At 37.7% G+C, this 137,158-nt stretch overlaps 17 protein-coding genes, 1 long non-coding RNA gene and 1 pseudogene across 36 annotated transcripts; 14 read left to right on the top strand and 5 right to left on the bottom strand.

Annotated features, from left to right (window-relative positions):
* Positions 1-4,040: 4,040 nt before the first annotated feature.
* On the bottom strand, positions 4,041-5,683 carry LOC133723487 (uncharacterized). Its single transcript, XR_009853072.1, has 2 exons — positions 5,236-5,683; positions 4,041-4,528 (listed from the first exon to the last, which is right to left on the bottom strand). It is a non-coding gene; the product is annotated as an uncharacterized LOC133723487 (long non-coding RNA).
* Positions 5,684-5,694: 11 nt separating this feature from the next.
* LOC133723486 (uncharacterized) lies at positions 5,695-7,087 on the top strand. The gene is made up of 3 exons (XM_062150335.1): positions 5,695-6,243; positions 6,335-6,478; positions 6,614-7,087. The coding sequence occupies exons 1-3, from the start codon at positions 5,821-5,823 to the stop codon at positions 6,959-6,961; spliced, it is 915 nt and encodes a 304-aa protein (XP_062006319.1). The 5' UTR covers positions 5,695-5,820; the 3' UTR covers positions 6,962-7,087.
* A 7,978-nt stretch (positions 7,088-15,065) lies between these two features.
* On the top strand, positions 15,066-20,271 carry LOC133722508 (protein CHLOROPLAST J-LIKE DOMAIN 1, chloroplastic). The gene is made up of 10 exons (XM_062149393.1): positions 15,066-15,319; positions 15,665-15,752; positions 15,855-15,959; positions 16,044-16,121; positions 16,809-16,864; positions 17,590-17,647; positions 18,355-18,480; positions 18,597-18,692; positions 19,765-19,836; positions 19,946-20,271. The coding sequence occupies exons 1-10, from the start codon at positions 15,213-15,215 to the stop codon at positions 20,006-20,008; spliced, it is 849 nt and encodes a 282-aa protein (XP_062005377.1). The 5' UTR covers positions 15,066-15,212; the 3' UTR covers positions 20,009-20,271.
* A 928-nt stretch (positions 20,272-21,199) lies between these two features.
* On the top strand, positions 21,200-26,619 carry LOC133720873 (cell division cycle 5-like protein). Its single transcript, XM_062147353.1, has 4 exons — positions 21,200-21,531; positions 22,239-23,948; positions 24,636-24,917; positions 25,660-26,619. The coding sequence occupies exons 1-4, from the start codon at positions 21,355-21,357 to the stop codon at positions 26,446-26,448; spliced, it is 2,958 nt and encodes a 985-aa protein (XP_062003337.1). The 5' UTR covers positions 21,200-21,354; the 3' UTR covers positions 26,449-26,619.
* Positions 26,620-26,910: 291 nt separating this feature from the next.
* Positions 26,911-32,520, top strand: LOC133720875 (low-specificity L-threonine aldolase 1-like). 4 transcript variants are annotated; one of them, XM_062147357.1, is made up of 11 exons: positions 26,911-26,953; positions 28,500-28,580; positions 29,168-29,627; positions 30,120-30,231; positions 30,848-30,898; positions 31,075-31,146; positions 31,235-31,367; positions 31,497-31,555; positions 31,773-31,873; positions 32,111-32,177; positions 32,257-32,520. In XM_062147357.1, exons 3-11 carry the CDS (start codon positions 29,185-29,187, stop codon positions 32,296-32,298), a joined length of 1,080 nt encoding a protein of 359 aa, XP_062003341.1. In that variant the 5' UTR covers positions 26,911-26,953; positions 28,500-28,580; positions 29,168-29,184; the 3' UTR covers positions 32,299-32,520. The 4 variants fall into 4 exon arrangements, with proteins under 4 accessions (XP_062003341.1, XP_062003340.1, XP_062003339.1 ...); XM_062147356.1 differs by lacking the exon at positions 26,911-26,953 and adding an exon at positions 28,225-28,358 and having other exon boundaries at positions 28,512-28,580; XM_062147355.1 differs by lacking the exon at positions 26,911-26,953 and adding an exon at positions 28,230-28,358.
* A 1,083-nt stretch (positions 32,521-33,603) lies between these two features.
* LOC133720885 (low-specificity L-threonine aldolase 1-like) lies at positions 33,604-35,777 on the top strand (annotated as a pseudogene).
* Positions 35,778-49,364: 13,587 nt separating this feature from the next.
* On the top strand, positions 49,365-50,757 carry LOC133720876 (protein LIGHT-DEPENDENT SHORT HYPOCOTYLS 1-like). The gene has a single exon (XM_062147359.1). The coding sequence runs from the start codon at positions 49,900-49,902 to the stop codon at positions 50,533-50,535; it is 636 nt and encodes a 211-aa protein (XP_062003343.1). The 5' UTR covers positions 49,365-49,899; the 3' UTR covers positions 50,536-50,757.
* A 4,823-nt stretch (positions 50,758-55,580) lies between these two features.
* Positions 55,581-56,264, top strand: LOC133720877 (uncharacterized). Its single transcript, XM_062147360.1, has one exon. It carries the CDS (start codon positions 55,581-55,583, stop codon positions 56,262-56,264), a length of 684 nt encoding a protein of 227 aa, XP_062003344.1.
* An 8,661-nt stretch (positions 56,265-64,925) lies between these two features.
* Positions 64,926-70,354, bottom strand: LOC133721470 (serine/threonine protein phosphatase 2A regulatory subunit B''beta-like). Its single transcript, XM_062148092.1, has 13 exons — positions 69,911-70,354; positions 69,241-69,483; positions 68,991-69,096; positions 68,818-68,917; positions 67,944-68,049; positions 67,708-67,798; positions 67,397-67,538; positions 67,151-67,298; positions 66,933-67,042; positions 66,503-66,659; positions 65,999-66,124; positions 65,729-65,880; positions 64,926-65,348 (listed from the first exon to the last, which is right to left on the bottom strand). Exons 1-12 carry the CDS (start codon positions 70,058-70,060, stop codon positions 65,740-65,742), a joined length of 1,620 nt encoding a protein of 539 aa, XP_062004076.1. The 5' UTR covers positions 70,061-70,354; the 3' UTR covers positions 64,926-65,348; positions 65,729-65,739.
* A 952-nt stretch (positions 70,355-71,306) lies between these two features.
* LOC133720991 (uncharacterized) lies at positions 71,307-75,053 on the top strand. 3 transcript variants are annotated; one of them, XM_062147487.1, is made up of 10 exons: positions 71,307-71,464; positions 71,769-72,131; positions 72,244-72,354; positions 72,673-72,763; positions 73,198-73,266; positions 73,389-73,466; positions 73,604-73,690; positions 74,207-74,257; positions 74,368-74,604; positions 74,694-75,053. In XM_062147487.1, the coding sequence occupies exons 1-10, from the start codon at positions 71,313-71,315 to the stop codon at positions 74,847-74,849; spliced, it is 1,395 nt and encodes a 464-aa protein (XP_062003471.1). In that variant the 5' UTR covers positions 71,307-71,312; the 3' UTR covers positions 74,850-75,053. The 3 variants fall into 3 exon arrangements, with proteins under 3 accessions (XP_062003471.1, XP_062003470.1, XP_062003472.1); XM_062147486.1 differs by having other exon boundaries at positions 73,601-73,690; XM_062147488.1 differs by lacking the exon at positions 73,389-73,466 and having other exon boundaries at positions 73,601-73,690.
* Positions 75,054-75,499: 446 nt separating this feature from the next.
* On the top strand, positions 75,500-77,603 carry LOC133721175 (pentatricopeptide repeat-containing protein At3g04760, chloroplastic). The gene has a single exon (XM_062147713.1). The coding sequence runs from the start codon at positions 75,598-75,600 to the stop codon at positions 77,356-77,358; it is 1,761 nt and encodes a 586-aa protein (XP_062003697.1). The 5' UTR covers positions 75,500-75,597; the 3' UTR covers positions 77,359-77,603.
* A 409-nt stretch (positions 77,604-78,012) lies between these two features.
* LOC133721008 (pentatricopeptide repeat-containing protein At1g08610) lies at positions 78,013-80,691 on the bottom strand. Its single transcript, XM_062147507.1, has 2 exons — positions 80,535-80,691; positions 78,013-80,133 (listed from the first exon to the last, which is right to left on the bottom strand). The coding sequence occupies exon 2, from the start codon at positions 79,914-79,916 to the stop codon at positions 78,162-78,164; it is 1,755 nt and encodes a 584-aa protein (XP_062003491.1). The 5' UTR covers positions 79,917-80,133; positions 80,535-80,691; the 3' UTR covers positions 78,013-78,161.
* Positions 80,692-81,337: 646 nt separating this feature from the next.
* On the top strand, positions 81,338-92,986 carry LOC133721532 (uncharacterized). 6 transcript variants are annotated; one of them, XM_062148175.1, is made up of 33 exons: positions 81,338-81,463; positions 81,584-81,692; positions 82,530-82,617; positions 82,809-82,917; positions 83,197-83,295; positions 84,011-84,053; positions 84,261-84,332; positions 84,447-84,542; positions 84,704-84,913; positions 85,297-85,480; positions 85,593-85,698; positions 85,791-85,877; positions 86,010-86,148; positions 86,459-86,555; positions 86,655-86,714; positions 86,849-86,958; positions 87,295-87,399; positions 87,769-87,842; positions 88,028-88,103; positions 88,663-88,848; positions 89,270-89,341; positions 89,546-89,617; positions 89,700-89,764; positions 89,868-89,970; positions 90,053-90,184; positions 90,255-90,398; positions 90,920-91,027; positions 91,112-91,162; positions 91,230-91,307; positions 91,388-91,501; positions 91,772-91,968; positions 92,054-92,123; positions 92,590-92,986. In XM_062148175.1, the coding sequence occupies exons 2-33, from the start codon at positions 81,600-81,602 to the stop codon at positions 92,776-92,778; spliced, it is 3,429 nt and encodes a 1,142-aa protein (XP_062004159.1). In that variant the 5' UTR covers positions 81,338-81,463; positions 81,584-81,599; the 3' UTR covers positions 92,779-92,986. The 6 variants fall into 6 exon arrangements, 1 of the variants encoding a protein (XP_062004159.1); XR_009852223.1 differs by lacking the exons at positions 91,772-91,968; positions 92,054-92,123; positions 92,590-92,986 and having other exon boundaries at positions 91,128-91,162; XR_009852224.1 differs by lacking the exons at positions 91,112-91,162; positions 91,230-91,307; positions 91,388-91,501; ... (1 more) ...; positions 92,054-92,123; positions 92,590-92,986 and having other exon boundaries at positions 90,262-90,398.
* Positions 92,987-93,982: 996 nt separating this feature from the next.
* LOC133721943 (uncharacterized) lies at positions 93,983-97,958 on the top strand. 5 transcript variants are annotated; one of them, XR_009852393.1, is made up of 6 exons: positions 93,983-94,301; positions 94,438-94,615; positions 95,061-95,158; positions 95,537-95,609; positions 96,719-96,815; positions 97,315-97,356. XR_009852393.1 is itself a non-coding variant. In XM_062148718.1 (6 exons), exons 1-6 carry the CDS (start codon positions 94,086-94,088, stop codon positions 97,542-97,544), a joined length of 729 nt encoding a protein of 242 aa, XP_062004702.1. In that variant the 5' UTR covers positions 93,983-94,085; the 3' UTR covers positions 97,545-97,958. The 5 variants fall into 5 exon arrangements, 2 of the variants coding, with proteins under 2 accessions (XP_062004702.1, XP_062004703.1); XR_009852394.1 differs by lacking the exon at positions 97,315-97,356 and adding an exon at positions 95,260-95,306 and having other exon boundaries at positions 96,719-96,783; XM_062148718.1 differs by lacking the exon at positions 95,537-95,609 and adding an exon at positions 97,491-97,958 and having other exon boundaries at positions 97,315-97,400.
* Positions 97,959-98,795: 837 nt separating this feature from the next.
* On the top strand, positions 98,796-107,866 carry LOC133723694 (putative lysine-specific demethylase JMJ16). Of its 3 annotated transcripts, XM_062150572.1 has the most exons (14): positions 98,796-99,086; positions 99,601-99,642; positions 99,820-100,237; positions 100,352-100,824; positions 100,933-101,004; positions 101,166-101,243; positions 101,383-101,901; positions 102,170-102,394; positions 102,776-102,937; positions 103,631-103,999; positions 104,596-105,892; positions 105,986-106,089; positions 106,535-106,732; positions 107,008-107,866. In XM_062150572.1, the coding sequence occupies exons 4-14, from the start codon at positions 100,516-100,518 to the stop codon at positions 107,341-107,343; spliced, it is 3,669 nt and encodes a 1,222-aa protein (XP_062006556.1). In that variant the 5' UTR covers positions 98,796-99,086; positions 99,601-99,642; positions 99,820-100,237; positions 100,352-100,515; the 3' UTR covers positions 107,344-107,866. The 3 variants fall into 3 exon arrangements, with proteins under 3 accessions (XP_062006556.1, XP_062006555.1, XP_062006554.1); XM_062150571.1 differs by lacking the exon at positions 99,820-100,237; XM_062150570.1 differs by lacking the exons at positions 98,796-99,086; positions 99,820-100,237 and having other exon boundaries at positions 99,109-99,642.
* A 2,803-nt stretch (positions 107,867-110,669) lies between these two features.
* LOC133723704 (putative F-box/FBD/LRR-repeat protein At5g22670) lies at positions 110,670-112,419 on the top strand. The gene is made up of 3 exons (XM_062150585.1): positions 110,670-111,516; positions 111,604-111,747; positions 111,902-112,419. Exons 1-3 carry the CDS (start codon positions 110,677-110,679, stop codon positions 112,220-112,222), a joined length of 1,305 nt encoding a protein of 434 aa, XP_062006569.1. The 5' UTR covers positions 110,670-110,676; the 3' UTR covers positions 112,223-112,419.
* Positions 112,420-114,238: 1,819 nt separating this feature from the next.
* On the bottom strand, positions 114,239-115,775 carry LOC133720870 (F-box/LRR-repeat protein At3g03360-like). The gene is made up of 3 exons (XM_062147348.1): positions 115,083-115,775; positions 114,664-114,807; positions 114,239-114,556 (listed from the first exon to the last, which is right to left on the bottom strand). The coding sequence occupies exons 1-3, from the start codon at positions 115,773-115,775 to the stop codon at positions 114,239-114,241; spliced, it is 1,155 nt and encodes a 384-aa protein (XP_062003332.1).
* A 2,305-nt stretch (positions 115,776-118,080) lies between these two features.
* On the bottom strand, positions 118,081-119,944 carry LOC133719875 (F-box/FBD/LRR-repeat protein At5g22700-like). Its single transcript, XM_062146075.1, has 3 exons — positions 118,884-119,944; positions 118,655-118,798; positions 118,081-118,486 (listed from the first exon to the last, which is right to left on the bottom strand). Exons 1-3 carry the CDS (start codon positions 119,766-119,768, stop codon positions 118,169-118,171), a joined length of 1,347 nt encoding a protein of 448 aa, XP_062002059.1. The 5' UTR covers positions 119,769-119,944; the 3' UTR covers positions 118,081-118,168.
* An 8,635-nt stretch (positions 119,945-128,579) lies between these two features.
* Positions 128,580-134,490, top strand: LOC133723451 (diphthine--ammonia ligase). 3 transcript variants are annotated; one of them, XM_062150275.1, is made up of 12 exons: positions 128,580-128,797; positions 129,667-129,738; positions 130,222-130,301; positions 130,479-130,704; positions 130,790-130,822; positions 131,188-131,270; positions 131,474-131,546; positions 131,670-132,012; positions 132,122-132,453; positions 132,644-132,981; positions 133,572-133,911; positions 134,095-134,490. In XM_062150275.1, exons 1-12 carry the CDS (start codon positions 128,720-128,722, stop codon positions 134,305-134,307), a joined length of 2,211 nt encoding a protein of 736 aa, XP_062006259.1. In that variant the 5' UTR covers positions 128,580-128,719; the 3' UTR covers positions 134,308-134,490. The 3 variants fall into 3 exon arrangements, with proteins under 3 accessions (XP_062006259.1, XP_062006260.1, XP_062006261.1); XM_062150276.1 differs by having other exon boundaries at positions 128,730-128,797; positions 130,222-130,327; XM_062150277.1 differs by lacking the exon at positions 128,580-128,797 and having other exon boundaries at positions 129,720-129,738; positions 130,222-130,319.
* Positions 134,491-137,158: the final 2,668 nt, after the last annotated feature.

Here is a 137,158-nt window from a genome sequence, read left to right as displayed (position 1 = left end):
AACATTATCCTCGTAGATAATGGTTGGTTCATCAGTGGTGGAATGCAGTCCACATGTGCTTCGAACATGCTTTGTAACGGCTCTTAGCCATGTACATTCACATACTGCTTCTTGAAGAGCTAGTATCTCAGCATGATTCGAAGAGGTAGCAACAAGTGTCTATTTCGTAGACCTCCAAGAAATTGCAGTATTCCCAATGGTAAAGACATAACCAGTTTGGGAACGTGCCTTGTGCGGGTCTGATAGATAGTCTATATCAGCATATCCAACAAGGCGAGCATCATTCTGAGGATCAAGGGGGTTTGATCCATTCCTTGATGCGTAGGGATAGAATAAGCCCATATCCGTTGTACCTCTAAGGTAGCGGAAAAATGTCTTTCATGCCATTCCAGTGGCGGCGTGTTGGCGCAGAGCTATATCTAGCTAACAAGTTCACATCGAATGAGATGTCCTATCTAGGGCATTGAGCCAAGTACAATAATGCGCCTATTGCACTTAGATATGAGACTTCTGGTACCAATATCTCTTCGTTATCATCTGCAGGACGATACGGTTCTCTCTAGACTTCAGACGACCATGGGTGTGCTTGCTTTTATCCTCATTAAAGCATCTTAACATCTTCTGGATGTAATTTGGTTGATGGACCAAAATTTCATCTGCACTGTGCTCGGGCTCCAGGTCGAGACAATAATTTGTTCTCCCAAGGCCTTTCATCTCAAATTCCAACTTCAGGTGCTTTGCGGTTTCCTTGATCTCTTCAGGAGTATCGATCAAATTCATGTCATTGACATAGACCGCCACAATTCTAAACTAGGAACTTGTTTCCTTAATAAACACGCATGGGCATAGTTTATTATTCACATATCCCATCCTGATTAAATATTCACTTAGACGGTTATACCACCTCCGTCTGGATTGTTTCAATCCATAAAGTGAACGCCTCAAAACTAATGGAGAGCGTGTTCCGTGGTCTAGAACTATTTGCATCGGGTATATTAAGTTCTTCAGGAACTTTCAGGTATATTTCTGTATTATGATCCCCCTAGAGATAAGTTATGACCACATTCATAAGCTGCATATTCAGTTTTTCGGAAACTACCAAATTGATAAGGTAGTGGAACGTTATGACGTTCATTACGGGAGAATACGCGTCCTCGTAATCAATCACAGGGCGTTGAGAAAATTCTTGCGCCACTAGACGAGCTTTGTGTATCACAATCTCATTTTTCTCATTACGCTTCCTTATAAATACCCATTTAAATTCTACAGGTTTAACATGGGGAGGTGTAGGAACAACAGGTCCAAAACACCTTTCTCTTTGTCAAGGAATCTAATTTGACCTGGATTGCTTCTTTCCATTTTGGCCAGTCGTCTCTACGTTGACATTATCAACGGAGCGAGGTTCGATGTCATCGCTAGTTATAATTTCGGTAGCTACCGCGAATACAAATATATCATCGATGATAATCTCATTTCGATTCCAAATCTCACTTAAGCATGCATAATTTATCGAGATTTCTCTATTCTCGAGAGTGGGTTCAAACGTTGGAGCGTCCCCCAACGTTGTCTTTTCTAGGACGGACCCATAATCTGGAATTATCTCGTGAGATGGATCAGTTGAGATCGCGATGTCTAGTGGATTCGTTTGTGCTGGTTTTACCCTCTTCCGGGGATAGGAATCCTTCGAACCTAGTGGTCTACCTCGCTTCTAGGCAGGGACATGTGACTGGTTAGTCGCCATGGTCGTACCTCGTCCATCCGGGACAACGCGTCCTACAGGGACATCTATTCTTGCAGGCACATTTGCAGCAGGTATATGTGATCTCGTCACTTTAGCTAGATCAGAGAAAGCGTCTGGCATATTTTGGGCTACACTTTGTAGATCTAGAATTCTCCGCACTTCACTATCGCATTGTGCGGTTCGGGGATCGAGATGAGACATAGTGGGGACATTCCACGTCAATTCACGTCGTTCATCAGGAACGGTAACGTTCTTATCTCCCCCTAACGGCGGGAAGACTGTCTCATCAAAGTGACAATCTGTAAACTCTCCGGCATTATCAGGTCTTATGGACTTTATGGGATAATCCGAGTGGTGATCCACAATTTCATGATCTGGGCGAGAGTTTAGCAAAAGCAGCATTTTCTTGTGGACAATAGTGTAACATGTGATCACTTTGTCGATACATCAACCACAACCATGAAATATTTAAATTGTCCGCATGGTGGTTGGAAAGGTCCACAAATTTTCCTTGCATTCTGTGCAGAAAAATGGTGTGTGTATATACTAGTCTTTGCACATGATGGTCTAGAGTTTAACATTCCTAACGAGCAAGTTTGGCGTAATGTGTTACTAAACACAGGACCCTTATTCAGAAGGGGATGCCCGTGTGATAAGTTGAGGATACGGTGCATCATACTTTGACCTGGGTGTCCCAAATGGTCATGCCATAGCAAGTAGTTGCTCGAATTGGTTAGCTTCTGGCTAACAAATTTCAATTTCTCCAATATACGCTTCTGGCCGCACATTCAGAGGTTATGCAAAGATATTACACTCATTTTTCTTAGGGGTTTCAACGTGATAAATGTTGGTTCGAATATCCTTAATACTCAATAACGTTCTTCTGGAACGTGGAGAATATAAGGCCTCATTAATGGTAAATTCAGTACCATTGGACAACATAAAGTGGGCTTTGCCATAGCCCTCTATCAGGTTGGATTGGCCTGATATGGTTGTCACAGAGGTATGCATGGGCAATAAGTTTGAAACATATCTCCGATCTCGGAGTATGGTGTGCGTAATAGCACTTTTAACCGGACAACAAACTTCCCCACAGAATATGCCTATTCATTTATTTAATTCAATGGATCACATGTATGAATAAGTTTATTGAATTAAATATATTCGAACATAACCACATTTCTATAATCCAAAATAATTGAAAACATAAATCACCAAAATCCGAAGATGTTTCATTCATTAAGATGAAATAGATATGGCACAAGGGGCCAATTATACCCATGTCTTCGAGTTCTAATCCTCGGTATGTTCAGTAACTGCCTGAAAATCCATGATCTCTAGTGTGGAATCGATAGAAAATGACCCTTTAATAAAGTTGGTATTTCGAGTTCTGCGACTGGCGTAATACTCATCTACTGCTTAGGCTATCGCACAACAGGTGCGGGACCAGCAGTCAATTCCTCCACATTGATAACAAAGATCATGCTGATCGATTCTGGTGGCAGTGGGCCGGACCAGTGTTCCTTTCAACTTGGGCTTGCTGAGTTATGGCATCATGGTTCCTACCACGTGGGCCTTGGCCACGTGGAGCCTGATTACATGGCCTCTTGGGCTTTGGCCAAGTGGCAGACGGTCATATGGGCTAATTTCGTTCTGCCAATCATGTCTTGCTTCAAGCAAGAAAATGGTCATTTGATGGTGAAAGTGCTCTTCTAGAGCGACCCAAAGAATCTGTGTATCCTCTTCATCGGATACTCAACTTGGAGTGTTTTCTCCATATGTTTCCTTTGAAAATTATGGCACTCATATTAAAAGCCTCAATGACGACATTGTTAGCATTGATTGTTGATCTCATCTTCTTTGCAGTTAGATGAATTATCACATCTTGAACCACTTTAGATAGTTTCTTCCGGAAACCTCCAAAGAAACAAAGTCAAGTTTGTTGAGATTTGGTATTTCTTACAGGAAAGGAACAAATAATCTTAGTGCTTTGGGTAATATCATCCATAAGCAACTAATAGGAACTTCAGGTTCTATAACATGGTATGAAAAATCGGATTAAACATGTAAAATCTACTGGTTTTATCATGTGTGGTGAATTTATGAAGGAAACTTCAAGTTTCTTAAATGGCATTATCGAAACTACAAGTTCGATATGTGTATGAACTACTGGTTCATTTAGAACTTCTAGTTCATTAGGTACCTGCATTTTCTACACATATATTCTAGTGCGAAAATTTAGACAAGTAACACAATAATATTGAATAGAGCAAATTGAAATAATATCTCACAAATTGAATAAATGGAAATCACAAATCAATTGAGATATTAATTGCATGCTAGTAATATAACATATTAATTGTCACACAATTATGTGAATAAATGCTTCTGGCAATTAATTACACATATGAAATATGGTGAATTTATTTGCAATAGCCATAATGACATGTACATTGTCTGGGTTCAAATCTCAGTAGAATCAAATCATTTTTCCTTTTATTTGATTCTGCTGGACCAAAGGAATGGGCTTGATAGTGAAGCCTATCGGGCTTAGTCTGCGGGCTTGTGACCCGGCCTTTCATGCGTAATTTAAATGGTGTGTGAGGCCTGCTGGGCTGCTAGGTCCCGCAGAGGGAGAGTGGGCCTGCTGGGCTCAAGCTGGTCTGCCAAGGAATGAAAAGTTATTACTCAACCCTTTTGGTAACTCCAATTAAATACGACCAGGTAAGAGTATGAGGTTTGGGTGGAGCGAGGCTCTCTTAAGTACACAGCCTCATTGTATCTTGCCTAGACATCACATCGAATTGGGTGAGCCTACTTGGAAAGATTCATAATATTTCAGTGTTGTCAAAACTACAGGTTCGATACTATATGTGAACTTCTGGTTCAATATTTATGTATGAAATTTTGGTTCAATGTTTATGTGTGTGAACTTCCGGTTCGTTAAGTACCTGCATTCCGCACATATATATTCTAATGCAAAGAATTTAAGCGGGTAAAATATTTAAATTTAATATGAGCAGGTAACACCACAAAACATTATCATAATAAATAATGAAGGAAAGATGTATCATTATCACAAAGTCCAAACAAGTATATATAGATATTCATCACAATATACATGAATTGATAGCTAAATTAAAAGCTATTGATTTTCCTCTTTCTTTCCCTTTTTTTTTCAATCATGCCAATTATAATGCAAGAGAAATAAGTGTCTCTCATAGAGGATTAAGTTAAACTAGATGCTTCAACAAAAGTCATAAACTGTGACTGCAGTTCCTACTGAACAACAGTCAAAAAACGAACTGAAACACTAAGCAAAACTACCCAGAAAAATATGAAAATTTACAGAGATGTACTAAACATATAAGGACTCCAGCATACAAAATTTGGTGAATTTTGGAGTTGAATTACTATTTTAAATAAATACTGGAACACAGACATCAGAAGGTAAAATGAAACAGCGAAATTGGTTTTTGTTTGGAAAAACCTACTTGGTTGTAGAGCTTGTAGACTGATGTTGATTGAATGATGAACTACCTCTTCTCTGCAACCCAAGAGTTATTCACCTCTTCTCTTGTCAATCTGCAATCCGAATCCTAGAGCTATTCGTGCTGATAACGTGTTGTAAAACTAACATAGAAAGTGTTTCAGAAAATGGAGAGAGCTTTGCTTCTAAGAACTTGAGAGAGAGAGAGTTTAGATGCAGATAATAAGTGTAGTATTTTCTGTTTTTCTCCTCATAACATGGATGAGAAATGGACTACATATAGTGGAAGATAGGGAACATGTAGCCTAAAGTCCTCCATAAAACAAGGACCCCTAAAGTCCTCCATAAAACAAGGATTCCTAAAGTCATCCATAAAACATGGAAAGGGTAAGCCTATAACAACATAATGATTTACCCTATATCTATTTACATGATATAGCCATAATGATTTACAACAGAGCTGGAGTTTTCAGCAGCTAATGTTAAGGATAACTATATATTTCCCCATGAACTACTAGGTCTTGAAACAGGGTCTACTCGAAAGGACTTACATTCTAGCATCCCAAGTCGACACTTTTCTGAATGCAGTATGGGTTTCAAGTCACTAAAAATTCTTAATTTGCGACATGTTAATGTGGATGGAGAAGTTCTTGAGTACTTATTAATGAACTGTCCAGTCGAAAGAATATCAGTGGTGGCAGCCAAAAATCTGGTTGATTTAAGAGTTGTTAGTCCATCCATTGGATGGAAGTATTTGGCAATAGAAAATTGTCCTGACCTCAAAACCATTGAGATATGTAATGCAGACATTGTTTCATTTACTTACATTGGAGTTGCTATAAACCTGCTTCTGAGTAATGTACCTTTGCTTGCTGAGGTATCCATTACTGAGCTCGAGATTGAGAGCAACAACTTTTTTGATTCTATAACTATATCCGTAGAGCTTCCCTTCACCCAACTCTCATGCTATCTTTCTCAGCTGAAGTATCTCACGATGGATATCAGTGAAGCGGTAAGTATATATGTAATTACTATGTGCTATGATTTTTTTTTTTTCCCTTCTTTCTGGAATATCATGTTCCTTACTGTTGTTTGACTTTCAGGTCTACAATCAGGATTATGTGTTTCCTATATTAGCAAATCTCAAGTATTTGGAATTAATATGTGAACCACATTATGCGTCCTCTCTTCGTTATTTGACTTCTTTCATGAAGGCATCTCCTTACTTGCAGAGACTTGTGTTGAAGGTATTTCTATCGCTGCTATTCATACTTTGTAGATTTTGTTCATCTTTTGTTCACACCAATTTTGAAGAAAAGTAAGTATAAACACAAAACAAAATGGTCAACTTTTCTGTACATTAATTTGTTTCCTTGATGCAGATGAATATCATCACATCCTGGTTGGAGGAGATGGGAATAGGAAAAACAGACATGGAGGAGATTGTGACAACAGAGCAAATGGAGACTCTTGCCAAATGCTCTCATCATGAGCTCAGAGTAATAGAAATAGTTGGGTATCGTGCTCGTAGATTCGCTGCTAAACATGTCATGCTTTTATTAAAGAATGTTGTTGCACTGGAGAAACTTATTATTGATCCTGTCCGGCATCGGTCTCGTGGGCCGAGTATGGTGAAGGAAGATATTGATGAGGAAATGAAGGCGAGAAATCATGCTATGAAACACCTTAAGAAAATTGTTCCTTCAACTGTAAACTTTGTATGCCTGTAGTAATTAAGTGTAGTGTCTAAATGGTGTTTGTATTCCAAACATTATGGTTTGTGCAAACAAGCTCGAGTTGAGAATATATGGTCTTTCATTAGAAAATAAAATGGATCTATTCTTTGTCTCATGCTTATTTTTCCTTTTCTTTTGTTGAATATGAGATTCTAAACATTATAAAATCTGGATCAAATACATTCTTCTGCTGTGATTTGTTCTCTTGTGTGAGAAAGGGGAACCAGCAGTTTGATGAATCTGGCATCTGAAAGTAGATGGAGTTTCCTTACACCAGATGGTAAGCAATTCGAGAGATCCTTCAATCGTTGGACTCTCGGCGTTCTATGGCAAACCACGCAAGGTTTCCACCCGAATGATGAGGATATTTTGGATATAGAGTATACTCGCCACATTGTCATGTGCAACCTTCGTACAAGTGCGCTAGGGATACTCATAAAGCTGCCGGATGGTCCCCATTAGGGGTCGTCAACGGGCCGGGCCGGGCCGGGCCTTGCTATATTTTTAAATAATGGCGGGCCGGGCCGGGCTTGGCCTTGCGGGCTTTTTTGGGCCGGGCCTTGCGGGCTTTATTTATAAATAAATATTTAAAGACACAAATATTATTTTTTTTTAATCAAGCTTTGGAAATTCATTGGATAATGATCAAATACAACCAAAGATAACAAATCTATATTGTACCCAAAAAAATCTATATTTATATATAGATACTAATTTATTGATAAATAAATTTTTAAAGACACTAATTTTTTATAAATCTATATTTATACATCATACACTCCAAATAGCAACATATAGCAATTCAAAGAAAATGAGAAAACCTACCGTTGGATGTGATTATTACAATAAATTATACGTGTGGTTAAAAATTTAGTCAATTTCACCGTAGTTTCGAACCCGATCGGATTGGTCAACCGTAGTCACTTGCATGTTTTCTTGGTTGACTGATGGCGTGATGACCGCAAAACTTGCTTATTTTTTTACATCACGTTTGTAAATATTTCATCGATGGATGTGCGTGGACATAAGATAAAAAAAATCAATTTTAATTACAAATACATTGGCCTATACCAATTTGCCTCTTAAAGTTGTATGACTTGGTACATTGCATTTAAATTGTTGATGTTCATTCTAAAGCAAACATGAAGTGGAAAATGAATTTGGAAAAACCAACCGTTTGATGGAGAGATTGTAATATTTTATGGTGGTTGTAAAAAATCCAGCCAATTTGGTTTTCATTTCGAATTCGATCAACTAGGTCAAACCTAATTACTCTTATAAACCTATATTTATATATCACACACTCCAAAGAGCAACCTCTATCAATTCAAAGAAAATGGGAAAACCGACCGTTAGATGTGATTATTACAATAAATTATGAGTGTGGTTAAAAATTTAGGCAATTTCACCATAGTTTTGAACCCGATCGGATTGGTCAACTGTAGTCACTTGCATGTTTTCTTGGTTGACCGATGGCGTGATGACTGCAAAACTTGCTTATTTTTTTACATCACGTTTGTAAATATTTCATCGATGGATGTGCGTAGATATAAGATACAAATTTCAATTTTAATTACAAATACATTGACCTATAGCAATTTGCCTCTTAAAGTTGTATGACTTATACATTGCATTTAAATTGTTGAGGTTCATTCTAAAGCAACCATGAAGTGGAAAATGAATTTGGAAAAACCAACCGTTTGATTGAGAGATTGTAATATTTTATGGTGGTTGTAAAAATTCCAGCCAATTTGGTTCTCATTTCAAATTCGATCAACTAGGTCAAACTTAGTTACTCTTACAAACCTATATTTATATATCACACACTCCAAAGAGCAACCTCTACCAATTCAAAGAAAATGGGAAAACCGACCGTTGGATGTGATTATTACAATAAATTATGAGTGTGATTAAAAATTTAGTCAATTTCACCATAGTTTCGAACCCGATCGGATTGGTCAACCGTAATCGCTTGCATGTTTTCTTGATTGACCGATGGCGTGATGACCACAAAACTTACTTATTTTTTTACATCACGTTTGTAAATATTTCATCGATGGATGTACGTGGACATAAGATAAATATGTGTGTGTGTGTCTATATGAATATGTAAACACACACACATATATATATATCTATATATATATGTACATATATTATATCTATATATATATATATATTGTTTGGACCCAAAATGAGCATTTTGGCCTGACAAGACGTGTCATGGAGAAATTGAGTCAAAGTCAGTGGCTCAAGCTATATATTGTCGACAAGTTTGAAATATATTATTAAGAGGCTAAATAAGGCCTACCAAGCATGGAAATAAAAAGTCAACTTTAGCACATTTTCCTACTTCGGCTAGGAGAAACCGAGCTAAACAGAAGGAGCGTCCGCCTGACCAAATGAACTTGAAATGAGTTGAAACTTTCCAGATTAATTCTAGACATCCCATTGATCATTTCTTATGAAGAGTGCCAAAGCTCGTTCGGAGTGGAAAACCTTCAAACAAACAGTCCAATTTTCTGCAGAAGCAAAACTTGGAAACTGGACCTGTAAGAGGTCCAGCAGCATTTCTGGCCCAACCACATGGAAATAAATTCTGAAATTTTACCACAATAATCTACATTCATGGTGGATCATTTCATATGAAGAAATTGAAGGTTGAATCTGAGTTCTTAGTGGAGATAAAAATTGAGGGATAAGGGAGCAGAAAATGACTTAAACCTAACATTCCATTAGTGTTTAAGTGCTTGAACCTAACAATTCCATAAACTCATAAGTGCTCCATAAACTCATAAGTGCTCCATTATGATTTGTTTAAATGCCAAATAGTGTTGCTTGGTAGCCTATAAATAGAGGCTACAACATAGAACAATTCACTCATTCACACATCAAAACATCTCTAAGATGATCTAAGTTCTCTCTAGAGCAACCTCTCTAAGAGCAACTCCTCTCTTTCTCCTTCTCTTATCGGTGATCACACTCTAAGTCCTAGTCTCCTTTGGAGCCGACTATTAGTGCCACCAAACCCTCTGTCAACGTACTTCGGTCCTAGTCTCATTGGGAGCCGATTGTAGTACCACGACCAAAAACACCACAAAAGACTCATTCATACATCAAAACATCTCTAAGATGATCTAAGTTCTCTCTAGAGCAAACCTCTCTAAGAGCAACTCATTTCCTTCTCTTTCTCTTATAGGTGATCACACTCTAAGTCCTAGTCTCCTCAGGAGCCGACTATCAGTGCCACCAAACCCTCTGTCAAAGTGCTTCGGTCCTAGTCTCCTCAGGAGCCGATTGTAGTACCGCGACCACAACGGTTACGGAACTAGCCAAGCAAGGGTAACGCCCTCGCAACCCAGCGAAGCTAAAGTCACGCTTTAGCAAGTTCTCCCCACTTCCCGGTGATTTTCGCTCTGCTCGATCTACGACGTCGAGTATCGATTTGGTGACGCAGAAGATTAGCAAAAGTCCTCACCACGAGGCATAAAGAATCCCACGACGAGGTTGGTGCTCTCCTCGTCCACAGTCGTTTGAAAGAAGTCAGGTCAAGGGACACCCCCGACGACCGCACCCGACGGTGCTGGCACGCCCGCGCAGAAAAGAAACTGTTGACCAGCTGCAACAAAATTGGAGCCAAACATATATGTAAACACACACATATATATATATATATACATGCAGGCACACAAACAAATATATGTAAACACACATATTTCTATATATATATATAGAAATATGCATGCAGACACACAAACAAATATATGTAAACACACATATTTCTATATATATGGATATATATATATATATATATATATATATATATATATATATATATATAAACACACACATGTATATATATCTATAAACACACACATATATATCTATATAAACCTAAATATATAAACACACACACACATACATACATACATACATATATATATATATATATATATATATATATATATATATATATATATATATATATTTATTTGCGGGCTTTTACGGGCCGGGCCTAGCGGGCTTTTGGCGGGCCGGGTCTAGCGGGCTTTTGGCGGGCCGGGCCTATGGGCCGGGCCGGGTTTCTAACCCCTAAACCAAGCCCGACCCTCTACCCACCGGGCCGGGCCTATGACGGGCTTTTTGGCGGGCCGGGCCGGGCTTTTGGCCCTGCGGGCCGGCGGGCCTCCATCGGCCCACTAGGCCCACGGGCTAAATGATGACCCCTAGTCCCCATTTTCCAATTGTGGCGAGGACGCGAGTTTATCAATTTGTGCTCCCATGGTTGTCCACACCAGTTCCAGGAAGAGTGTTCCAAATCGAATCACTATCTAACCAATATCAAAATGTCTAGGTAGGGCAATCATCTTATTGTTAAAATAAATAAAAAGTTAAACATGCTCTCTAAAATAACTAAGGAGCTAAAATAGAGAGTCTGCTAAAGATGCTCTAAATGGCTCTCCATTATAACTTTTAGCTATCTCACTCCTAAATATAGAGAGCGAGATGAGACTCTCTATAATTTAAAATATTCATTTTAAGTTATTTTATGTAATTTATAAATACATTTAAACTATTTAATCTTCATTTAAAAAATAATATAAATTCAAAACTAGCTAAAATAGAGAGCACTGATGCAGACGTATTTCTAAAGTGGCTAGCTAAAATGATTTTTTAGCTATTTTGGCTAAAATTTAACTCAAAAATGGCTAGCGTTGCTAAAGATGCTCTGGTAGAGAATTGGAAGGCTTTTATGTTATGTATGCCTTTTGGGTTTGCTTTGTTTGTTGGTTTGAATCATTGTTATGTTATTAATTTGTAACATAAATTTGACAAATTTAATGGAATCATAAAACTTAAGAGAGAAGATTACCCAGTAACAATCTCAATTATCAGTCCTTTACTTATTGTTTATCATGTTTCGTATTGATGTTGTTGGCCGATTAATCTATCAGAAGCATGAGAAAAGAAGCAAGCCAAAGAAAAAAGAAAACTTGGGAAAGAAACAGAAAGATAAGGGTGAATTGAGCTCTAGGGATCGAAATGGTGGGGTTAGCTATGTGGACAGAATCAGTGAGTTGCCGGATGGCATTCTTGTTAGTATCTTGCTACTAGTGTTCTTTCAAGGCAGTGGCGGGATCAGTGGGCGTCAACTATGAATCTCAACTTTGAAGATGAGAAAAATTCGAGGGATTTCATGGAAGTGAAGCCGAATATACAACACAGGAAACGCCGTAGTTTTGTTAGTTTGGTGGATCGTGCGGTGTAACAGCATGCGGTGTAACATCACTTTGCTGTTATTTAACTACATGTGAAGACCAAGAGAAATTATTTAACTACATGTTCAGAATTGTTTAATGCATGTATGGTGTTGTTGCTTTCTAAGCATGAATTCGAAAAGAAGAGTTGAAGAATTGTTTAAAGCATAAACAATTGTTAAATGCAATTGTGGTAGACATGCTTTTTAAGTATGCATTGTTTAATTGCATTATTGTGGTTCTACAGCCGTGAGACCAAGCATGAGAAGATTGCAGCTTTGCTTTTTAAGCATGCATAAGAAGACCAAAAGCTGAAGTATAATTGCAGGTCATGGTCGTCCACATTCATCTCCTTGATATGCACATCCTTGCTGTCAAAAACGTTTGGTCAGAAGAAATTGAATCTGGTTTTCCATTTTCTCCTTTATGAAACACTTGCTGTCGAACCAGAAAAGGAAGAACATCTTCTTCTCATAGAACCCTTGCTGTCAAAGAAGAAAGGAGGAAGCAACTATATTAGTTCTCCATCTCGCCTTGCTGTCAAAGATTAGCTTTCGATCTAGTCTTGTTGTCCACTCAGTGCAATCATGAAGACCTTGTTGTCTAAGATGGAAGTGGGAACTGAAGAATATTATCATGCACCTTCATCTCCTTCACATGCCTAAACTTTCGGTCGAAAAACAAAAGCAAAAGCAACTGCATCTGGTTTCATATTTTTCTTCTTCATGGAGAACGAGTTGTGGAATCATGTGGTCTTCTTCAGTTTCACTTTCAAGTCTCAGTGAACCTGCAAGTCTCATGTGGTCTTCACATGACAGAAAGCATGATAGTTTGTTTAATTGCAAGTATGGATATCTTGCTGTCGAAGTCAGGTGGCCTTGTTCATCTTCATGAAAACCTTGCTGTCAAAGATCAAAGTGGGAGACAATTGCAGCAAGGTTCTCCATCTTAGCTCACTGTCCGGTCCCTCCTCGTGACTCTACTCCAACAAAGCTGAATGAATCTTGGTGATTTCTTCCTCCTATATATATAGGAGTTCTGTGGTTCTTCTAGAAATGAAAATTGTGTTGAGTTTCAATCCTTTGATTGTAAAAGAGTCAGACTCTTTGTTGCTCTGTTTTGTTCCATGTTGAAAACAGTTTGTGAGTCTGTCCAGTAAGGATTGCAGCAGTCATTGCAATCCCACAGTTAAATGTGTAGTCTGTCCGGTAAGGATTGCAGAAGTCAGTGCAATCCCAGATTGTAAGTTAGTTAGTTCAGGAAGGATTGTCACGGTCAGTGCAATCCCTGAGTTGTAACTTTGTAATCTGTTTTGATTAGTGAATCATTGGGTTCTCAAGAGTTAGAGCCCCGCAGTGTTTTTGATCTCAATTGAGGTTTTCACTGCGTGACCAATGTTGTTGTGTTATGCATATTCTCTGTTCTTGATTATGTAGAGATTATAATCTGTCATTCTTTCTGGAGCTTGTACATCCTTGTATTAATATTCTTGTTAGTATCTTGCTACTAGTGTTCTTTCAAGGCAGTGGCGGGATCAGTGGGCGTCAACTATGAATCTCAACTTTGAAGATGAGAAAAATTCGAGGGATTTCATGGAAGTGAAGCCGAATATACAACACAGGAAACGCCGTAGTTTTGTTAGTTTGGTGGATCGTGCGGTGTAACAGCATGCGGTGTAACATCACTTTGCTCGATCCATTGATGAATGGATTGAGTTTGCAATGAAAAAGAGGGTTCAAAGACTTGAGCTGGAGTTTTCAACCATAAGTAAGAATTTTATTGCACAAAGTCAAAAACTGTACAAGACAGAACAGAAGAAAAACAAAAAACCTACTAGCAAAAGGGCAGCTCAAGAACTTGCAAACTCCAGTAGGACACCCGCACAAGACATTAGCAACCAAGCACCATAAGATGAAAAGTGATGCAGCAGCATAATGTGAAAAATGTTGCAGCAACAAAAGAAGAGAACAACAGCAGCAACAAAAGAAGAATAAATTACTATTGCTGTACGAATGTAAAATAGAAATCCATTTTCAAGTTCTCAATCAGTATTACTTTTTCAAGTGCAAATGCAATGCTAAAAAGGCTCACGTCTAAACATTGTCACGGCTCAATTGTAATCAATATAAAAAACTCAAGTCATCAACTACATTCAAGAATATGAGTTAAATCATCCAAACAAATAAAATAAGCTCAACTCTCTCATAAGCAAATTGAATTCATAGCAAAACAAAAGTTAAACAAAACAATACCCATGAATCAAAAGAAAATATCAACAAGTGAACCAGAAATTCAGACCCTAAACTAAGAAATTAAACTAATGAAAGAACTCGTGCAAGAAAATTTAAACCAAGAAGCGCGGGATACCTTCAAAGTCGGCGGGTGAGAGTGAAGGAAATAGCGATGACCCACGAAGTCTAAGATAGAGATACTCTTGGGTTTGAGACTGCGCTTCTTTTCCCTCAACTTGGTGCCGAGTCGGTCGTCTGTAATGATGCTTTGGACGAATTTCTCAGTTGGGGAACGATCTTGGAGCAACCCTCATTGACGCGGAGATGGGGTTTTGCTGGGTATGAGTTTTTGGTGTGAGATTTGCTTGGTATACATTTTGTTGCCTTGTTGGGTGCGAGTTTTGCTAAGGGTATTGTTGGAAAAGTTGCTGCGTACAATTATAAATTTCATTTTTTATTTGGTGTAAAAAATTTATTTGGTCTATATAGAAATTTACTGAATACATTTAGAGAGACCCATTTTTTGAGAACATAAGCATTTTCCAAATGAAAGAAAAAGAGAACTTGCAAGTTGCAACTCTCAGTTTATAGTATTTAGTATTTCGCCCCATTAGGTTTCGCGGCATTGTAATTTCCACTCTGTTATCCAAATAACGAACTCCAACCCCAATATTCCCATCTTTGATCTCAAAGCTCAAACCTTTATAAACCCTGAACCCAGTAATCCAAAACCCACCTCAATTCTCTACAAAGCCAATGGCTTTAGCAATTTCCCATGCTCTTCTCTGCCCCAAATTGCAGTTTCCCCAAAGGAATTTCCGCCCTAAAGCTCCAGCCCTGAGTTTCTCACCTCCCAATTTCAGGTACTCTAATCACTTTTGCAAAGTTGAGTTTTTTATGTTCTGGGTTTTATTCAAAATGGTCAAATTCTGGGGCTTTATGTCAAAATGTGGTTGTTGTTAGAGTTTGAGTTGATGGGTTTGTGAGTTACAAGTTTACTGCAATCATGCAACTACTTTGAATGTTAACCTATGTGGTTGTTAATGGTAATCTGTATGTAATAAGAGTTGTTGGTAGAGGTAGAGTTAATGGGTTTGTGAGGTAAATGTTAGTACTATTATACAAGAGCTTTGTTCAGCTTATTGGTTTGTTTATGCTTATAATGGTTAAGTATAGCAACAGGGTGTTAAACTTATCATGTTTCCTAGAGCAATTCCACAGAATAGAAGGATAGTGTTGGCCGCTGCATCTGCAGCTGGAAGTTCTAATTCGGACAGTGGTTTGAATCCGTATGAGGTGATTTGAGTTTGTATATTGTAGACCCTTGAAATTGATTTTGCAAGTGAGTGAAGGAATTGGATTGATCCTTGTGTATTTGTAATTTCTTATGTTTACCAGGTTCTCGGTGTGAACCCAATTGAGGGGTTTGACACGGTCAAGGCAGCATATAAGAAAAAACACAAGGAGGCTGTAAGCAATGGTGATGAAGAAGCTGCTGCTAGAGTAGGTTTCAACTCTCTCTCTCTCTCTCTCTGTATATATATCACAATATTTTGCGAACATCACAATAACATATTCATTATGCAGCTGGAGAAAGCATATGACAAACTTATGATGTCACAACTAACAAACAGGAAGAAAGGCTTGACATTTGGTTCTTTTAAGGTACATGCAGTGAAGTCAAATTTTCTAGTTCTGATTCTGCTGCGGTTGAATTTAATTATCAATACAGAAATCAAGTGGACGTTACTGCATACATTTGAATGTTCACAACTGGCGTAGTATTCTATAATATGGGCATTGGCTATTAGCCTATTACTTTCTAGGATTAGCTATCATAACATGTTGGAGTTTCTCTAGTTCTTCATTTTAAGATACTTGCCACCAAAGGTACCAGCATATCGGAATAGATAGGGAACTGGATCTGGAAGAGATATTGAATACCAATCACTGATACACACACACACACATAAAGTTGGTAGTGGAATGCTAATAAAGATTTATAAACGTCGGCAACTTTATCTTATGCAGAAACATGTATAGTATACATTTTAAATCTGATTTGGGTCAGTTAGAAATAAGATACAAATCATACAATGGTGAACTAAGAGCTCAACATTATCATTGTTTTGTTTTTGCTTGGTAAACTAGGAACTAATTAGTTACCATAGTACCCTAATAGTCAAAATGCTCTACTAAATTTATATTGAAAAACTTTTAAGAACAACATTTTGCTTGTTTCAGATATCACTTGTTTTAGAAAGAGCACATTTTTGATGTTCTTTCCATTTGGATGCTTTTAGAATATGCCTTGTAAATGGCTTTCAATATCATTTTGCCTTTAAATTGCAGGTTTCAAAGGATATAAAATATGCCGATAAGCAACCGATTGTACCATGGGGGCCTAGGTTCGTCTATTCTTCATCACGTAATTGCTAATAAGTAGCATAACCAAAGTGTGCTGCTGAGTATATGGATCGTTAATGTCTGCTGATTCTTGTTCTTCTGTTAAGCTTGTATTCTATTGAATGAAGCATAGACTTAGGTGGCTTACCTTCAATCTAGTGGCAGTAGAAAGTGGATGGACCTGGGCACACTACATCCATCTCATAGCTTGATAGATTAGTCCTCTGTTGCCCATTTGTTTTGGATACTGCACCTTTTATGTGCTGTCCTCAGATTCCGTCCAGTTCTCACTGTACTGGACTGGATTCAGATCCTTCCTAACTAACCAGACCAGATGAAGTTGACAAGACTGATTTGCGTAGTTGCTTTTGGAGACCTTGGGTTCTGCCTTATACAGGCTGGCGCTTTTGCATTGTAAATGCTAATGTGCCAATACAAGTCACTAGTTAGATACTTAGATTATGTTAATGCTGGTTATCTTTCCAGACCAAAAAATGAATTAATAAGGATGACTTCAATGCATATGTTATGAACATAAAGGCTTCCTTTTCATTCTGCATTGGCATTTGTCTAAGCATGACTGGCTGCATTTTATTTCTCCGTTAAAATCTGAAAATCAGCGCTCTTGCGTTTCCTCCATCTATAATGCACTGACTGTTTTAAAAGGATATATGTAGTCTTGTGGTGGCTTTGTATGCTAATACTTCGACTTCTTATATGTTTACAGGTTCACCAAATCCAGTGTACAAGATATGCGTATCAATCTGGCAATCTCTGCCGTATTTGTAAGTTTTCAACCAATGTCTGTGCATCTGCATTCTTCTCTCTTTTATCTTTTTGTGCAGTGAATTAGATGGTGGCAATGCTTTATGTACCAACTCGCATAAGATGCATAGTTCCCTCAATAACCAATGTGATTGTACTCTCTGTTCAACAGAAACAGAATCACGCTTTCACTAGGTTCAACCTTCGTTTACTTTATCTCTTACCAATAAATGTACATGGCACCTTTTTCGCAATTACTCTATCCATAACCAATGTTACTGTGGTAAGCTTTGATTAGCACAAAAAGAATGTGTGGTGGCATGCATCTACAAACCATGGATGGTTTGAAACTTTATTCATGTGATTTTGCAGACGCTTATGAGAACTCTGATGATTGGAGTTTCCAGTTAATAGACCATCTCATCTAGGGCAATTAATCTACACTTTGTTAGAATAGGATCCGAGTTCAAATCCTGTGGATGAAATTCTGATTTTATGTAGTGGTTTAATCTTGTTATGCAACATTGAGGTCAGGAGCTGAGGGTTACCTATTGCATATGGTTTGATACGTATGGTCGTATTTCTGCATTGATAGGCAGAATTATATGGTCTAAGCACAAGTTATATAATGCAATAATCTAATTGTTCATGTTTTTGTCATTCTTTTACTTCATTCTACATTTTTTTTTTCTTGCCCCTCATCTTTTGCTTATGTTCTATTTTCCAGGTAGCTTGGCTTGTTATTGTGCGCAACGCTGACTATAAACCCCTCCAATTTTTATCCTTTGCATTCGTTTATCGCATTTTTGAGAAGTTGAAGACCTTTGAAAAACCTGTAACTCCAACATACACAGTGAGTCATGTTGCAAAAAATAGATTGCCTTTCCCCATTTTCATTTTTCTGACACCATTTGCAGAAGTTATGAGAAGCTATATCTTGAAAGTCTTACAAATTACTTCATGGTGCAGGAAGATGGTGAGGAAGTGGGGAAGGGACTGCAGATGGGAAAACGGCTGCTTCGTGCTCTTGGACTAGTCTTTGGCTGTATTGCTGTGGCTTCTCTGGTATATTATCTTGTTTGAATTTTTGGTGCCTTTAGAATTATGTTGATAGGTTAAATCCGTCAGAAGCCTTAATAATGTTGATATTATCGTTAAGCGCTCAACAATCTGTGGTATCATACCGAGCTGCTGAACCAAATTATTTGACAATCTTTAGTAATATCCATAGGAAAACTTCTTGGTAGAATGTTATAGAATATGTTGACATACACAATTATAGCATGCAGTCACAATTCCAATAGGGTAAGGCCATGTCAGTAAAACATGGATCCTCTCCCCTGCAATGGCCACCTGCAGGAATTGATCCTATGATCACAATTCCAATAGGGTAAGGCCATGTCAATTAAACATGGCTCCTCTCCCCTGCAATGGCCACCTGCAGGAATTGATCCTATGATTCCACGATACAGATGCTCAGCTATTAGCATGGTGCTCAAAATCAAAGATCTCTGAGCAACGCCATTTGTAAATGAAAGGGAAAAAAATAGGGGGTGGAGGAAGGGTTTGAAAACAATGCCTTTTCTTTGACTGCTGGTTACATGAATTTTCATCATGCCTTTTCTTTGATAACTGTATCATGTCAGTTTAGAAGGGCAGTTATGGATTATTATGTGACTTGATGGTTACCACATATCCATAAAGAAAACTATGCATGCCAATCAGGCATCACTCTTTTCCATATCCATAAGTAGCTGGCTTGATGATTACCACATCTTCCTGGAGAAATTCTAAAGAAGCATACCGTTGTCAATATTCAATGTTTTTAACTTAACTCTACATGAAAATAGCTTTCACTCTTTGTGCATCTGATAAAATTTATTCTCTTCTGCTTCGAGTTTCTTTGTGGTCAATGAATGTTAAACAACAGACTGGAACAATTCTATAAGGATTAGTGATACACACACACACATACATACAAGTCTGTTCTCTTCTGTTTTGTTCTGATCTCTTAATTTGGCTCCACATCTCGATATTCAATAATCTTGTTATTTCACTTCCTCTTATTTATGTTTTTCCCTGGACCTGGTTCTTGTTTATGTCCATTTCACCAGCAGTGTTGGTTAATTTCTTGCAGGCATACACTGGTTCTCTGAATGTGATCGAGTATATAGCTAGTTACGTGCCTGCTATTCTTTACAACAACCAGGTATTGACAACTAACATGTTGGCGTTGCTTTTTGAGACTTTCCTCTTTCTGGCAGATTGTATGTGAAAACTCTTAGTTTACCCTTAATCAAATCTGCCTGTTCATGCAGGAATTGATAATCACCTCAGTAACTGCAGTCATGCTCTACATTATGGCATCATATTACAGGTGATGAAACCTCTCTATAAATCCTGGGGGACATGCAGTGAGTTATCATGAGCGAACTACGAATGCTATTCTCTATCAACTTAGTTGTCAAAGTATTTTGAAACGAGAAATCAATCTTGTAAGCTGAAATTTTGGGAGGAAAATGTTTTGAATTCAATTCCATTATTATGTAAATACCAACTAATTAGTAAGGGTTGGTTTTCTGAGTTGTCAGTGACTGATGTAGAACGAAGTAACATGAAATAATAAGCATAATCTTTTCTCAGATGGCATCGTTTCATGTTACCCTTGATTTTACGCCTTCTATAGTTTGGATCAGCGGTAAAGTTCTGAAATTGAAATGTTCTTAAGCTGATTCTTCTTTCTCGTAATGTCCGAAAGGGACAAGGGTTAAGTTCTTGTACGATAGGAAGGTGTTCTTACCACTGCAGTTATCAACTTCTAAAATTGTAGAGGATGAGTTTATTGCTTATGGTGCTATGAGAAACAGGGAGCTCAGAATTGTTCAGTTTACTTCAACAATGAAATTGAGAGGGATTAAGTTATATCTGTAGCCTCTCGTAATACTCAAGTCACCCGTAATTAACCTCATCTCTTTAAGTCTTAACAGTTGCCATAATTGTCTTTCATATGTGATGAAATCTGTCATTTGCTAATATGTTTGTATCTTTCAAATTAAACAGGATGATGAATTACACATCTACTTACTTAAAATGTGTTACAATAAGGAAATCAATTAAAGAACATGTTTTTTTATCGCTTTTACTAACACGATCTCAAAATCAAGAACTTATTCCTTAACTTTCCAAAAGGAGTTGGGTTTAGGAATCAATTCCGATTCATGAGCTTCTTCATTCCAACTAAGTAAATGTGTTCTATATCTTCAGTATATGATGATACCGTCAAATCTCATCTCAAAGTTTATATCGGTTTACAACAAACTGAAACAACTCCTCCAACCGCACATTATAAACTCAGTTCCTGTGATTTTGGCAAGATCGAGTGTGCAAAACGGATACGGAAATCTATATCCGTTTTGTTTCCGAAATTTTTTTTTTTTTTTTTTTCACAAAAAAAGAAAAAGAAAATATATTTCGGCCACGGATCGGGTCGGGTCGGTTTCCAAATAGCAATGTGAACCAACTTGACCCATAATAAATATAAAAAAGAAAAACCAAAACTAGTTGCAGCTATTGGGTCATTGGCTATTGCCAATCCTATTAGAGAAGATCTCCCAAATCACTCTCTAGGGTTTAATCAAATCCCCACCCACCCCAAAATTTCAATCCCTCCCAGATTTTCTTAAACCCTAGGGAACTGAGGGTTTAATTCCCCGGCGGCGAAGTCGAGATGAGGATCATGATAAAGGGCGGCGTGTGGAAGAACACGGAGGATGAGATCCTCAAGGCCGCCGTTATGAAGTACGGCAAGAACCAGTGGGCTCGAATCTCCTCCCTCCTCGTTCGCAAATCCGCCAAGCAGTGCAAGGCTCGCTGGTACGAGTGGCTCGATCCCTCCATCAAAAAGGTCCCGCCTTTCTTCATCTTTTTCCATTGTTTTGCTTGCAATGTGTGGCTTATTAGGGTTTCGGTGGTGCTTGTGGAAGCTTAGGGTTTGGCTGGGGATTGAATGTTCGAATCTGGTTGCTGTTTTCGTTTCGATTTCGTAGTGATTTCAGTAACTTTCTTAAGGAAAGCACTGTTTTTTTTTTTTTTTAATTACTGGAGAAGATGGAGCGATGAACAAATTCAATCTACTGTTAATTAGGCTCTGGCTGGTGCTAGTTAAAACTGAGGATTTGATTAGAAATTGAATGTTTGAATTCGATTAGTGTTTTTGCTTCAGTTGTTTTGCTGTGTGTATACTAATTTTCTCAGTTTTGTTTAGTTAGTGTATGGTTACTGGAGAAAACAGAGGTAACAATGAAAATTTTCGGTCCCTAGTTTATTAGGCTATAGGCACTTAGGCAGTGCTTGTCCAGTACTAAGGTAGAAATTGAATTGAATCGAGTGGGTGCTTTTGTTTCAGTTATTTTGTTATCCGATTATTCTTCATATACTTGTCTTTGTAATGGGTAAATAGGAGGTTGAAATTTGTTTATTTTTTCTGTAATTATAGTGGATTTTTTCCCTCCCCTTATCCGGGTCTGTTTCTCATTCTTGGAGTTCCCTTAATGTGTTGGATTTTTGCTTGATGAATTTCTAACGGTGATTCCATAACTCTGATTCTTGTAGACCGAGTGGACTAGAGAAGAGGATGAGAAACTTCTTCATCTTGCTAAGCTCATGCCTACGCAGTGGAGAACAATTGCCCCAATCGTTGGTCGTACTCCATCTCAATGCCTTGAAAGGTACGAGAAGCTCCTTGATGCAGCCTGTGTCAAGGATGAGAACTATGAACCAGGTGATGATCCCCGAAAATTGCGGCCTGGAGAGATTGACCCCAATCCTGAGTCTAAGCCTGCTCGTCCGGATCCTGTTGATATGGATGAGGATGAGAAGGAAATGCTTTCTGAGGCACGAGCTCGGTTGGCCAACACCAGGGGAAAGAAGGCCAAAAGAAAGGCTAGAGAGAAACAGCTGGAGGAAGCCAGAAGGCTTGCTTCCCTACAGAAAAGGAGAGAATTAAAGGCTGCTGGGATTGATAATAGGCAGCGGAAGAGGAAAAGGAAGGGGATAGACTACAACGCTGAAATTCCCTTTGAGAAGAAGCCTCCTCCAGGCTTTTATGATGTTGCTGATGAAGATAGACCAGTTGACCAGCCTCAGTTCCCTACGACTATTGAGGAGCTTGAAGGGAAGAGAAGGGTTGATGTGGAAGCTCAGTTGAGGAAACAAGATATCGCAAAGAATAAAATTGCTCAGAGGCAGGATGCTCCATCAGCGATATTGCAAGCCAACAAGTTGAATGATCCAGAAACAGTTAGGAAGAGATCAAAGCTTATGCTTCCTGCGCCTCAGATTTCAGATCATGAGTTGGAGGAAATTGCAAAGATGGGCTATGCAAATGATCTTGCTGGGAGTGAACTCACAGAAGGAAGTGGTGCAACTCGAGCCCTTCTTGCAAATTATGCCCAGACACCAAGGCTGGGAATGACACCTTCACGTACGCCCCAAAGAACACCTTCTGGTAAAGGTGATGCTATCATGATGGAAGCTTCAAATTTGGCCATGTTGAGAGAGTCTCAGACACCATTGTTAGGAGGAGAGAATCCACAGTTGCACCCATCAGATTTTTCTGGTGTCACTCCTAGAAAAAAGGAAATCCAGACACCAAATTTGATGCTTACTCCTTCAACTCCTGGAGGTGCAGGTCTTACTCCTAGGATTGGCTTGACCCCGGCAAGGGATTCTTTTGGCATGACACCGAAGGGGACTCCAATGAGGGACGAGCTTCGTATCAATGAAGATATTGATATGCATGATAGTGCAAAGATGGAGCATCGGAGACAGGCTGAGTTAAGGAAAAACTTGCAGATGGGTCTAAGCAAGTTACCACAGCCCAAAAATGAGTACCAGATAGTCATGCAGCCAGTTCCAGAAGATAATGAAGAACCTGAGGAGAAGATTGAAGAAGATATGTCTGATAGGATTGCTAGAGAAAGGGCTGAGGAAGAAGCACGACAGCAGGCATTACTTAGGAAGAGATCAAAAGTACTGCAGAGGGAGCTCCCTAGGCCTCCTGCTCCTTCAGTGGAATCTCTGAGAAAGTCCTTGTTGAGAGCAGATGAAGATAAGAGTAAAGTTGTTCCTCCTACTTCAATTGAGCAGGCCAATGAAATGATTACGAAGGAGCTTCTTAGTTTACTAGAGCATGATAATGTGAAATACCCACTTGATGAGAAAGTAGATAAGCGGAAAAAGAAAGGTACCAAGCGCAGTGCAAATGGCTCTACTCCTACTGTCCCTGAGATAGAAGACTTTGAAGAAGATGAACTGAAGGAGGTATGTTAATTTCTCGTATGTTCTTTCTTTCTTTCTATAATTTCTCGTATGTTCTTTCTTTCCATGCACACACATGCATGGTCATCACTGAATTATTTTCCTAAGAGAATCAGAGATGTCACACATATACATTATTTTGTTGCTCGAGTCTGAGTATATTTCATGCTTAAGCCTTCTTGATGCAACACATAGGATCATAATTTATGGTCTGGGTCTTGGAAGGAATATGTTGGGAGGTTGTGCTATGATGGTACTCTTTTGTGAGAGATGGGGCGGTGGATGGAATAAGGAGATAGATAACTTGTGGGAGAGAGTTCACTAGGCTTTGCTGTGGGCATCATTTTCTACCAAGTTTAGAGAGAGTTATTTGTATGCTATAGTACTGGATTAGAAAGCTGTTGCTTTAGTTCTGTGTCCTTTCGTTCATTTTATTACTAGTGTGCTCTTTCTGTTTTTAAAATGTTTTTCCTTAAATGTTGCTAAGGTCGTTAGTTAATCGGTGGAGACCTTGACCCCTACTTTGTTTTAATAAAAGTTTGTTTACATATAAAATCTGGGACTTTGAACTTCTTATTGTGTTCACTTCGGACACTTGGGATTTGTATCTTTAATTTTCTGAGACTAGCTTTGAGTATGTATAATGTTTATTTGTCTCTAACTTTTTCATGATGACCATTTTGTGAGCAGGCTGATTCAATGATAAAGGAAGAGGTTCAGTATCTTCGTGTTGCAATGGGACATGAAGATAAATCCCTCGATGAATTTGTTGAAGTACACAAGACATGCATGAATGATTTCATGTTTTTTCCTAGGCGCAATGCTTATGGTGCATCAAGTATTGCTGGAAATGAGGAGAAACTTGAGGCTTTGCAGAATGAGTTTGAGAATGTGAAGAAGAAGTTGGATGATGATCTTGGGAAGGCAGCGAGCCTTGAAAAAAAGGTTAAAGTTCGAACACATGGTTATGAGGTATGCTTCTGTCTTATACTTTTTAATTGTTAGACAAAATGCCTATGGATGAATTCTATGACTAATCTTTTGCTCATTAATTGCTTCAAAGGCAAAAATATGGTCATGAGTCCAGCTGTTCTATGTCTTCTGTCATCATAATTATCTATGACTATGCAGGCACACAAAAGTGCTTAGATAAATAATTTCTATAGGCAGTGAAAATGAGTTACTATCTACTTGTAGTTTGTGTTTCACTTTTTGGAATCTTAAGCTAAGATGCTTGTAGTTGACAGGTTATATATAATGAATAGTATGCTACATATGTGGATCCTTGACCTCAAGTGTAGTTTTCCCATGAATTCATAGGCCTCCTCTTGTTATCCAAAGTTATTAACCATCCACTATTCCTATATCTTAAACTAATTATTAAAATGGGCCACCATACTAATATCTTTGGCATCAAGAAGATTCATCTTCAGCCTTATGTCTTATCTGTTGCCCATGACTAAAACTTATGATAGGTTTTTAGAGATGGAAGATGAAAAACGGCTATATTTCATCTCAACCATTCCTAGTATGATCATGTTCTGGATAAAATTCTGGATAAAATGTCTTTTTTAACACTTGCTTTGTCTACATATTGCTTGTGTAATTCTATTTGATATATGAAAGCTCCATTGCTTTTTAGTTCTGAACGTTGTTTGGCATCAATCGCATATTAATCCTGTATCTGAACCCTTTTTCTCTTTAAATTCTCCAGATGCGAGCTAAAGAAGTTCATTGGCCAAAAATTGAGGAAACTTTCAAGCAGTTGGACACTGCTGAAAAAGAACTCGAGTGCTTCCGTGCTCTGCAGAAGCAAGAACAACTTGCAGCCTCACACCGGATAAACAATCTTTGGGAAGAAGTTCAAAAACAAAAGGAGCTTGAGCGAACTTTACAAAAGCGGTATGGGGGTCTTCTAGTGGAGGTGGAAAGGGTACAACACCTTAGAGAAAAATACATAGCGCAAGAACAAGAACAAAAAGAAGTTGCAGCCAGAAATGATCTTGAGTTGGCTGACGCTGCAGCAGATGTGGCCGTTGCGCAGTCAACTGTTAATACAAGTGCCTCAGATGAGCTTGCTGCATCTCATGGTGAAACTACTGATCCACAAGTGGATGGTATAGATGTTGATGCAGAAAAGAAGGATGATATGACAGTTACCACGGATGTAAATGTACCTAACAACACGCCTTCTGCTGCAGAGGGTGAGAATGACATACCATTACAAGGTACAAGTGGTGAAGGTTCTGATACTCACCTTTCTACCTCAGATGGGATCTACCCCAGTGGTGTTGCAGCTCAAGACTCTGTTAGCAATGGAGATGCTGTTTCAGGCACTGTGGATAATGTGCTTCCTACTGAAAAGCTAACAAGTACCGATGTGGCCAATGACCAAGTTGTTGGGGCAGAAGTAGCCGGAGATGATGGTCTTGTCAGTGCAGATGCCACCACTGTTTCTGCTGAGGTGGTCGATTTGGCTGAAAATGCACCAACCCAAATATGAACTTAAAGAGCCTAGTTTACTTGATCAACTTTTGCTGTCAAATATGCGAAGTTCCAAGTTTATATTGTTGAGTTGATGATATTGTATCTCTTTGAATCCTTTACCTTCGTGCACTTTCCGAATTTTGTGGGACTATAAAAATTTTCTGGTGCTAAAACATTTTTTTGTCCACTAAGGATAGCCAACTAAGCAGATCAGATGTAGATTGCTTTTTATCCTCTAATGTTTTGGTGCTTTATGTATGCTCTGGTAGTGATAAAAGTATAGGCACTAGTTGATGCTACAGTGCTACACTGAATACAGATATGGGTTATTTTCATGGATTACCTTTCCAACTAAGCAGAAGGCAAGATGGACCTTCTTTCTTGCTGGAGGGATAAGCTTCACTGCTTGCGCAGCCACTCAGGCTATAACATATAAAGCAATTACAACGAGCCATATAATCCACCAAGTACAACTCTTACCATCTCCATCACCTACTCTGCCTCTAGCTTCCCAATGTGAGGTAACCCGAAAACCATCTTTGTCTTATAAATGCTCATCCTGTTTTTTTGCAACAGAATTTGGTGCAATTTCAAAAAATTTCAACATTTAGTCCAAAATTCAAACTTTTCAGCTAATCACTTTACAATTTTCCTACAATTTGTGCGATAGTGGTATCATTTATGTCATAATCACTTTACAATTTCTGCGATAGTGGTATCATTTGTGTCATATCATCTACAGATGCTAACTTTAGTATCTGCATCAAATAGAAAAGACATTCATGTATTGTCATTTTCATATATGGTAGAGGGATTCTTCCTTAACAGACCAGAAAAATCATTTTAGCTACACAAGTGGCACGCAAATCTCGATTAATTACCTCAAGTGGCACCCAGAATATAGATTGTGTCCCAATCAAATAGGAAGCCCGAACTCGCGAACCATCATTTAGTCCGGTATTAGAACATTTTTCTGCGATAAAGTGGGTGCTCCTCCCTCTTCCATAATTAGCAGAATAGGAAGCAAAATCCAATTTCATTGTGGAAAAGTATAGTCCACAATGTTTAGAAAGAAAACCATAACATTGGTCCCACTTAGATTCCATACCAAACCTGAGGGCAATAGGTTAACTCCAAAAAGAAAGAACAGGGTACATGAAAATTATGAATTCACCTTTGAAAGGATCCACTACTAGAAAAAGTACCCATCACACACGGATGACAACCCGTGTGAAATCATAGTATTCTACACGAAAATTCATGTGAATACGTCAATACATACGGTACAGCAACGGATTATATATCTGTAAGTATTACTAGCGTTGCTAATACTACTTACACACAGAATTGTTTGTCTGCGTGAATGTATTTGGTGGGTCCCACTCCCTATCCCATCCTCTAATTAGTAATTGCCGAAATATGTAAACTCCAACTCATACGGAGATCCGTGTGAGTTTCTGACACATGTGCATAATTCTTTAAAACATAAATAAATTTTCACACGGATGTCTGTGTATCACCATCATTCATATGGAAATCTGTGTGAATTTCATACGAAAATCCTTGTAAATTTTCACGGCCCCACTTTTAGGATATATTTCACACAGATATCTGTGTGAATATAGTTTTCACACAAACAATTGTGTGTATCGCAGTGTTTTTCACACATAATCCTATCTGTGTAAATATCCATGTGAATGTCATTTGTTTGCATTGGGGTTTTTTCTAGTAGTGGGACATGAAAATTATGATTCATTGAAAGTGAGTTGTCAATAGTATAAGCCACATCAGTTGCATGAACGCTTCAGTTGGATGCATATGTCACTTTACCTACCACTATTTCGTTTCTGGTGTGTGACTCCTGTGAATCATTTTAACTCTTTCTAGAGTGTCTGGGCACGAATTACGACCCTTCATTCACATTAGGTCTGGTCTTCTGGAATCTTATTCAACAATTTGTAGCTCCTCCTTGATCTTATTTTATCATTCATTCAACAACTTTGAGTCTTTGAAAGATATTATTTTCAGGGCTTTTTATAGTTCATGTTTGATCATTTTGGTTCATAGTTTTCTGGGCAGTGAGAGTTTTGCTGAGATCAAAGTTGGGACTGACACTATATTGGTCTTAACATCATCTCTCTTGAACTGGTATGCGCATTTCTCTCTCTCTCTTTCTCTCTCATATGCATGGTCTTTATTATAAGCTTAGGTGTCTTAAATTCCCTAAAGACTAGTTCTTAGTGTGTTGGAATTGTCTAGTCACTTACAAATGGATTCAAGTGCGGAATTTTTAGTTGGATCCTCACAAATTCTGTTTTGTTTTGACCATAACAACTCTGCTAACAAGATTGAGATACCCTTTAATTTAGGATCAATATAAAAGAAAATACATGAATATCAAAGAGGGTTTATGATCAAAATTGAACCCCAAATGCTTTTTAGTTTTTTGCCCACATTGAAGTGATTCATTTTTATTTGGAATTAGCTTTCTTGTGATTCTCTGCCACATTTGCAAAAGACAGAAACTTTTGTCTTTTCCTCTCAAATTCTTTCATACTACCAATTGATCATTTTGGTTAAGCACCAGCCATGGTTGCTGAAAGGCAATTCTGTAGGCATCAGTTTATCTCTATTCAGTGATTAGAATTCATGATTTGTTTCTAGTTGTAGTAGATTCTGTATCTAGGAAACAGACTATGAACTCATTCTATCTCCTTTTGTTTTGTTGGTACTAGTTTCTTGTTCAGCAAATATGGTAACTCAAACGGTTGACCTCCGTTCCGACACTGTCACGAAACCAACCGAGACAATGCGGGCAGCCATGGCAGCTGCTGAGGTTGATGATGATGTACTTGGCTATGATCCAACAGCATTCCGCTTGGAAACAGAAATGGCAAAGATCATGGGGAAGGAAGCAGCAGTTTTTGTACCATCAGGCACTATGGGAAACCTCATTAGTGTGCTTGTTCACTGTGACATTAGAGGAAGTGAAGTCATTCTTGGGCATAATTCCCACATTCATATCTATGAGAATGGAGGCATCTCAACAATTGGAGGTGTACATCCAAGAACAGTGAAAAACAACAATGACGGGACAATGGACCTTGATTTAATTGAAGCCACCATTAGGGATCCAAGAGGAGAGCTTGTGTTTCCAACCACGAGACTTATCTGCTTAGAGAACTCACATGCAAAGTAAGGATAATCTTATTTCCATAGTAAGATGCTTAGGTACATAACCTTGTGTTGTTTATTGTTAGATTATGATATGGTAGCCACTTGATTTACGTATTTTATATGATATCTAGTAGACTCCGAGTCTTCGACTTTGTTTTTAGTACTGCAGATTGTTGGTCTGAGAAAAGTTGGTTATCAGCTTGTATTATAATGTTGTTGGCTTCACTCTTCTCTGAAGAATCTGTTGCTAATTTGTTTGACTGACCAACAACCATGGCTATGGTCAACTAGCATGTTTTTTGTTAACCAAAATCTAAGGCTTGACTTGACTTCCTTATATTATTAGAGGTTATCTTTCTCATAACTGAGAGAAAAGGACTATTTGGCTGATTGGCTCAAGCGACACCTCTTTGCTTTGGCTATGAAAAAAAATGTCTTGTAGCTGAGTGTTTGCAGTCCATAATTGACCGAGCTTTTTTTTTCATTTTTCTATTCTTTTCTGAAATGCAGCTGCGGTGGTAGATGCTTAACTGTGGAGTACACAGACAGAGTGGGAGAGATAGCCAAGAAGCATGGCTTAAAGCTTCATATTGATGGTGCCCGCATTTTCAATGCATCTGTTGTAAGTAAATCTGTTTTATGTTTTAGTTATGAGCTCTATGGCTAATGCACTGAACTTGTATGATAGTCTGCATAACAATTTATAGTAAGGATATAATCTGCCATTGACATAATTAGATGGATTGAAGTTTAGACTGCAAATAAACTAGTTATACTTTTTCAAGTAAAATGTTGAACTTAGATGTTGACCAGGGCATATATATATATATATATATAAATGATTGGTTGCTATCTTTTTTAACACTAACATTGAAAAGAGGAAGCAGAGTATTGCAACATGTGGTGGACATATTAGGTTTCAATCATTGAGATCTGCAATACCAAAATTGTACATTATCAATTTCTTGGAACTACATTTAAATTCATATTATTCCTCTGGTCTGTGTTTTACCGAGAGCATATTTGTGCTGATACATGACTGCATGCCTACTTTAATAGAGCAATTTGGGTCTTATCTCTGCTTCTAAATGCCAACTTGTTTGCTAAAAGTAGAGTTTACTGAATTTGAATATTTTATTTCATTTAATATCTGATGCTCAGGAAAGAGTCTAAGCTTTGTCCTGATTTGAATATCTAAGGTACATCTTCAGTATCTAATTCAAAATATTGGTTTACAGGCACTTGGTGTTCCAGTTGATAGACTTGTGCAAGCTGCTGATTCAGTTTCGGTATGGTTCCTGTCATTGGTACTTCTAGAATCATTTCTCATTATTGTGTGTTTAACTAAACTACAGTTCACAGTGGAAAATAAAAACCCCATCTTCTGGTAATTTATCTCAATGATTCCTTTATAATGTGATACAGTATTCACTTAATCACCCTCTCTTTCAAAATAATGGACTAGGTTTGTCTCTCAAAAGGTATTGGTGCTCCTGTTGGATCTGTCATTGTTGGATCCGAAAGCTTCATTACTAAGGTAATATGGAGATCTTATGTGTGGTATATCAAAGGCAAACCTATCTTTTTCTTAAATTTTTATTTATTGATATTGTTTTGCTTCTTAGGCTAGAAGGCTCAGGAAAACTTTAGGTGGTGGAATGAGACAGGTCGGCATCCTTTGTGCAGGTGCTTTGGTGGCTTTACATGAAAATGTTGCAAAGCTTGAGGGTGATCACAAGAAAGCTAAGACTTTAGCAGGTATATTCTCAATCTACTTGGTTTACTATACTAAACTCTTATTTGAACTTTGAAGGAGAGCCATCACATCTTTTCTCAAGCAATCAAGCATTTTGATGTTTCTTACTTGCCAATTTTTCGTACATTCAGAGGGACTAAATCAAATCAAAGGATTAAGGGTGGATACTGAGACGGTTGAGACAAATATTGTAAGTAATTTAGTTATACCAATGTTCAAAACCTATATACATACTCAACTTAATTTGATTACAATGCCAATCATTTTTAACGTGAGTCTGCAATTGAAAGTTAACGACTTTGAATTTGTTTCTACCACAAGATACACTTTTATCAGATAGTTGTAATGTCACATGAGTGCTTTTAATATACTATGATAACCCCTGAACAAATTTTGTGTATGACCAGCTGTATGTTCATATTCTTGAGGGATCAACAATCACCACAGAAAAGTTGTATAAGAAATTGGAAGAATATGGTATACTTACGATGAAAGAAAGCTCATCAAGGTCCGATTCACCTCTCATATGTCTTTTAAGATCCATGCTTTAGTACTTTAAACGCACTATTTTATTGTTCAGTCCATTGCCAAAAATTTCTTTTGCCTTCACTCGGAAACTTGAACACATTGTGTTTATTGACATCTCTATGGTTTAGACAATTTTGTATGCATCTCAATTATTACAGTGTGAATGCAGCATATAGATGTGAGGCTAATCTTGAAAGTTTCATTTTTTTTTTTTCAGCATTAGGATTGTTCTCCACCACCAAATTTCAGCAAGTGATGTGCAGTACACTTTGTCCTGCTTTCAGGTAAACTAGATCACATTGATCTCCAACTACTTTTTTCTTCTCGCCCAAATTTATGTTTCTTTTAATGTAAATGTTGCAGAAAGCTCTGACCGGAGCCCCTGAAGAAAATGGACACCAATGAGAGAAACTTCGGCACTGTCCTTCCATCCTTGTTTGAAAATGTTGTTTAACATCTGGGATGGTAATAAATTAGATCTATCTGGATTTGAAAGTCATGAATGTGTACATAAGAAAAAGTTTGTTGAAAGTTGTTTGTGTAAACTTTTTGTATTGGCACTTACCATTTGGATGTTTTGAACTTAATTTGTATGAATTCTGTGACCCTCTGATGGGTTCCCTGGTCCTCCTCGCTTATTTCCTTCTTTGACAGACCTTTTGGCAGGACAATTAGGAACATGACATACAAGAAAATGGGGCTTACAACTTTGGTGTAGAAGCTCACTTTTCATTTCCTATAGAAACAACGGCTCCATAATTTCAAAGACACAGATGTCAAATCATATGAGACCAAAAGTAATCACACTGTTTAATGATCTTATTCTTCTTCATCTAGGAGGTATTGATAGGCAACACATTGAAGTAAACATCTCAAGTAGGATTAAAAGCATAGTGATCCAATCACGAATAAAAAGACCTAATCAAACTAGAATGTATAACCTCTATATGTATAGTGTGAGTGTGTGTGTGTGTACTTATTGTAGTCATACATCCTCAATTTCGAGACTCAAGACTATTTCTGGGTTTAGTTATCCTCATCTGGGTTGAGAACTTGTATGTGCACCTCTTTCTCCCATGATCTTTTATTGCTTAGATGCCTCCAGTTATTTCCTTCCAAGCTTTGCTCTGTTTTGACCATAGCAATTCTACTCGTAGATAAGAATTGTTACTCTTGAATTTATTAGGATCAACATAGAAGAGAATTGAGAATTCGTTTATATGGATACATAAATCCGATTAGTACTACTTCTTTTCCCTTCAAATAATCTCATACTACTAATTTACCAGTCTGATATCTGTATGTGCATTTCTCTCTCATGGTATAAGCCTCAAGTTTTGTTCTATGTGACCAAAACAACTGTACCTATGGATTAAGAAGGTTAAGTTACTCTTGAATTTAGGATCAACCTACATGTTGACAGATTTTGCACATGTAATATGTTGACAGATTTATTTTATCTGCATATCAAAATCCAATTAGTACTACTTTTGGCATTCTATTACCAGTTTCAAAAGCAGAGAATTTTTGTTCTTTTTTCCTCCAAATACTGGCATACTACGAATTCATCGGTTTGTTATCTGTCTGATTTGAAGTAATGATTTTCAAGAGTTGTATTATATTTTCTATTTAGGAAACAGATTATGAACTTATCCTTTTCTTCGTCTCTCTTTTTGTTTTTCATTTGGGGTTAGTTCTTCTTTAGGAAATATGGTAGCCTGTACTGTGGACATGCGGTCAGACACCGTCACACAGCCAGCTGAAGCTATGCGAGCTGCCATGGCAGCTACTGAGATTGATGATGATATAATTGGACGAGACCCAACTGCATTTCGCTTAAAAACAAAATGGCAAAGATCATGGGAAAGGAAGCAGCTCTTTGGCACAATGGGGAACCTCATCAGCATGCTTGTTCATTGTGACATTAGATGAAGTGAAGTCATTCTTGGAGATAATTCTCACATTCATCTTCATGAGCTTGGAGGCATCTCAATACTTGGGGGTGTACAACCCAAGACAGTCAAAAACAACAAAGATGGAACAATGGATATCAACCCAACCACAAGACTAATCTGCTTGGTGACTGCACATGCAAAGTAAGTCAAGCAGGAGTTGAGTTTAGTTGTGCCGTAGAATAAATTTAGTGGGTTCATCACACTGAAGCTCCTGTGTTATTAGCCAGAGTTAATGAATTTCTCTTTGCTTCGGTGACAAAAGAAAAAAAAAAATGTTCTATGACCATGTTGCAAACAAATGATCGATCAACTGGTTTTGTTTCCTTAATGCAGCTGCGGTGGTAGATGCCTAACTATTCAATACACAGAATGGTGGGAGAAATAGCCAAGAAGCATCGCTTGAAGCTTCATATTGATGGCGCTGGAATTTTCAATGCATCTGTTGAGAGTTGAAATTTAATTCATACTTTAGTTATGAGTCTAGCTTGGGACTAATGTATAAAACTTTTATGCTCCATTCTGTTTTGCCAGCTATACATAGCAAGGCCATGATCCAAAAGTATCTAATCCATTAGTATTGGTCTACAGACACTAATTTGTGTTCCTGTTGATAGGACTTGTACAAGCTGCTGATTCCATTTCCGTATATAAATATATGCTTAGTACGTCATCCAAATTTAATTAATGTTAATGTGCAGTTTAGTGATTTTCACTAATCACGTTTTATTCTAAAAAATAATGGGCTAGGTATCTTTGGCCAAAAGTATTGGAGCACCTGTTGGCACTGTTCTTGCTGGTTCCAAAAGCTTTATTACTAATTTACACTACTGAGACTTATAAGATCAAAAACATGGTTACTGTTTTTGTTCTTCGAAATTTGATTTTCTACTGTTTTTGTTTGTTAGGCTAAAAGGGTCAGGAAAATTTTAGGTGGTGGCATGAGACTAGGTTGGTAACCTTTGTCTGCTGCTTTGGTTGGTTTACATGAGAAACAAGCGAAGCTTGAGACCGACACAAGAATGCTAAAGCCTTAGCAGGTTTAGATTCTCAATCTGCTTAATTCTGTATCCTAAACTCTTGTTTGTGGCACATCCATAACGCATGCTTCTCAAACCTTATCTCGCTTTGATGTTTCTCTTTGTACATTCAGAGGGACTGAAGCAAATTCAAGGATCAAGTGTGATGCTCCTGTTGAGACCAATATAGTGATTATTTTAACATGAATTTTGCAATTCAAATTTTGGTATTTTTGAACAACTACGTACTTTTGTATACTACCAGGTACTTATTAATGTCAAAGAGCGCTAAAAAATTACGAGAAACTATACAAGAACTTCGAAGATTATGGCATACTTGTGTTGCAAGTGAGCTCAACAAGGTCTTCTTCACTTCTCTCAAACATCTACATATATCCATGCAATCAGCTAAATTTCAATGAAGTAATCTATTGAAATTCATAACACAGAATTTCTAGGTAACTAATTGTACTCATTGATGTTCTGCTAAACAAGCAAGAGCACTATTACGTCGTATGATAATAAATGGTTTTGGAAATTTCATTGCTAAAAACTGTAAAGAGACTTTGCCTTTTCCAATGTGCAATCACTAGGACATCTGGACATGAATGTCTAATAAAAACATTCAGCATATAACTCCAATTGAAAGAGAGAAGTATTCTGTAATGAAGTTTATTTGGTACATTAGAGAACTTACAAAATTCAGTTGAAGCATTTGTGTATTACGAATCATGCAATAAGAATACTGTATATCACTGAAAAGGTCTTAGTGGTTTCCAGTGCATCAGATAATATGTGTTGAACTTGCAGATATTGATATGAAGCTAACGTTGGAATTTTCATTTTCTTCAGCATCAGGATTGTTGTCCACCACCAAATCTCAGCTAGTGATGTGCAGCACACCATCTCATGATTTCAGATAAGCGATATACTGATCTCTGATGACTTCTTTTTTCCCAAATTTATGTTTTCCTTTCATGTGAATCTTGCAGCGGGTTGTGACTTGTGAGTGGAGTCCCTCACAAAAATGGTAATTGAAGGGAAAAATTACATGCACCTATTTGTCCAATGGATTTCCATCTACTCTATTAAGATGCATACACAATCGGACAGTAATATGTTCCAAAAGAACAATTATAGTAAGTTTGACCTTGTCAAACTTTGAATGCATGAATGTGTACTTGAGAATAAGTTTCTTAAAATTTCTACTGGGCTTTTTTTTTTTTCTTTTTTTTCTTTTTTTCTCATATGTTGTACTACGTAGTGTTTAGCAATGTGACACATGAGCAAAAGCCTCGTATGAATCATAATGAGTTATATGCCTCAACTGTACTCAGACGAAGTTTTACAGCTCTCAAAGTGCCTCTGGTCACAACACCGAAAAAATGAGGCAATGGACAAGCATAAATAAAAAATCTTCCATATTTAAAATAAATAAATATGGAATAAAAGGAATAGAATCCTGATAATTAATGATACTTCCCAATTAGAACTTTAGAAGGCTGTAGGTATAAACTTTTCCTTCGTAATCAGACCACACAAAAAAAAAAAAAAAAAAACTTTGCCTTTGTAAAACTGGGGCAGGTGGCCTAACCTTTAAACCTAGGTGGCTACAGGTCCTGTGAAAAACTGAAAAAGTGCCTCAATGAGAAATTTCTACGTCAAAGAGTTTCTTCTCATCATCCGTCTCTCCCCTAGTTTGTCATCTGGGAACAAGAGTCAAACCTAGAATCAATAATGATAACTTCTTTTCTGACGAAGTAATTGGTCGGTGAGTGAGGCCTTGTCAATATAATTTGATGATCTTGGTTTTTCAATTCGGTGAATTGTATTAAGCACATTGCTAAACTCTATGTTACGAACTATTTCTCGTGCAATAAAAGTGAATAACAAAATATATTTTCTACATAATATAATGATGTCGAGTGAATTCATTGAGAATGCATAATTTACCCCTTGTGAGTACATTTAGCGATAGGGTCAAATAGGAAATTGTCAAATTGACGCAAATAGGGTACACTGGCAGTATTGATCGGAAAAACTTTGCTGTGCAATGGAATCAAACTAACAAGTTTGTGTGGAATTTAAAAAAGGGAGTGAAATTCACACACCTTATTTTACAATCCACACTTTATATTTCTTTTTTTAGTATCTTAATTATTTTTTTTATCGAGTAGTATCTAAATTTTGTATTTTTATAGTATGGATTATAAAACATTTGATTTCTCTTTTATAATTAAGAGAAAAGTTGTTGGTTTTTTTTCCCTTGCCAACAAGCATTCCCATCACTCAAACATATATATAAAGCAAATGAAAACATTCTGGGTGTTTGCTAAAAGTAGGAGAAAATATTCGTCGGTGATCTCTCTGGCGATGTAGTTGTCAATTCTCTATTTCTCTTATGGGACATGAGCACAAGATTTTGGATGAAAGCATAAGGAATTTTCTGTGAAGGTTCCTCATTAATTGATTTGTTGCTTTCTTCTGAATCTTTATTGTTTGATGACTAGCTCTTCCGCGCGTAAGCACTTGCGAATCGAAACATATATAGGTACTCGTCACTCATCTAATGTATTCCTCTTTCCGTTTTTATCGTCAAACTTCCTTCTTTTGTCTTTTTTTTTTTTTTTAATATCATCAAACTTCATTGCGTCAATTTCTTTTTTTTATCAAAGGAAATTTAATTCAAAAAAACTGCAATTACATCGTAATCACAGTACCCAATAAGGGATTAGAGCATTTTTAGCAATGCTAGCCATTTTTTAATTAAATTTTAGCTAAAATAACTAGAAAGTTATTTTGGCTAGCCACTTTAGAAATACGTCTGTATCAATGCTCTCTATTTTAGCTAATTTTGAATTTATATTATTTTTTAAATGATGATTAAAGAGTTTAAATGTATTTATAAATTACATAAAATAACTTAAAAGGAATGTTTTAAATTATAGAGAGCCTCATCCCGCTCTATATATTTATGAGCAAGATAACTAAAAGTTATAATGGAGAGCTACTTAGGAGTCTGGTGCAGCTGCTAAAATAGATAAAAAGCTAAACATACTCTATAAAATAGCTAAGGAGCTAAAATAGAGAGTCTGTTAAAGATGCTCTAACAACTAAAGACGAAAAATTAAAGACTCACATAACATATCTTCACTCTAAAGAAGAGAGACTGACATGTCAATGAATTCAATGACGAAGGCCGAATTGGGCAATTGATCGCGCTAAATTGACCAAAGTAGGTAGCAATAACTGGAACAGGATCTGACCACAATAGAAAACTATTGGGTGGGCCGTCCCAGGTGAAGGAATGGATGGATTTCAAAACTTTTTAATTAGTGCGGAATTAGTTTAACCATTAAACTACTAACTAAACATAAAATCCATTCCTTTAACCCATGATCTTGGCTTATTGTGATATGTATATAAACATAGCATGCATAGTAAGGAAGAACAAAGAGGGAGTTTATGTTCTACTCACCCTTGGAGCGTGATTTTAATCCGATCCAAGTGAACCACCAAAGTTCCTCTCCTTGATCTCTCCTTGTGTGTGTTTCCTCCACCTTGAAGCACCTTGGATTAAGAACTCCTTCTTATACTCCTTCTTGTGCTTGTAATCTTCTCTTTGATGTAACAAGTAAAGCCACAAAAGGATATGGCCTCTAAGGATCTTCACCAAGTGAATCAAGAGATGAAGAAAGATGAAAGAAAAGAAGAAATTATGCAAGTGTTCTTCTTTCCTTTAATTTTGTAATGGACCAAGAAAGAACTCTTTCTCTCTCTCTCTCTCAAATCTGAAAATAATAGTGTGGAGACACACTTATTCTCTTTGTCCATGCTTTCACTTTTATATAATAGGAAATAACTCCAATTACTAAAAGAAAATATTGACTTTCATAAAGCCAATATTTTGGCTGGTCCATACTTGTTATTGGGCACTAAAAATGTGTCTTGGGCTTTCATTTAAATCTCATTTAGTGAAGCCCAAGTCCACACGAAAAGCCCGACAATCGTTTAGGCCCAATAGGTTCGGTTTTACCCGAAAAACCTAATTATGTCCAAATAATAAATCTAATTAATTATTTGGTCATAACCAACTCTTGTTTAATCTTCTTCATATACAATCTCAAGGATCCACTTATATGGTGTGCGATCTCTTAGGTTCTAATTAACAAGGCAGTGAAGTTTATAGAAACCATTCTATTTTGTTTACGAATCAAAAACTCCATTTTTGATTCTCCCTTGTTATTAGGATTATAAATGTTTATGAATCCTCGGGGACTTCACAAGTCATGAGTGACGTCTTGCAACATATCATGACTACCCTAGTTAATGTAGAATGACAAAGAACCTATTCAATTGGAATTACAATACAATACGGTCCTTCTCTAACACTATGTTCTAAATCACATCATCGGGGTATGGAATTGATATGTCAATCCCCTAATGTGATTTTCATTCTTATGTGATTCTTAGAATGTGATTAAAAACTCCTTTTTAATCTCATTCAATGCTTTGGCCAAAGACTCATTGAATCACATCTTTGAACATACACCTTATTTACTTAAGGATAGAGATTCCTTATTGTACACTCACATGTCTCCATGACCGAATTGATTATACCAATGAATGCATCTATTATATCCATTAAGGGACACAATGTTATTGCATCATCAAGAGATAATCCATTCACTCATAAGACAACTATGGTGTCTCAGGTCAAAGGACTAATTTGTATTATTGCAATTTAGAGTTCAAGTTTGACATGTAAGTAAGACTCCATACAAGAACTCTAATGATCGCGTTCAGTGTACTCTTTAAGTTAAGAGCACCCACATACTTGTATTAGTGTCTCTACACAAATGACAAGAGACATATCATCCTCCATATTGAGCATACATAGTATGTGCTAGTCTTTCCGGATTATCAATGTCCAAGTGATAATCCTATGACTAGGAACCTTTTAGGATAAGAGTGTGAAAGAGTAAAGGTCTCACACATCTAACTCTTTAGATTACTTTCTCTTTAACTCATATTCCTTGGACCTTGTTCAATCAAATATTAAATATAAGCAATGAACAATAAACTTGCCCTTTTGATTAATAATAATTACAATAATAATTACATCAAAATGATTGTTTTAGGACACAATTCCTTCACCAGGATCTCCTGGAAACCTCAACACAAACTGATAACGAGACGCACGACCTTAAACCGGCATAAGACTGGGTTCAACTAGCAAAGAACCAGCTACCCAAATCCAACCACTCGTCGGAATCCATGACAACAACCCTAACTCGAAAGAGTATAAACTTATTTGAGATCTGACGAATAGATCCAAAGACTAAGAACAAAGACAAAAAACTAAACAATAAAAACCGCAGCAAAACTAGGAATAAGGACCTAAGCCCAGACCTCTGGAGCCCGCATCTCCATGCTTCGCCAACCACGAAGAAAGGTGAGCCCCACAACGGCAGACACACCACCGCTAACACCCCACCGTCATGAGGCCAAACCGTAGTCGACCCAGTCAACACTCTGAGTAGTAGCCACCGCCTCCCCAACAACAATTTCAAGGAAGGTTTACCAATTCACTCACCATCTAGTGACCACGACCCGACCCGATCACTGTCAACCACCACCATCTCAACAAACCCAACAGGCCCGTGCAGCCATCGCAGTCGAACTCGATCTGGCTCCCAACCTTTCCACCGCCAACCACTAGCAATCACCATCAAAACAATGATGTTGATGGCAGCTAATCCCCGCCGCCAAGCAGTCATCAACACGTCGGAAGTATCGGCCTTACCTCCACGCGATCTGTTGAGGAAAACTAGGCTAAGTCGATTCGATTTGGATCTTTGCACCACCAGTCTGACACCCAAACCACCATCACAGCCCTATGTAAGCCAAGAGAAAAGAGAGGGAGTCCGTCCGATGACGTCACCACAAAGGCGGAGCGCCGCTAGACGGAGAAGGAGGAAGACTTGTTTGGTCAAGCGCGTTCTCTAGCGCCGTTTAAGGTTTTTTCTCAAAAGTCAAACAAATTCCTTCATTACGTCAATTGAAATAAGAAAAAAATAATTCTCAACTTTTGTGAAATGATAAACTTGATCAACATTAGATGTAAGGTTTCGTTCGAAATCTTTGCATCACATTGATGTGGAGGTGCACGAAACTGATGGGTTTGGAATTCGCTGGAGGCTCACGGGCTTCTACGACCACCCCTCTACGGCTGAGTGCCACTATACGTAGGCCCTGTTGCGTATCATGAGTGACGAGGTGCAATTGCCATGGATTTTCATGGGCAATTTCAACGAGCTTTTTCATGATCAAGATAATGAGGGTGGAGAGATTAGTTTGAAAGCCAAATGTAGTTGTTCTGAGATGCTCTATCTCACTCGGAACTCGTCGATTTAGGCTTCCTTAGATCACCATTCACTTGAAGGGGTCCTGGCATGCGCAGTCGCTTGAATAGAGCAGTTGCGTCGGCCTCTTGGCTTGACGTGTTTTCAGCAGCTAGGGTGCTCTGTCTATCACCGATTCACGGGGACCATATCCCCATTATGTTAGGGGTTTTACAGAGGACAGTGTAGCCTAACTCTGTAGCAGGCGATTATAGTTTGAGTAGGGATGACAAAAATCCCCAGCGGAGCGGAGCTTCATTGGATATCCGCCCCTAGTGGGGGGAGAATTCGAGGGCAAATGGGGAATGAGGATGAGGATCCCCAATCCCACTATCTAAGATTGGGGATGGGGCAGTGATGGTATTGTGATCCCCATTCCCAAACCCGCCCCAATAATATATACATATATTTAATTTTTATATATATTAATTTATTTTTTATAATATAAATCACAAATATATATACATTTACTATTTTACTTTAATGGCTACACTTTTACTTTAATAGTGTTTTGACTTTTGCACTCACTAATTATGATTTATGAATTTAATCATGTTTTAATTTTATTTGTTGTAGATTTTGATTTTAAAAATGCCAATATGAGAAAAAAAAATTATTTTATTTATTAAATTCTTATTGGAGATTTAGGGCGGGTTTGGAGGCTTAGTCCCCAATGGGGATGGGGACGGGGAATCCCCAATATATTGTTATTGGGGATTGGGGCGGGGATGGGGATGGGGATGGAGAATGACCCCGGGGATGGAGATGGTATTGTGATCCCCATCCCCAACCCGCCCCATTGCCATCCTTAAGTTTGAGAGTTATTGGACTCAGAATGAAGAAAGTATAGAGGCTGTTCGTGATGAATGGGGATGCAGGTCAAATGGGTTTCCTTTGTTTCGAGTAGTGCATAATTTTTTTTATATCAAGTTTGCTTTGTCTGATTAGCAGTGTATTACCTACGGCAATAGAGGCAAAGAGATTGAAGTTTTGCGTGGGAGGTTACTTGCTCTTAGCTCTCCGCCGTTGACTGATGATAATCAGATGGAGAGCTTTTAACTTGCTTCTAAACTGGATGGGTTGTTGAATGATGAGCATGCTTATTGGAAACAGAGAGCTAAAGTTACCTGGTTCAAAGATGGTGACAAGAATACCAAGTATTTTCACTGGAAGGCTTCTAACAGGAGAGTGAATAATAGATTACAGGGTTTGTTTGATGATTCTAGGGTTTCGCAGGACACGGAGGCTGGAATGGTGAATGTGATAATGTCTTATTTTTCCAATATGTTTCGGACTGCTGATATTGATTATGCTTATATGAGAGATGTCGTTGAGTCTGATTGTACCTAAGGTTACCCCTGAAATGAATGCAAAGTTATGTGCGGAGTATTCTACTTTGGAAATTCGGGAAGCTTTATTTCAAATGTACTAAATCTCTTGAGCCAGATGGCATGCTTCCACTTTTTTTTTCAGCATTATTGGGATATTATTAGTTATGATATTGTTGCGGCAGTGTAAAATTTCTTACATTCTGGTTATCTGCGTGGTGAGGTTAATTTCACCCATATTAGTTTGATTCCAAAGGTGCAAAACCCAGTTAGGATTTCTGATTTGAGACCTATTGCTTTATGCAACGTGTTGTATAAGATTTGTTCTAAAGTTGTGGCTAATAGGTTAAAGAAGATTCTATCACATCTTATTTCCCCTTTTCAAAGTGCTTTTACCCCTAGTAGATTGATTACGGATAACACTTTGATTGCTAAAGATGTTTCCCACTATATTCACACTTGTTAGTCTTCTAGTAGGGTTATGTCGTTGAAACTTGACAGAAGCAAGGCTATGACGTGATAGAGTGGAAATTTGTAAAAGTTGTGCTAGTAAGATTCAGCTTTACAGATGCTTGGGTTCGGATTATTATGCAATGTGCCAGTATGGTGAGATACTCCTTTCTGATTAATGAGAAGTAAGGGTTATCTTACTTCTTTTAGGGCGCTGCGGCAGAGGGATCCTTTGTCCCCTTATTTAGTCCTTCTGTGTGTGGAGGCATTTTCTACTTTACTTGATAAGAAAGCTTCTCTTGGGTTGCTGAAAGGTGTACATGTATGTGATAATGCGCCTGTTATTCATCATTTATTGTTGGCTGATAACAGTCTTCTTTTTGAAATTGCTTCTGATGAGGACTGTTTGCATATTAAATCTGTTTTCCATGATGATGAATTGGCTTCCAAGCAGCTTGTCAATTTCAGTAAAAGCAGTGTTAATTTTAGCAAGAGGGTGCATTCTATATTGCATTAGTCACTTGCTCTTTCTTTGGGTGTAGAGATTGTTGCTAAACATGAAAAGTATCTGGATTTTCCTAGTTATGTGGCCGGGTTGTAGTAAAGCCGAGCCTTTTGTTTTTATTAAGGAGAGATTGAGTAAGAAGCTTGAAGGTTTGCAATGCAAGTTACTTAGAGGTACCGGGAAGGACTTGTTGATTAGGATGATGGCTCAGGCACTTCCTTCATATTCTACGATATGCTTTGTTCTCTTGAAAAGTTTTTGTGCTTCCTTACATCAAATGTGTGTAAAATTCCGGTGGGGTAGTAAGCAGGATAACATGAATATTCACTGGATGTCTTGGGAGCGGTTGTGCAAGCCTAATGAGCGGGGGTACGGGTTTTAGATATCTATATGCTCATAATTGGCTTTACTAGCTAAACAGGGTTGGCGATTGTTGAAATTTCCAAACTCATTGTTAGCTAGACTTTATAAAGCAATATTCACTGGATGTCTTGGGAGTGGTTGTGCAAGCCTAATGAGCGGGGGTACGGGTTTTAGATATCTATATGCTCATAATTGGCTTTACTAGCTAAACAGGGTTGGCGATTGTTGAAATTTCCAAACTCATTGTTAGCTAGACTTTATAAAGCTCGATATTTTCCAGCTGGTGATTTTTGTTCAACTATTGTTTCAAGGTCTTTTTCTACCTATTGGCGTGGTATTATGGAGGCCAAAGTCGTGTTGCAAGAGGGGTCAGATGGTAGGTGGGGGATGCTACTGCTATTCAGATTTGGTTTGATCCTTGGCTACCTATGCCTTCTTTTTTTAGACCCCTGTTTCGGACTCACACTACAGCTGCTCAGGTTAGTTATTTAATTTCTGCTTCTTCTTGGGATGCTGAGGTAATTAATAATATTTTTGATCCAGTGGATGCGGAATTGATCTTAGCCATTCCTTTAAGCTCAAGGTCAGAACCGGATAAGCTTATTTGACATTTTGATGCTAAAGGGCAATTTCCACTAAAATAGCTTATACTTAGGTCTTTCTTTGGCTGCATTCTCATGCATCTACTCCTAGTGGTGATTCTATTACTATGTTTTGGAAATGGTTATGGACAACTAAATTTTCGGGTAAGGTTAAAGTGCATACTCGGAGATTTTGCACTTCTATTGTTCATTCTATTGCTCAACTTCGTAAAAAGCATGTTTTTATTGAGGGAAGTTGTCAACTTAATTTGTCATGATGAGGACGAGTCTATTGAACATGTCAGTAAAGATTGTCCTTTTGGTAAGGATGTGTTGAGTAGGTGCTCGAGATTCCGAGGTGTTTTTTCTACTTTTGTTGGGGCTTCTTGCTTGGATTGGATGCAGTTGTGTTATGATATTCTTTTTAAGGATTTATTCTCTCTTTTGTTGTGGGGGATTTGGTCTATTTGGAAAGAAAAGAATCGTAGAGTTTGGCAGGATAAATGGTCCTCTCCTGATCAGGTGTGACATGGTATTTACTCTCAATAGTTACTCTTTAATTCTGTTGGATAGAGACAGCAGCGGGCTAGAGGAAGGGTGATTAAGCCTTGGTCTACTCCTCTTGTTGGGTGGTTGAAAGCTAATCTTGACAGGGCTTTTGATAAGAGTACTGGAGTTACATGTGATTGTAATGGACTATAGTGGCTACTGTTGCAAAATTAACAGGGTCACAACTCCGAGTATTATGGAGGCTTTAACTGCTTGTCATATTGCGGTGGGTAATAGTTTATCTTCCATTATTTTTTAGTCTGATTGTCAGTAGTTGGTGATGGATATTTTGTCTCAAGAGGAGGATGCTTAAGGATATGAGGGTGTTGTGGAGGATATTATTGTTCTCCATGCTTCCTTACCTGGGTCTTCTTTTGTTCATGTGTATCGGGAGTCTAATTCTGCTACTCTCATGTTAGCTAAATTGGCTCTTAATTCTATTCTCTCTTGTATTAGCAACTACATTGCTACCCACTGTATGAAGTTCATTTCATCAATCAATAAAAGCTTGACGTTCTTCTCTCAAAAAAAAAAAAAGAACTTGATGAACATATTGGAAAGAAATACTGCTAACAGGACAAATCGATAATGTTTGTAATGATTGGAGTTTTGATTTTTTTTTTTTTTTTTGAATTAAGAGAAAATGTATCTCAGATTTTCATAAATCTCAAGCCATAATGACCATTACATACCCTTCCACTGCCATCTGCAAACTGAACAAGAAGATGTGGTAGTACCCACAATGGTACATAGAAATAGATCCACTCATTGAACATTCAATGCTCACTAATTACAAAATAGCTTGAATCCTCCTTTGATATTACTCTAGAAGATTCCCTAGAAATACATAGTGCACAAAAACAGTGCATAACTCCCCTAAAAATTAGGAAATTATTGAAAATAGAACTAAAAAACAAGAAGCAGCCTAGAAGAGTCCAAAGGACAAGATCCAACTCAAAGCCCTGCAAGCTTGGCCCAACTCCGGGCCCAGTACTCCATCTCCTCCTCACAAAAAGTCGCACGCACAGTAGATCCAGCACCACCAAGACCCACGTTGCCACCAAACAAGCACTACCAAACCCACGACGTTGTTGATCTAGGATGCCGTCGATGAAGCACTCTGACCACCCATGAACTCCAACTGGTTTAAATCCAGAACGATGCAGCCTACTAGAAGCCGACGTCGCTGTTTGGAAGCGAAGTGAATCGAGATCCAGCCCCGTCCCAATCCGTCGCAGACCATCACTAGACTCTGTACCACCCGACCTTAGTGCCTCAGAGGCTTCACTCTGGAAACTTGGCCCGCTGCCGAAACCACCCTTCCAAAACTTTGAGCGTAGAGAAAGTTTTTTTTTTTTTTTTGGTTGAATAGAGGGTTAAGAAAGGCAATGAATCTCCTTAACGCCTCAAAATTATTTAAAGAAGTTAAAAGAGATACAAGGAGAGGGGGACTAAACCAAAACCTCTAGCTCTAGTAAATAACAAACACACAATAAACAAACTAGCGAATGCGAAACTGTGGAAGACCTAAACGGTCACTATTACATGATGATAGTATGAAAGTTAGAGTTTTAGTTGTTTTTATTTTATTTTTATTTTTATAATTATTAGAACAAAATTTTACAACGAAAAAAAATAAAACTGCGAGAAACACCCATTCTCGGATGATCCAAATGCAAAAGTTAGAGTTTTAGTTATACCTTCTCCATTATAGTTAATCTAATAACTATGCAAATCAGGATTATAAAGACTAATAGTGAACCAAAAAAACCTATATTTGAGTAAAACTATATTAAACCCATTCTGCTCCCTAATATGTAACAGGCCTAAGGCGAAGGGAAATTAAAGAAATATTTGTGAATTCTTGTTTAATGTGTCTTCCTTCCTTTAACACAGTGGTAGATTTGTATCATGCATATATAACCCAAGTAGTTAATATATTGTGGTTGTGAAATGTGCAACGTATTTGTTTGTTGGGTTTCAGATTCCAAATGCAGGTAGTATGTTTCTTACCCTAACTGGAAAGCATATACAGTATACTAGAGAGTTTCCTCTTATTGTATGATCCTTGTACAGCCAAGCTAGAGGCCAAGTATTCTAAATAGTACAATTTTCTTTTTATTTCTAATTTCTTAGCAACTTTTTCTTATTCACTGTTTTTAGTGCTTAATCACTGTTGAATACTGAATCAATCAATCAATCAAATGCTAGGTTGGACGAGTCTAAAAAGCAACCTCCCTCACTGGCCCCAACCAAAAAAAATCAAACCACTCCTAGTCTCTTCTCCATATTTTGAATTCCTCTGCTGTCCGTTATTCCTTCTCTAGGAATATATTGCCACTAAAATGTTAAAAAAAAAAAAAAAAATTAAGTCCATTCTCAAAATAATATTTCGGGAATTTTTTTTTTCTTCCTAAAGTAGCATCTCACTTGGCAGTACTTATTTTAAAGTTAAAGATTAGGATAAATTATTTCGATCGTAGCAAGTAGGAGAGTTGACTATAATTAACAGAGATGTTCCCCTGGTCACTAGCTGACCAAGGATTATATGGTCAGTAACCGTCCGATCGGACGGTTGACAGCTTTTATCTTTTAAAAAGTTAGAGAACTGTCAACCGTCCGATTTCAATCGGATGGTCACTGACCATATAATCCCTGGTCAGCTAGTGACCAGGTGAATGGGTGTTAGTGTTAGATTTGGTTTCCAACCTTCAAGGACCAAGTTTGCCGGTTGGTTTTGGGCGATTAATTATGGTCAACTCTCCTACTTGCTACGACTAACCGTTGATTAATTCAAATTTCAACTCTGCTTATGCTCTCAAGAACTTGTGCACCACACCAATAGTGTCCCTCCCTCCACAACCATTCACGACATCAATTGTTGAGAAGAAGAAAAATGAAAGAGAGCGGCTAGTGGTGTTTTCATCATCACACTTGGGATTTGGAGGACAAATGGCTCGTTGAACTGAAACAAGGACCAACAAGGCAACAATGGGGTGTAGTACGGTGGAAAGCGATGGTTTAGTTGTAGTGACTAAAATGCCACCCTAGCTGAGATAATAGTCATAATACTTGAAAGATGGAGGCTAGGAATAGGATACTTCACAAAATGACAGGTTGCAGACTTGCAGTATATGACACTGTTTCGAGAGTACTGTAAAGTTTAACAAGCACATCCTTTTCATGCCTGTAAGAGAGAGGTAAACCTGATTGTTTAGGGGGCATCTCATATTCATTGAAAACATATAGGTCATGATAATGGGGCAACTCATACTAGTCAAGGATCATAACGAGTTAACTACCTACATAAAGAGTGCATTTTGCCACAGCAATCCAAATCAAGAAATAGAGGATGGTACAAAATTTGGGATGAGATCGTAAAATAGGTAATTGCTTTGAAGTTTCCTGCATTTGTTTCGGTACATCATATTATGTTGCTAATTAATTAACAACCTAGCTATCAAATGCAGTTTCTCGTGGTTTACTATTGTGAATAGATTTCCATACCTCAGAAGTAATCACCTTTAACACCCAAATTAAGGTTTGCTCATGCTCTATCTCTTAATTAATGATAATAGTGAGTCTGTCAGGTGTATCATCATTATCACTAGCTACTTACGTGCCACATAATACTTCATAGTTGTACAATACTACCATCACCAAGGAGGAAATGGACATGGGTTTCATGATTTTTTTTCCGAAATAGACAATGCTTGAGTGATAATATATCAACTTTTTATTTAATTTTATCAATGACAAATTATCTTATCAAACGATGTAGTGTATTATTAACGATGTAATATCTAATAAATATTAAAATTATGTGAAAGAATGACCATACATTTCTTTTTGTGAATAGAGTCTTCTTTTAGAAAAAGTAAACATGCATTCTTTTTTATTGATCCACAATCGATTTCTAACCATCTATTAATTTGAGAAGATGATCTCGCATAATCATTTATTTCATTTATTTATTTATTAACCAAACAAAGAATAGATGCGTAAAAATATGATTAAACGTTGGTGTTTGTTTGCACATTAACTGAGACGATTTATTGAGGTGCATAAAGTATTACGTAGAAAAAATACGGTAAAATTTAAAAGTAATTAGGTATTATTTAAAGTTAAAACTCAAAACTAACACTAATAATAATAATTAGGTTGTGTGTTTCACTCGCTTTGGAGAGGAGTTGGTGGTTTTATTTATATCAATGTTATGTATGTCAGTGTCTGTGTGGCAATGGTCACCATCAACTCTGCCTACTGCCTAACTTGTCCTATTAAGGCAAAATACTTTTCCTCCGACTTTACTTCTTCCCCTCATTAACTTTATTTCAACTCCCAGTCCCTCTTAACACAGACTGAACAGACATCTCCCTTCCCTCCCTCTCTCTCTCTCTCTCACAGCCCAATGTCAAATAACTCTCTCACAGTCTCAGGTGCTTCCCTTTCTCCTCAAAGATAAAATGATGCATCATCAGATAATGATCTGTGAACTGAGACTTCCCTCTCTCAGAAATCAATTTCCCAACTGCAGTCTTCCCAAGATTTCCTGCAGACTAATTAGTCACTCGAACCAGCTTATTAAGTTGGTTAGTTTCCTCAACTAGATTCCCAAACCCCGATTCAGTTCCTGTATCTTCCATTTCTGACAATTTTATTTATGGAAACCATGCACCGTCTCACCTTATCTTCTTTTGGCCGATGTTCACTCCTACAAGCATAAGATTTTCTCTCTCAAGTCATTTCACTCACTTTAGAGACAACACCGCCCAGAAAGCGAAAACCCTAGGAATTAAAACCAAGGAGAAGAAGAAGAAGACCCTTTTCTCCAACCTCAACACCAACACCAGCCATGGACTTGGTTTCATCAGCTCCAACCAACTCTCCCAGCAGCGCCTTTGAAACCCCATCTGCCTTGGCCATTAGTACTAGTAATGGTACAGGGGCAAACAACAGTAACAGTACCAGTACTACTGCTCTCATTACTTCTCCTAGCCGATATGAGAACCAGAAGAGGCGAGACTGGAACACCTTCTGCCAGTACCTCCGTAACCATCGTCCTCCGCTGTCCCTTCCCATGTGTAGCGGGGCCCACGTCCTGGAGTTCCTCCGGTACTTGGATCAGTTCGGAAAGACCAAGATCCACAACCACAGCTGCCCCTTCTTCGGGCTGCCAAACCCGCCCGCGCCCTGCCCCTGCCCGCTTCGACAGGCCTGGGGCAGCTTGGACGCTCTCATTGGGCGCCTCCGGGCAGCTTATGAGGAGCATGGAGGGCGTCCCGAGGCGAACCCTTTTGGGGCAAGAGCTGTGAGGCTGTACCTCCGCGAGGTTCGTGATTTCCAGTCCAAGGCGAGAGGAGTGAGCTATGACAAGAAGAGGAAGAGGCCCAAGCCAAGGCCAACACCAGTACCAACACCAACAACTAGTGCCACTACAACTAGTACCACTACTAGTGGCACGACCTCCTCGTCTGCAACTCTGTCATAAATGGGTATACTTCTCCTTGATCTTTATTTCCTTTAAAAGGAAATGGTGCTATAATTGATGATTTTGTTTGTGATGTTCTTGAAAATCTTAGGTTTTTGGGGGTAACTCTGAAATTACTCTTTCAATCAGTAGTAGTACCTAGGAAAGGCTAGTAGCTGAAAAGCGATATGATGATTGTACTAGAAGCTCAATTAATATCAGATATTTTAATTAGTAGTTCTAGTTTATTTGCCTAATTCCCATAATTGAATGTTAAATCAATCAAACCCCCATATATATACATACATCTAGTTAGCAAGTGGCAACAATTGATGATTGTGAATGACATGATGTGCTGATATCATAATTTTAAGTTTTTAACTTCCATTTTGGCTTATTAACCAGCATTTAAACATAGAATTATCAAGAGCTAGCATTATTCAGTAAGACGTTCATGCCATTTTGTATTCCCCATTGGGGAAAAGCAATGAGGATCATATTCATGTATGACAAATAATTAGAGAAGTGGAAAACTCACGAGACTATATAGTCAAATCTGGGTTAGGTATCAATTTGAATACAATCTTATTAGATCTATAATTAGGCAAAAAGACAAGCCTTAGATTATCTTTGCTGTTATTGATTTTGGCTAAAAGACAAGTACATAAATAAATAAAATGATCCATCAAGGCAATTAATAAACGATTGAAATTTTGAGACTTTATATCTAATCCACCTTTTCAAAGTAAGTCTTGTTTGGATGGTAGGATGGTATTGGACAGCCCTTTTTGGACTATATCTGATTGTATCATTGAATGTCTCCTTTGAAGGGTTTTTGATTAGATTATTTTCAAGGTTTGAAAACCAGAAGTGGAAACTTTTGCATGTTTATATCTGTGTGCTTGTGTTTCTTCCGAGTTAAACTACCTCTGAATTATTTGTGCTACTGTGCTAGAGATTCTCTTTCTTGGGTTAGATTCTTATGGGGCATGCAAACTCTGTGAGTCTGTGTATATTGATAAACTGTTCAACAGAAATCTTGTGAGGGTTGAAGTTGCGTCCAATGCTGTGAATGGAAAATACTGAGACTAATAGAGTTTTTTGACCAACTAAAAGTGTGCACTGAACTAATAATTATTATGGTTTAAATAGGAATTAGTTTGGTTTGAGATAAGAGGACATGAGTTAATATGCCAAAGAAAATTTGAGTGTAAGATGTGATGGGTACAAATAGATGGTCTGGTATGACTGAAAAATTAATAAAGCCGCGGCAACCAATCTATCAACATGTGAAATAAAATCTTGATCTTCTGAGTATCAAGGCTTTCTTGTATCATGAAATTGCTCAGTTGAAAGTTTTTAGAATGAGCATTCATGCATTGTGACTTTAGGAACCCAATTTTATTTTTGGTTTTTGATTGAGAGGACTGCATAAACTCTAGCTAGTAAATACGTTTCATCTCAATTTGAATAATTTCTTGTGAATTGAGAATGTAGTCATAGGTGCGTTTATTATTTTATCATATCTTTGTGTTCTAAACTTCTAGGTGAAAGTTGGAGCTTGTGAGATCATTGAAGAATGTTTTCAAATCATTTGCATACATGTGATTGTATATTTCTCCACCATGTAGTTTATAATCGATGATTTTGATCAATAAAATTGGTTTTTCATCATTTTTATTTTGTTGTTTTACTTTGCTTACCAAAGGATTTACTTTACTTTGCTTTACTTGGAACCAAGTGTCTTGCAATTTAATTAGCTTTACACAAGAATGCACGACTGAATTAAATCTTACACAGTCATTTCAAGTAGATCAGTCCTCGTAGTAGTTAATCTCTTCTTTGTATCTCAAGTTTGGAGTTTGGTTTGACTTTGTGAGTTGGAGAAACTTACAAAACTTCACTATCTTGTTCAATCAAACTAATAAAAATCTATTGCAACCACATAATTCTGGAGTTAGTCTTCAGAGTATATGTAGTTTGTATTTGTAGGCCACATTTTGAGATTCCTTATTTGATTCCAGACTTGAATTCCCAACTATCTTGGATATTTTACGGATATTTATACACTCCAAGATTAATATTAATGGGCTGCTGACTTTCAAGTGTTGAATGCACATTTCGATTAGATGTGGTGATAGTCATGAAGCATGGCAGGACAATTCTTTAACCACCCAATTTGGCAGCCTCCATCATTCTTTATACTCTAGGTGGTTTTACAGTGATAATTCTATGGTTATATAAACTTCCAAAATCCAAACTCAACATGACTTAGATCTCTCCGGAACTCATTATGCCCACAAAGGAATAGTAGCTATAATTGGTATGACATTTTAGTCACATAAAGGGTATTGCACCAACTCATGCATACATATTTAACTAGCAGGAAGGCAGAAAGATTGTGTTCTACGTACAAGTCTAGAACGCATATACCAACATCCGTGAACAAATTGATTGATGTTCTTGTTTTTTGTTAATGTGGATTTTAACCATTCAGAAACAAAATAAGCACCAAAACTTTTTGCCAGAACACCTATACAAGAGTGACAAATAGTCATCCTATTTGTCTTGAAACTATAGTTTGGAATCATAAGAAGCGAAGCGCAATGTGAGGGACTCATAAATAATTTTTATAGAGAAGTTGGACAATCGAACAAGTCTCTTTAAGAGTGATAGCGAGTAGTTCAACTATAATTTTTAGTCTCTTTAACGGTGATAGCGAGTCCTTCAATTATATAGAATAGCTTGTCGGTTATATAGACTTATCTAACACAATCGAGCTACTCGTCCATGCTAACATTACATATTGAATCCTACTACTTTCTCATTCCAGAGTCATTCTATGCAAATCAAACATGTTCTCAAACCAGAGAAGCTGGCATGGCTTGGCCCGCCGGGGACAATAATCTAGAGGCTCCGTACAAGGAATCAAAGATCCCGCAATCCACGGGGCTAAGGTGGCGGGGTCGGCACGTGCGTCATCTGCAACGGTCCACACCACCCCTAATCTCCTGTTCCCACGTGGACACCTGCCGTTGGTGTCGGAAACAGTGCCCGTCTAGATCCCCTCACAGGGTCTCAGTCTCAGAGGAACTTCATCACAATAATGGTTGCAACGTGGGAGAGACCCCCCCATGGGCCATCTAGACCCGTCGTGTGTTCTAGATGTGCTGCGTTGACTGATCCGTACGAGTCAACGATTCGTGGAGATTTGAGAAGAGTGCGATTTTAGTCTTTTACCATATTTGGATGTGAACTAGAGTTTGCTACACATACATCAGTACTCGGCTACGTATTGGGACTCTCTCACGTGATTCACCTGTGGGGACCAATTTCTTCTTCTTCTTCTTCCTCCCCCTCCTGCACTTGATCATCCAACTGGGTTCTGCATCATTAGTCGTGTGGAGGAATGGAATGGTTGTCGTAGAACTTTGGGATGCTGCAATATAAAAAGGGTTGCTCCCTTGCTTGTGTCGTCTCCATGGACTTTTGAGCTTTTAGGTGTACGAGGACAAAGCTTTACGCCTTTACCATATTCAAATTCTTTTGGTTAGAGATTATCTTTTAACAATCACCAAATCTAGCTATATACACACTTTAGATGCTGCAATATAAAAATTAAGGGTTGCTCCCTTGCTTGTGTCGTCTCCATCCATGAGGCTTTGAGCTTTTAGGTGTACGAGGACAAAGCTAGCTTTACCATTTTCAATTTCTCTTGGTTAGAGATTATCTTTTACCAATCACCAAATCTAGCTAGATACACACTCTTAAGTCCTAAACCAAGATTTGCTACTTGAATTGATGGCGGGGAAGTATTATGTTCGCATATAGGGAATTAGGGATATACAATTTGAACCATCATCCTTCTCTGGTCGGCGTTTCACAATCCTAGAGCTCTACTTGGTGATCCTCAATCTAGAGCTTTTCGTGCTCCAGAAAACTATTCTCAATGGTAGAACTATTCGTGCTAATAATATGTTGTAAAACATTGAGTTGAGAATAAGGAAATATGATGCATATTATTGAGTAAGAAAGCTAATTACAAGGATGCCCACTAAATAATAACTATTTACTAAAGCGGATTTGGGTAAAGTGTTTTCCACACTCTTCTCATTGATGTATTTCAATCTTATATACATGATTGCTGATAAGTTTAGGTCTTGAAGATCAGCCATTACATAAATACAATAATCCCAGTTACATAAATACAATATAGGATTGTTGATCAATTTAGATCCTGGAGATTTGCAGTTACACTTTAACGTCCTAAGATCAAGCAATGTACAATTAATACAGTAAGAGTAATCAAGGTAAATCAGATTCATTGCTTATCATTTACAACACCGTATCATTTTTCAACTTATTTATTATAGTTAGTTAAAACGCGTATAATTAAAAAAAAAAATTCAGTTCCATTTTTTGTGAACTATGTTATTTATTATTGACTATCATATTCAGACCCAAGCCAAGAGTTTTAGCTGGCCAAGGGAGGGCTATATTGGGGTCAGGGCTATAATTTAGCCCCCAGAAATATTATTCTTTATTCATGAACAAGTGAACCATCTCCAGTAAGGGAGGGCTAAATTTTAGCCCTATCAAGTATTTTATAATTTTACATTATGTTTTTTAATTTTTATGATTATATTTTATTTTAATAATATTTTAATTTAGACTAAAATTAATTTATGAGGAAAAAATTAATTTTTAAGGTGTATATTTGGATGAGGTATTTATGTGGTATTGTTGATAACATTTTTTGATAAGTTTTTTAAGTGCCACGTGCCACTTAGGAAGCAAATATGTAGATTCCCGATTAGATATAGTGTCGACGTAGCAAGATTAATTATTACAGAGTCTTATCAAATTTACTGATAAGATTTTTGAATGCCACGTGTCGTGTTGTGATCAACTCTCTAGATTTCCGATTAGATTTTATGCATACGTGACGGTTCTATCTTCAGCTTCAAACCTCAATAAAAAGAGTGGTTTCAGATGCATATCTCACTACTTCCTCTATATCCTCTCTAATTGTTTGTTCATTTTCTAACTTTTCATTACATTTTGCAATGAATTCGAACTGGTTTTCTCAGTGGAATGAGAGGCAACGTGAAGACGAGGAAGATGATGAAGAAGATGAAGAAAATGATGCACAGAGGCGAAGAAATACAACACAAGTTATGGAAGAAGCAGCTAGCTGGTTGGCTACTAACCCACTTCAACAACAACCTCAATGGGGTGGTTCTGTTCCAGGTCGCACTACCTGTCATCGATCACGTGAGGTAGCTAATGAAAAATTGTTAAATGATTACTTCGTAGCTGACCCTGTGTACCCTGCCGAAACTTTCAGACGACGTTACAGGATGAGGCGTGAAGTGTTCCTCTGCATGTTAGAGCATGTCCAGACGGCGGATCCATACTTTAGGCAGTCACAAGATTGTGCTGGGCGTCCGGGATTCTCACCTCACCAGAAATTGACTTGCGCACTCCGGATGCTAGCCACTGCATGCTCGGCTGATTCCTTCCGTATGCCGGAATCAACAACCATTGAGAATCTTAGTCGATTTTGTGGTACCATTGTCACCATTTATCAAGAACGCTATCTTCAGGCTCCTACAACAGAGGATCTAAATATGCTCCTACAAAGAGCCGAGCGACGAGGGTTTCCTGGAATGATAGGTTCTCTTGACTTCATGCATTGGCAGTGGAAGAATTGTCCAGTGGGATGGCAGGGTAGCTTTAGCGGCAAATAAAAAAAGCCAACCATTGTTCTCGAAGTTGTGGCAGGTCCCGACACCTGGATCTGGCATGCTTTCTTTTGAATCCCGGGAGCTCAAAATGACCTCACTGTTCTCGGACGCTCCCATTTGTTTGATGCTGTCACAGTAGGTCAGTCACCACATCTTAACTACTATGTGAACGGGACTACCTTGCTGATGGTATTTACCCTAAGTGGGCGACGCTGGTGCAATCTATTAGACAACATGAGAATGAACAAGAGGAGTATTTTTCCACAAAACAGGAGGCGTACTGCAAGGATGTTGAAAGGGCATTTGGAATTCTACAAGCACGATTTGCAATAGTTAGGAAACCTTAAGAGGTTGGGATAAGGATTCATTATCAACAATCATGTTGGCTTGCATAATACTTCATAACATGATTGTGGAGGACGAGTGAGATGACTACTATAATGATGAGTCCGATGATGATGAACCAAACCCAAATAGGTCAAGGAGAGCTCGAGCAAGAATATATGATGACCCAAACTTACCTCTTAATCCAAGAACCGGGCAAATTACAATGGCCGAATACATGTCTCGTTACCGAAGGGTACACTCTCATATTGGAAATAGTAATCTGCAAAAAGATCTTGTCAAATATGTTTGGTCAAGAAGAGGACAAGGAAGACAAGGCTAGGGGTATGACAATTACATTGTCATCCTAATAATAATTGACAATTCATTGTCATGTCATAATGCTCGGGTCTTAGTTTTTATTTATTTATTTTTTATTAATGGGTGACTTGTTTTTATTTGTTTTAACTTTTATTGTGTGGCTTGTTTGGTTTCAATTGTAATGAATAAAAGTGTACTTTAATTCTACTTTACTTTCACCATTTATTTCATAAATAAAATATTACATAAACTTCATTAACATGATACAAAATGAATAAATTTTTAAAAAAATGCACTTGAAAGAAACTAGTTTATATTAACTAAAATTCGTCTTCATCGAATGACATTTGTGGATGATAGTCATTCGATGTTGAGCCGGTATTCGGAAACAATTCCTGTTTGCTTAGCTTTTCAAGTGCTTCTCTCTTTTTCCCATCAAAATATCTCTCGTTTTCCCATCAAAATAAGCCTTGCGCGCTCTTTGGAGTAAAATTAACGGTTTGCATCATTAAAATAGCTTCTTCTCTATCTCATCTCTCTTGTCGATCTTCCTTCATCTTCTCCCTTATTGCTTTTGCCTCTTCCACCAATCGATCCATGTGAGCTAATAACTTATCTTCAAAGGCTTTCTTCTCCTTTTCTTGGTCCTTGATTTTCTTTCTTCTTGCGGCATTTCTTCCCATCGGCCTAGGAATCGGATCCCTAGATGAAGTTGGTGTTGAATTACTATCGACAGGATCATCATCATCTTCCAAGGACACCGGGAGGTTTCTTTGCACCGGGGGTGGACCAAAATGTTCTTGTGAGGGTGTGTCAAATGTCACCCAATCTTTGCACAAATCGTAGCAGCTATGAAAATTGAACGATTTTCCTTTCATGTCTTCCCTAAACATATCCTCGGCGAGGTGTTGCTATAACAATATTTTCAACAACAAAAAATAAGAATAATAATTCATGAAATGATATTAAAGTACAATACATAAAAAATATATATGATAGGAATCTTACTTGATCTATGTGATTTGCTCCACTATGAAGCCTTCTCTCGGAACGTGTGACACAAGAATGCCACTTATTCATGTACGGAAAGAGAAATTTTTGCCATCGAGACTTACAACTTTCATCCGATCTTGCATTTGGAGGATTGTCATTGAAGCCATCAATTAATTTTCGCTCCACTTGTTTCCAAATGCCGTCTCCCTTTTGGCCATTACCTTTCGTAGAATTTTCGGATACTTTCATATATGCAACACAAAGAACTTCATCTTTTCTTGTCCAATTCACACATAGAGAGAAGGAGTGGACATGCTTCAAATAAGTAGAAGTGGTGTCGGAGAGGGTAGAAAGTGTGAGAAATTATGAAGATAGAATATATGTATATATAGGTAAAGTGGGAAAAAAGTTACCGTTTTTTTTTTTTTTTTGTAACACAAATGTTACCGTTTTTTTTAGGAATACATATATACTAAAAAAAAAAAATTATGAAGCCAACGGCTAGTTGCTCATGTGTATAATTATACTCCTTAATTATGAGCCATTGGATTCAATTGTTTGCATGATTATAAGCCATTGGATTTATGTATTGCATCACAAAGAGCAAGATTGGGCTGATTTGCGGTGGGTCCCACCAAGGGCTAAATTTAGCTCTCTCCACCTCTAGCCCTTTGGACCTTCCCTTGTTGGAGTCCATTGTTTAGCAAAAAAGGTTTAAGGTCACATGTAGCTCTCCTTAGCTAGTTTCACTTGCAGCATTGAGAACCGGAAACAGAGGCAACATTGAATTCACTAGCCACCAAAGCCCTTTTTCAGGGTTTTCTCCATGGCTGCCAGTGCACTATCAATCTCTCATTTCTTCCTCTTATACTTTTTTGAATGGACAAGCAAATAGTGATTCTCAATTCCGTTCAGGTTCTTGAAGTGACGCTCGCCCTCACAGCTGAAATACGCAAACTTGCCTTCATGAGACAGGCCCCTATGCCTCGTCATAGCCTCCACGTCTTCAAACACAAGTGGACACCTCATGCACGAACTCATCCTATAAAGATCAATCAACAACCCAAACGTATATTTTCAGGAAGACCCAGTTTACTATAACCCAGACAAGATCCAATGCTATGAAGCAAAATCAAATTATGACAAGCAACAAGTATATCACTGAACCAAATCAAACAATTTCATGACCTAAAATCGACTAAGCAAATCAAGAGCAAGCAATTTCAACGTGCATGAAATTTTCAGGTGATAACTTACAAACTTTAGTAAGGTTACACTTCAATGAACATATTATAGAAAAAGCTAACAAAGAATACGTAAAATTTAAGGCTTACTGCTTAACATCGAACTCTTTTTTTGCAGACTCTTCACGATTTTTGTCCCTGTAAAACACAAAAGTGAATTAGTAATGAGTTTGTTTAAATTAGGAGCCAAAACAAAAATGAATTTCCACCAATTCGAACAAAGGAGGAAGGCAAGATGATGCATTCAACAACAAACGGTCCAAAATGTAGTAAAAAAAAAAAGATAAAAAAAACTAGAATGAGTTAAAATTCTTTTGTCCAAAAAAAAAAAAAAAAAACCTAAACCAAAGCTTCTAACAGATCCGGAAACAGTTAGCATAGAAGAATCTCTTTGCAAATGTGTTTAATGTCGGATCTTATTCTGATACTATTGTGCTCAATAACTCAAAGAAACATAAACAGTGATCTAAAACACAAGACTAATTTTTCTGAACCTAAGGTTAAGTTCTCTAAGAACAAGACTCTGTCAAGTTACACTTCAATGAACATATTATAGAGGAAGTTAACAAAGAATATGTAAAATTTAAGGTTTACTGCTTATCATCGAACTCTTTTTTTGCAGACTCTTCACAATTTTCGTCCCTGGAAAACACAGAAGTGAATTAGTTATGAGTTTGTTTAAATTTAGGAGACAAAACAAAAATGAATTCCCACCGATTCGAACAAAGGACGAAGGCAAGATGATGCATCCAACAACAAACAGTCCAAAATGTAGTTAAAAAAAGATGAACTATACACTGTGAAATAGACACATGTTGTTTAATTCTAAATAGAAAAATCACATCGAAACTTGTTTATTACTAAACAAATGAGTTTATTGACTAATCGCTATCATTCCGCACTTATTAGTTTAACTAAACGAAAACCGTTTCAACAAACACAATCCTAAACCGAAGCTTCTAACAGATCCGAAACATAATCCTAAACCGAAGCTTCTAACATATCCAGAACTTACAAGTCAAACCTAGTTCGGAAAATCTGAACCTAGGTTAAAGCCTCAAATTCGACACAAACAACATATTCGGTGTGAAGCTTACCCGTTGATGAAGAACAACAGACTGAAATCAACCTCCGGTTCGAAACTGAAATCAAAGATAAAGATGAGAAGAAATTTGATATGTGAGAGAGAGAGAGAGAGAGAGAGAGTCTGACGAGTGAAGTTTACGCCGTCACCAGAGGTCCGTGGAAGTACCGAAAACCGCGTAGGGGCTCTCCTCGTCGGACATTGTAGAAAGAGCTTGGGTTTTGTGAGAGTAACAGTGAAATGAGTTTATATAGTGTTTCCGAAATGTGCTTGGGCTCGTCACCAACTAACAACAATCTATTTGGTTTTGAGGGTATATATACTCTTTCAAAGTTGCCCTTTTTGTTTTACATAAATTAAATAAATCAACAGCTATTTATAAAGGGTGGTGCTATTCATACACTCATTTTCTCTATTCATACACCTTCTCTATTTTTCTAATATTTTAATTCAAATCTTTTTTACAAATTACCCTAACTATCCTCCCTTATAATTATGTTTCTTTTTCTTTTTTCTTTTGTCTTTTGTCTTTTATCTGTTTGGCAAGTCAATCATGAATCAAACATCATTATGCAATAAATCAATTTTCTTTTACCTTAAATGAAGGAAAAATAATACGTTCATTAAGTGGAATGACCTGTATTATTAGACGAGGAATATGCTTCGCAGGTAATTACGTTCATCCAACTGAATCTAAATTGCAAAGTTTGTCCTCATACAAGTAGGAGGGGTAAGACGCATGCTTTATTCCCTTGTTGTCTCGGGTTCCAATATTGCACCTACCTTACTAGAGTTTCTCGTCTCTTATAGATTGGCAATAAGCCATTTTCAAAGGCAGTCTGAAATTTGAGAAATTTGTAGGTACAAAAAAAAAAAAGTGAATAAAACTAATTTGAGAGTATAATTCAAAATTAATTGTTTGAATAAAACTAACCTGAGGGGCTAGACAAATGTAGACACACGCATAATCAATAGTATGAACTCTTAATATAATGTATTTTAGATAACTGTATTGAAAGAACACTCACCCATAAATAATAAGAATGTATTATGCAAGGCTGAGGACAAATTTGCAATTTAGATTCAGTTAGATGAACGTAATTACCTGGGCGGGAGAGGATCCTCTCCTAAGCTATTTCCCCTCCTAACCTGCCTAAGTTTTTCATTGGATTTTGACACGTGGCTATAGTGAATCTAATGGTCTACAACAATTTTCATTTTATTTATTTATTTTTTCCTGTCCGTCCTATTCTTCTCTTCCTTTACGCCTGAAGTCTCTCTCTCTCTCTCTTCTTCTTCTTCTTCTACCCAAATTTTGCAAAATCCCATGAATTATATTCAAATATAGCAATACCCATATCCTTAATTGTCTTTCATTGAAAATTAGAGGTGGGAACAGTCATAATCCTATCTCAATTTAAGATCAATTCCTTCATACTATGCCGAAGAGAAATTTGAGGGCGAGATGAATTGAGGCATGAGGGAGGAAGAAGAGTATCAAGCAAAGGAAGAGCGACATTTAACAGGCATGATCTTATTATATAAACCCAGATTCAGCTCAAACCCAGATTCCTCCTTTTCTTCTCCTCTTAATCAATCAACATGAACCCATCATGGAAACAAAGAATGATGGAATTGAAGAATTTCTGTTTTGAGAATAGATGGAATTGAAGATTTGAAGCATAAAAAATTGCATTCATGAGGGAGACACAAGATCTGGAAAACTGGCAAAGAAGAAACAAAAAAGGGGAAGGGAAGAGAGAGCTCAAGAGAGGGTGTCTGATTTGTTTTTTTGCCTCAGAAGGGATTAAAAAAAAAAAAAAAATATTTATGAAAATCAATATATGCCGTTGGATGTTGTTATACACACATGTCGCTTTGTTATCAAAAGATTAGGTAGGTTAGGAGGGGAATAGCTTAGGAGAGGATCCTCTCCCGAAGCGGGCGTATTCCTTGTCTAATAATACAAGTCATTCCACTTAATAAACGTATTAGTTTTGGGTTTTTTGCACCAACAGTGTCTGAAGATTTAGGGGACTGACAATATGATACCCGAACTTACAAAGTTATCAAAGTAATACCCAGACTCAATTTTTCGTATCAACGTGGTACCTACGGTCGATTTCCGTCACGTCGCCGTCAATCTTAACCACGTGTAACGCACGTGAGTCGCAAAATGAGGGTAAAAAAGACTTTTTCACTCCATAAAAAAAAAAAGCAAAAAAAAAAAAAATAATAATAATAATAATAACAAAAACAAAAGAAATTCTTGAACCCATTCATGTTCATCTTCTTAAACCCAGTTGATGCCATCTTTCTCGACATACAATTACATAGAGTTTCGACTTCTGTCATTTGACTCAGACTACTCGCCTCCAAAAACGGATGCTATCTTTCTCTCTCTAGAGCTCGCCCATCAATTGATACGAACTTAAACAACAACACAACAACAAAAAAAAAAAAAATTTGATCAACAGTACAAACTCAAACAACAAAAACAAGTAAATTTGATCAACAGATCTGCTATAATTCCATTAAAGGCTGCCATATCAGCAGATTCTAGATTCCCCATCAAGAGGATGATGAATAAGAGAGAGGTAAAAGTCCTTCGCTCTTCTGGAAATTCCCGGCGGTGGTGTTCAAACGGCGTAGCTTTAAATTTCTAGGTCCGTGGGTGATGGGTGATGGGCGATGTGAAGTCGTCATCGTCGTCAATTGTAATGGCAAGCAGCAGAGATAGAGTGCTGCGAGATCGAGAGCTTCTCATTCTCGTCGCCGACTCTGGCGATGAAGACCTTTCTTCCAAGCCCTCTTCGTCTTCTTCGTCCTCTCACCACCTCACTAGCCGCGAGGTATTGTATTGCTCTCTCTCTATTTTGGATTAGGGTTCTTTGATTGCTTTCTCTTCTGTTTGGTTTTGCTGGAAAAATGTGTGGGAATATTATAGGGGAAGCTAAAGTCTCTTGCTTTAATTGCAAATTTGAGTTTGTAGATTTGTGGGTTGACTTTTGTTAGTACGATTGTAGCTTCTTGTTTGATTTTAAGAACCAGATTTATACATATGGGCCTATAAATTGCTTTGAATTTTCATGAGTTTGATTCAATCCATATGCTCCAGCTAGATTCCAAAGAAGCTCAGATAATTGATTCGACTGGATTTTAGTTTTATGCCTGTGTTTTAGTCTGATTAAGGTGTTTTGCCTGCAGAGAATCATGATAAGAACTTGAATTTTTTTGGTTATTGTATAGAGGGACGATAAGAATGTAGTATTTGGTTTGATCCTTGTTGGATAGTTTAATGAATTGAGGGCAAATCGGACCTTTTGGCCTCATTTAACGAGTCACGTGCGTACCACATGCTGAAATTGACGGAGACGTGACGGAAGTTGACAGCAGGTACGCCGAAGATATGAAAAAATAAGTCTGGGTATCACTTTGATAACTTTGTAAGTTCGGGTATCATATTGTCAGTCCCCCAAGTCTCCAGACACTGTTGGTGCAAAAAACCCATTATTTTTCCTTCATTTATAGGTAAAAAAATTTGATTTATTGTATAATGATGTATTGATGTTTGATTCATGATTGACTTGCCAAATAGAAAAAAGAAAAAGATTCAGAATTGCAAGGAAGGGTAGTTAGGGTAATTTGTAAAAATAAAATTGAATTAAAATAATAGAAAAATAGAGGGGTGTGTGAATAGAGAAATTGGATGTGTAAATAGCACCACCCTTTATAAATACTAAAATTAACTAAATGAAATTCCATTTCCAATATAAAAAAAAATCAGAAATGGAATAAAGCAAAATACTATAACAAGATGCAAAGCCTCATCGAAATTAAAAGGTAACAGGTAAAATGACCACCTAGGAGAGATGAGTCATCTACCAAGAGATCGAAAGCGACCGAGGGTGTTAAAAACTCGAATAACCGCAATTGGACTCTTAAGAACAAATCCCATGAACATGGGTCACAAATCTAATAGCAACAATAGACTGAAGCATAAGTCCCAATACATAACCTAAATCCTCTGTCATATCCATGACCGATCCGGGTCCCATATCCGGATATAAAAACCAGCCCAACCTGAACCGAATTGGATAGTCCAATCTTTTTAAAAAATTTGGAGTCGAGTCCGACTAGGGCGGTCTGTTTGCCACCACGGAGGCGCCCGCCCAGCTTATTGGAAAAAAACCCTGCCCGGCCTGACTTAAGGCCCGTTGGACGTAAGGCAGGAATGAGGAGAGAGTGGCGTAATCACATTAATTTCTTAATGAAAATTCCAAATTTTGTTTATTGTATTTTTTCCTTTTCTTTCTTTTTTTTATAAAGAAAATTAACACAATTAAATACTAAAACTTCAATTACATAACCGATCCATTTTGGTCGATAATAATTGCACTTCTAACTGCAGGAGGAAAGTTTACCTCCCAAAGTTCACCGTCCGGTTTTGAACGTCCCATGTTCGTCAAAGCATCCGTAAAAAAAAGTATTTTCTTCAAAAAAAAAAAAATCAACAATCATTTCAAAATTTTATCTTAATGTTATGCATTTTCCATTTTGTTAGAAATTTTAAACATCATAGTTTAAACTACTTTGCACTCGAACTCATCCTACAGATCAATCATAGTTTAAACTACAGAGTATTTTACATATCATAGTTTAAACTATCAAACTATCAGAGGTATCTGGCAAATAGAGTAAATGAAAAGTATCAAATGAAGTTCAATTAATATCCAATAAAACATTGTTTCATGAAGAAAGTCTAACTCCACTAAACAATTTTACAAATGAAGCATCAAACTTCTGTAAAAATGAAACCACTAAAACAAGTGATAACTTACAAATTTTAGTAAAATTACATAGCAAAAAATAGAAAAATAAATAGAGGCCGAGGTGTTCCTGATTCCGAGCAGACAACTATTTAACTGGTGCTTTCCCATTGTGACTGCTACTTGTTGTATTGCATATGCAAGCCACAAAATTTCCTACTTAAAAGATTCACTTAATGCAAGAGCTCGACCAATGTGCTGATTCCCTTCTATAAAGTTGGTAATGCTCTGAGTAGTCCCTTTTTTTTTTTTTTTTGGATTGCTAATGAATTTGAAATTTCCTAGTCTATTCCTGCAAAGACAAACAAATACTATGTAAAATATCCAAAGGCACTTTGGGGACAAGAAAACTTATGAAACAACAATTCATTTGCACAGGGAAGCAGAACTTGCTCTCCATGGTCATCACACTTCACTGTCTATGTCTTGGTAGCGCAGGTTAATCAGATGTTTGACATCATTCAAACCACATCTCACAATTTCATCACATGTAATTATGCTATGGGGCCTCATATTTGGTGGTACTTTCGACTGTTAGAAGTCTCAGATCCTTTACTGAGGTAGGATAATGCAACCTAGTCAACAGCTAACTTGCACCATGAAATAAAAAGGTAAACGAAAAAAAAAAAAATGACATCGACGTCATTGACTTTAATGTAAACAAGTAGCTACCTGAGCAGAACTTAAAAGGGAGCCTCAAGTGATTCATCCCAAACTTCTGCACTTCCATTGGAAGCATCTTCAACATCTTCTTCCATTGAAAGCCTGATATATTCTCTATGTGCAAACCGATCCCACTCTGTCAAGGTTGGATTCTCACGTTCCTGTACACATTGATACCAGCAAAGCTGTCACGAATAATAGCAATGCAATCCACTTCTATAACACCAAATAGAGATCTAGAAATTTCAAATTATAAAATGCTTCACTTGCTTTACATACCTGACGAATGAGAAATGGATCACGAGTTTCAAAGGCCATGAACTTGTTAAGGTTGAAAAGAATATTGAAAACGCTTCCTGAAAGCTTACAACCTTTCAGGTCACGGAGTGTAATATAGCTCTCATTCTGCAAGAACAAACTGCAAGTCAACCACCGAAAGACCATATCTAACTAGTGTTTCAGGAGAAAAATACATGAGAGACTGCCCACAAGTGCATTTTCCTATGCAAGTTTCATGAAGCAGAAATTCCCTATACAACTTTCATGAAACAGAAAACCTCAGAGGACTCCTGTTTCCTTGATGTTGTGTGGCAGCAATGCACCAACACAATCACCAACTAAGAAGGAAGGGAGTTGCTACTAGAAAACAGGAATTGAACAGGCACAAATAGAAAACATATTGGTGCTCAGGCGAGAACCATGAAGCAACTTGTTCATGTACACATCAAATACAGAAGGTAAAAGACCAATTTTTAGATAAGCAGAACAGAGGAAAAGTCAAACCTCTGGGCAAATCATGTCAATAATCTGGCACAATATATCTTCAAAGAGAACAGGTTCTTGGGCCATGCACTCCATTCTATGCAACTGCTCTTCATAAAAGAATTGCAATTCATTCCGTGTCAAAACTCCATTCCCATCCAAGTCTATGCACTTGAACCTAACCAGAAAAATAGTGTCAGAGACTCCAGTTACTACACTGCCAATAACATCAACTCCATAAAGAGATCAAAAGACTTCTAAGTGAATTCATAAAGAACAAATGAAAACAGTGATTACAGAACAACCCCACCCCACAAAAGAAGAAAAAAAGAACTCAGCACCCATGTTACACTTAAATGTATATTGCGGCATTGCCCATGAATTAGGGTTAACTGCAAAGGCATCGTGAAGCAAACAAACTGATGACCAAAGATAAGAGGTACAAGATTACCAGAACTCAAGACTAGGCTCAGAAGATTTGTCCTCCTCTGACAGAATGAAGTAGACAAAATCTTGATACCCCATCTTCCCCTCAACCTTACTAGTGAACTTCCTTGCCACCTGAGGAATTAAATTATTAAATATATAACCTAGACTTGCAGAGCTAGATTGATAGAGAAATTTTATTCAAAGAGAAATTGTTCTTGTCTAAAACTTTACGACACAAACCTGAGAAAATATTCTATCGACTATCCGATAGGTAAGGGCATGATTACCATATCTGATCAGGTTCTCTTTGTCGATCAAGAAGTCATGATCTGTATCCAGCTCCCAAAACTTACAATATATGACATAAAAATGCTCATAAGAGAAGTACCTGTAACAGTTCATACAAGAAAAAAAAGGAGTTTACATATATTATTATATATAACCACAAGAAACAGTACAAATTATGTCTATATCTGGAATCTCTACCTCAAGACCTTGTTGATGTCCTCTTCTTCATCTGCATGTTGCATTGCATCAATTAAGTTTCCACGTTTCAGCTCCCTGAGGGTAAGATGACCGTTCCCAGATCTATTTATGTAGTAAAAGATTCTGTATATTACAGTTTCAGCTGGTCCATTGCAATAATATCTCAAGTTAAAGTGTGTATCATAATGAAGGAATTGAATCAATGACCAGAGTAAAAATGTGTGTATGAGAGAGAGAGAGAGAGAGAGTAGATCCTTTTAAACTGATATGATGCTATGAAATAGAAGTTGATCAATTGGTTGAGAACAAACCATATCTTTCCTGAAACTCGGGTGTGCTCTGTAAGAACTCCAGTCCTGGATGAGTTGCCAAAAGTTCTCGAAGGACGGGTTTAAAGTCCTCCTGTTATCAAAAAAGAGTACAAATTAGACAGTAGTTCATGCAATGTCAACAACAATAATGATATCATATGAATAAAGGTGGCAGACTGCACACAGATTTGTAATGAAAAGATGAAAGGAGAAGAAATATAAAACAAAGAAAATACCTGAGTTAGGTATTTGAGATCTGGTTGCTTTAAGATGGAATATATTTGAGTAGCTACATCCATCGTCAACATGTTGCCATTCACCCAATAATCAACAAATAAATCCCTGAAAGCAATTTATTTGACAGTAAGAGTGATTTGCAAAGCATACAATATCCAAACTTCAACACCACGAGAAACGTAAAGTAGAATATGGTCCCACTATGAAACTTGGGTTAAAATCTTGTCCTCAGTAAAGAGAGAGTGCCTCATTTATTTATTTGAAAGTAAGAGAATGATTTGCAAAGGATACAATATCCAAACTTCAACACCACGAGAAACGTAAAGTACAATATGGTCCCACTATGAAACTTGGGTTAAAATCTTGTCCTCAGTAAAGAATGAATGGCATAATTGAGAAAATAAATAAATGAGGCACTCTCTCTTTTATTAATAATCACTGAAAGAAAATAGATGACTAGAGAATGGTCCACAGCCAAACATTTCATTCCCCCACTTAATCATATTAGTTAAGAGGTAAAAGAACCAAATGACACCAAAATCATCTCAAACAAAATACTAGATTTAATCAATTTTACAACAACATGGATAAATCTACTTGAGTCGTTTCTCCCCAATCAACTTCACTGAGGAGACTGTCTACACACTTGAGATATGAAGAAAAATGGGGTTGGTTATCAAGACTTGAGACCTCTCAAGTCTTTCCTAAGTTGCAAAGGTAGTCTATTGAAACAGAGCAATCAAAGTGGCAACAATAGAGAAATTAGGAAAATGGTTATGGCACAGATGATAAAAACCCAGTAAGAACAGATGTTGGGGATGGGGGAGGCACGCCTTGAAACTACTAACATCAATGAGGAAAAGTGAATAATACCTTGTTATAAATCCAGTGCTATTAACATCAATCTTTCTGAATAATGATGTAGAGAAGAATGAAGGGAGCTTGCAGATGTCCTTAGCAACTGACTTGAAGTCTGATATACCAGAGAGGCAGTTAAAGCTCAGTTCTAGCAATACTACGCAAAGCATATCGTAAGTATATCTCACCATGCATCTGGAGCCCATCCGCATGGCCATAGAAAAGCTGATCAATTCTCAGTAAACATTGTTCTTTTATTTCACTTGGAGGTGGACGACCATTTAGAAAATAAAACTGCAAGTGGTACAAGAACCATGTCAAAAGTAACATTTTTCCTTAAAAAACCTTTCAATCAGGTAAAGCTCAGATGAAGTGCACAATGCTTGAAACAGAAATAGCAACATCACACATTGCAGAAAGTTTCAAGACCCGTCATACCTGAGGTATCAACTCTTTAACGGGCTCACTAACTACTTTCAGGGGAGAACCTAAATGAGAAGGGCCAACCCTCTGTTTCATTATGCGTGGGGAGCCAGATGAACTTCTTGGTGACAGTGGAGGTGCACTGCCTGCTGGAAACATGGAAGGCAAAGCATTGTTGGCAGTGCCATGCGGACTAGAAGAGTTTCCTTGGACATTCAAGGGTCCCCCTGCCTTTGCTTCATTGATCAATTGTGTCACCTGGACCCATACAGTCACAAAACATGAAATCAATCAGCAATTCAGCATACACCACACGTTATAAGCAAATACTTGGTATAAACTTCCCTACCATGTCTATCCTAATTATATCGAAAATAAATTATAACTCAACAACTGATTTTACAACATTCATAACAAATTAACAACATTCTAATTAACAAAATTGCATCTTTTTTCAGGTAAACACAGTTTCGGAACAAATCCAATATAAGCTAATAATGAATTTTACCAGCATTATTTATTATCCGTCACACTATTCAAAATTGCATGCATTCAAAGCCCAAAATTGCCTAATTCCAATCGCAAAACTAAGCTCCGAAACTCAGCTATCAAACCAATGCTCCCCACGGATTAGATGCATAATATTATCCAATACATTAAACATTTTCAACTATTACACTACTACCAGGCGATTAGTATCCGGAAGCGAGAGCCACTGCTCGAAGAGCGACTCGACGAAGCTGGGATTGGCTTTCAAGGCGAGCGGGGAGACCTCATTGAGCTGCAGCAACTCGGCGTCGAACGCCGCCACATCGGCCACGATTTCCATACTCATCGGAAAAACACATATACAGATCAAACCGAACCCTAGATTCGCAATTCAACCCCTCCGAAAACAGCTTCGATTTTTTATACAACAATTATATAAATTTCAATGCGGTTTGTGCTGGATTTGAAGTGGAAGACGAAACCAGATCTTCGAGGAATTGCAGTGAGAAAAAATGGGCGAGAGAGAGAGAGAGAGAGAATTTTCTTCAGCGATCGATGCACTTTTAGCTCAAGAAGAAAGAGAGAGAGAGAGAGACCCTTGTATTTCAGCTCAATTTTTTTTTGTTGAAATTAAGAAAGTCGGAGAAGAAAGAACAAAAAAAAAACGGGTACGTGTTCGTAATTTTAAGGCTGAAAGACGTATTCAGGTGAGGTAGGTCTCATTATATATTTCCTTGCAATCTATCTTATCTGAGAGCAAGCTCTCTCTTAGTAATTTACCGTATTATACATGAACAAAAATACGTACTGACTTTTTTTTTTTTTTTTTCCAAACTTCCGTATTTTATATTTTTAAAAGGGGACTTGTTAGATTTTCTGTATTTTTGAAGTCAAAAATGTTATACAACATTTTTACAATTTTTTTATATTTCACACATATTAGTGTTCAAAGTAAATGTATTAATAATTTTATTGGTTGACACTATTTTACCGAACTTTTTAACTAACTATTTGATAAAATATCAGAATAATACAAGTATGTATTTTTCACGTACTATATACGTTATTTATTTTACGATCTTAATAGCAAATGAAAGTACACAATCCACTAATGCCAGTTCGGTACGTCTGTGCTTATAAGATAAGCTGGTTTATATTATGATATGAAAATAAGTAGCTGTTAAGAAAAACAGTTGTGTTTGGTAATCTAGATTTCTCAAAACGCTTATAGTACTAAAAATAATTGATAGAGCAGTCTACGCTAACTTGAAACCAAAAGTACCACAATAAAAGATAAGCTGCTTCAATAAGTTAGGTTAAGTGAGATTTAGCTTTTGACTCTAAAATTTTTTTGGCATAAAAGAAAAGCAGCCAGTTTTCAGTTTTTGGTAATGAAATTATGGAAAGGCTCTAAAGTCAAAGAAGAAAAAAAAAATAATAATAATAATAAAGGGATACGTATACGTGTTCGTATTTTTCAGGCTGAAGAAGCGATCAAACGAGGTCGGTATCATTATATTTCCTTGCAACCTATCTTAACACCAAATGATACTGTTCCATTCTAGTTCTATTAACTCAAAATTACCATTTTGTCCCCGATGAGATGGTATAATAAGCCAATTGATTCGCATTCTCTGATTGACTGTGCCTCTTCTTCTCCGGCGATTTTCCGGCGAAAGATGAGCGAAGAAGAAAACGCCGGCGAGCTTCTGAATCAGTTCGAACAGATTTTGGAGTCCGATCCTGCAATGTATGTGACCCATCTTTTTGTATATAGAAAATAGAATCAAAGATTGAAGCTTTTTGCTTCTCTGCTTTTAGATTAGGGTTTATTGATTTTGGGTTGATATGGTAAAAAAGGTTCAAGCTTTGAGCTCATTGTGTACTTAATTACTGTGGGCTACATTGGGTCTATACCAATTGTGCCTCATTGTGGAGGCATTATGATTCTGTGTAGAGTCTATTTTGGAGGGTTGAGGGTTTTTGATTGATGCTTTTGGAGAATGTGGTTATATGCAAGTGGCTTATGGTTTGTGTTTTGCACTTGAACTCAGTGATGAGATTGGATTTGTTCATCCATCCATGTTTGTCAACTTGAATGAAGAGGCATCCTCATCATCTGATGGTATTAGTAATGTGGTGTGCTCAGCAGATGGGAGTGCAGTGTTTTGGAATAGGGATCATAAGTTGGGAATTTCGACGGATGTTCTTATTCCATTATATAAGGAAGCTAAGCGCGCGCTGATGGCAGCAAATCGACAATATAAGGGAGTTAATAGCACATCTGATGTAACTGGGATTGAGAGTTCTGTATGTGACTCATTATCGTTGGGTAACAGTGTTGAAAGTGAAGTCATGAAGCATAGCAGGGCTGTTTTGTTAGTGAGTTCTGATTTTGGCACTGCTTGGCATTCCAGGTATTTCCCCCTTACATTTTTGGTCATAAGTTATACTTTTTAATCTGTTATACTTCCCTACGGATTATGTTAGCACTGGTTGCAAGAGAGTGATATTGTATATGTGACACAGGAAGATGGTGTTGTTAAAGAAGCAAGAGCTCTCAATATTATTGGATGAACTTCTATTCTCAGCGCTTGTTCTTTCATATGCACCTAAATCGGAGCATGCTTGGAGCCACAGGTAACATGTTTGACAACATCTATTTTATATGCAATCAAAACATTCACCAGTATGGGTGGTTATGCATTATTGCTACCGTCAATACAATCACATTATTGACTTGAAGAAGACATGTAAGGCAGATCTTTTATTCTCAACTAGCTGCATTACTTCACAAATACACATCAACACACATGTTTACCAGTATGATATTTATAGTTTCTTATTTGAGAGTGTTCGGATTTGGTGTTAAGCAAGTCCCTTATTATGGTTATGCACTTTTTCTCTTCCATGGGGATTTGCTGTGGTCAAATTTATGAGCATATTAATCATTGGCAGGCGATGGGTCATCAAGTTAATTGCTGGGAAGTGTTCAACTTTGCAAGAGATTGTCACCAAAGAGTCTGAGCTGGTGGAGAAAATAGCTGAGGTTTATATTCAGTTCAGGAATTGCATACTTTTAATTTGCAAAGGTTTATTTAAACTTTGAAGTCAAATTCATTTATCACATATGTTGTTCTTTTTGTTGTTTTCTGTGTTACTCACCTAGAAAAAACAACAGATTTCACACCAATAACTGTAGCAAAGTAGCTAATAATAGATGTGGTTCACTCCTTTGTCCAACATAATGCTCAATTTTTGTGATTTTGATGTTTCCAGTTAAAAGTATCAAAGAGGTCCTTTACATAGAAATACATGTTAAATCTGATACTTAAAATTTGAACCTTTTAGGATTATTGCATTTAAAGATTCCATATGGCACGCTATGCATATACCATGATTTCCTTAGTTATTTTGGGGGGACAAATGAGAAATTTCCTTGTTGCGGTTGTCTTTGTTATAACTCAGATTCTATCTTTACAGAGGTCAAAAATGAATTACCGTGCATGGTATCATCGTTGCTGGTTGGTGACCTACATGACAACAGAGCTGGTTAGACTTATTTCCTCAATCCTCTTGTATCAATGGGGAGTTCTCTGATTACCTTCCAGGACTTTGGATATCCATTTTGAATTTTCCTTTAGTCCTTATGGTCCTTGGTGAATTCCTTGCAGTCTCTACATGAATTAAAGAGATCTAAAAACTGGGCTGGCTTGCATGTTGCTGACCATAGTTGCTTCCATTATCGCAGAGTGGGTCTTTGTATTCATTTCAATATGATATCAAGATTTCCTCGCACCCTGGCAATCATCCAAAAATAGTGTGTAATTATGGCTTCAAGTGTTTTTCTTTTTCCCTCACAATCTGTGTTTCCATGATTTTGCAGCAGCTAATGCTTAGGATTTTAGAGGACAGATGCTGTAAACAAGAAAATGTAGCTTCTAGTTATAGTGTTAAAATAAATCAATTGTGGAAGGTATAGCTCTTCTTCCATCTGCAACAATACTTTATGACATTGTTACTTTCTGCATGCAAAGCCTTTTTTAAATACCTGGCAAATGCTCAAGCCAGTATGCATTTGTTCTATTGCTATCAAGTACTAGTGACCCCATTGGACCTTCAACTTGTCATTACCTGTAAAAGAAATTATGCAACTAAATAAATGGTTCATACTCACTGTCATGAGAACTTCAGTTTTGTTGAACTACCCATGCAACAATCTATCATCTTTTTATACTGTGGCTTAAATTCAACAATTTTAGCTCTAGCTATTCATGGGCATGTTCGGTGTTCTATATGACTATATCTACACCCCTTCCACCTTTCTCTAACAACTCTGAGAGATAGGAGATTACAATTTGAGCAGTAATCGAAAATGACATTACAATGAAAGTATGAAACCCCTAGTGTAGCATAAAGTAGAAAAGTAGTATCAGTTAATCTATGTATTTACCTTTACATTCCCTGCCTAACAATGTGGCCATCATGACAGGAGGAGCTTGAATGGAATGAAACGTTGATAAAGCGCTACATAGGAAGAGAGGTAAATGCCCTTTATAACTGAGGCTCAGTTATTTTTTAAATGAGATCAATGTTTCATTTTCTGCAAGTTGAGCTCTAGTAACTGGCTCTACTGGTTTTCGTTGTAAACAGGCTCTATGGCTTCATCGACGGTTCCTATCCTTATTATGGATAAAACATTTTTTAACTGGTCACACGGGTCTGCCTGGGGATTGGAAGCACAAAACCAGCATGAATAATGACTTTGGTATCTTTGTGGATAATGAGTTGCATCTCCTGCAGTCCTGCTCCATCATTCCAGATGATGATTTTGATGATTACCAAGCACAGGCTACATATTCTACTACTTACATGTTATGGTTAATTAAGGTAGTAATTCTGCAATATATAATAACTTCGAACCAATTTTCGTTGATGAAATTGTCCGGATGCTTATGTTACTCTTAATGCATCATCAGCAAATCCCTGATTCTGGTGGCGTTGAATTTCGGGAGAATCTAAGAACCAGAAACTTGAAAGCCCTGCTGAACAAGGCATGCCCTGAAAGGTCCTCAACTTGGGATTCTATAATGGCCTATGTTGAAACATCCGACCATTATGCAAAAGAGAGTTAGAAACCCCCTCCACCCAGCAACTATGAGTTGACCACATTATCTGTGATGTTCTTATATTGGTTGCAATTACAAATTGCAATAGAGATGTAACATGATTACAGGATTCGTATCTAGCTAGATGTATACACTGACCAAAACTTGATGTATTATATATGATTGATGCAATTTAAGTGCCCCTAGCAAAAGACTACAAATTTACTTTTACTGATTTTGCATTGCATATCGATGTATCACATTTTCAGGAGACTGGAAAAAGTGTTACATTGTGGAATTACAAGAGCAAAGTTGGAAGGGAAATGCTCAGTGCTCTCATATCTTTTGAGCAACTTACTTAACATCTATGTTTTGCCAAGGTTTTGAATTGCTCGGCGCCAACTTTAGCAGTGTCAGATTATTGAGTTCGAAACTTTCTATTTAGGGTACCTGTACTTACGTAGCTTTAGGGTTACTTAGACAATGCTACAATTTTTTCGTGCCGTTCAAGTGTGATAATTGTATCGTTTGCCTACATAAAAGGAGTGACACTCAAATTTCCATAAAAAAATAATAAAAAGAAAATTATATTTTTCCGGGTTTATTGGGTTTAGATTTCTTCAAGTAGTCCGACCCGACCTTATCCTATCCTGAATATATGTCCTGAAATCCAACTGAAGAACCAATCCAATACTTTCAACTACCAACTTCCACATTTTGGTCACTTTCTCCATGCAAATTCTCATTCCTTGTGCACAACAATTGCCATTCACCAATGGCAATAGTCTCCACTGAGTTATTGTCCCATAGCTTCCACACTACCTCCCAACTCAAACCCACTTCCCATTCCCACCACCCCACTAGTTTCAGTTGCAGACCTTCTTCTTCTTCAATCTCAAATGGCAGAAACAACACCTCCAGAAACCTAACAAGGGTGTCTGTCTCTGCTGAACCAAAGCCAACACACTTGCAAAACCATGATTACAAAGAGACCCACTTGATCAAAGTCCTCAACAGGTCTTGCAAAGCAGGCCAGTACAATGAAGCCTTCTACTTTCTTGAGCTCATGGTCAACAAGGGCTACAAGCCTGATGTGATTCTCTGCACCAAGCTCATCAAAGGCTTCTTCAACTCGAGAAACATCCAAAAGGCCATTCGGGTTATGCAAATATTGGAACAGTATGGGGAGCCTGATTTGTTTTCATACAATGCTTTGATCAGTGGGTTCTGTAAGGCCAATAGGATTGAATCGGCAAACAAAGTTCTTGATAGAATGAAGAGTCAGGGCTTCAAGCCTGATGTTGTTACGTATAATATAATGATTGGGAGTCTCTGTAGTAGAGGGAAGCTTGGGTTAGCTAGGAAGGTCATGGATCGTTTAGTGAAAGACAATTGCAAGCCTACTGTGATTACATATACAATATTGATAGAAGCTACTATTCTTGATGGTGGGATTGATGAAGCTATGAAGCTTTTGGATGAGATGTTGTCAAGAGGGCTTAGACCTGATATGTATACTTACAATGCCATTGTTAGGGGAATGTGCAGGGAAGGAATGCTGGATAGAGCTTTCGAGTTTGTTAGGAGCTTCGATGCTAAAGGCTATGCGCCGAATGTGATCTCATACAACATATTGTTGCGTGCGCTTTTGAACCGTGGGAAGTGGGAGGAAGGAGAGAATCTAGTGAGCAATATGTGTGCAAGAGGTTGCGAGCCTAATGTGGTGACTTATAGCATCTTGATTAGCACGCTGTGCCGCGATGGGAAAGTTGAGGATGCAGTGAATGTGTTGAAGATTATGAAGGAAAAGGGGTTAACTCCAGATGCTTATAGTTATGATCCATTGATTTCTACTTTCTGCAAAGAAGGGAGGTTAGATTTAGCAATAGAGTTTTTGGATTGTATGATATCTGATGGTTGCTTGCCAGATATTGTGAACTACAATACAATCTTGGCTGCTTTGTGCAAGAATGGGAGTGCTGATCAGGCTTTGGAAATCTTCGAGAACTTGGGTGAAGTCGGTTGTCCTCCAAATGTGAGTTCCTACAACACAATGTTCAGTGCATTGTGGAATTGTGGAGATAGAGTAAGAGCTTTGGGAATGGTATCAGACATGGTAAGCAAAGGAATTGAGCCTGATGAGATCACATACAATTCACTTATATCGTGTCTGTGCAGAGATGGGATGGTAAATGAGGCAATTGGGTTGTTGGTAGATATGGAAACTGGTGGTTTTCAGCCTACAGTTATCACTTACAATATTGTTCTTCTTGGGTTGAGCAAGACTCGGAGGATTATCGATGCCATTGAAGTGTTCACAGCAATGGTTGAAAAGGGTTGCCGGCCTAACGAAACTACTTACATTTTGCTGATTGAAGGAATTGGATTTGCAGGATGGCGAGCTGAAGCTATGGAGCTTGCAAAATCTGTTTATAGTTTAAGGGCTATTTCCGAAGATTCTTTCAAACGCTTGAACAGGACCTTTCCCATGCTTGATGTTTACAAAGAGCTTACTCTGTCTGAGATTAAGAACTAGAGTTTGTTGGCAAAGCTTCAATGCATTTCAAATCTTTTTGCAGAGTTTCAGAGATGGACTGCAACTTACATATCCGGCTTGGAGAAGAATTTTGGTGGCTGTAAATCATGACCAAATTGCCTTGTAGGGGTTTGGCAATACCCAGAGAGAACATTGCAAACTTTGTTTTTCAAGTTCTGTATTTACTGATATGAACATTTGCATATCCATTCTTAACATCGACTAGAATATGTTCTGTCCTTTCGCTTTTCATGTTACCATTTTCATTCCTTGACAAATACTAGTTACAAGACCAAAAGAACAGCCGGCCTCTAGGTTCAACCGTTCAACAAGTCTCTGAGATTCAGTAACAGTCACTAATGATTATGATAACACCAAAGCAAATAACAGTTAATGATGCAAATAACTAACCAATATCTGAAAGAAAAATTCACAAAAGCTCATTACCATCAATATAGTGTTCCGCAAGGCCGAAAGTTATAATCAACTGGAAGAAATAAACTGGAACTGTGCAATAGCTACCATATAAAGTAGCAAATGAACAAAGATGTGATCAAATAATCAGATTGTGGAAGTAGACATAATAATCGCTGCTACTACTGAGATCATTTGGATTAACAAGACAAAATAATTGCGATAATGGAAGATGGAAGATAAAGAAATTATCAAGCAGAAATGACTTCTCACAATAACATTACAAGAGAACCTTAGGATATTGCATGTCTATACAACTTCTACCAAGAAATGGCTATCATGTCCAGTAAGAAGTACCAAAGGAAGTCAAAATTTTGCAAAAGCCTCATCTAGATTAACATGGTCTCTTCTCGTACAACATTCCATTCAATCAGCTTCTGACGCAACTGATCAGCCTCTTTTGTCATACCAGCAGCAGTTACACCTTTGAGTATAGTTGAATAAATTCCCTCATCTGGCATGCACCGATTTGATATCATCATTTCTAGAACTTGTATTGCAAGATCCACTTTATTGTTTCTACATAATCCATGGATCACATACTTGAAAGAGCTAGTTCGGACCTGGTGGCCTCGTTTATGCATCTCCTTCAGTATAGCAGCAGCTTCCTCAACTAGATTTGCCCGGCAAAAGCCACCAACCAAAGAACGATGGGTAATTTCATCAGGAATGATACCATTTTCTACCATTTGACCATACAATCCCATGGCTTTCTCCATAGACCCCGATTTAGCCAATCCATCAATCACAGTATTGTAAGTGATCAGACCTGGTGAACAACTGGTACCACTTAAAAGTTCAAGTAACTGGATGGCCTGATCAATCATTCCCTCCCTGCAAAGAGCTCCCAGCAGTGTGTTATAGGTTATGATATCCGGCGAACAATTTTGAGAAATCATTTGAGTAAAGAAGTTGATTGCGCGATCTAAAATCCCATATTTACACAAACCATTGATCAAAATATTGTAAGTAACAACTGTAGGGGATACAGACGTCTCATTCATGATTGTGAAGATTTCATCTGCTTCATCCCAAAACCCACGGCCACAAAGCGAATGGAGAATAGTGTTGTAAGTAACAACATTGGGATCGAACCCATGAGAGAGAAGATTATGAATGACCAGAGTAGTATCTTCAAGTTTATTCCGTCTACTAGTAAAATTAACCAGAGAGTTGTAGGTAATAATATCAGGATAACATCCCTCTACTACCATATCATCCAAAACTTCCACAGCCCGCATGATTCCACAGTGTCTGCAGATTAGGTCGATGAGAACAGTATAGGTAACTATATAAGGAGGGCACCCCTTTCTCAGTTCCTCCTTCCAAAATGCAATAGCCTGCTCAAAATTCCCAATAGCAAACATGCCGCGGATTATTGTATTGTAAGTAATCACATCTGGAGGGCAACCGCTCAAGCTCATGTCTTCCACAAGATCAATTGCAGATCTTAACTTTCCTTTCTTACAGAAAGCACTCACCATCATGTTATATGTGATAATATCTGGAACCCCACCAGACATGACCATGATCTTTAGAATCTTCGCAGCTTTATCTACTTGATCTATTTTAACGAGCCCTCGGATTAAGTTTTTGCAACAAGGGAAATCCGGAATTTGGTTTCGACGTGCCATGATATCAATCAGTCTTGATGCAAGAAGTAACTTCCCACGGCTGCAGAAATTCCGAAGAACATCATTATTTTTATCCTCACCATTTCCAACAAAACGCCCATCTAAATCCCCTGTTGAAGACCTATGAGGCCTCTTCTCATACAATTCTTCTCCAGATTTTTTCTCGATACCCATCTTATCAGTATCAATGCTCCATTCATCCAGGTCCACTTCATGGACTCTATCAATACAAACACTTCTCCGAAAACCCCTATGCTGTAAATACTGCACATCGCTTTTGGAACCAACACCTCCCCATCGTAAACAACACTGAGATTCATGACTATACTTGCTTAAAACCCTTGATATTGGTAAATGACCAATGCCAGAACAGGGGCTAACTTCTTTTGCACACACATGCAAACATCGGAAATCAACTGTACTATTCTGTTGAGCAATGGTATGCGCCATTTATCTCCTTCCGGTTGAACAAATGAAGTAAAGCTAGACAGAAACACCTGTAGTAAGTAAACTGGTAATCCAACTATCTCAGCTCTTCACTATAATCCATACGCGAGACCAAGCTCCAGATTCTCCTAAAAAGTTCTCGACTTTCTATAAACCCGAAACCAGTAAAACAATCTCTCTACTTTCCCTACTCTCCTACTTCAGACTGAGAACCACAGCTCTGAAAAAGTTCAAACCATAACATCAATACCAATCATCAAATAAAAAGCGGCAAATGAATTAAACCTACAGAATCACTGAAAAAAAAGAAGCAAAAAGATTGAATCTTTTACAGTCCCAACAGACCACATGACCCGGTGAGAAATGGGTTGTCAATTTCCTTGGTGATTCTACATAAAGTTTTAATCTTTTACCAAAAATTCAAACACCCAACTTCCTCTTTTCTTGTTTTCAATTCAATAACCCATTTTGGGCCATTTCACATAACTCACAAAACAAACCATTTCAGCTTTAGTTTTTACTGTTTCATCACCACAACAAATACATACATACATACAGAAACACTTCTTAAACTTAAAACATAGCCATGTATAAATTGCATATACAGAGAGAGAAGCTTACTGTGGAGTTGAGTGTTGTTCTGTGTAGCAGTGGAATAAGGAAGAAGGGTTCTGTTTGGTTTTCTGTGTTTTGAGAGTGAAGAAAGAGAGGTGTGTTGAGCTGCTGATAATGTCGAAGTGTTAAAAAGAGTGTCGAGGGTTCTTCTTTTAGTCGAAAAGCGGACGTTAGTAACTAGGAGAAACTCAAACTAGGGTTGTCAAATTGCAATCAGAGGTCAAATTAACATTTGTAACAAATTACATCAACCTCCCCTGAAGTTTATAGCTTTAGACATTCTACCCCACAATGAATTACTTGGGGATTAACGTACCCATAGACAATTTATTCGTAGTGATTTACTCTCTTAGATCTTGTAAGGTTCTGTATAGTGGGTTATATTTCTTATCTCATTTTTTGATTGCCCGAACTTGATGTCATATTTAATCCAAAGTGAACATCTCAACACTTTTTAAAGCTATTAGATGTTTTTGATCGTCTATTCTTTGTTTACTTTTTTAATAAATGAATACATGATATTAATATATCTATTTAAAACCCTACACATAAACATGTAAATTTAACTAAAAAGAAATACGCTTTCTCTAATCTCCTTCTCGCCTTTACCATTGCAGTCTATACTTTTTATTCAACCGAACCGAAGATAGATATGCTCAAAACGAATATGTCAACATTCTAAAGAAAAATCAGACAAAAGAAAATTGTTGAAGAGCATGAGGGTCATAAATCATAAATTTGAAAGTATAGGACCAATTTTGATAAAGTTGAGAACTTGGAATTTGTCCATAGTATAAATAAAACAAAAACCCTGTAAAATAAATCACCACATTTGTTTAATCCCTCTCACGGTTACTCTCTGAAACACCTTCCTCTCTTGTAAAACCAAAGCCTCACTCTTTTTCTCCCCATATGATCTAATCTCTGCTTCTCAGGTACTTCCAATCCCCACTATATCAACCCATCACACCTCATTCCCAATCTCATCTCTTTCTGATAGAATTGAAAAACCAATGTTGGAGTGACCCTTTTTCCATTGTTGTTGATTTTTGCAGAGGTCTGAGGAAAACCATGCAAGGGTTTGCGGAGAGAGGTAATTCAGGGGACTTGGCCCAGCTCCAGTCCACCATGCACGCCATTGAACTTGCCTGCAATTCTATTCAGGTTAAAGCTTTGTTCTTTTAAGAGTTTCTGTTTTTGAAATTGATGATGGTGAAGAACCCACATTGGTAGTTGATTGGAGAGTTGAAGTGAACTTGTTTGGGATTGGTATTTGTGGGTTTGATGTGGAAATGGGGAAGAAAGATTGGTTTGGTTAAAGTTTTGTTCTTTTAAGAGTTTGTGTTTTCGATATTGATGATGGTGAAGAACCCACATTTACAGTTGATTGGAGAGTTGAGGTGAACTTGTTTGGGATTAGTATTTGTGGGTTTGATGTGGAAATGGGAAAGAAAGATGGGTTTGGTTAAATTTTTGTGCTTTCGGAGTTTCTGTTTTCGAAATTGATGATGTTAAAGAACCCTCATGGTTGGAGAGTTGAAGTGAATTTGTTTGGGATTAGTATTCATGGGTTTGATGTGGAAATGGAAAAGAAAGATGGGTTTGGAGGGAATTAGAGGAAATAGTGTACAAGTTGAAGAACCACAGTCTCTGTTTTGGAGAGTTGACGGTGAAAAGGAGGAGAGTTGAGCTACATTTTCAGTTTTTGGATTTGGGTTTGAGGAATTGGAGTAGTAGTGAGACTCCAGAAGTGAGAGTGCTGTTCTTGTTTATGTCTTGGTTTTGCTAGTGACCTTAGGAATGTAGTTTACTTAGAATCAAAATTTGGTTTTTCAGGATGACTCTAGTTATGTGATTATCGGATTCTTGAACTTAACATCAGTGAAATTCTGCTAATAGTGTTTGCAATTCCAATTTAAGCGACTGGAAGTGGAAGTGCATATATCTGTATGATCTTGTAATCATAGAACATCCTCTTACATATGGTTTTCCCTTGAGCAGATGCAGATGAATTTAGGTGCTGCCGAAGCAACTATTTTGTCACTTTCCCAGACTCCTCAACCATACCAGACATGTAAATTCATTCTTGGTAAGTCAAAAATGTTTTCTGCTTGCCGGACATAAAATTTGATTTTGATTCTCTATCATACTATGCTTTCTCCTCATGCCATAGATAATATATTTAGTTAGTTAATACATGAGGCAATGGTTTTCTAGGAATCCATGATTATGTGGCTGTCCTATCTAATTGTCATGCTGACAGCGATTTCATTATTTCAGAGAACTCTCAGGTTGCAAATGCAAGGTTTCAGGCTGCAGCTGCAATTCGTGATGCAGCTATTAGAGAATGGGGTTTTCTTAGCTCAGATGAAAAGAGAAGCATGATTAGGTTATCTCACAGTACTCAAACTTATTTCTTGTTGTTTCTAACATCAATACCAGTAACACCAGTCCATAACTATCAGTCTGCTTACCTTAAATAAAGACAAGAAAGTAAGATTAGTAGTTCACAGCCGCAAATCTTTCTTAAATACTTAAGTTGTTCCTCTATGATCAAATATATCTATTAATGCTTATAATTAGGCATAGTTCTTATCATCAGTAATGATATAATATTCATGATTAGTGATCAATCCTTGTACTTGAAACATTTTTTTTTTTTTTGCAGTTTTTGTCTTTGTTTTGTTATGCAACATGCTAATTCACCTGAGGGCTATGTCCAAGCAAAGGTGTCCTCTGTGGCTGCTCAATTGTTGAAAAGGGGTTGGTAAGTGGCACTTGATTTAATATGTAAATACCGAACATTTTACATGTGTATGTAACAACTCTCTTTCATATGTTGCTACATTGTGTTATAGACATGGGCTTCACATAATCTTTAACAGGAATTTCCAAGCATAATAGATCCATGTTTTAGTGGGAACTAGAGCATTCCAGTTTGAAAGACATGACAATTGACCTGGCAGAGGAATATTATGTGGCTAGAGAGGCAAAAGTAGAAACTAAGGAATTATTAAAGCTCTGTGATCAATGAGATACTGAATTGTGTTATTTCTGGTCCTCTGTTTCAATTTTGGTTCTTGTCAAAATAAAAAAGAAAATAATAATATGATACTGAGCTGTTTAATTGTATTGTAGTTGATCATCAGTTCATTTTGGGATTTAGGACAGTAGTTTGCACTTTGGGGGACAATGAGGTTATTTCAATTCATGAGGCTAAAACCAAACTGAGTTAAGAAATTGCAAAGTTCTTATTAGAAAATGCATGTCTTTACCTTTTTTGAGTTGAGCATTATAAGTCTAGGCCTCACTTCGGGAGGAATTTGTGTTTCTGTTATAATAGGTCCCTTTTGTTAAATTCTACAAGCTCTGGTTGCCCTTTTGTACTTTATTAAATCTTTTTTGGTACCTGAAGTCATGATAGGAGAGAATCTATGAAAAAGATGAGACTGGAAATTTATTTGGCCAATTATTTTTTGTAGGCTTGATTTCTCAGCTGCTGAGAAGGAGGAATTTTTCTATCAGGTGCGGGATTACAATATATAAGAAACCTGACTTCCTTAGTTAAGAATTTACTGTGAACCCCATTCTTGAGTCTATAATTCTACGAACAAGAAACCATTGGTGTGTTTATTCTTTCATATAATCAAGTTGCTACCCCACTGTTTGATGCATTATCAAAAACCATTCTTGTGATCTTTTTTGATATTCAGGCAATGTCATGTATAACAGGTAAACCAGGCTGTTTATGGCATTCATGGTGTAGATGTGCAGTTTGCTGGAATTAATTTCCTGGAATCTCTGGTATATCTCTTTTTCAACTTACTAAATCTTTTATATCTTTTGGTCTCTGACTGGTTTTTGCTCCAGCATTTAGGATGTTATCAGATGTAAGACTAAGCATTTCATTTGTTTTAGGTGTCTGAATTTTCTCCATCTACTTCTAGTGCGATGGGTCTACCTAGAGAGTTTCATGAGCATTGCAAAAAGTTGTTGGAGCTAGACCACTTGAAGGTTTAACTACTGCCATTTTCATCCTGCCTACAAATACATTTGATTTTCTTTTTGTTTGAGGGGAGTTTTCCTTTGAGATTATGAAGGTGGCTTTCTTTTTGGTCTTGCCTAATTTATTCTCGTTGCTCTGACATTCATGTCTTGTTAATTTCAATGGATAGACTTTCTATTGCTGGGCACGAGATGCTGCATTAAGTGTTACAAATAGAATAGTTGAGTCTGACTCTGCGGTACCGGAGGTTAAAGTCTGTACTGCTGCATTGCGTCTCATGCTTCAAATCCTGAACTGGGAATTCAGTCCAATTGCAGTCCCTCTTGGAGGCAGGATGGGTACTGATTCACCTAAGAGATCCGAGTGTAACCAAGTCCAGGTAATTGCTTCTTTAAAGGTTTTAAGTTCATAGCATGAACTTGTCTTGTTATGAAGAAATGTTCTGTACATAACATACTGACTGGAAGCAGTCATGAGAATGTGTTGCCATTCTTATGTTGGTCCGTGGTTTCTGAAATAAAACATCAGCTGTCCAAAAGTCCACAATTAATAAAATTTGTGTTGCTAACAACAGTGTTTTTATATGGAAAAATAGAATAATAATGATGATGAGGATAATAATTACCATAAAAATAATAATTTATCTTGTTCTTCTGCTGCTGATTCTGGCAGTAATACATATGTGCCTTCCAAAATCTTCATGTAAAGTTCAGATTAATTTAAGTCACTGACAGGGTTTCTGGATTTGCTGTGTGCTTGTAGCCTGGACCTGCTTGGCGTGAAGTTTTGGTTACTAGTGGCCATATAGGCTGGCTCCTGAGCTTATATGCGGCACTGAGACAGAAGTTTTCTTGTGAAGGTTATTGGCTCGATTGCCCTATTGCTGTCTCTGCTAGAAAGTTAATAGTACAGTTCTGCTCCTTAACAGGAACCATATTTTCATCTGGTAAAATTCTTTCCTTGCTCCACTAAAATCATTGCTTACACACACACATAAGTATTCAAGATTCATCAACTATGGGAAAAATATGTAATGTGGTGAACTTGTTTGATGGTAGTACAAATGCATGAACACCATCTCCTCCAACTTCTTTCTGGAATAATACAGTGGATTGATCCTCCTGATGCTGTTTCTAGAGCGATTGAATGTGGAAAAAGTGAAAGGTTATCCCTGAAAAATACTATTTTCTCCTGCCATTGTTTATTATTTCTTTTTTGCATGTACAATTTCTCACTCTCATTTTGGTATTCTTTAGCGAGATGCTTGATGGTTGTCGTGCTTTGTTGTCAATTGCAACTGTTGCAACTCCCTCAACATTTGACCAGCTCTTAAAATCAACAAGGTGACTGGTGACCATCTTATTGTTAATTATTTACTATATCATCATATGAAGGTGATATTAGGTTGGATTGCTTTTATGCACTGAATATGTTATTTATTTTGAATTGGGCGAACTTTTTGCCCGGGAATGCAGGTCCTTTGGTACTCTTACCTTGTTATGCATATTGATGTCTGAAGTTGTCAAGAACCTAATGACTAACAACTCTGAAGAAGAGACTTGGAGCTGGGAGGCACGCGATATCTTACTAGACACTTGGACTGCACTCCTTGTGGTATATCTTTCATTGCACAATGATATGCTTTAGTTACTCTGTGGATATATTGTTGTTTTGTTATTTTTCATATATGTTGAGACACTCTAAACTTATGTTTAATTTGATCAGTTTATTAATATCAATTTCCAAAGATCATGGTTGTATTCTATTCAAGACTTGTTTAACCCTTATGTAATTATGATTGTGAATGAAAAACTCCATTTTTGTTTCTTTGTAATGGATTTTGATCAGAGTGGTATATTACTGGATGGGCAGTCACTCAGATTTCCTCTTTTTCCAATTTTTTTTTTCTTTCAATTCCATTCAGCCAGGAAATAGGAATGGTGGAAATGCATCGCTTCCACCTGAAGGGAAAAATGCTACAGCCAGTTTATTTGCCTTGATTGTACAGGCTGAACTGAAGGGTAATCCCAACTTGTTACTTTCTTGTTTCTTTGGTTCCAGAACCATCTGTTTTTCCTTTTTAATTATCAGTACATAATGGTGAACACTTTGTCATATAGCTGCTTCTGCATCAGCATTTAAAGATGATGACTCCGACTACCTTCAGGCTTCTATCTCGGGTATGAAAGAAAGCTATCAGAATGTCTATACAGGAGTTCCTTCTATAGATTGATAATTGGTTAAATAAGAAAAGTGGTAAGTGACATCTTAATCATGATATTTTGTTAACATTTATAATTTATGGTGATTGCAGCCTTGGATGAGAGATTAAGCTCCTATGCTCTTATTGGTAGAACAGCAATTGAGGTCACGGTACCTTTTCTCACAGGACTGTTTTCTGAGCGCTTTGAACGGCTTCATCAGGTGCAAACCTATGTTTCTTTCCCTCTTTTTTTTTTTTTTTTGTGTGTGTGTGTGTGATAATAAGCTACCGATTTTTCTTGTTAAAAAAAAAAAAGAAAAAAAAAAACTACCAGTTTGCCTATTAAAACATAAGATTACCAGATTAATTTTCTTCTCTTTAGTCTTCATTCGTTTTCTCTACATAACAAAGCAGAAGGAATTGGTATAACTTTATTTTATTTTTATGTTCTGTTTTCTTTTCTTTTTTGATTTATTCGTTGAAATTAAAACTGATAGTGCTAAAAGTCTTGTTTCTCATTCAATTGCTTATATCCTAAGTTATGTTCTCTTTTATAGGGCAGGGGCATTATCGATCCAACTGAAACTTTAGAGGAACTCTACTCATTGCTACTTATCACTGGGCACTTAATCGCTGATGAAGGGGAGGGAGAAACACCTATGGTAATTAGGCTGTGCAGTAACTACTGCTTGTGTGATTTCTCTTTCATGTTGATCCATCCAGTGTTCATTTATGGAAGAATCTTTTATCAACAAATGCACATACACAGACAAGAACAACAATACATCTGATGGAAAGATATTGTATTGCAAAAGCTTTTCATATATAAGATAATCTCTTAATTCATTAGTGGTTTATAGTTTTTCTTTAGAGGTCTAAAGAGTCTGCTAATTGTCATAACTTCAGGATATCTCTAGGGTGCCTTTAAACTTTTACCTTTAATTGACATACTTAGGTTTTTACTTGTTTTGAACATGATAACATTCATTGTCTGGCTTTGAGGTATGATTCTCAGTTACTGTGTTGTTCAGATCCCAAATGCTATACGATTTCATCTTCCGCACAATCTGGAAGCAGAGATGCACCCTATTGTCATCCTTTGTGGGTAAGTTCCTCTAAATAAGGTGCCCTATGCTTTTTCTTCTGTAGATGGAAAATACAAAAGTACATTTCTCAACTTTCAGAGTATGAATGAGAGAATCAGGCATACTGACTGAAGTTGGGTACTGCTATTTAAGACACCTTGTTTATATACTGTTTAATGTCTTTTCTTTTATCATTTGAGCGCAGCTCAATCATAAGGTTTGCCGAGGAAAGTTTAAAACCAGAAATGAGAGCGTCGGTTTTCAGTCCCCGACTCATGGAGGTAGCATTCAGTTAATTTCTGCTGTCCCATATTACCAAACTGTTACCCTTTTATACCTTCGCATAAATTTATCATGGGTGTCAAATGCATAGCTACTGTGCAACTATACCTCTGAGAGAGCACATAGATGCCCACATGTCCTCAGCATCCTACCGACCTGTAGGGTTCTGGTGTCTACAAAACTTAAATTCCTTTATAAACTGGTTTTTCTCAAATCTTGTGTCATTGTATATTGAATCAATTATACTATTGTGGCTAACCAATAGGAAGCTGCAACTGTGATAAGTTCTGTTTGTTTTGATTCAAGATTGAGAATTGGAGTAAGTTACATTTTAAGATGTTGAAGATGGTTTGCATTCATTGGTAGGGAGTTTTCAGTTATTTAAGGTTCAACACTTCGGTTGAGCTCTATGAGGGAACTGAGGCATTGTAATTTCTTGAAAGATAGTTGGCCTCCTTAACTACCATCTCTGATGACCTTCTTGACAAATGCTTTGGATTGAGTATTGCTGTTTTCATACAATTCAGTTCAATTATTTCAAGCTTATGCTTTGTGCAGGCTGTCATATGGTTCCTTGCTAGATGGTCTTGTACGTACCTAATGTCTCCTGAAGAAAGTCGAGACTCCACAACTGTCTTGCTCAAATTTTTTGGACAACATGGTCAAGGAAAATTGGTTCTGGACATAATTGTTCGCATATCCTTGACAGCACTGGTGTCATATCCTGGAGAAAAGTACCTGCAGGTGTGTGCTACAAAATCTATTTGATTGTGGCTGTATGTAGTTTTTCAAAAATTACTGCTATTCTTGTGTTCCTTTATTCCAATTATGTATTGCACACATATTGAGAGAGGTTAACAAGGTAATATTCCAAGTGTATCCTGGATTATAGTCTTACATTACATATAGGGTTTAGGGAGTAGGAACATACTGTGAAAGGTTAACAAGGTAATTATCCAAGTATATTCTGGATTATAGTCTTACATTGCATATAGGGTTTAGGGACATACTGGCAGGTAATTGTCCAAGACTATTCTGGATTCTAGTCTTGGCATGTCTTCATAATAGTCTTGGCATGTCTTCATAATGATTGGGCTGCTAGTTATATAATTTCTTGTTGAGATTAAAATTTACTGATTTGATGCTTTTTGGTTTTTGTTTGCAGGCTCTTACTTGTTTCCAGCTACTTCATGCACTTGTTCAGCAAAAAAATATTTGCATTCATCTTGTTGCTTTGGTGGGTGAGATCATTTCATGCCCATTTTTTGAATGCATAAAATATGTTATTATGTTATTCCATATATTACCTTATCCAACATTTTTTCGTGAACCCTATCCAAGTTTCCCCAAATATCAGTTGTCTGCCTTCAAATATCTCTTATATTAGTTTGTCCTTTTTGGTCAACTTTACTGGATGAATGATCCCAAATTTGTTGAGCAGGATTCATGGCGTGACCTTGCAAATGCTTTTGCTAATGAAAAAACTTTGTTCTTGTTAAATACAGCTCACCAGGTGAGAATTTAATATGCTTCAATTGAGAGTTACTCAACAGTTTTATCTTTGTTAGTTATGTGTGTCTTTTCTTGTGTTCTAGCGTTCACTTGCTCAAACACTTGTTCGGTCAGCTTCTGGTATGAGAAATTCAGAGGCATCAAACCAGTAGGTCTTCTATTTAAATTCTCTTTCAGAGAAACCTTTATCTTCTGTTAGTTTTAATGTTACATGTCAGAGAGACTAATTTTTGTGTACCATTTCAATAAAGGTATGTAAGGGATCTCATGGGTCATATGGCAACATATCTTGTTGAAATCACAAGCAAGAATGACTTTAAAAACGTTGCTCAACAACCAGATATCATCCTGCCGGTAAGGACACAGACTCATAAAAGAAACCTAATTCTATTTTTCTTTTTTCAATAAGAACAATTAACATTATAGCATCTTGTAGGTCAGTTGCTTGTTGGAGAGGCTTCGTGGGGCTGCCAGTGCCTCTGAACCTCGTTTACAGAAAGCAATTTATGAGCTCGGATTCTCTGCAATGAATCCTGTTTTGATTCTTCTTGAGGTTTACAAACATGAGGTATTATTCATATGCTTCTGAAAATTTAACATTCATCTATAATTTATGCTGATATTTAATTATTGCTTAGTCTGCAGTTGTATATCTGCTACTTAAGTTTGTAGTTGATTGGGTGGATGGACAAATAAGCTATCTAGAGGCTCAGGAAACTGCTGCTGTTGTCAATTTCTGCATGAGTTTGCTTCGTCTTTATTCATCAAACAATATTGGCAAGGTATTTCTCTGACATTATGCTTCGTGTGATACTGTTTTTTTATTTATTATTATTATTATTATTATTATTATTATTATGGGATGTCTTGGATGTATTGGATATATTGTAATGAAATGTTTACTGTAACATCTTAATTTTTTTTATGAATTGCAAATCAAGATGCAAATTGCAAGGTAACTATGGGCCTTTCTTATAAGGAAACTGTCAGTCTCTTAGCCAAAACTTGACATCTAGTTATTTGGTGCAGTCCCTGACTCCCTGACTCCCTGTACAACAGTTATTTCAGAAATCAAGTTTTAAAACAATGGAGTTTTGGGTGATATATAGATGTACTGTTAGTAATATTTTCTCAGTGTTCTGCCTTTTTTGTTGGAGCAAGGTACTTTACCTAGTGATTCTAGCTGTTGGTTTTGCTTTCTTAAGTAAATTACTTCTATTGTAATTGCTGTAGCCGTGACCCACTAAACTTTTTCAACTAGTTCTCTTCCAAAGTTAATCTTTACTTCTTCATTGCCTTCCAGATATCAATAACTCTTTCAAGCAGCTTAAGCACTGAAGCAAAGACTGAGAAGTACAAGGATTTGCGTGCTCTACTCCAGCTCCTTTCAAGCCTTTGTTCCAAAGATTTGGTATGGCTTCTTAGTGCATCAGATTGGTCACTGTTGATTACCATTGAGCATTGGATGAACCTATTGTGAAATACCTAATTGCAGGTTGATTTTTCATCAGATTCCACTGAGACAGAGAGCACAAACATATCTCAGGTAATTTTGTATTTTATAAATTTATTCTCATGCCAAAATTATAGTGTCTGACGCATCACTTTTGCAGGTCGTTTACTTCGGTCTTCATATAGTTACTCCTTTAATATCGTTGGAGCTGCTGAAATACCCCAAGTTTTGTTTTGATGTGAGATCTTCTACCCTTTATGAAGGAAAATCCCTTGGTGTTATTTCTTTGAAGCTAATATATGGCATATTATTGTGCAGTACTTCTCATTGCTCTCCCATTTGTTGGAGGTCTATCCTGAAACAGTTGCACAACTAAGCAACGAAGCCTTTTCTCATGTACTAGGAACTCTTGATTTTGGTCTTCACCATCAGGTAGTTAAATACTTAAATGTTTAAATTGTAGGCTTCAATTCCAATTTAGGTTGCAAATATATTCATGTACTGCTCTATATTTTTATGTTCATATACCTGTAACCTGATGGACTAACAAGAGAAGGATAATTTAGCAGGAAAAGAAAAGAAAAAAAAGACTCATTATACGTTCTTTGCTTTTCTCGTTTGAGGATTCTTTGATTTTATATTATTATATTCCTTCGTCACAATTTCTGACCTGTGACTTGTATGCTTTGGGTTTGTTGTTAGGATGCCGAAGTTGTTGATATGTGTCTCAGAGCTTTAAGAGCTCTTGCTTCTTATCACTATTTGGAAACTAGTGCCGGTAAAGTAGGCTTGGGCTCACATGCTGCAGGCCTCAAGGATCCTGGTGGAAATTTTCAGGAAGGCATTTTGAGCCGGTTCCTTCGTTCAGTACTGCAATTACTCCTTTTTGGGGATTATAGGTAAGGTCCAGTTATATTTACATGCTTGGTTCCCACCATTGCTTTTGTTGCATGTTATTTAACACTTCTCTGTGTATGATTTCAGTCCTGACCTGGTCAGCGGTGCAGCAGACGCTCTTCTTCCGTTGATACTTTGTGAACAAAGCCTATACCAGGTATGTTCTTTGCAGTGGATGGCTTGCTTTTGCCTGTTAATTTATTTATAACCCCCTGTTAGAGTTCGAGCACTTGTTCGGTAATGAAGTGTCTATTACTTCAGCCTAATCTTGCAATGCTTTAAGATTACTCTTTCTATTTTGTTCCAATAAAAATGAGTTACTATATAGGCTATCACACACTCAGATTTTCGAAAGTTTTATGATCACATCATGTATGGCCGTATTATTGTGGTCAAAGCTGCATCACTTTACAGTCTTTACCCAAACCCTTCTCCTAGGCTTTCTTCGACATTGCTAGATGAATTAGGTGCCGGTAGTTTGAAAAGTTCAATAGGTTTCAATCATGGATGTGTGCAGAAATTAGGTAATGACTGCTGGGCGAAGATTACCTGCATGCATCACTTTACCTAAACCTTTCTCCTAGGTTTTATTAACCTCCTCTCTTTTTCCATTGTTTGTACAGAAATTAGGCAATGAGTTGATAGAGAGGCAGGCAAATGAAACATTGAAATCAAGACTATCAAATGCGTTGCGGTCTCTCACAAGTGCGAACCAGCTTTCATCTACCATTGATCGTAAAAATTGTCAAATATTCAGGAAAAATCTTAGTAACTTCTTGGTTGATGTTCGAGGTTTTTTGCGAACAATGTGATATGTCATGTATTATATAGTTATATACGCATTTGTAAAATATGAGGGAGATTAGACTCTGTTTCATTCTTTTCTACGATTGTCAGAACAATTTTGAAAGATGTCCCAGATTGTGAATATTTTGCCTGGGAAGAAAGCTTAACCCTACTTAAACAACAAATCGAAAAACCTTTGTAGATGTGGACATCAATTCCATTTCAACCTATTTATTTTGTGGTTGTGTTTTCTTTCTTTTTGGTAAGTGATATTATGACGCTATTTGCATTCATTCTCCTCGCTCGTTTCATGGTTCATAAATGAATTCCATATCACAATTACATAGCATAAGCAGTTTGAACAAGATTAATATGAATGAATCCATGTGTTGGAATAAGTATCAGGCGTATTGGAAATTTCCAATTGAATAAAATTCAATAAAATCCATACCTAAATCAGTATATGTTTTGACTTGATTAGTTTAAACTTTAAAAGCCAGTACATAAGAATACAAGATTCTATGACGAAAATCGGAACATAAAGGTAACAATGCATCAAATAGACTAGTTTAGTATAAAGGTAGACCAACTCCTCTATTTCTGTATTGAATTAGTTTAGTTCTATATTGAATCAAGTTTATTTGATGTATTATAAAACTTTCTGAGAAAAAAATAGCCTTATCAGTATTTAGGTAACACATTAATTACCTAATTTAGGAAAAAGAGAGGAGGTAACACATTCACCTTATCAGTATTTTTCAATTTTTTTTGATCGGGGGTGAGGTGGTTTTACATGAACGAGTTGGTAACACACCCACCATTCAGTGGTCCACAAGAGTATCTTAGCAAAGCCAGACTAGTCTTCTGTCACACGCGCACGAACCCAAATGCCTCTCAAACTTACTAGTCACAAACTTGTGAGAGTTGGGACTCGAAACGGTGGGAGTTGAGAGTTCCATACTAGGCCGCTCGACCAATATTACCACACCAAATGATTCGTATGCCTCTCAAATTTACTAGTCACAAACTTGTGAGAGTTGGGACTCGAAACGGTGGGAGTTTAGAGTTCCATACTAGGCCGCTCGACCAACATTACCACACCAAAATGATTGGTTAATTTCCGATGTAAAAAACATAATTTTTTTTTAAATTTAAAAATACGTGTCACAGAGTTATTGGCCAAGAATGATTTTGCTGGCGGTGAAATACCGTTAAGACGAAAGGAAACGAACCTCCCGAGTTCTATTTTCGCTCTCTTCTCAAATCACCCTCTCTCGCAAAATCTCTTCTTCCTCTTCAAAACCCTAGATTTAGCTTTTCTCCTCAATCGGCCATGGCCACTCCACCGTCTTCTACAGCTCCGCCGTCCGCCTCCTCCCAATTCACCTACTCCAACGCCTCATCCTCCTCCTCCTCCTACTTCCCAATGCCCTTTCACCTCCAGCAACCCCAATACCCCGCGCCTTACACCGCCCCACCAGCCCCCGCCGTCGTCTACCCCGCGCCCGCTCCCGCTCCCGTCTACTCTCTCCCCCAGCAGTATCAACAGGTCTGTCTCGCTCCTTCGTTAATCGTAACTTCGATATCTCCATGATTAGGGTTTTGAAATCGTTGAAGTTTTTTTTTTTTGGTTTGAGATTGCGGAGGCTTCATGTTGTTGATTTGTTGTAGTGCCATATGAACAGGCTCAGCAGCTATTTCAAAGGGACGCGCAGACGATCACGCCTGAAGCTCTCGAGAGTGTGAAGGCTGCCCTTGCAAATAGTGAAATTGAGCACAAAGCTGAAGCTAAGAAGAAGGCGATTCCTCGTAAAGCTGCCGGGCAGGCTTGGGAGGACCCAACCCTCGCAGAATGGCCTGAAAGTAAGAATCTTTTCGATATTCAAATTCTGAGCTTTTGGTTATCATTTGTTTCCCGGGCACACACCTACGTTGCATTGAATCAGTACCATAATTGTGCGAATTTGGCATCAGACCTATCTATATAAATTGTTGTGGCAGCTTTCTTGTGGAATTTTTATCTACACCATTAGTTTTCAGCGTTGCTTCACTAGTCCAAGGTTTAATGATAGAATAGATGTGGGAGCTTGTTTGAAATTCACTCATAGGTTTTGGTTTCCCGCTACTTTCTTAGCTTTGAGCACTAGTTGATTCACACGAATAGCATAGGTTTGGTTTTCCTACTAGGTTTTTATTTTTTGAGCATTGTGTTCATTCACAGGATTAGCTGTGTTCATTCTATCTAATTTTCTCTGAAGTTATGTGCATTGTTTTGACTGGATATTCTGTTGACTTTTGGCTTTGGCAGATGATTATCGCCTATTTTGTGGTGATCTTGGTAATGAGGTGAACGATGATGTTCTTTCAAAAGCATTTTCTCGATTTCCTTCCTTTAACATGGCCAGAGTAAGTACCCGCCTCATCTGCTGTTTTCGCTTTTCCCTTTGAAATTCTTTTATTACTAGCTATTGTTTGCTTGGCATGAACTTTTTACATTTCTTCTTCAGATCTTTATTTGAAGAGCACAGAGAACTTAATGTTTGTGTATTCTAAGGTAGGACTTATCTACAGTTTGCCTTTTGGTTAGATGTCCGACCTTATGGATAGATTCCAAGTTAAAATTATATGGAATAGACAATGTTTTCTTTTTGCGTTTTCCTGAAATCATGCACCTTAAACAGTTGGCCGCAAGGAGTTGAGTTATGTAATTTTCAAGCACCTTTTGATTTTGAGATCTCAAAGTTAGTTAAAATCAGGTTTGATAATTTGATATATGTCGAACAGCTGAATCAGCACGTGGAGCTTGAGCTGATTGAATTTGACCTGACTCATGCACTAGCATGAGTCATGTTGTCAGGTTAGTAAACTGCCTGTGTTCAAGCGGGTCATAATTTCTACTTTTATGAACATTAGGTCTGGGTCTTTAGTTTGTGTTATAGCCATGGGGAAAATAGTTCTCTTCTATTCTCTTCCATTTTTTGTTGATCATGGTTGTTTTCAAGCGGGTCATAATTTTACTTTTATGAACGCTAGGTCTGGGTCTTCAGTTTGTGTTATAGCCTTGGGGAAATTTTCTTTCCTTTTTTTTTTTTTTTGTTGGTCATGGTTGATTTGAAAATTGCTTCTGGACATGAGCACAACAAGGATTATAGCGTTACTAAATCGAGTTCAGAACTATTTGGCTTCGACTTCCTAGCCATCCTTGACTTCCAAAGTCATATAACACTTGGGCATCCAAAGTAGCATTCAGCCCCTAGAAAATTAAATTTGAAATTGAAATTTGATACATGGTCAAAGTCTTTCCCTGGTTGCATCAAAGCTTGTTACAGTCTTTTAGCAAAGGGAACCAGTGTCATGGACCATCTAATTTTGTGAGACGAAGGAATCAAGGGGTTGGAGGGAATCTAGCAGTTTGCAAGCAACGAGTGTCATGAGTTGTGATTGGTAAATCAGACATGATAGAGAGGGATGAGGTTTATATGATAATATGGTCAAGTTACATAATGAAATCAGTTATACTCTAAAATGCTACAAGTAATGGTGTTTTAGGACTGTTTTCTTTCACTGTTCAGAGTCAATGAGGGCAAACCATTACTTTCCTCTTATTTTGGCTACTACTGCATGCATGTCCTTTGTATTGATGGGTGCTTTAAAATCTGATCTCTGGCTTGGTTAGTGACATTTAGTTTCATTGTGGAGTTCAGTTCTTCCTCTCCCCACATATTTTTAGTTTAATGTACCTTATATAGTGTTCTCTTTGTGGAACTGGTCAGAAATCGAATTATTTTCTTTAGCGGTCAATGCTAATACTCAGATTTCTGACTCCTGCATTCAATTCTTGTAATTCTTGTGTGCTGTTCCTAGCTTCTACATTGTGCTTAATCTACTTATTCTCATGGAATTGAATTTTTCTTGTATGGTTTGAAACTAAGTACTCTTATGTGCCTTTGTTATTTCCATATCTAGGTTGTCAGAGACAAGAGGACTGGCAAAACTAAGGGATTTGGATTTGTTAGCTTTGCTAACCCTTCAGACCTGGCTGGAGCACTCAAGGAAATGAATGGTAACAAAACATTTTTCTTTAAGTAGTTTTTTGCTTGTGTTTTTGTTGGATTGTATGCTTTTACGCTCTAGGCATGGCATGTAGATAAATGAACCTAACAGTGTAGGATCTTTGCAAATATGTGTCCATTAAACTTGCTAAAACCCCAACAATCGGATGTAAATGTGATATTTGAACTTGAAAATGCAACCTACAATCAACTATTAGGAACCAAAATTAGAGAGAGTCTTCAGAAGGAAATTGTATCGCTCTGGGGTCCATGTGCATGACTGCTTCACATTTGCATGGTACTGATTACTCTCTTTGGTACTGACTACTAAGAGAGTAAATGTAATAGGGTATACGATTTCCCTACACTTTATGGTGTTTGATGTATTATTCTGGGAACATATTGAATGTTTCTTATTTAGTTTCGGCTTGTATATAGTTAGTGCATATATATCCTTTTTTGGTTTTTAGGTTGAAATTGTATATAATTTCAATATTACAATAATTGCAGGCAAGTATGTGGGGAATCGGCCTATTAAACTGCGCAAAAGTAACTGGAGGGAGAGGATAGATTATGATGCATTAGAGAAACAAAAGGTATCATTTCCACTTATTTTTTGTGGTTTCCGATTACTGTTTGGCCTTGCTTTTGTTCTTAATTCCCGAGTATGTATTACACAAATGCAGAACTTCTCGCATAAGAAGCCGAAGCTTTCAAAGAAGAGTATATTACACAAATGAGCCCAGAGAATTTGAAAACATGATGGTGAATATGGAGATCTATGAAGTGAAAGTATCTATGCCTCTTATTCTTCATTCCTCAACTCCAACTTTCCCCTCCTGATAATCAAGTTGCTGTAGGGAGATGTGAAACTTAATGATGTTAATTTCAAAGAATGGCTAGAATGCGCAACAATATTGAATTGTGAGGGTGTTTAGTCGTTCTGTGTTCGTAAGTCTATTGCTGTCTCAGCTGTTGTCCAAATGAGAGAGGACTTGGATCCTTTACTCGGAATGTACCCGACTAATTGTTCAGTGTACATTACAAACTTTAGCTTCTTTATAATAGTTTCGTGAAACAATAAAAATAAAACCATGGTCTACAAAAAAAAAAAAAGTTTTTGATTGCCTTTTGGGCAGTATTGACGAGAGTGATGTCCTGTGTATAACTTTTTTAAGGGGGCAAATTATTAGTAATGTGTTCTTTGTGTGTGGTTGTCGAGTGTATGGTTAGACGGCGAGCGTGAACCAACTATTAATGATTTAATGTCCTTCGAAAGGATGCTATTGTACTAACTGCATATATGTAATTAATTACAATGTCCAATCCATGAGATTTAGGACCACATTCTAGGACGCAAATATTTAAAGAAAAGGACCCACTAGGTACAACTTCCACACAATAATCATGTTCGTTTCTAGTCGATTCCCTAATTACAGGTTGTGAAAGTAGTCGCAGTCTCATGTTTTACATCTGCGTGATCCTCTCTTTATGATGGTGATCTTGATAAATGACTGATGATCCTCTATACACAGAGTTTATAGCGTCAATTTGTTGAGGAGAGTTTTAGGAAGGGCGGACATGTCACGTGGCTGATACGCCGAGCCAATCAGTCTCATGCATGGTGGTAATGAGAGATGTTTTGTTTTAGTTACAAGAATGCAATTAAGAAACAGAAAAACATAATTTACTGGGTGTACTAGCCACGTGGCACGTCTGCTCTATCTAAAAATTTCTCTAATTTGTTAGTCACGAATTTCCTAGGCAATGTCATTATTCTAACACGGGACACCCGGTATACCAAGATTGCTAATTTGCACCCAAATAAAAAAAAAACCAATAATCTCTAGGGTTGTATTATTTAGGTCATATATATACCCATAGTTTGCTTCCACGAAATAACAAGGTAAAATATCCAAGGGGAAAGCGCCCATAGTTATCTACCGCTGCGCTGGTGGTCCTCATTATGTACACGCAATTCCCAAAGCAACCCAACTACCCAAAGCACACCTAAGACCCCAAACCCAAATTCTCGTCAATTTATCGTTCTTTATTATTTATTAATTACTGCAAATCCCCCCTCTATATCCCAATTTCATCACCAACATCTCAAATCTCTTAACATCTCAAAATTTCAATTCCCACTCCAAAAAAAAAAAAAAAAAAAAGAAAGGCCAAATTTAGAGAACCAGGGACCAGGCGTTATAGTTTATACTCCAAAAGCGGAAACCGAAGCAGGACATTATTATCTTTTATGGTTAGGCAGCTTTGTAATAAAAAAGGTAAACCCAAATTTAAACATATTAATTCAATTTTGTGAAAAGCTCCTTATTAGGGTTAGGGTTTCCTATGCTTCTTCTGGGATTTTAGCCCCAAATTTCCTCTTCCTTCCAAAATCCACACACATTCAGAGCTTTGAGAATTTTTTTTTTTTCCGGATTTGCCCTTGCACAGCTTTGAAATTTTGTTATATAGAAATCCCAGATCGTTTTCCAGACGCTTTGAAAGTCTGGTCTTGTTTGTCATTTTCGATTTTTCTGTGGGGGCACCCCCATCCCTGACCTGACCAATTCTTCTGTAGCCAAAAAGGCAGAGCTTCCTGCCTTTTTCTTTGCCCCCTGCCTGGTGCTAGGGTTAGGGTTGAGAGATCTCTCATCCAATCAGATTTACCAATTTAGCCTTCTAGGGATTTTGGAACTTTGGGGCTTCAGTTCTGTTATTTCGGATCAATTTTTTTTTTTGATTGAATTGAATTGATTTGGTTTTTTTTGTTTCTGTTTGAAATTCTGGGCGTAGTGTACGGAGTTGAGCTGGCTGGGTGGCAATTTCAGGCTACATGTAAGCATTAATTATTGTTTTGATTAATCTCATCTGTTTAATTTTGATCAATCTTTACGCTTCTCTGTAATTTTGATCCATAAGTTTGAAATGTTTCTGAGCTTATTGTGATGTTATTGATCATGTGATGCTATGTTTTGGATGAGTGAATTCTGATGAGAGATCTTGTGGATTTAGGATCAAGTATGTGATCAGTAGAATAAGAATGATTGGAAAGGGAAATATAGCGTGGCTGAAACGGAAATCGATAAGGAAGCAATGTACCTGATAAATCTTGATTGTAGCTGCAGGATCATTAGACTTTCTGAGTTATGATCCGGGGCCTTTTTACTTGATTTTGGATTTGTTTTCCTTTTGCGGGTTTGAGTAAACAATTTCAAAAGATGTTTGTCATTGTGTATGTTCTTGTTCGGCGGTTGATGTAAAAGCCTATTAATGCAAACCAGGCCAAAGAGATATATGTTAATGCTAATGAAGCCCCATTAAGTTTTCCAAAGCATGCTTTTTCAATCCCTGAGATATCCAGAGTATGGGACTATATGCCTTAACAGAAAATAAAGGAGTTTCAGGTCATCAAAGGCTTATTCTAACAAATGTATGTTCGTATCATGCTTATGTTAAATGAAGTAGATTAAGATGAGTATGTGATCTAATCATTTTACTGTACTTTGTATGCTGACCTTTTATTTGTTTAAACTTTTTTCCGCAGAACCTTGTTTACCTGAAGCTTTGTAATAGCGTCTCCAAGTTGAGCTTCTAGCAGTAAGGTTCTTTGAAAGGTTGAAGATTATAAGCCTGAAGATGAGCTATTAGCTTACTGTCTTTCTACAACATTTTGGAGGCTTCTATTTGTTATTGGTAGGTCAAGATACTATGGGGACAGAACTCATGAGAGTTTGCATAAAGGAAGACAATGATGAATTTCCATCGGTGCCACCGGGATTTGAGTCATTCACATCTTTCAGCTTAAAAAGGGTGAATGAAAGTGAGAAACAAGATAGTGAAAACCTAATCAGTTGCTGTGCCACTACCAGTACTTCTGAATCACAGTCTGTTCAGATGGAAACTGGTAATAATGTTGCTGAAGTTGCAAAGAGGTCTCAACGGCGGAGGCCATGGATAAACAATAGACGGTATTATAACAATGCTGAGGATGAGTTTGATTATGAGAGCCTTGATCAAGTTAGTTGCAGTGCTCCTCTGTTCTTTGGTTTTTACTATATAGTACGCATTTCTCCAATAAAATCATATACGCCTTGATGGTGTCTCATATACCACCTGTTATTGCAGAATTTTCTTTTAAGGTCGCTTCTTCCTAAAGGGGTTATACGCGGATGTCCAGAGTGTAGTACCTGCCAAAAGGTGAATTTTCAACATTCATGCTTTTTAATCTTATTCTATGTGGTTTGACCATGTCGCATGGTTCCGATGCAATCCTTTATCTTGATTATGTCTCCCTGCCCACCTCCCTCTCCCCTCTTGTCGCCAATGTCATAAAACTAATGATTGAAATCTTGGAACAGGTATCTGCAAGATGGCATCCAGAGGATGGTCAAAGGCCTGACATCCAGGATGCTCCAGTATTCAGACCAACTGAAGAGGTGTTCATACTGATCTTACTTGTTCACCTGTTCATACTCATCTTTCTTCCAATATAGAGTTCTTTACTTCGTGCCGTTCAAAAAGGCTCTTCATTTTTGGACATTCAGATTTCTGAATTAATTTGGTACCTAATTTCAGGAGTTCAAAGATACTTTGAAATACATAGCGAGCATACGCCCAAAAGCTGAACCATATGGTATTTGTCGCATTGTTCCTCCCTCTTCATGGAGACCTCCCTGTCCTCTCAAGGAAAAGAATGTTTGGGAGACTTCGAAGTTTGCTACTCGCGTCCAAAGAGTCGACAAACTTCAGAATCGAGATTCAATGAGAAAGATGCCAAAAGGTCATAATCATACGAGGAAGAAAAGGAGAAGATGCACACGAATGGGGGCTGATTGCCCTGCTGGAGGTAGAGGATCTGGGGATGATGGAATTTGTGAGACAGAAAGGTTTGGGTTTGAACCTGGTCCAGAGTTTACTTTAGGAGCGTTTGAAAAATATGCTGATGACTTCAAGACCCAATACTTTAGCAAGAATGAACACTTTACTGATATAGGAGGTTACTTGAGTGAAGTCAAAGAGCGCTGGGAGCCATCTGTGGAAAATATTGAGGGTGAATATTGGCGGATGGTGGAGAAACCTACGGAAGAAATTGAGGTATGTCTTGAGAGATTCCTACAAATACCAGCTTTATCTTGCTAAAAATAATATGTTCTCTTTCTCATCCCCTTCCCCCTCCCCCCTCCCCCATTCTCTGGCTAGCTCATTTGTACTGTGCACATTTGCTTTGCACAAGTACAAATCATCATTACTCATTGTACTCTTAGATATCTTCTTAAAGATGTTTCTCCTCAAAAGAAATTAGTAAGACATTTTCCAACTGAAGTGAAATTACCCTAACCGATGTGCTCCTAATCTTTTCTAGGTTCTATATGGGGCTGATTTGGAAACAGGAGTTTTCGGAAGTGGTTTTCCCAAGATATCCGGTCAGGATGGTTTTACTTCAGAGGGGCAGTATATAACATCTGGCTGGAACTTGAACAACTTTCCTAGACTGCCTGGATCTGTCCTTTCTTACGAAAGCAGTGATATATCTGGTGTTCTGGTGCCATGGTTATATATAGGGATGTGCTTTTCTTCCTTTTGCTGGGTAAGACAATTTCTTCGTCTTCTTTTTTTCGCTAGCAGTCTGCCATGCATGCATATATGGGGTGTGAAATTCAGATTTTGAGAATCTCATTTTAAAATAATTAGAAAAATATATGTTGGGCGTGAAGAATCACAAAGTAGCTGCTGTTCTGGTATTCTGGCTCTGTGTTATTATTCATTCTGTTAATTGAATTTATCAAGACTTGTGGTAACTAATGAACATTGGAGGGAGTTTAGGTGTTGGAATTATCGGTTCTATTTATTGATTCCCAAGTGTCCAAAAAATTATTGGTTCTTATAAATGCTATCATTCGTTATGACTCCTGTATAGATGTCATTGGTTGCTCTGACTCTTTCCTTTTCTTTGTTGTTCTGAGAACAGCATGTTGAAGATCACCACTTGTACTCTTTAAATTACATGCATTGGGGTGCTCCGAAGTTGTGGTATGGTATCCCTGGTAGTGATGCCTGTAAATTTGAAGAGGTTATGAGAAAGCACCTCCCTGACCTATTTGAAGAACAACCTGACTTGCTTCATAAGCTGGTGAGTTACTATGTACTTCGGTGGTTATGAATTTGTGGCTTGGGATTCACATATGTGCATCCTGCCAAAATTCTGAAGCGAAATATATTCTTGATTCAGAAATATCTTGTTAGATAATTACCCCACAGCTCAGCTCTAAGTCCAGCCCGATGGGCAAAACTTTATTCCTCTATTTGCTCCTACTAATTTTCAATGCTCCTATATGGTGATGAATGTTAGTTTTCATTATTCTTGCTCACCTCAACTTACAATTATTTTTCTTCAATATTAATGTATTCTCACTGTTAGTAAAAATGAATCTTACTATATTTGAGTTGAACTTTGTTATTTGTTTCTTTTTACACATATTTGTCGTACTTTTCAGACTTGTTGTAGGCTTGTTTGTATTCCTATCATTTTGTTTCAACCACAAGTAATTTTGCTAACCAATGGGCACTATTTCAATAAAATTTTCTCCATGTTTGCTAGGGACTCGAAAGAACAGCCCGAAGCATCATTGTATGACAAATATTATCCCTAGAACCCTACCTAATCAAGACATACAGTTTTTTGTTCTTTCATTTCTTCCTCTTGTTCTGTTTTTTTTTTTCCCTCTATGTATCTAGTTGTTCTCAGCTTTCTGTATATTTATTCCTCATAATGTCCATTTTTTCAGATTGGTTTTATCATTAAAGGTTTTGTTTATTTATGCAGGTAACACAGCTCTCCCCCTCTATACTGAAATCTGATGGGGTACCAGTGTACAGATGTCGTCAGAATCCTGGAGAGTTTGTCCTGACCTTTCCTCGAGCTTACCATTCAGGGTTCAACTGTGGTTTCAATTGTGCAGAGGCAGTTAACGTTGCTCCTGTTGATTGGTTGCCACATGGACAGGTTGCTATAGAGCTATACCAAGAGCAGGGACGAAAGACATCCATTTCCCATGATAAATTGTTGCTTGGCGCTGCAAGGGAGGCAGTAAGGGCACATTGGGAGCTCAATTTACTGAAGAAGAACACTTCTGATAACTTAAGATGGAAAAATGTCTGTGGAAAGGATGGGATCTTAGCCAAAGTTCTCAAGGTAAGATCTGCTTTCAAATTGTTAATTTGGATAAGTTTCACTGCTGAGTATAATTAAATTAGTAGTCCAGTGCTAGATATAATGGAAAACTCCCAACTGTTTGACTCTAAAAGTTGGATGTAGAAAATAAAATTTAGAAATATGATAAATTAATTGCAAAACCAAATTGTGCCGCTCGATTTTTGGTTGGGTGGGTGTTGTTCCGGGGGGGGGGGGAGGATATGAGCCTCCTGCTTAACTTTTTTGTATTAATTCTTTATAAGAGTTCATTTGGGTCTGGGAAAAATCCATTGCCAGATGTTTTCTTGGAATATTTAAGGGTGGGATATCTTTTTTTCATTTGAAAAGGGTTCAAAAATTAAGTTCCTGGGTCCAGTATTTTAATGAAATGAGGAGAGATACGAGCTATTGGAAAAAGGATTTTTAATATTTTTAATTCCTATCATTCAACTCTAATGGTTTGATGATAGTTTTGGAATTATTGTTATTGTGCTGACAATTTAACCAACAAACATTCATATACATGTGTGTGTGTTTCTGTGTGTGATATACAATTGTCAAGATCTTTACTTGACACTATAATTTTTCTTGTTTAGGCACGTGTTGAGATGGAGCGTGTGAGGAGGGAATTTCTTTGCAATTCTTCCCAGGCATTGAAGATGGAGAGCAATTTTGATGCCACGAGTGAGAGGGAATGCAGTATATGCTTTTTTGATTTGCATCTGTCAGCAGCTGGCTGTCATCAATGTTCCCCAGATAGATATGCATGCTTGAATCATGCAAAGCAATTCTGTTCGTGTGCTTGGAGCGCTAAGTTTTTCCTCTTCCGTTATGACATCGATGAATTAAACATCCTTCTCGAAGCACTGGAAGGAAAGTTGAGTGCAGTATACAGATGGGCTAGACTAGATCTTGGATTGGCCTTGAGTTCTTATATTGGCAAAGACAACATAAAAGTTGGTAAATTATCGTATGCCTCCAAGAGTACTATACTTGAAGTGAGCTCACAGCCCCAAAGCAATTGCTTTAAAGATCCACCAGGGAAAGAAATCTCTAAAGATGGTCCTGAAAGGTCAACTGGGAGAGAAGAATCATTTCTTAGCACTGCCAACTCTCTGCAGGTTTGCCAGTTGTCTCAAGAAGACACATCATATGCTTTGAACTCGGCTGAAAGGGAATCTGGGATGAAGATGACTTCAGTTGACAATATTATACTTCTTAGTGATGATGAAAGTGATGAGCCAAAGACGCTACATTCAGACAGCCCTACAGCGATATCTTCTGCTAACCAGTTAGAACTTCCCAATAGATTGGTGGCTTCTGATGGAAAAGTGAGCCCTTGTAATCTTGAGAAAGCTGCAGTCTTAAATATGCCCGTGACTGACGCAGCTGTGATGGTTGAAAAAGTTATTAGTCCGTTGGCTAGTGAAGAAAAAAAGGATTTTTCATCCCATTCTTATTCTCATATTATGAATGTGAAAGATGAACAGGAGAATGATGGACAATCACGATCCAATTCACCTAACCTTTCTTCCAAATTAGCTTCTGCTGGGGCAGAACATGGACCAGACACTTGCCATATTAGTGAACCCAAGGTTGCTATTTCCAGGAGTGACCCGAAAGATTCACAGCCATGTCACGGTATAAAACCTGAGAACGAGGATAGACATGAAAAGATAGGAAGAAATGCCGATGCAAATATAGTGGATAATGTAAGAACTGCAATGGGAAACCCATCATCCAGCCAAAACAATTTGGACAGATATTATCGCCAGAAGGGTCCCCGTATAGCAAAGGTAGTGCGGAGGATCACCTGCATTGTTGAGCCTCTAGAATTTGGAGTCGTGCTCTCTGGAAAGTCATGGTGTAACAGCCAGGCCATTTTTCCGAAAGGTATGCGGCAATTGAATACTCCAGTGAGTTGTGACACTATACATTTGTTCCTTGTCCCCACATTCTGATTAATGTTTATTCTGCTTGATGCAGGATTTAGGAGCCGGGTTAAGTACATTAGTGTTCTCGATCCTACTGTGAGGTGTTATTACGTCTCAGAAGTACTTGATGCAAGACAGGCCGGACCTCTTTTCATGGTATTCAGATTTTCATTTTTTCACAGAAGTACTTTTATTCTTGTTGGTCTATGTCGTAATCTTGAAATTGCATGTTGTCAACAGTTGGAATTGGGCATAATACAGGAATTAATAGAAAGACATGAAATAAAATAGCTCCGAAAATATACATGGGAATTAGGAAAAAATTGAGTACCTCTTTGGTGGTTTTGCAACAATTTCCTTTAAGCTCCTGTGAAACAGTTGTCTCATATATGGAGTTTGATGATACAAGAAAAAACTATGTGTACTCCTTGGGTACTCTTATTGTAATAAAAAAAAATCATTGAAAACTTTTTTTGGCCAGAAATAGTGAAATGATATCTGTGTATAGAGCTGTTTAAAGTTGAATTTGAATTTTGAATGGGTGTCAAAAGTTCATAGTCATCCGTGATATCTGATCAATTAAGTTATCCTTTTCCTTTAGGTTTCTTTGGATCAGTGTCCAGGTGAGGTTTTCATCCATAATTCAGTTGGTAGATGCTGGGAAATGGTGAGAGAGAGAGTCAATCAAGAAATCTCGAGGCACCATAAGTTGGGAAGACCAAACCTTCCTCCTTTGCAGCCACCTGGGAGTCTTGATGGCTTTGAAATGTTTGGTTTTACTTCACCAGTTATTGTACAGGTAATTTTACCAGAGCAACTGATAATTACAAAGTATTGCCAAAAACCCCGTTGCAATGATGTGACTCCTGTGGAACTACTTAATTTACATACTCATTTCATTGCCTCTGGGTAGCCCGACTGCCAATGAGGGATGCGTAGTATTCGAACCTTCAATGCTTGAGCCTTGAACTGGCTTTCTTGTCACTTTAGGCATTAGTAATTCTAAACTTCTTTTCAAACTAGTTAATATTCATGGCTAATCTTTAGTCTTCATTTTTGTTCTTATTCGTACAGGCGATAGAGGCAATGGATAGGAATCGCGTTTGCTCCGAGTACTGGGATTCTCGTCCCTACTCCCGACCTCAAGTGCAGATACCACAAAAAGCTCAATCTGAAGAAAGTGGTGAAAACTTGAATAAGATAGCGACGGGAAGGAATGCTCATGAGGCCGCCGGCATTAATCTCTTGACTAGTGGGGTTGATACAATACTCGGAGGCCTGTTCAAGAAGGCTAACCTAGAAGAATTAAACTCACTGTACAGCATCTTAAGTGACAATCAGCAGACCGTCGGGCGAGGCCTAGTGACACGACTTCTTAATGAAGAGATTCAAACTCGTCGTCCAACATGATTACGAGCTATTGATTGGTTTTATTAGGATTAGACACCAAACTTGCTCAATCTGCCAGTTTTGGACTTGTGTAAATTCCCCTGATTTCAGGTTGCATGTACATCTCACTCAACCTGCTCATTCATTATACTAGAGAAAGGGGGCGGGGGAACCGGGAGAGAAGAAAAAGATCTTCTTGTGTAGACTAGAATGTTGTTTTCTGTGTAGCAGTAGGAAAGAATCTTGAGATACTTAAGTGGATAACACCATTTTAGTGATTTGGTGTCGACACAATTTATTGACTCCCGCCTCAGATTTCGGTTCAAACAATGTTGCAGCTCTTAGCCTACAAGCTCGTATTGGACGTTAGAACACAGCTTCCTTTTCGTCTTTACGTGAACGTATTAGATTTTGTAGTATTGGATTAAATATATCCGCAATCAGAGTATTGCACCCTTATTTTTCCAACTTGTATCCCTCATTATGTAGATTTTTCTGGAAATTATTCTATGCACCGACGGTGCAAATGACCCAACACTTATAAGATGAGCTCAACCCTTGATATTTATAATTAATATTTTTATTAATAACCTAAAAGTGTATTTAATATAATCTAACCATCCATTTATGTCGGTGCAAGTGCACGTCGGTATACTGAATCCTCCCCCAGATTTTTCTTGTTTTTTTTCCTGGACTTTTAAGCACCCCCACCCCATTAGGATCCCTAGTTCCTTGATTAGCAAATAAAAGATTTTTTTTTTAATTAATTAAAATGTGTATGTGCCTAGTCCAAACAAAGTGTAATAGGGTTTATTCTTTTATATACATCTCGTAGATGTTTCATTCAATGTAAGATTACGTTTTCTTGTAATCTTACATTGAATGAAACATGTGTGACAATGAGTGTATTCCAATTGCAATGAATTTTTTCTAACATCTGATTTTTTTAAATGGATATTTATTTAAGTAAGCAAAAAGTAACTAAACGAATAATATTTGGTTTTCATCTGATCAAGCCAGCAACAGTTGAAAACCAAATATTACTGGTTTAGTTACTTTTCCCTTACTTAAATAAATATTTATTTAAAAAAAAAATCAGATATTAAAAAAAAGGGTTTTTGTCCATTTACCCCATTTTTAGGGATTTTTTTCCCACTTACCCCATTAAGTTTTTTTAATTCTCTCTTACCCAATACACTCTAAGGGAGTCTTCCCTAATACCCCATTAAGATTTTTTTTTTGTTTTTAATTTTTTTTTAATACCATTTTACCCCTCACCCCTTTGTTACTTAGAGAGAGAGAAAAAATGGAAGAGAGAGAAACCATAGGAGACTTCGCCGGAGCCCGTCACCGGTCGCCGGAATCCGGTCACCGGCCGCCAGAATCCGGTCACCGGCCGCCGGAATCCGACCAACTTTTGCCGGAATCCGGTCACCGGTCGCCGGATTCCGGTCATCGGCTGCCGCCCACCGGAATTTGCTGAAAATCTCACCGGAAAGTTTTTTTGCCCCCAATAGACATCTATTGCCCCCTAATAGAGGGGCAATAGACGTCTATTGCCCCTCAATAGACGTCTATTGGCCCCCAATAGACGACTATCAGCCATGTATTGCCCCCCAATAGACGACTATCAGCCATGTATTGCCCCCCAATAGACGACTATCAACCATGTATTGCCCCCCAGTAGACGTCTATTGCCCCCCAATAGACGACTATCAGCCCTGTATTGCCCCCCAATAGATGACTATCAGCCATGTATTGCCCCTCAATAGACGTCTATCAGCCATGTATTGTCCCCCAATAGACGTCTATTGCCCTCCAATAGCAATTTCGGTCGCTGGAATCGGAACTAATTTCCTTAAATTTAAACTAATAAAATGTTGATTAAAGAAAAAAAACGAGGAGATGATATCAATTGAAAATATCTATTGCCCCCCAATAGACGTCTATTGCCCCCCAATAGACCTTTAATAGACGTGTATTGCCCCAATAGACTTCTATTGCCCCCGATAAAACTTCTTCTTTTTTTTCTTTCCTTCCTTCTGCCTCCGTTTTACCCCAAAAAAAAAAAAAAGTTGATTTGGGCACCCAGAAAAAGCTTTGGGCACCCACATCTTCTTCTTCTCAATGGAACCTCAACGGAGCCGGCCATGTGTTTGCTGTGGATGTGGTCCTCATCAATCCAAGTCAAAGATAATCCGATGGCTTTCTCCTCGCTGGCTGAGCAGTCGAGGTCGTAATCGGACTTGGAGGCCTAGTTGTTGAGGTCGACGGCGCCAACAACTGAGCAGTGGAGGTCGGTGAGAGAATCGAAGATGCAGTTGTTGACGGCGACTGCAGTCGAGGTCGACGGCGGTGTGAGAGAGGGAGAGAAATCGGACTTGGAGGCTGAGTTGTTCAGGTCGACGACGACGGCAACTGAGCAGTCGAGGTCGGTGAGAGAATCGGAGATGCAGTTGTTGACGGCGACTGCAGTCGAGGTCGACGGCGGTGAGAGAGAGAGAGAGAGTTGGTGACGACGCCATGGTGGGCGGCCCGACTCTGGTAGTAGGTGGAGTTGGCGTCGGGGCTTTGCAGGCCGGGGAGGGCGGGGGAAGAGAGAGAGAGAGAGAGAGAGAGAGAGAGAGGAGACAGAATGGCAGTGGGTAATTTTTTAATTGGTTTGAGGGCAAAATGGTCATTTGAGCTTAAATTGTGTATCTGGGAACAAAAATCTGTTGCTGGGGTAAGTGGAGTAACTTTTGCTTATTTTGGTGTTTTGGGTCAAGGACCCTAAAAAAAATTTCAGTCCAATTAGGAATTGGAAAAAGTGTTGATTTTATATTACAATTAGGAATTTAATTCTTTAAATTTTTTTTTTCTGATTTTCAATAATAAAAAGAAATCCCAATCAAAAAATAATAATAATTAAAAGAAAAATTGGCTATAAATAAAGACAAACCTCTCTGTTTTCCCAAATCGACGAGACGAAAGCGAGCAGCTAGAGAACTAGCTCAGACAAGTGTAACAGGGAAACCCAAACCCAAACCCAGATATAATCAATGAAGAAGAGAAGAGCATCCTTTCACTCTGTGGAGAACGAAGTAAAGACTCTTACACCAGAATTTGAATACGTTTTTATTTCCAGATTGAGATTTTTATCTAAAACTAACAAAATTTTAGTTTCCAGATCCTTTAATGGTCTAAAGTTTGCATCTTTCTGATTACCCAGATTGAAACTGCATGCATACAACTCTGTTTCCAGACAAAGTCTTCATCTTTCTTATTGCCCAGATTGAAATTGCATGCATACAACTCTGCTTCCAGACAAGTAATTTGTTGGAGTTTGACAATATTTATTAGGTTGAATACAAGATGGTGGACAGGGTCAGTGCATTGCCCGATGACATTCTTGTTAGTTTAGTGTCCCGCTTGCCGCTAAAGGAAGCAGTAGCTACCAGTGTCCTTTGTAGGCGATGGCAGAACGTGGGACTGTCTACTATGACCCTTAGGTTTGATGCTGTTGACTTCTCAATTGACAATCATTTACGCCACTACTTTCGCCAACCAAAAGAATTTAAAGAGCAGGAGAGCTGGAAATACATCAGTTGGGTGAATCATGTGGTGCAACAGCACAGAGGCGAACATATAGAAGAATTCAGGATTAGCTTCTGCTTAGATAGTCGCTTTTCAAGTTCCATTAATGAATGGATTCAATTTGCAATGCAAAACAGTGTTGAAATGCTTGAATTGGATTTTTATCCACAAGTTTTTATTAGATTTGAAGATTATACATTTCCCCACAAACTTTTGGGTTTCAAGTCCCTCAAAGTTCTTCAGATCCGACATGTTGGTGTGACTGGAGAAATTCTCGAGTATTTCCTGGCCAACTGCCCATTACTCGAGAGGTTATCAGTGGATTCCACAGAACATTTGGTTAATTTAAGAGTTGTTGGCTCGTCAATTGCGTTGAAGTATTTGGTGATACGAGATTGTGATAACCTGGAAAGCATTGAAATCAGAGACGTAAACATCGTTTCATTTATTTACTGTGGATATCATTCAACAAACCTGCTTATCAGTAACGTACCATTGCTTTCTGAGGTAACCGTTTCTAAGGAGTATTGTCAAAAGGATTTTGTAAGGGTTGTCTTCACCCAACTTTCCTGCTGTCTTTCCAACATAGTGATTCTGAAGCTGCATATCCAGGGAGCGGTTAGTATATGTGGATATTATGTGTCAATTTTCATTTATCCTCTTTGGGTTACGTAGTTTCTTACTTTTTGTTTGTTTGGCTTTCAGGCCTACAATGAGCATCCTGCATTGCCTCTATTAGCCAATCTGAAGCATTTGGAATTACTAGTTGCAGCAAATTATTATAGGGCACTTCATCATTTAAATAACTTCCTGAAGGCATCTCCTTACTTGCAGAGACTCGTATTGAAGGTATGTATGGTACTTGGTAGATTACGCGGTAAAACTTGCATGTTGTAATTTTATGCTCATCGTTGCTGACAAAATCAAAAACAGAAAACAGAAGTTAGATTTTCTGTGGTATTGATAAAATATGCTAACAGAATTGATGTATGTCCTCGTGCAGTTGCAGCTGTATCTGGGGGGTCCAGCATGCATGGAACTTGGAGAAATTGAGAAAGCAGCTGATTGCCCCCATAATCACCTCAAGGTAGTAGAAATAGTTGGCTATCGAGCTCATACATCTGGTGTTGAACATGTCATGCACTTAATAAAGAATGCCCTTGCACTGGAGAAAATTGTGATTGATCCTGTACGGACATGGCAATATCCTCATGGAGTTGATAGGCCAGATACAGACCTCGATAAAGAAGTCAAGGCTAGAGACCATGCTAAGCAATACCTTGAAGCAAAAATCCCTTCAACTGTAGAATTTGTGTGCCTGTAGTTTGTCCATGTGGTCTAGAATTGGCTTTGTATGTATGATGAATAATCAGACATGTCATGTCCTTAAATAAGATGAGTTGTTTTGGCGAAGAAAATTCATTGCTCATCTTGTTCTGCACTGGTGTTTTTATTCATTTTACCACTTGCTGTTTTTACACCACATGATCTGAGTCCTTTTAGCAATAAAATTGTTGCACACGTCTTTGTCCCATCTGTATGGCAGTTTACTGGTAAATGGTAACAGGAATTGGTCTCCTAATCAGAAAAGAGATTTGCCAGACCTATACTCGGTTCTGCGGCATCTTTTTTTCTTTTGAACTTGTAAACCCTGAGACCAGCTCTCGATACTCTTCCTTCTCAAGATGCTTTTCTTCTTCAAAGTGATGGCGATGTTGCCGTCAAAGTGGCCGTGGTGGTCCCGTCTCCGATGCCGGTTGTGGATTGTCCAGCTTAGTTTTTGCTTCCGTTGTGGAGCTTATTGCTCATGCTCAGTGCCTCAAGCCATATAGAACTTATGACCCATCATGCACCTTTTGCTAATTATGGTCTTTCTTGTAGGGATATGGTTCGACCGTCCGAGTAAATATGCAATGGAGTCAGAAATCTGAGTTTTCAGCTCCATGTTAGCATCTGGATTACGGGTTGAGAATCTTCTACTTTATTTTATAGGTTTTAGGTTGCATCCTTTCTTTTATAGTTGTGCCATTACCGAAATGAGAATGTGACATTTGTTATATTAGTGACTTCTTGCTGCATGTCGTGCTCTTAAGGGTCAGTCATTGTTGGTCAACGTCATGTTTTATGGTACAGAAAAATCATCTTTTTCGATCGGTCGAGAGAGAGTGGAAGAGGAACTTCAAAACTTGAAGTCTCTCTTTGTAACTTGACAATTGACGAGCAACGACAACTCATATCTACTAGCACAAACTACCCAAGCCATAAGCACCAATATGAAATTATGAATTGTCGATGCTCATCAATTATCTAGACTGGAGTTCCTATAAATAGATATTTGGTAACATATATGAAAATTTTGCTCTCTTTTTTTATGTAGTTTGCCTGGTCAAAGTTTTGCTTCCCAAAATGTGTCGGTGTATATCTATTAATAGCTATTGTTTCGACAACTATCTCTTAATTACTATTGATCTTCGATAAATATATCTTATTATAGCATATGTAGCCATTGATTAAAGTTTGGGTGTAGTGAATTCACATAGCTTTTATACAAGTGTTCAAACTAAGTGTAAAATAAAAATATGAAGATAAAGAATAATAATAATAATAATAATAATAATAATAATAATAATAATAATAATAATAATAAATAGACACAAGTATATGGATATATATAATCTTGGGTTATTACATATATCTAAAAATAAATTTGGTGGAAAACAATATATTATGGCATAATACGTACAACATAACGATTTTACATACATTTGCACGGCTTCACTAAGCCATTACCAGGAAAATATAAACATTGTTCACTTTCAATGCTCAAAACTACATAGTGAGGTTAGTCTAACTTAGCTAACAAAATCCCAGACTTTTATATATACGTGGGACATAAATATATGCAATTTCCAACAAAGGTTTCAAATAAAAACAGAGAAGGACGCAGAAACCTCAAATTGAAAGGCTGGCCGTGGGTTTAAAAGTTCAAAAGGGGAGAATGAAACAGAGATGCCGCAAAACGAAGTATAGGTCTGCCAAGTTTCCTCTGATTAGGAGGTTTCCTATTTGTGATAGGAAACCAAATAGGAAACCACTTCCTTTTACCATTTTACCAGTAAAATGCCATACAGATGGGACAAAGAGGTGTATAACAATTTCATGCTAAAAGGGCTCGGATCATGTGGTGTAAAAACAACAGGTGGTATAATGAATAAAAACAGAAGGGCAGAACAAGATTAGCAATAAATTTTCTTCGCCGAAACAACTCATCTCATTCAAGTACATGACATAACTGATTATTCATCATACATACAGAGCCAATTCTAGATCACATGGCATACTACAGGCACGCAAATTCTACAGTTAAAGGGATTTTTGGTTCAAGGTATTGCTTAGCATGATCTCTTGCTTCGACTTCTTTATTGAGTACCGTATCTGGCTTATCAACTCCATGAGGATATCTCCATGTCCTTGCAGGCTCAATGACAATTTTCTCCAGTGCAGGAGCATTCTTTATCAAGTGCATGACATGTTCAACACCATATTGAGCTCGATAGCCAACTATTTCTACTTCCTTGAGGTGATTATGGGGGCAATCAGCTGCTTTCTCAATTTCTCCAATTCCCATGCATGCTGGACTCTCCTGATACAGCTGCAACTGCACGAGGACATACATCAGTTCTATTAGCACAGTTTAATTATCGATACCACAGAAAATTACAACTACCAAGTTTTACTGCGTAATCTACCAAGTATCATACATACCTTTAATACGAGTCTCTGCAAGTAAGGAGATGCCTTCAGGAAGCTATTTATATGATGAAGTGCCTCATAATAATTTGCTACAACTAGTAATTCCAAATGCTTCAGATTTGCTAATAGAGGCAATACGGGATTCTCATTGTGGGCCTGAAAGCCAAACAAACAAGAGTAAGAAACTACGTAACTCAAAGAGGATAAAAGAAAACTGGCACATTATAACAACATTTACTAACCGCTCCCTGGATATGCAGCTTCAGAATCTCTAAGTTAGAAAGACAGCAGGAAATTTGGGTAAATAAAACCCTTATAAAATCCTTTTGCCAACACTCCTTAGAAACGGTTACCCTAGAAAGCAATGGTACGTTACTGATAAGCAGGTTTGTTGAACGATATCCACAATAAATAAATGAAACGATGTTTACGTCTCTGATTTCAATGCTTTCCAGGTTATCACAATCTCGTACCACCAAATACTTCAACGCAATTGACGAACCAACAACTCTTAAATTAACCAAATGTTTTGTGGAAGCCACTGATAAGCTCTCGAGTATTGGACAGTTGGACAGGAAATACTCGAGAACTTCTCCAGTCACACCAACATGTCGGAGCTGAAGTACTTTGAGGGACTTGAAACCGATATTGTATGCACAAGAGCCCAGATTTGGAATGCAGAGCCCCAAAAGTTTGTGGGGAAATGTATGATCTTCATGTTTAGCAAAAACTTCTGGATAAAAATCCAATTCAAGCCTTTCAACACTGTTTTCCATTGCAAATTGAATCCATTCATTAATGGAACTTGAAAAGCGACTATCTAAACAGAAGCTAATCCTGAATTCTTCTATATGTTTCCCTCTATGCTGTTGGACCACATGATTCACCCAATTGATGTATTTCCAGCTCTCCTGCTCTTTAAATTCTTTTGGTTGGTTAAAGTAGTGGCGTTTATTATTGTCAATTGAGAAGTCAACAGCATCAAACCTAAGGGTCATAGTAGACAGTCCCACATTCTGCCATCGCCTAGAAAGGACACTGGTAGCTACTGCTTCCTTTAGCGGCAAGCGGGACACTAAACTAACAAGAATGTCATCGGGCGATGCACTGACCCTGTCCACCATCTTGTATTTCTAAACCCTAGTTTTCCTTCTCCTCTTACCCTTGTTCTCAACCTAATAAATAAAAACATCAAAATATAAGAAGCTTTTGCAGGAAATCTAGTATTTATGTGCCTAGAGTCCAAACAAGGTTACTTAGCCTAATTGTAATATGGTTAGTATATTCTTGTAGATATCCTATTTATGAATAGGATTCATTCTTTGCTTGGACTCCAAGAATTATAATAATCCTTATACAGAGATCCCTATTATCAATGAAATACATCTCTATATTATTTCCAAACTCTTATTCTCTACAACAAGAAGGAGTTTGAAGGGCTAATCCCCCCCCCCCCCCCCTATTTAATTATTTAATTTCCAATGCTCCATTAATTTATTTAGGATTTCTTCCCTACGGTTAACCTTACCTTACAAAATACACTCATCCTCACTTCAACAACCACACTGAATTGTGACCGGAATCGTTCATCTTTTAGATCCCCTCTTCGATGGAGGGAGGTGGCGACGGTGACACACCTGCCGACGGTTCTACCGACAGTGGGGGACTTCCGTCCCGCGGTACTTCTATATATGGAGTCTGATTCCATCACATAACAATCAATATCTATTCTCTCTTTGTCGGGATAAAGTATTTCCATATTTATCGTACCTTTTAGATATTGAAACACATTCTTTACGCTAGTCCAATGGTGAGGCGTTGGCACAGAGCTATATCTAGCTTACAAGTTCATCATGAATGAGATATATGATATTGTGCATTGTGTTAAGTATAATAATACGGCTATTTCACTTAGATAGAGCACTTTGGCCTCTAGCACATCTTCGCCATCTTCTTTGGGACGAAATGGGTCTTTTTCGGGATCAAGACTTCAAACAATTATGGGAGTGCTACTAGGCTTGGCTTTATCTTCATTAAAGCGCCTAAGCATCTTTGTTTGTAGGCCGATTGATGAACTAAAATTCCATCAGAAAGTGAGTTTTTCAATCTAATTGAAAATGCGCTGCATGGTTGAGAGCTACTAGATCAATTCGAAAAGTTGAAGTCCATTAAGAACCTTCGTGTATATCTCTATATCTAGATCTCCCCTAGAGATATGCGATAAGCACGTCCATTTAAATAGAAACAGAGAAGGACACAAAGACCTCAAATTGAAAGGTTGGCTGTGCTCTTGTGACACTTGCTGTCGTGCTCTTAAGGGTCAGTCATTTTCGGTCAACTTCATGTTACCAGCACAAACTACCCATGCCATAAGCACCGATATGAATTGTGGATGCTTATCTAGACAACTGGAGTTCCTATTAATAGATTTGGTAATATATGTGAAAATTTTGCTCTCTTTCATTATATATATGTAGTTTGCCTGGTCATAGTTTTGCTTCCAAAATGTGTCGGTGTATATCACTTAATACCTATTGTTTCTATAACTATCTCTTAATCACTATTCATCTTCGATAAGAAATATATTGACACCCGCCCTATGGGTTTGGGTTTGATTCAAAAAAAAAAAAAAAAAAACGTATATCTTATATAAGATATACAGCCATTGATTAAAGTTTGAGTGTAGTGAATTCACATAGCTTTTATACAAGTGTTCAAACTAAGTGTAAAATGAAAATACAAAGATAAAGAAAAAATAATAATATTATTATTATTAATAAATAGACACAAGTATATAGATATGTATAATCTTGGGTTATTACATATATCTAAAGAGAAATTTGGTGGAAAACAATACATTATGGCATAATATGTACAACATAACGATTTTACATTTCATTCTCTTTATTTTTTTTTATGAGAAAAATGAATAATCGATCATACATTCGCACGGCTTCACTAAGCCATTACCAGGAAAATATAAACATTGTTCACTTTCAATGCTCAAAACTACTTAGTGAGGTTAGTCTAGCTTAGCTAACAAAATCCCAGACTTTTATATATACGTGGGACATAAATTTATGCAATGTCCAACAAAGGTTTCAAATAAAAACAGAAAAGGACGCAAAAACCGCAAATTGAAAGGCTGGCCGTGGGTTTAGAAGTTCAAAAGGGGAGAATGAAACAGAGATGCCGCAAAACGAAGTATAGGTCTGCGAAGTTTCCTCTGATTAGGAGGTTTCCTAATTGTGATAGGAAACCAATTCCTTTTACCATTTTACCAGTAAACTGCCATACAGATGGAACAAAGAGGTGTATAACAATTTCATGCTAAAAGGGCTCGGATCATGTGGTGTAAAAACAACAGGTGGTATAATGAATAAAAACAGAAGGGCAGAACAAGATTAGCAATAAATTTTCTTCGCCGAAACAACTCAACTCATTCAAGTACGCGACATGCATGTCTGATTATTCATCATACATATATACAAAGCCAATTCTAGACCACATGGACATACTACAGGCACACAAATTCTACAGTTGAAGGGATTTTTGGTTCAAGGTATTGCTTAGCGTGATCTCTTGCCTTCACTTCTTCATCGAGTTCTGTATGTGGCTTATCAGCTCCATGAGGGTATCTCCCTGTCCGTACAGGATCAATCACAATTTTCTCCAGTCCAAGACCATTCTTTATTAAGTGCATGACAAGTTCAACACCAGATTTATGAGCTCGATAGCCAACTATTTCTACTACCTTGAGGTGATTATGGGGGCAATCAGCTGCTTTCTCAATTTCTCCAATTCCCATGCATGCTCTCTCCGAATACAGCTGCAACTGCATAAGGACATACATTAATTCTATCAGCATAGTTTATCAATTCCACAGAAAATTTAACTTCTGTTTTCTGTTTATAAATTTTTTGTTTCTTCAAATCCGGCAAGTATGAGCATAAAATTACAACTACCAAGTTTTACTGTGTAATCTACCAAGTATCATACATACCGTCAATGAGAGTCTCTGCAAGTAAGGAGATGCCTTCAGGAAGCTATTTAAATGATGAAGTGCCTTATAATAATTTGCTGCAACTAGTAATTCCAAATGCTTCAGATTTGCTAATAGAGGCAATACAGGATTCTCATTGTGGCCCTGAAAACCAAACAAACAGAGTAAGAAACTACGTAACCCAAAGAGGATAAAAGAAAACTGGCACATTATAACAACATATACTAACCGCTCCCAGCTGGATATGCAGCTTCAGAATCTCTATGTTGGAAAGACAGCAGGAAAGTTGGGTCAAGACAACCCTTATATAATCCTTTGGACAACACCGCTTCGAAACGGTTACCTCAGAAAGCAATGGTACATTACTGATAAGCAGGTTTCTCGAATTAAATCCACAATAAGTAAATGAAACGATGTTTACGTCTCTGATTTCAATGCTTTCCAGGATATAACAATTTTCTATCACCAAATACTTCAATGCAATCGACCAACCAACAACTCTTAAATTAACCAAATCTTTTGTGGAAGTCACTGATAATCTCTCGAGTACTGGACAGTTGGACAGGAAATACTCGAGAACTTCTCCAGTCACACCAACATGTCGGATCTGAAGAACTTTGAGGGACTTAAAGCCTATATTGTATCCACAAGAGCCCAGAATTGGAATGCAGAGGCCCAAAAGTTTGTGGGGAAATGTATAATCTTCATATCCAGCAAAAACTTCTGGATAAAAATCCAACTCAAGCCTTTCAACACTGTTTTCCATTGCAAATTGAATCCATTCATTAATGGAACTTGAAAAGCGACTATCTAAACAGAAGCTAATCCTGAATTCTTCTATATGTTTCCCTCTATGCTGTTGCACCACCCGATTCACCCAATCGATGTATTTCCAGCTCTCCTGCTCTTTAAATTCTTTTGGTTGGCGAAAGTAGGGGAATAAATTATTGTAAATTGAGAAGTCAACAGCATCAAACCTAAGGGTCATAGTAGACAGTCCTACATTCTGCCATCGCCTAGAAAGGACACTGGTAGCTACTGCTTCCTTTAGCGGCAAGCGGGACACTAAACTAACAAGAATGTCATCGGGCAATGCACTGACCCTGTCCACCATCTTGTATTCAACCAGTGGCGGATCCAGAAAAAAATTTCAGGTAAGGCAAGACAATGGCAGGTTGAAGGAAAAGGGGAAGGGAGGAAAATTAGAGGGAAGCTATAGATTTGGGAGGTAATTGTGAAGATTTTGGAGGAAATTGTGAAGAGTTTACCTGATTTTGCCATGGTTTTGCCCTATTTCTGCCATTTTCTTCTCTAATTCACCTGATTTTGCCCTATTTCTGCCATTTTTACATACCTTTCCTATACCAAACCTGTGTAAATTCAAAAATCCAGTCTAGGCAACTGCCTAAGCTGGCCTCTATGTGGATCTGCCAGTGTATTCAACCCTACTTTTCCTTCTCCTCTTACCCTTGTTCTCAACCTAATAAATAAAAACATCAAAATATAAGAAATGTACTGTTATTTATGTGCCTAGAGTCCAAATAAGGTTACTTAGCCTAATTGTAATATGGTTAGTATATTCCCGTAGATATCCTATTTATGAATAAGATTCATTCTTTGCTTGTACTCCAAGAATATTGTGATTGTAATCATTTATATACAAAGGTCTTCACAATCAATGAAATACATCTCTATATTCTTACAAATAACTCTTATTCTCTACAACAAGAACAAGGAGTTTTAAGGGTTAATCCCCCCTATTTAATTTCCAACGTTCCATTAATTTATTCAGGATTTCTTCCCTACGGTTAACCTTACCTTAAAAATACACTCATCCTCACTTCAACAACCACACACAATACATTCAGTAACCGGAATCGTTCATCTTTTAGATCCCCTCTTTGATGGAGGGAGGTCGCAATGGTGACACACCTGTCGACGGTTCTATCGTCAATGGGAGACTTCCATCCTGCGGTACTTCTATATGTGGAGTCTGATTCCATCACATAACAATCAATGTCTATTCTCTATGTAGGGTTAAAGTATTCGCATATTTATCGTACCTTTTAGATATTGAAACATGCTCTTTACGCTAGTCCAATTGCGATGCGTTGGCACAAAGTTATATCTAGCTAACAAGTTCATCATGAATGAGATATCTGATATTGTGCATTGTGCTGAGTATAATAACGCGGCTATTTCCTTAGATAGAGCACTTCGACCTCTAGCACATCTTCACCATCTCAGAGTTATATCTAGCTAACAAGTTCATCATGAATGAGATATCTGATATTGTGCATTATATAACACGGCTATTTCCTTAGATAGAGCACTTCGGCCTCTAGCACATCTTCGCCATCTTTTTTGGGATGAAATGGGTCTTTTCGGGATCAAGACTTAGAACAATTATGGGAGCTCGTGCTACTAGGCTTGGCTTTATCTTCATTAAAGCGCCTAAGCATCTTTGTGTGTAGGTCAATTGATGAACTAAAATTCCATCAAAAAGTGAGCTTTTCAATCTAATCGAAAATGCGCTCCATGTCGAGAGCTACTCAATTCAAAAAGATGAAGTCCATTAAGAACTTTCATGTATATATATCTCTATATCTATATCTCCCCTAGAAATATGCGGTAAGCACGTCCATTTAAATAGAAATAGAGAAGGACACAAAGACCTCATATTGAAAGGTTGGCTGTGCTCTTGTGACAGTTGCTGTCGTGCTCTTAAGGGTCAGTCATTGTCGGTCAACTTCATGTTACCATCACAAACTACCCATGCCATAATCACCGATATGAATTGTCAATGCTCGTCAATTATCTAGACAACTGGAGTTCCTATTAATAGATTTGGTAATATATGTGAAACTTTTGCTCTCTTTCATTATATATGTAGTTTGCCTGGTCAAAGTTTTGCTTCCAAAATGTGTCGGTGTATATCACTTAATACCTATTGTTTCTATAGCTATCTCTTAATCACTATTGATCTTGGACAAGTATATCTTCTTTTTTTTTTTGAAGTGCCCGAGGGCAAAAAAATATATTCCATAAAAGCCAGAATAGGTCATTACATACCCTTCTGCTGCCAAATAGACAGACAAGAAAATAGTGGTAGTACCCACAGTGGTACATAGAAAATAGACCTACTCAGTGTACAATCAGATACCTGGATAAAGCGGGATCCCCCTTTGGTACTACGCCGGAGGCGGTAGAAAGATCCGGTCTTCCCAACCTAACTATCACCCAGTGAAGTTAGTCGCCTAGAGACCTCAATTGGTGTACAACTAGAAACCCTGAGAATTAAGTGGACAAGACCAAGATTAAATGCTAGAAACTAGATGCACAAAAGTGCCTAGACAGTCCCCAACAATAGGGAATTATTTGAAACAAAACTAAAGAAAAACTAGATAAAAGGTAGGGCTCAAAAACCCCAACCCAAACTTCAGCCCATAATAGGCCCACAGCCAGTGCCAAAGCCCCGAAAATCAAACCCAAAAGGTGGCCGTCCCCAACCCTTCCCGGCCTAGACCAGCCTCGCCGCTCCTCTACCCCGTCTCCACCACTGATGCCGGACAGAAAAGGACGTCGTTGCCGCTTGACCCACCGGCGAGAAAAACGCCACCGAACACCATCCCAATCCCACACCATAACCAAACCAGCAGTCCGATCACCGCCGACAACCAGTGGAGCAAACATCTGATCCATTCCATCGAAATAACCCGCCGAATTCCGACCGTCACCAGACGCCACTACTCCCCGGCAAAGCCCCGAGTCCACTCCGATCCCAAACCGCAGCCACGGCTCAACTACTCCTTTCACCGAGAGAGAGAGAGAGAATAGGACCTCCTTGGATCTCCTCCTCCAAGCCTGAAGCACAGCCTCAATTACCCGTCCGGCCGCACCCAACGTGCGTTGGCTAGGCCAGAGGCCGTCGCCATTACCGGGGTGTAGCCGGACAGGCGCTAGCACAGTGACGGCGACTAGAGTGACAGAATAGTCGCTAGGGTTTCTAGAGAGAGAGACAAGTATATCTTATTATAGCATATATAGCCATTGATTAAAGTTTGTGTCTAGTGAATTGAAGTCATCTTCATCCCAGATTCCCTTTCAACCGAGTTCAAAGCATATGATGTGTCTTCTTGAGACAACTGGCAAACCTGCAGAGAGTTGGCAGTGCTAAGAAATGATTCTTCTCTCCCAGTTGACCTTCCAGGACCATCTTTAGAGATTTCTTTCCCTGGTGGATTTTTTTTCTAATTTTCTCTTAAAGCAATTGCTTTGTGGTTGTGAGCTCACTTCTTCAAGTATAGTACTCTTGGAGGCATACGATAATTTACCAACTTTTATGTTGTCTTTGCCAATATAAGAACTCAAGGCCAATCCAAGATCTAGTCTAGCCCATCTGTATACTGCACTCAACTTTCCTTCCAGTGCTTCGAGAAGGATGTTTAATTCATCGATGTCATGGCGAAAGAGGAAAAACTTAGTGCTCCAAGCACACGAACAGAATTGCTTTGCATGATTCAAGCATGCATATCTATCTGGGGAACATTGATGACAGCCAGCTGCTGACAGATGCAAATCAAAAAAGCATATACTGCAGTATATCTCACAAGTGAGAGCAAAATGTGACAGATGCAAATCAAAAAAGCATATACTGCAGAATTCATTTCAATGAGAAAGTACCCATAAGTGAGAGCAAAATGTGTCGGTGTATATCTCTTAATAGCTATTGTTTCGATAACTACTCTTAATTACTATTGATCTTCGACAAGTATATATTATTGTAGCATATATAGCCATTGATTAAAGTTTATGTGTAGTGAATTCACATAGCTTTTATACAAGTGTTCAAACTAAGTGTGAAATAAAAAAAATAAAAAAAGTATAATGTGGCGCGTGTCAGAATTTGGGGACTTAAAAGGAGTTGCCATGAATACACAGCTCCAATGAGCGATTCACCTCATTCATTCATACAGAGAGAGAGAGAGAGAGACAGAGAGTTAGGGCTTTTTGCAATGGAGATTATGCTGATTCGAAAGGAAGGAGAAGAAGAGTGCAAACTTTTCGTGATCGAGTCATACACCAACACCGTGGAAGATCTGAGGAGTGGGATTCAACAGGCGTTGAATCTCGATCCTTCCGAAGAGTTTTCCCTCAATTTTGTTCATCAAAACCATGAAGCTCTTCAAGATCTCGAGTTGAAAGAAGGGGCCACATTCACCCTCAGCGAGAGAATCGTTCCTATTTCTCTGAGTTTCGATGAGGTTTTGGATTAGACTAATGGAGGCGTCAACGAGTAAGTTTAATTCCACATTTTAGGTTTCTTTGATTTTTTACGTCAAATTTGTACAAAAATGTAGCCCTAATTCATCATGATACTTTGATTTGTAGGAATGTTGGGGCCACATTCACCCTTAGTGAGAGAACCGTTCCTATTTCTCTAAGCTTCAATGAGGTTTTGGATGGGACTAATGAAGGCGTCAACGAGTAAGTCTAATTCCATGTGTTTAGATTTCTCTGATTTTTTTACATCGAACTTGTACAAAAATGTAGCCCTAATTCGTCATGATACTTTGATTTGTAGGAATGTTGGGGCCACATTCACCCTCAGTGAGAAAACCGTTCCTATTTCTCTGAGATTCAATGAGGTTTTGGATGGGACTAATGGAGGCGTCAACGAGTAAGTTTAATTCCACGTTTTAGGTTTCTCTGATTTTTTTTACATCGTACTTGAACAAAAATGTAGCCCTAATTTGTCATGATACTTTGATTTGTAGGAATGTTGGGACCACATTCACCCTCAGTGAGAGAACCGTTCCTATTTCTTTGAGCTTCGATGAGGTTTTGGATCCCGTCCCATCCAGCAGTGAGTTGTGTCAAGGGTGATGACTTGTGCTTGAGTTCTATTTCACATTCAGCAAATAGCAACAAAGATCTAACTTCTGCCATAGTTTGGAGGACATGGATGAAATCCTTCCACCAATTTCAATAGACCATGGCACCATGCCCCTTAGATGAATTGCTTGATTAGTGGTAATTGCCATGTAGATTTTGATGAAAAATAGATCTACTTTCTTGAATGGATTTCTAAATCTCGAAGACTTGTAGCAACGAAGCTTGTGACCACTATGTGATTCAAGCTTATCTTGAAGAACAATTGCTGCGAGATGAACCCGAATCGAAGACGAACTTGCTACGAACTCAAAGATTGATGAAGAACAACTATGAACACAGGTCAAACCTTGATCTTCTTTGACAAGTAATTGTACAAATCTTGATTTTTCTAGGGTTTTGATCTTTAAGAATTGGGGTTTTTGATTAATTGAAGTAACAATTGAAAGAGAATTGCAGCGGAAGAAAGGTATAGAGCATTGGTCAGGCCACTATGGCTCTGATACCATGCTAGAAATTCAAATCATGGTAAAAATGATGAAAACCTAAGCTGAACAACCAAGGAAGAAGACGAAGAAGGAACAAAGTTAATTGATGCGATATTTCTCAATAGTAATTGTACTCACTTCTCCTAAACTAAAGATAATTCTCAATAGTTAACTGATACGATATTTCTCAATAGTAATTGTACTGACTTCTCCTCAGTACAATTTTTAGAGGGAGTACAAAAGATGATTACAACTAGTCTTTTAATACTGTCTTCCTAACTAATTTCTCCAACTTCTCCATTGGCAATCTAAGGCTCTATTGACTTAACATGTTCATGTGCTGATGTGAAGATACTCCCCCTCCACCATCCGTGACTCCACCGATCTCAAATCATCCAAAATTTGTTCGTTACAAGTCAAATAGAAGTCATGGAGCGCAGATAGCTAATTTTCTGATGCGGATTGACTGAGAATAAGGGTCTTTTTCAACTCGGCAACAGTGGAGAGCAGGTTGACATTGACTTGAATTATTTCCATTGGCAGAATTACCTTCACCATCCATTCCGGCTGCCGGCATAGAAGAATCACATCGCCATCACTAATCCCAATGACTAATGGAGGCGTCAACGAGTAAGTTTAATTCCACGTTTTAGATTTCTCTGATTTTCTACATCGAACTTGTACAAAAATGTAGACCTAATTTGTCATGATACTTTGATTTGTAGGAATGTTGGGGCTGGTATGGTAATCAGGATGCTCCTGCTGTTGTTGATGGAGGTTTCGTTGAGTAAGTTAAGTTCCATATGTTTAGTTTTCTCTGATTTCACATGGAACTTGTACAAAAACGTAGCCCCGGCCTAATTGTTCATGTTATCCTGATTTGTAGAAATTTTAAATTCATTGGCAATCCAACAAACACTTACTATTGAGAGCATTACCAACTTTATAGAAGGGAATCAGCACATTGAGCGAACCTTTTTAAGTAGGAAGTTTTGTGGCTTGGATATGCAACACAAGAAATTGTGGTCACAGTGGGAAACCACCAGTTGAATAGTTGTCAGGAACACCCCAGCCCTTATTTACTTTTCTATTTCTGGTTATGTATTTTTACTAAAGTTTGTAAGTTATTACTTGTTTAGTGGTTTCATTTTTACAGAAGTGTAAGAGAGACCCAAACATACCTCAAGCAAACCAAAAGAAAAATTGAAAGAAAACCCAAAAAAAAAAAAAATCGAAAACCAAATTAATGGAAACTTAACCCCAAATTACAAAATCACAATTAGGTAGGCTCACCTTTACGTAATTTGGCAAAACTGAGCCGATTTTGATGTTAGTTTTTTCCTCTTTTTGAGACTGATTTTGCTCTTCTCTTCTTTCTGAGTTTGGTCAGTCGTTTTATATGAAGCCGTATATAATCTAACAACCTCCCACGTCGTTCTCAGTCTCTGTTTGTATTGATTTCATGCGCCTTGTAGTTATGCCCTCGTATGCGGATCGTGGGCGACTGCATGCCAAATCCATCTATCCTCCGAACTTCTTAAACTCATGGGAATTTTACAAATCAAAACTACTAGACCGATTGCATCCAACAATTTGTGATTCGCATTTAGTTTGAAGATTTAAGCTCTCTTTCTCCTTAGATTTTGGTTTGATATTTGGATCTCCATCTTTTTTCAATTGTTATTAAACTTTGTCAACTCATATAAAAGACAAATTAGGACAAGGAGAGAAAAAGAGAAAAAAAATATATATATACTCTTCTTACCTCCCCCATTAAGTGAAAATAATTAACTTCTATACATGGCCGGATTGACCTCTCATTTGATACAAAAGTAAATTCAAAACAATCTGATTTGGAATTTTCTTTTTTGAGAGGAAGATGTCAGCCCTTTATTGAACATAAATCAATTACAAATTACAAACTTCAGCTGCAACTGCAGCTGAGAGGAACGAAGGAACAGAAAAATAAAAACAATCTTGGGATAGAGAGCAAGCATGAGTTGCTAGTTGATGAGCGACAGAGTTGCCCTTTCTCCCAATATAAGCCACCCTCAACACCGATGAGGCTTCCAACTGTGAAACTAAGTCATCATACAATCTTCCTAACACCTAAGTATTAGGAGCAGTAGCAGCCATCAATTGACGCTGAACATTCAGTGCATCCGTCTCCAGAATAAACGGTAGGAAAGAATGGTCTATTGCAAACTCCACAGCCTTCTTGCAAGCCAACAGTTCCCCATGTTCTGGAGAAAGCAAACCATACACAGGACAAGCTCCTCCTGCTAACATTGCTCCAGTCTCATTACGTATAACAAAACCGGCGCCACCCTGACGAGTAACATGATTGAACGATCCGTCCACATTAATTTTCAGTACACCCAATGGGGGAGCAGACCAGCGCACTACCTTATACCGTCGACTCACGCTGTTTGTTTCTTTCAAATTATGAAACCTAAATTCTTGCAATCGGGATATAGAACTTAGGATCACAGCACAGCTCGTTCCCTTTTTCTGACTCCAGATTCTCTCATTGCGCTCCTTCCAAACACCATATAGAAGAAATATCAGAGTTCCAAAGTCAAGCACAGACAATTCTTGAGCACACGAGGTCAACCAGAGATACAAACTGCTATTCTGAACTTGAGGTCCATAACACACCTGTTTCAAAACAGCACTAGACTGAAGCACCGATCGAGTAAAGCTACACTCGCGGCACAAATGTAGCGTAGACTCTTGCTCCACTTCACACAATGCACACAAGGTCGAATCCAGTTGTACCCTTCGTGATTCAAGTTTGGCAAGTGAAGGCAATACGTCCAAACAAACTCTCCACATATGAATTTTCGCCTTATTTGGAACATTAACCTTCCATAATTTCTTCCAGAAAACACTTCCCAAAGAAGAGAGCATAGGATTATGGGTAGCAGAAGAAGAGAAAGAGAACCTGTACGCAGATTTCACGGAATACCGCCCATCCTTTGTCAGCTTCCAGACCAGCCTATCCGCAACCACTCGTCTACTCAGAGGTATGGAAGTAATCAGCTCCACTTCCTGAGGCAGGAACAGGCTCTGAAGACGAGGTACATCCCAAACTCCTGTGTTCGAAAGTAAGTCACTAACCTTACTGACTGCGTTTTGAGCTAACACTGAAGGTGTAGGGCGCCCAGTACGTGACCCCAGCAACCAATTATCAGTAAAAATTCGAATGTCTTTTCCGTCACCAACCTGCCAGCAACAACATTCCTGCAGCAACTCGCGAGTAGAAAAAATACTCCGCCAGGAATAGGAGGGGGAAACATGTGCAATAGCCTCCCAAAATGATGTCTCAGGATAATACTTCGCCTTATATATCCTGAAATTTTCTTAATCTAAATTCATAGAATATTTTAGTGTAGTTATTACTAGTTAAGATCCAAAATCTACTCTCTTTTTATTTAGATTTAATCAATAAATAATATATTGTGACAGATTATTATTTGAGTCTGTAAATACAAAATGCTTGATAATCACACAAATAAAAATGTAAACAGTAGGAGTCTCTCCAAAGTCCAAATCAGTAGAGAGTAAACCCCGTGGAAGCTTGGAAAGGTAAACAAACTAAGTAAATGCACAGACCCTAAAACCCTAGCCATCCCAAAACCCCAGAAAAGCTCTAAGCTTTAGGTTCTGCGCTGTTGCTGTGGAGATGAAGGTGGTGGCTTTAGTAAGCGGCGGCAAGGACAGCTGCTATGCCATGATGAAGTGCCTTCAATACGGCCACCAGGTACTTCACCCCCTTCCTTTATCTTTGTTTTGGTTCAGTTGAAAATGGCTCAAAAACCAAATAAAGATTGAAACTTTTGGATTCTGTTGTACTGTTTTTCTCTTGTGGCTATCTGGGTTTTGAGTGAAATGTGAAGAAACCCAACTCAACTTGAGCTAAGTTTGATGATGGGATTGATGGCATTGAATTTGATGAATGGGGATGTGTGTTTTTTTTTTTGGCTGGGAGTTTCTGTAATTCTGTGAAGTCTATTTGGTTCCTGGGAAATCTAGGAGAGTTGGAGGAAGGAGCATAAAGTTTGTTCCTTTTTGGGGTTTTGGTAACTGGGTGTTGTGTCTTGGGTTCAATTTTGTTGGGGGATTATTGCTTAAGTGAAAGTAATTGGAAGACATGGATTAGCCAAGCTGTTTGAGCTAGAATTGGATGGAAATAAGTAATACTAGTGGTCAAAATGTGTTCTACTTTGCAAACTAATGTGGCAGCTTAGGTGAGAGTTTTATTTTTAGATTTGGATTAGCCATTGGCAGCATGGTGTGCTTGACATGCAAAATCGGCTGTCATGTCAGCCAAATGTTGTTAAACTCTTTCTGCATTCATCATTTTCATCCAGTTGCCTTGGGTTGGCAACAAAGCAAAACTCTTTTGATGGGTTGGTAGGAAGCTGAAACTTGCCAGGCTTGAGTATTGACTAGTAAACATTTTTGTTTGGTGCTGTGATAATACTTATCCAAGAGAAACATTAATAATAGTACCCGTCTATACTTTCTGTGTTTTTTCCTTCATTTTTTTTTTCTGCAGAAGATGAAAAGGGAAGTCTTTGTAATTTAATTTATCAATGCTTGAAGATTGACATGTGTGCTATTACCCAGATTGTTGCTGTGGCAAATTTGATGCCAGCTGATGATTCGGTGGACGAGCTTGATAGTTACATGTATCAAACTGTAAGCCTCCTTCCACTTGTCTATAATTCACCTTATTTGAATGTTTCTTCTTTCAAAAACAAAGAGTTAAGTTCTGTACGTCCGTATGTTAAAACTTAATAGTCATCAACAGATCATACACAAAACTAGGAGATTAAGAGAAATGAGAAACTACCATTGTTTCAACAGAAGGGAAGCATGCATTTTCCTTACTCTGGAGTTGGTTATATATGCATTGCACTTGTGTGAATAGCCAAGTTTCTCAGGTTTCTTCAATTAATGAGAATAATCAATAATTTAGTGCAGTTTAAAATTTTATATTCTTTATATGTCAATGGAGATTTCAGATAACTCTTTATTAGAGAAAGATGCATGCATTCAATGTTACTTTTTCACAAGTAATTCAGATTTAGCAGTCTCTAGTAAAAGTAAAGCTGGTGATGGTGTTCATGTAATGTCATTAATTTATCTACTACTTGTTGAGCTATAGATCACTTCTCTCAGGTTGGGCACCAGATAGTTATCAGCTATGCAGAATGCATGGGAGTGCCATTGTTCAGAAGGCGAATACAAGGATCCACAAGGCAAGCCTTCTGAGAAGGGTATTTTGGTATATCTTATGTTGGCGAAGTTGAAATTTCTATTCTTCTTGGTCACTGATTCTTTCCTGCAAAAAAATTTCTATATTTGGTTTATCCACTTGATGACTTTTTCATGTAAAACATATTTTAATTTTCCAATGGCTTATGTATATTGTATAGGCATCAGAAGCTTAGCTATAGAATGACTCCTGGCGATGAAGTCGAAGATATGTTTATTTTGTTAAATGAAGTGAAACGACAGATTCCTTCTGTCACTGCTGTATCTTCTGGTGCTATTGCATCAGACTACCAAAGGCTGCGGGTGGAAAGTGTCTGTTCAAGGTTAGGTCTTGTTTCTCTAGCATACTTGTGGAAACAAGATCAGTCTTTGCTCCTTCAAGAAATGGTAATTTGTTTTAGCAAATCAGCAATATAAATATATTCAATTAATCATATGCGTGTTTTAACTTCATAACCTTTCTGCCATCCAGATAACTAGTGGGATTGTGGCGATTACAGTGAAGGTAAAATATTCTATTTAACTTCCCATAGTGCATCCTTCAACTTGAAGCTTTGAATTTTTTGTTTCGTGCCTTACCTGGTTTTGCATGCCTTTCATCTTCTCTATGAATAAATGGAGAAAATTAGACTTTTAGTACAAAATAAACTAATTGTCACCTTAATGCTGTCAATATAATATCTCTTGATAGAATTAATCCATGCATTACAGTGGCCAGTTTTAGCTTTCCACTAGAGTGGACCATGTGAGAGTTAAAATCAGTCAAATCATCTCTGACCATATGCCATTGTCTTACATTGAATGAAATGACATACATGTTTATTTGGATGGTTTTACGGATTGGAGGTTAATATTATCTCACTGTCATAGGTTGCTGCCATGGGTTTGGACCCCTCAAAGCACTTGGGCAAAGAAATGTCAGTGTTGCAGCCGTATCTGCATAAGTTGAAAGAGTACGTCATCTATTTTGTTTATGTGGGTGGATGATGTATAGTTATACGTTGATATTGAAATCATGTGGAAATGTCATTGAAACTTCAGTAGAAATAATCCATCACTCTCTCCTCCTATAGAGTCAAATTCCTTTATCACCTTCCTTGTTAGTAGTTTGAGCATAATCCAAAAATCAGTTTCTTGATATTAAATTCCTTGGCAGGTTATATGGTATTAATGTATGTGGTGAAGGAGGGGAATATGAAACGTTAACACTGGATTGCCCTCTCTTTGTTGTAAGTTTATCTCATCCCTCATCCTATAATTAAAATTACAAATTGGAATTTGTTTTGGTCATTGTATCTTTGTATTTTGACTATTGATACTTTTGCCTTTTACACAAAAATGCAAATCTCCAGAATGCTCGAATCATGCTTGATGAGTCTCGAGTAGTAATGCACTCTTCTGATTCCATAGCTCCAGTTGGGGTGCTTCATCCGGTGGCTTTTCATTTGCAAAGTAAGGCAGAGTCCCATTCTTTGGAGAGCAATGACAATGCTCATGAGATCTGTGAAGAGAAGGTGGGTTCTCTATTTGAAGTGCAAGGAGACACACAAGCATGTGATGCCATTTGCCAGGCTGATGCTGCAGTGGATGTCTTAGTTAAACTTCCTGAACATAAACTTCACATTTCAAGAACACAAAAGGACGATACATTTTCTATTTGTTGCTGGTTGCAAGATTCTTGTACAACTTCTGCAGGTATTATATCTGCAGTTGCATCCTCTGCAAGTGAATTTCTTCATCCAACTTAGGTTATTGCATTCTTTGCCCTTCAGACATAATGATTACATTTAGTGTTGAATTACAGGTTTGCAAGAAGACCTGGAGGCTGTTCTGAAGAAAATTGAATCGCTACTCGTGGAATATGGTTTTGGTTGGGAATATGTGCTCTACATTCATCTTTATATTGCTGATATGGGTGGGTTTTCTTCAGCAAATGATACATATGTGAGATATATAACCCAGGAGAAGTGCCCGTTTGGTGTTCCATCTCGCAGTACAGTTGAACTACCTTTGTTGCAAGTGGGTTTAGGTAATGCATACATGGAAGTTCTAGTTGCTAATGACCACACCAAAAGAGTTCTGCATGTACAAAGTATATCTTGTTGGGCACCCAGTTGTATTGGACCTTATAGCCAGGTAAAGCATATCTTTTCAGCAAATACAGAATTATATATTGCTTGTATGTCAGGCTTGCCTTGCTGACTTTTGGCACCTTAGCCACTCTTTTTTCATTTGTTCCTGCAAAACAGTGTTTTTGGCATTTTTGATGGTACAAAGTTCCATTAATTAATGTGGTGATTTAAAGTTCCAATTGATTTGTTTGCAGGCAACTTTGCATAAGGAGATACTTCACATGGCTGGACAATTAGGGCTCAACCCTCCCACAATGACTTTATGTGATGGAGGTGTCATGGATGAGCTAGCAAAAGCACTGGACAATAGTGAAGCAGTGGCAAAAAGCTTTAACTGCTCAATATCTAATTCCACTATTATGTTTGTCAACTACTGTTCAACTAAAATTCCGCTGTTGGATAGATTAAATCTTCATGACAAGCATAAAGCTTTCCTTAAACAAACGAGGGACTTCAATTCGGATAAAGGAAGCAATTCTGAAGCATTGGAACCCATTTTCTTATATGTCCTTCTCCCGGATCTGCCAAAAGGGTAATTGACTATATGTCTGAGTTGGCCTTCTCTTTTTTCATGTTTGCACTCGGGAGTAGTATATATGTTCCTTATTTGGTATAGTTTTAGTTCATGATGATCACCTGTCAACTCTCATTATGCTAGTCATAAATTGCTTTAGTATACTTGATGTATCTGAAACATAAGTTTAGGATAATTTTATATGTTCCTTGCTTTAGTATAGTGATCTATCTGAAACATAACTATAGTTTTTGAAAAAAATGGAAAAGTTCAACTTAATGCTTTATTGTTTCTGGTATTAGTGTAATATAAATTAATGTATAGGAACAAATAATATAGTTACAGATTTATAACTCGCAAACTTCTAAGGTCCACTTAAATTTAGGACCTTATGGATCTAATGTAAAGCCTAAAGTTTCCAACATAGATTGAAGTGAATCTGTCTGGTAGTCCTTGATTTGCATACAAGTATACATCTCGGTAAAGTTAAGTTGATATAGTATTGTTTCTTTGCCTATGTTCTGTATCTTTATCATTACACCTGAATGCACTGAAATTGGATGAACTATGAATATAATCAGGTGTGCCTTCTGTTTTTGACATTGCAGGGCGCTTGTAGAAGTTAAGCCTGTTCTATTTGTTGCAGAAGATATTGAAGCAACAATTAGGGATGTGAAAGACCAATCTCACTCAAGATCCACTGGTTACTGGGGTTTTCAACATGCAAATTGGCATGATTCCTGCATTCAAAAGTGCATTGTTCCTGAAAAGTTATGTGCAGTTGTTTTGTCTGTGAGTAGCGCACTTGCTGCCATGATCTGTGACAAGGACAAAGGGGATCATCAAAATTCTGTCATAGGAAGGCAGATGGATAGAGTATTAAGATTTTGCTTATATCTTCTTGATAAGATTATCATGGAGAACGATTTTGGTTGGGAAGACACTATGGTACGTCTCGTGACTAACACACTTGTTAATTGGTTAAGTTCCATCTTGGATTTTGTTCAGTGTTTTGTTTTGAAGATTTTACCTCAATATGTCTCAACTCTAGTGCTTCTGCTTCTATTATCTTAATTCTCTTTACATGTTTGCAATAATGTTTTTCTTACTCGCCATCTTCTCCGTGTGTAGTATTTGAGGTTCTACTTTCCAACTAGTCTTCAAGTGACTCTGGATGCACTGTCTTTCATGTTGACCAATGCATTTAGTGAATTTGCTGAGATGAATCGGAATATCAAGATTGGCAAGGACCCCATCTTCAACCTAGTTCCTGTCTTAGGTGCTGGGAAGTCTTCAGCATCAATGAATGATATCATCACCTGTGAACTATTGGCTCGCAAGTGAGCTTCAAACCAATGTTTGGTGCAAATATTGAACAATTTTGTACTGTTACCTCATAATCATACCATGTATCTGATGCTTGTGACAAAAGCTGTCACCTAATTTTGTAATCAAATATCATGAATCTCTATACAAGTAATGTTATTCCTCGATAATTACAGTTTATTCAAGAACAAGTTATGTTCAGTCCTCTGACTATTATTCATCTGAGATAATGCTATCTTACTGGCCTTGGTTGGCTTATTTAGCCTCAGGAGTCAAGACTGATGTGTTTGCATTAGTACAACCATTAGTGATGGCTAAATGTCTTATCGTATACCTTTTTGTTGAATAAAATTAAAAATACTTATGGCTTTGTTGCCATACGTACAAGCGTGGTTGCCATCATAACATCATTTCAAATCATGTTTCTATTTCCTGACAAACACATTATGATTGCAGTGTTTTAGAATCCGAATCAACAATCATTTTACCAAATAATTATCATCATCATAATTTTTTCAGCGGTTATCCATTATACATGTCTTTCTTTCTTGTTCACAAACTCCGAATAATGTGGTTCTGAAGAAAAATATTGGAAGATCATTTATCATTGTTTATCAAGAACGTTGTATTCGACTATTCAATTGGTCATAGTCAGATGATCAAATCAAATGGTTCCCAATTTGACATTATTTTACAAAGATGATCTTTAAAAGATGAACCGTTCTGACTATATATTAGAAAATATCGTGAAGTAGCTCGACAATGCAACATCACAATACCTCCTAAAAATATAATACTTTGAAAAGACCCCTCTCAAGAATAGATCTATTCCTTAGCATTGATTTAGATTTATTATGAAACAGTGGCAGTTGCCTGTGTATAACTTCATATACCAGTAAAGTACGTGCAGCTAGCCGGTGCTTCTGATGAGCTAGCCAAACTTTGATGTGGAGGTGACCTTACTTGTAAGGACCTGTCTGACTAGGACCAGCAAGGCTCCCTCCAAAGGTCCGAAAGTCCCAGAGAGTCTTAATTGAATTTGAAGGCCATCGAAGTTCAAAGCCATCTTGTAGGTGGTCACAAAGCACAGAGAACCATGCAAAGCAATTAAGTGCCAGCTTCTTTGTTGCCATGGCCAGAGTGTGGGGGCTTTCACTCTGAAAAAGCAAAAACAAAAGGTTATATAATTCTAGTTATGAGCCAATGAGCCATAGCCTGGAAGCCACATGCTGGAGGGGACCATATGAATCATTATACGAGTCTTCCTTCCATTGCTGGTATTGGAGAGCAAGAAATGTACTTAGAATGAAGTCTGTGGGGTTTCAGTCACGGTGGTGAAGCAGTAGTAGTAGTTGAGAAGCTTCAAGGGACATAAAATTCACTAGCAATGAAATCCTACGGTCAGCCAGCCTCAGATCTGGCTATATGGACCAAAGGCCTAGCTAGCTTGTATATAACTATATACACTAGCTAATAAAATACAAGGGAAAAAAAAAAAAACTAAGAAATTAATAAAAAGGTAGTTATTAAGAATAATTTTTATTTAATTAAAAGATGTGTATTGTGTATAAGATGTGAAAATCTTATAAATTTTGTGATAAATGGTCGATCAAGAGAGTTTTCATTGCTTCAAAACAATGAAACTTGACTACTTATTTTGCTTCTAATTGAGTTGTTAACTTGTTATTATCTTAGTTTGTAATTCGTCAAACAATTTGTCATTGCTTCTTAGCACTTCACTCACTCCCTCCCTCACCATTGTTTACCTCTATCAAAACCAAAGCAGAGTTGTTTGATTCTTAGAAATCTTTTTTTTATTTTGGTAAGAGATTCTTAGAAATCTTTTGCTCAATGGAGAATCGAGAAAGTTTCATTCTTGAACACAAAGACGAAGAAATGTGGCTTATTTTACTTTTCAAAATTCTAGTATCTTAACTTATAATTTGTCATTATCTCTTTACGCGCCACTCATCCTCACATCTTTGCTGACTTTGTCAAAGCCTCTTACTTCTACTCCAATGCATAAACTTCTTACACGACTGTTATACTTATGCAACTGGTTGCCGTGAGAATCATGTTGGTCGTTAGGTTAGACTTCATGTGAGGCTTAGATGGGTCCAACTTGTCCTCATAGTAAGTGGGTGATACAAATTCTTTAGAGTAAATTAAGGCAAAGTTAATATTGGCAACTTAGCTAACTGTCGAATTTCCAAATTAATTATAGTCTAATAAGCCAGCTGCTCAAATCCTATTACCTAATTTTTAAACAACAGGGTTGCCCTTTTACATAGTTGCACACTCTACTACTCTATATAGTGAAATATGAGTGGGGCATAAACACAATAATAGGGTATTATATATATACGCCATAATCATTGGAAAGGAAACATATGTCAAGTTGTGTTTGGTGACAATGTAGATGATGAAGATCACCAAGCTCTCTAGTTTAATTGTTAAGCTTTTTTTGAACAAGTCCCATTGCTTCTTGTCTAAGTTGCTATTGTTTATTTCGACAATCGTCTTCATTTACAATCATTTACTATTATTTCCGTCGAAGAATATGATATACTCCATATCCACTCATTTTTAATTAGATCTAATGATAAGAAAACACAAGATTGTTTTATTTCAAAGTATTATAGAATTTTCAGTTACAAGATATTGTTCCAAATCTATAAATATAGTATTTTGTTATTACGTTATTCATTGCATTAAAAAGTCCATTTTTACACTAGAAAAATCAACGCATTGCGGTTAAAAGCAAGAGTTTGCATTAGAAATAAGAATGCTTTATACATTTTACACGTACAATCACAACACCAAAGTTTGCGAATGCTTAACCAAATAGATTGAAATTCTATGGACCGCC

The sequence above is a fragment of the Rosa rugosa genome, chromosome 7 (genome assembly GCF_958449725.1).
Source record: "Rosa rugosa chromosome 7, drRosRugo1.1, whole genome shotgun sequence".
Classification (NCBI taxonomy): Eukaryota; Viridiplantae; Streptophyta; class Magnoliopsida; order Rosales; family Rosaceae; genus Rosa; species Rosa rugosa.
This window is presented reverse-complemented; position numbering and strand designations above follow the sequence as displayed.

Excerpts from the sequence above, each read along its gene's own strand:
- LOC133720877 (XM_062147360.1), top strand. The coding sequence starts at position 55,581 with ATGAATTCGAACTGGTTTTCTCAGTGGAATGAGAGGCAACGTGAAGAC.
- LOC133720991 (XM_062147486.1), top strand. The coding sequence starts at position 71,313 with ATGAGATGGTATAATAAGCCAATTGATTCGCATTCTCTGATTGACTGT. Across the intron at positions 72,132-72,243 it reads GGCACTGCTTGGCATTCCAG|GAAGATGGTGTTGTTAAAGA; the intron begins GTATTTCCCCCT and ends TATGTGACACAG. Across the intron at positions 73,691-74,206 it reads AAATAAATCAATTGTGGAAG|GAGGAGCTTGAATGGAATGA; the intron begins GTATAGCTCTTC and ends CCATCATGACAG.
- LOC133720873 (XM_062147353.1), top strand. The coding sequence starts at position 21,355 with ATGAGGATCATGATAAAGGGCGGCGTGTGGAAGAACACGGAGGATGAG. Across the intron at positions 21,532-22,238 it reads TCGATCCCTCCATCAAAAAG|ACCGAGTGGACTAGAGAAGA; the intron begins GTCCCGCCTTTC and ends TGATTCTTGTAG. Across the intron at positions 23,949-24,635 it reads AAGAAGATGAACTGAAGGAG|GCTGATTCAATGATAAAGGA; the intron begins GTATGTTAATTT and ends TTTTGTGAGCAG.
- LOC133721008 (XM_062147507.1), bottom strand. The coding sequence starts at position 79,916 with ATGGCGCATACCATTGCTCAACAGAATAGTACAGTTGATTTCCGATGT.
- LOC133721532 (XM_062148175.1), top strand. The coding sequence starts at position 81,600 with ATGCAAGGGTTTGCGGAGAGAGGTAATTCAGGGGACTTGGCCCAGCTC. Across the intron at positions 85,878-86,009 it reads CAGCTCTTAAAATCAACAAG|GTCCTTTGGTACTCTTACCT; the intron begins GTGACTGGTGAC and ends CCGGGAATGCAG. Across the intron at positions 87,400-87,768 it reads GGGAGGGAGAAACACCTATG|ATCCCAAATGCTATACGATT; the intron begins GTAATTAGGCTG and ends TGTGTTGTTCAG.
- LOC133723451 (XM_062150275.1), top strand. The coding sequence starts at position 128,720 with ATGAAGGTGGTGGCTTTAGTAAGCGGCGGCAAGGACAGCTGCTATGCC. Across the intron at positions 130,823-131,187 it reads TTGTGGCGATTACAGTGAAG|GTTGCTGCCATGGGTTTGGA; the intron begins GTAAAATATTCT and ends TCACTGTCATAG. Across the intron at positions 133,912-134,094 it reads TTGGTTGGGAAGACACTATG|TATTTGAGGTTCTACTTTCC; the intron begins GTACGTCTCGTG and ends CTCCGTGTGTAG.
- LOC133723486 (XM_062150335.1), top strand. The coding sequence starts at position 5,821 with ATGGGTTTCAAGTCACTAAAAATTCTTAATTTGCGACATGTTAATGTG. Across the intron at positions 6,244-6,334 it reads CGATGGATATCAGTGAAGCG|GTCTACAATCAGGATTATGT; the intron begins GTAAGTATATAT and ends TTTGACTTTCAG. Across the intron at positions 6,479-6,613 it reads TGCAGAGACTTGTGTTGAAG|ATGAATATCATCACATCCTG; the intron begins GTATTTCTATCG and ends TCCTTGATGCAG.
- LOC133720870 (XM_062147348.1), bottom strand. The coding sequence starts at position 115,775 with ATGGTGGACAGGGTCAGTGCATCGCCCGATGACATTCTTGTTAGTTTA. Across the intron at positions 114,808-115,082 it reads AAAGCATTGAAATCAGAGAC|GCCCACAATGAGAATCCCGT; the intron begins GTAAACATCGTT and ends TTTGGCTTTCAG. Across the intron at positions 114,557-114,663 it reads TGCAGAGACTCGTATTAAAG|TTGCAGCTGTATCAGGAGAG; the intron begins GTATGTATGATA and ends GTCCTCGTGCAG.
- LOC133723694 (XM_062150571.1), top strand. The coding sequence starts at position 100,516 with ATGGGGACAGAACTCATGAGAGTTTGCATAAAGGAAGACAATGATGAA. Across the intron at positions 101,244-101,382 it reads TATTCAGACCAACTGAAGAG|GAGTTCAAAGATACTTTGAA; the intron begins GTGTTCATACTG and ends ACCTAATTTCAG. Across the intron at positions 102,938-103,630 it reads CTGACTTGCTTCATAAGCTG|GTAACACAGCTCTCCCCCTC; the intron begins GTGAGTTACTAT and ends TTATTTATGCAG.
- LOC133719875 (XM_062146075.1), bottom strand. The coding sequence starts at position 119,768 with ATGGTGGACAGGGTCAGTGCATTGCCCGATGACATTCTTGTTAGTTTA. Across the intron at positions 118,799-118,883 it reads TGCATATCCAGCTGGGAGCG|GGCCACAATGAGAATCCTGT; the intron begins GTTAGTATATGT and ends TTTGGTTTTCAG. Across the intron at positions 118,487-118,654 it reads TGCAGAGACTCTCATTGACG|TTGCAGCTGTATTCGGAGAG; the intron begins GTATGTATGATA and ends GTCCTTATGCAG.
- LOC133721175 (XM_062147713.1), top strand. The coding sequence starts at position 75,598 with ATGGCAATAGTCTCCACTGAGTTATTGTCCCATAGCTTCCACACTACC.
- LOC133720875 (XM_062147357.1), top strand. The coding sequence starts at position 29,185 with ATGGTAACTCAAACGGTTGACCTCCGTTCCGACACTGTCACGAAACCA. Across the intron at positions 30,232-30,847 it reads GCATTTTCAATGCATCTGTT|GCACTTGGTGTTCCAGTTGA; the intron begins GTAAGTAAATCT and ends ATTGGTTTACAG. Across the intron at positions 31,368-31,496 it reads GAAAGCTAAGACTTTAGCAG|AGGGACTAAATCAAATCAAA; the intron begins GTATATTCTCAA and ends TCGTACATTCAG.
- LOC133721943 (XM_062148718.1), top strand. The coding sequence starts at position 94,086 with ATGGCCACTCCACCGTCTTCTACAGCTCCGCCGTCCGCCTCCTCCCAA. Across the intron at positions 95,159-96,718 it reads CTTCCTTTAACATGGCCAGA|GTTGTCAGAGACAAGAGGAC; the intron begins GTAAGTACCCGC and ends TTCCATATCTAG. Across the intron at positions 96,816-97,314 it reads AGCACTCAAGGAAATGAATG|GCAAGTATGTGGGGAATCGG; the intron begins GTAACAAAACAT and ends CAATAATTGCAG.
- LOC133720876 (XM_062147359.1), top strand. The coding sequence starts at position 49,900 with ATGGACTTGGTTTCATCAGCTCCAACCAACTCTCCCAGCAGCGCCTTT.
- LOC133721470 (XM_062148092.1), bottom strand. The coding sequence starts at position 70,060 with ATGAGTATGGAAATCGTGGCCGATGTGGCGGCGTTCGACGCCGAGTTG. Across the intron at positions 67,539-67,707 it reads CGAGTTTCAGGAAAGATATG|CTGAAACTGTAATATACAGA; the intron begins GTTTGTTCTCAA and ends GCAATGGACCAG. Across the intron at positions 67,043-67,150 it reads TCGATAGAATATTTTCTCAG|GTGGCAAGGAAGTTCACTAG; the intron begins GTTTGTGTCGTA and ends TTAATTCCTCAG.
- LOC133723704 (XM_062150585.1), top strand. The coding sequence starts at position 110,677 with ATGGTGGACAGGGTCAGTGCATTGCCCGATGACATTCTTGTTAGTTTA. Across the intron at positions 111,517-111,603 it reads AGCTGCATATCCAGGGAGCG|GCCTACAATGAGCATCCTGC; the intron begins GTTAGTATATGT and ends TTTGGCTTTCAG. Across the intron at positions 111,748-111,901 it reads TGCAGAGACTCGTATTGAAG|TTGCAGCTGTATCTGGGGGG; the intron begins GTATGTATGGTA and ends GTCCTCGTGCAG.
- LOC133722508 (XM_062149393.1), top strand. The coding sequence starts at position 15,213 with ATGGCTTTAGCAATTTCCCATGCTCTTCTCTGCCCCAAATTGCAGTTT. Across the intron at positions 15,753-15,854 it reads GTGGTTTGAATCCGTATGAG|GTTCTCGGTGTGAACCCAAT; the intron begins GTGATTTGAGTT and ends TATGTTTACCAG. Across the intron at positions 16,865-17,589 it reads ATTGTACCATGGGGGCCTAG|GTTCACCAAATCCAGTGTAC; the intron begins GTTCGTCTATTC and ends ATATGTTTACAG.